This window comes from Enoplosus armatus, chromosome 3 (genome assembly GCF_043641665.1).
Source record: "Enoplosus armatus isolate fEnoArm2 chromosome 3, fEnoArm2.hap1, whole genome shotgun sequence".
In the NCBI taxonomy this organism is placed as follows: Eukaryota; Metazoa; Chordata; class Actinopteri; order Centrarchiformes; family Enoplosidae; genus Enoplosus; species Enoplosus armatus.
Window position 1 is genome coordinate 21,519,745 of NC_092182.1, and position 144,179 is coordinate 21,663,923.

General features: G+C 40.6%; 4 protein-coding genes across 6 annotated transcripts; 2 read left to right on the forward strand and 2 right to left on the reverse strand.

The window, feature by feature from the left end:
- Positions 1-7,763: 7,763 nt before the first annotated feature.
- anks1ab (ankyrin repeat and sterile alpha motif domain containing 1Ab) lies at positions 7,764-45,004 on the forward strand. The gene is made up of 15 exons (XM_070902009.1): positions 7,764-8,159; positions 13,444-13,465; positions 21,295-21,312; positions 21,824-21,898; positions 28,117-28,232; positions 32,304-32,402; positions 33,965-34,111; positions 36,112-36,219; positions 37,009-37,179; positions 39,176-39,313; positions 39,861-39,932; positions 40,192-40,275; positions 40,408-40,545; positions 41,528-41,704; positions 44,834-45,004. Exons 1-15 carry the CDS (start codon positions 7,866-7,868, stop codon positions 44,951-44,953), a joined length of 1,779 nt encoding a protein of 592 aa, XP_070758110.1. The 5' UTR covers positions 7,764-7,865; the 3' UTR covers positions 44,954-45,004.
- Positions 45,005-50,190: 5,186 nt separating this feature from the next.
- LOC139282352 (T-complex protein 11-like protein 1) lies at positions 50,191-57,708 on the reverse strand. The gene is made up of 10 exons (XM_070902011.1): positions 57,610-57,708; positions 56,862-56,952; positions 56,608-56,737; positions 56,383-56,503; positions 54,961-55,181; positions 54,308-54,444; positions 53,435-53,616; positions 52,642-52,823; positions 52,016-52,188; positions 50,191-51,186 (listed from the first exon to the last, which is right to left on the reverse strand). Exons 2-10 carry the CDS (start codon positions 56,938-56,940, stop codon positions 50,954-50,956), a joined length of 1,458 nt encoding a protein of 485 aa, XP_070758112.1. The 5' UTR covers positions 56,941-56,952; positions 57,610-57,708; the 3' UTR covers positions 50,191-50,953.
- Positions 57,709-60,914: 3,206 nt separating this feature from the next.
- On the reverse strand, positions 60,915-85,510 carry phc2b (polyhomeotic homolog 2b (Drosophila)). The gene is made up of 15 exons (XM_070902757.1): positions 85,467-85,510; positions 81,192-81,534; positions 79,273-79,434; positions 79,053-79,130; positions 78,589-78,750; positions 77,506-77,631; positions 76,875-77,169; positions 70,805-71,133; positions 69,485-69,734; positions 65,530-65,741; positions 64,368-64,497; positions 62,838-62,943; positions 62,613-62,727; positions 61,432-61,756; positions 60,915-61,321 (listed from the first exon to the last, which is right to left on the reverse strand). Exons 1-15 carry the CDS (start codon positions 85,508-85,510, stop codon positions 61,167-61,169), a joined length of 2,832 nt encoding a protein of 943 aa, XP_070758858.1. The 3' UTR covers positions 60,915-61,166.
- Positions 85,511-114,973: 29,463 nt separating this feature from the next.
- Positions 114,974-133,671, forward strand: slc2a1b (solute carrier family 2 member 1b). Of its 3 annotated transcripts, none has more exons than XM_070901852.1 (10): positions 114,974-115,333; positions 125,332-125,427; positions 129,212-129,372; positions 130,078-130,318; positions 130,511-130,673; positions 130,994-131,181; positions 131,433-131,537; positions 131,788-131,889; positions 132,006-132,209; positions 132,630-133,671. In XM_070901852.1, exons 1-10 carry the CDS (start codon positions 115,319-115,321, stop codon positions 132,828-132,830), a joined length of 1,476 nt encoding a protein of 491 aa, XP_070757953.1. In that variant the 5' UTR covers positions 114,974-115,318; the 3' UTR covers positions 132,831-133,671. The 3 variants fall into 3 exon arrangements, with proteins under 3 accessions (XP_070757953.1, XP_070757954.1, XP_070757955.1); XM_070901853.1 differs by lacking the exon at positions 114,974-115,333 and adding an exon at positions 117,652-117,666; XM_070901854.1 differs by lacking the exon at positions 114,974-115,333 and adding an exon at positions 123,486-123,500.
- The last annotated feature ends 10,508 nt before the right edge of the window (positions 133,672-144,179 follow it).

The window sequence follows — 144,179 nt, forward strand, 5'->3', positions numbered from 1 at the left end:
GAGCCCTATAAAGCCAAGAAGCAGTAACTACTGACATCTGTTTTACCATATAAAAAAATATTATTCCTTGAAAATGTATAACTCATGTGAAACAGCATGTAAAATTTGCAGTAACTATAAAATCGAGCTAAAAACGGAGCTAAACCGCAACTGCACTCTGGCTATATCAAGTGAAAGCTAGCTTTAGAGGCTAGCCTTAGCTAAAGCTAAAACAAAATCTCCCCTAACTGTTCTATTTATCTTGATGAACACATGACATTACATTTTAGTATTTCTGTGTTTTATTCTACATAACTAATTTAGGCCGTAGCTAAAATCACAATGGAGGGAAAAAAACAAACAGCTAAATTACTGCTTAAGCTAACGTAACTAGCTTAGCCGCGCATTAATGGTAGCCTAACTGCCATCTCAGTTTTTGAATCTTGTGGAATTTTAAACTACCATTAAATCACACGTATTTAATTGTATATTAATATATTGTATTGATTTCAACATAAATATTAATTATAAAAATGGACAGCTAGCAAAAAAGAGATTATGTAAACTATTGAAATAACGTTTATTTTCATAAAAAAAACTTGCTGAATGGACTTTGAACAATTTCCCCTTGCATTTTGTGCAGATTACCCAAAGGCAGAGTTCAGTATACCTTTTGTATGTATTTAGTAATCCACCTAAACAGGTGTAAAATGAAGGCAACCTTTTTATCTTATGCAGTTTGCCAGCCAGCCTGAAAACTTTAAACCCTTTTTTTCTCAAGTCTGCTGCTTCTGTAGTTTCTGCTCTCTGCCAAAATGCTGAAAATGACAATATAAGGATGGAGCCTCTCACTCCTGCTCACACTCTCTCTCGGTTTTTCTTCTCACCAGGAGCAGCATGAACAATCTTAAAACCCTTTCGGTTCAGCCCTTTCCACTTGTACACGAACACACAACATGATGAATACAGAATGGAGGTGCAAAATCTGCAGTTTTATCCATAACGATCGTGGAAGATTACCAGCAAACGGAGAGGAGAGAAGTTTCACAAATCATTTCTTTTCCAGCCTCAGAGGCACACACGAAACTGCCTCGAGTATCCCAAATTGTTTCTATCGGGAAGCTGTCTTCGCAATCAAGTGTCTCTCTGCTTATCTGCCCTACAGAAATATCTGTTGTTCCCTTCTGTCAGTCAATATGCGCCCATGGTGGCATTGAAAAACCCATCATCTGTTACCATCTCATCTGTAATGGATTTTAATACAAGGACTCAGCTCTTGTTAGAAATGAGCAAAAACCTTCATCAAAGTATACAAGAGGCTGCTTTTCACGGTATTGTTCTTTCTCTGCTTACTTCTCTCTTTTGCCAAAGATTTGGGTTTGTCAGCTCTCAACTAAGTGAACATATTCAGGCTCTAAAAACAAAACCCAAACCATTTCCAGGCACATTTTTATTCACTTTCTGAGAATTCACTGACTTTTCTTTCATTTTACTTGACATGTTGTCAACTGTTGTTTGACATTTTCCAAGATGAAGAAATAACATATTTCATGTGCACAAGACGACAAGAACATTTTCTCCGTCTTAAAATAACAATGACCAGGTGAATCCAGGTTAACACAGAAATCTCCTGTAATGACACCTTTTAAATCTGTGATAGTCTTGACAGAAAGCTAGGACTGAATACTAGAGTGCTGTCTTGCCTTTTACTCCAGCAACAAGTGAAATTGCTTCTAAAAATGTGCTCGATATAGAGTCAAGGGCAGAGTCTATTTTTAAGGAAGGAAAGGATTCTTACTCTCTAAAATTCTTTGATGTGCAGAAGTTAAAACAGCTAAAAGCATTTGGCAAAGCACTGTGTATCTAAAGATGAAGGCAGATTTAGCCATAGGAATAAACTTTTACACATAAAGGAATACATTTTTTGATTTCAAACAGTGGGGAGGGTTTCTGCAACAAACAATGCAACATGATAGTAGAAAGACGTTGGTATAGTATTTTGTACCTGGAGTATGTGCAAATTCTTCTTTTATAAGTGGATTTTCTCCCAACTATCAACAGTGATTAATGTCTTTATTCTCAACGTGTGCTCTTAATCCATTTTAAAGGGCTGTGTGAGCAGTCTAATAATGGCAGCGGATTGTCTTACAGTATCACTTCCCTGAGAATAAATTTCTTGACTCTCAGCTGAATATATTGAGCATGTCTGATTGATTCATGGCTGCCAATATCATTACTATCATTAAGACATACATCCGCAGTACTCTCTGGATATGGAGCTTGCCAAGGGCAGCTATTATGGTGCTGTTACACTGAAAGTGACCTGGCTATGAACCGTCAGCATTATCTGTGGATTAATTAAGGGGCCAGCGTGCTCCATCAGAAGTGCTTGTCAGATGGTCGAATAGCTTCAGAAACCCCCTCCCCCCACACCTTGACGTCAGATTGTGTCGGACCATTTACCTGCCTTCTCATCCTCGCTCCTCTGTGGCTCTTTACATCTTCTGCTCACTCATTCCCTTTGTCCTTTCTTTCCTCTGAATTAAATGTGTCCCTCATTCATTATCTCCTCCTGTACCTTTAATAAGACGCAGTGGATTGTCAGTTATTAGATTAAATAAAAAACATTTTTGCTGGGTTTTTTGGTTGTTTTTTTTACCATCATATTCTGAGCCAACTACAATAAAACAGGGAATGTGTTTAATCTGTCAGTGGCCATTGTCATCAGCACCCCCCTGATGGGAGATTCAGAAACATGGAGCCGTGCCCATTGTTTTCCCTGAGAGCAGCGCAGAGAGCATTAACCTAACATAGGAAGCTCTGCGTGCCTCTGGCTTCAACACAAACATTTACACATACAAACACACACACACGTGCGTGCATGCATGCATACATGAATGCACTGCAGGTGGACACACAAGATATTATGCCATCATTTCTCGTCTTACATACAAATGAACGAACCACAGTTGGATTCCACGGTGTGCTTCCAGCGTGCCGAATTTATCTGTTAAATGTATCTTTACCCTTATGTGGCCGGCAGCAGTTGTTGTGGCACATGATGCCACGCAGCGTGATAGAAAAGAATGAGCAATCCCTTATCTCACCAGATGGAAAAAATATTTTCCTTTTGAAAAGGATGCAGTATGAATGCTGTAATAACATCACTGATAACCAGTTTTTGAAGGTGAGAATTCAATCAACAATGCTGGAAAAGTCACACTCAGGATTGATTGCTCTCTTTTTTACATTGTCACAACAATGCATCTTGTTCAAAGACATCTGACGGCTATCACCACCTCTTCTAGCCTTCAGATTTCTATCCCTCCTTCCATGGGACAATTACGACTGAACAAGACTAAGAGACTATAGCATGCTAGCAGCTCTGTGAGGCTGTAGCTAAACACAAACATCAGCATGCTAACATACTCCCAATGACAATGCTGATGTTTGCCATGTTCAATATCTTATTTTAGTTAGTTAGCATGCTAACATTTGCTAATTAACAAAAAAACTCAAAGTACAGCTGAAGATGATGGAGAATATGATTATTTTTGCATAAAACAAAGTATGGGACACTTTTTAACTAGCGCCATCATCAGGTCGAAATGTAAGTGTCAGGGGATCACCAAGGTTGTCTTTACGAAATTTCATGGCAATCGTTTTAATAGTTGTCAAGAGCATTTCACTCAAACCCACAAATGTGAACCTCATGGCGGCGCTAGAGGAAAACTCAGGGGATCATAACAGTCAATAGGTTTCATCATCACAGGATCATGAATGTCTGTACAAGACTTTGTGCCAATCCATATTGAAAGTGTTGAGATGCTTTACTGAATATGTGAAAACTTTGACCTGCTGACGAGTATTGGGAGATCACCAAAGTATTTAGGAGTCATCGTCTGGAAACAATGAATGTCTGTTCCAAATTTCATGGCAATACATCTCACCAAAACCGACTGACTAACTTTGCCATCCATAGAAATAACATGCCAGTAAACCAGAAGAGAATTGCCAGATCAGTTTTCCCAAAACCTACAGATGTTGCAGATGCTAGTGATAAGAGGGTATTTGAGGACATTTACGGAATAACCAAGTGAGATTACCCAACTAAACCCCGTTAGTCGCTGAGAAAAGATTGTATCTCTACCCCCCAGTCTCTCTGTCTCGCTCCCACTCTCTAACGCTGATGGATATCCAGGGCTACGTCTTCACTCAGCCATGCACACTTGCCCTCCCATTTCCCTGCTGAGAGGTCAGCTCTGTCCGTGTCTGTTGGAAAGCTTTCACAGGAGCAGCATCTTTAGTCATTCTGAGCTAACAGCAGGTAGTTTTGCTGTTGACTCTCTTGAAGTGATTTATTTCATCCCTCGACTTTGAAGTATCTTTTACAGTGAAGTAATATTTGAGTGTTTTTTCAAAGTGAGACACCTGTGCTCAGTAGCTCCTAAATAATGTAAAAATAACACTGTTTTTACTGCCTGTACATTGAATTTGTTTTGGGGTTATTTCCAAGTCTATATACTGCATATGATGTTGGCCTGTAAATGACCTCTTTTCTTTCTTGTCTTCTAAGCACAACTTGATTTAGTACGTTATTATTTCCTGGATTTTTCTGCTTATGCAGTTATGAACAGTATATGAATTCCCACATTTTGGGGCTCTGAAAATAAAAGCTTGGATGAATGGCATCCCTGCTGCCTCGGGGAACAGATGACCTTAAAGGTTAGCATCAGAGCATTCTTGTCCGTGACTCTCGGGTTAACGTCCTCTCACACTCTCCAAGGAGAAAAACACAAGCCACACAAAGTACTGTGGGATTTCAGAGAATGAAGCGTATGACATGTCATTTAGGGCTGTAGATTCCTTGGCAAACAGGGAATTGCACAGCACATTTTGTGGTGTTCATGAGAGGCTGATTTGGAGTTTTGCTGCCATTTGCAGATTTGTTTTGAAGCCAAACAGCCTATCTGAAGGTAACAGCTTCCTAGGTTGATTAACTTTATTAGATCTTTACCCAGTGGCCTCATTCTCTGTCTCCGTAATGACGGCTGATCAGGTGGGAACTGCGGGGCACCAAATTGCACAGAAGGATGATGATTTGTAGACTGGAGTGGTGAGAAAAGTGGCTTCAGAGCTTCCGCAGTGTTATTAAAAATGTCAATTGTGGACCTGGGGACACATACAGCAGGTGGGGAAAAAAATGTCACAAACACGCACAAGAATCCTGAAAAGGCATCCGTGTGTCAGGGAGCACAAACAATTTAGGAACACACAAGCCCTACACACAGACACAAACACCGTGCACATGAAAACATTGTACTCCACTGTGTGTGTTTACTGTACGCGCTGCTGTCTCTCTGCGACTTGCAGAGTGTGCATGTCTTTGTTTGAGAAGAGTGTTCATGAGTCACCGCTGTCTTTAGCCTGAGGCTCAGCAGCCAGCCAGCCAGCCAGCTGAAGGAGGGGATGCATGTTTTATTTTAGTCGCTCTAATATGCCGTGAAGACATCATTATCTTGAAACATGTTGTATTCCAGAGCCTGTATTGTTTAAAATGGCACAGACGATGTGGATAACTGTTTCATCCACATCACAGTCATAGAGATCATTAGATGTGAGATTCAACGTGCTTCATTAGATGTGGCTTTTGTTATTGCCAGCTAAGCAGTATGCGGCTGTGTGAACCCTCCTTGGCGAGCGAAGGATGTTATCTTTTCTGTCATGCACATACCAGCGCTGCCCATAGGGAAGAGGTGAGCATGCAAGAAACTTGGCTGATTGAGGGCACAGGGCACAGAGATGCACTGTGCAGGGTTACAGTTGCCTCTGAATACTAAAGATGCCTCACAAGAGACCCTTTTGTCAGCATCGACTCCCTTTGAGAAGAGTCATGAATAGCACAGAGTGTGTGAGATCTTTTCTACATTCCTCCCATATCACCGACATTTCTTGATTTTCTTTTTACCTCCGCAGATGCCAAGAGTTCATATTTCCCAAATACATCCAAGTCAAAGAACACAATAAAAACACACTGGTAAATTATATCAGTAAGATATTTTCCATCAAATATATCAAAGAAAAAAATCAATGTAATCTAACGATTTTGGCATCAAAATCAGTGTTTTGCCAGTGTGACGTGTCACCACTTTGGCCTAGACTGGATTTGCGACTGTAAAATATGTGCATAAAAGTCTATTAGAGATGAAGGTTCTGGTCAAGCAGAATTTACAGAGGAAAAATAGGAGAAGCATCCAGAGGAATGTCCTACATTTTCCTCAACACTTCAGGTCATTGACATTACAGAGTTGAGCCAAGAAGTGTGGATGGGTAAATAGATAAATAGATTTCATCTACAACTCAGATTTCATGGTGTTGATCAGACGTTTATGGTAGTCTTTTATCAGGCGGTCTTTGAGAACCTAATTAGATACAGCATCACAGCTTGGTTTGCTAACCTCTCTGTGCATTTGAAGTCCAAACTAGTCCGACTCGTGCAGACTGCATGGAAGATAATAGGTGTAAGACCAGCTACTGCCATCAGGGAGGAGGTTGGAGTACCATAGACTTAAAAACTCTGTTATAGCTACTTTAATAAACATTTGAAATAACTGCAAAGGATGAAATTGATATGGAAACCAACAGAGCTTTATTTTTACTTATGTATTGATATTTGTACCCTAATTTTTATCTATTTAACGTCAGTGTATGTTTTATTATTATGTTCTTAGATATGTTTTTTGTTCTTTGTAGTTGTCTTACCCTTGTCTTTTATGTATGTCGAGATGCAGCATAGAAAGCCCAATCCAATGTGGGGACAATAAAGCTAATCTTGAATCTTGAATCTTGATGTGTTTATCTGGCAGTTCATGCTACGCCATGTCTGTCCTACAATAACAAAACTAAGCTCAACTCAGTAACCTCAGTCTCCTGCACACACACGCACTCTTAGAAACACAGACAGACAGAAAACGAGGAATCCCGACTCTCCCTCCTTTAAAATGGAGCAGCCACCCAGTGCGTCAGTAACCTGATTACCCCAGCTGTCAGTCTGAATAAGGCCAGGCTTTGGGATCCTCCCGTCCTCTGATCCTCAGTACGGGACAGAGCCGGTCCTCCTCAAGAGTCTGGAAACAACCTCAGAACAGGACGGACGCCAAAACACAGAGCAGGGAAAGCACTAGGGCTACAAGTTAGCAGGTAAGAAGATGCATAAATTAGGACTATTTTTATTTCAGCTGATAGTGATGAGTTTAAGTTTTTAACCATCACACATCAGGCTTTACCTTGAAGTACTATTGATGCATTTGAATGTATCTGTCTGGGTGAGCACTTGTGTGTGTCACATGTAGATGCAAAGGAAAACATGCACACTCATGTGCTTCTTTATTCATCTAACGTTGGTTTCCTATTTCAGATTCTACTGGGAATAGTCTCTTTTAAGAATTGAATGATCATATTAGCTCGATAAGAAAAGCAGACTATGTGGAAAGGAAAACGTGGGATTATCAAAAAAGTCACAGTTGAGAGGATAAAGGAGGGGGACAGCCAGTCACCAAGGGGAGGGCAACAGGATACAGCTAGTGGGTGGACCCTGATGATTGTTTCTGTGCACAACAAGTCTCTCACTTACACGCTCCCTTTCCCTCCAAACAGGGGCACTTTATGTGATTTGGAGTCAATTGGTGCACAGGCAAATATCTCAAGTCTACAGTGCTTATATCTCATTAATCTGTGTCTTTCAGTGCTACCATTGACTGGCTTTCCACAACTTGAAGTTGAAAAGCTCCACAAAGATCTTGGATCACTCTCTGGACTCTCTGGAAAAAAGTCAGAATACTGCAAGAAACTGAGGACCCTGAGCTGCACTTAGCAGCTCCAAAACAATGGCAGAGCGGATGGCGGATGCCATCCCCGCCAAGGTGATCCAGAACCCAAAGGCTGACATTAAGGACTCAACTGAAGTTGAAGCTGAGTCTGCATCTGTGGCAGCAGTCAAAGTCAGACCTGCAGATCTGGGTCTGATTCGAAGCTTGTCCAAGTCGGACTCTGACTTGTTGGCGTCACCACTCGGAGAGGAGGATGGAGGTCTGGCTGGCCGCAGTGGGTCCGTGTCTAACTGCAGCTCTGGGAAGCCGTCCATGGAGCTCATGTCTTCCTTTGCCTCTGAGTGGGATGAGGTAATACTCGAGCTCTGGGGATGTGAAACAAGTGGGAGGGTGTAGAGGACAGAGGGAGTGGCACTGTCGGTGTTAAGGCATGGACAGGCTTTCAAGCTGAGTGTGTTAATGTCCTTAAGAGAGAGTGCTTTAGCGAGAGTGAATGTGTTAGAAAAAAGAGAGGCCGATAAGAGATGCAACAGAGGATTAGTGAGAAAAAATGAGAACGTGTGAAGTAGCACATTTCAGGAGAGAGACAGGAAGGAAGGCAGGAAGGAAGGAAGGAAGGCAGGAAGGAAGAGGGTGAGAGCACAGACAGCAGTATGAGAGCGATCAAGAGTCCAGCAGAAGCAGTGATAGACTGTAGTAACTTTACCCAGGCTGCTGGCGTGGAATGCCTGCGGGTTAGTGCTTGAATGCATGAATGGCTTGATCACTTGCACCGACCTCCCTGTAGCAGCCCTGGCATCCAAGACTAATTGGGCTTGTGCTGTCATTCCACATCCACTCAGTATATGTCTCAGGGGCCGACCCACGCTTCCACTGTCTCCTCCTGCACTCCTCTGGCTCCTTTGCTCTGTCTTGCGCCATCTACTTTCAGCCCACTGTGAGCAATCCCCCTCCCCATTATCCCCAAAAGCCTTAACTTGTGATTTTTGAGCACTTTGGAGCGTCAATGCAGCACACCCTAAAGCACAGCTTTAAGGCAAAATTATGCGATTTTTAAAAATGTCCACTGCAGACTAAAACATTTCTGACACTATCTCCTGGGTGCTTAATCCCTATCACAATGATAAAGATTATAAGATCCTATTCAGACTATCAGGCTAAGTTTTAACAAAGTGCAATATCTTGTCATAACCAACTGATATCTTGCTGATAGTCAGCCTCAGGTTAGGAGCCATTCTCATTCATCTACGTTATGCATTTTTATTTGCAGATTTGACAAAAAGATGAGTTATTCTTGAGAAAGTGAATTACATAACAACATAACTCCTGAGCAGGACTGTCATGAAGTCCGAGGTAATATTCTGAAAACATATATTCAAGAACTCATTTGAGTGTTGGTGCAACGTTGTTTCTGTTATCTCGCACTCATTTATAGCCTTACATTAACTTTTTATTTGAGGCAATTGCATTTATATAAGTGGTGTTCATTTGTGAAGATTATCTTGCTGAACAAAATGTGTAAGTATCATAAACCTTTGTTTGCCACTGAGTTTATTTTCTGCAATAATCCAAAATCCCATTGGCTTTTTGTCGAGGAAACCAGGGCGATGCTAACTTCTGGGTTGGCATACAAAGATACATCACCCCTGCAGCACTCTGTTAGGTATGAAGTGATATTACAGTTGACTCTCCCTATGGCTATAACACTACAACAGTGCAGCAACATTTTGAAGAATATTAATTTGGTGCTGTTCAGTTTCTTTTGGTCTCAGTTTTGATTTGGTCTTGCCCCCATTTGGACTTGAATAAACCTCAAAACTGCTCAGACTTGGACTTGGACTGGGATTTGTCTTTGACTCGACTTAAGTGGTCTTGACGACAGTCCTGCCTAGGTTATGGTCCCATAACCAGGGTCTGGCTTTTACAGTATGTCGCGAACATGTACCTTTTTCAACCTTACAACAAGGGCAGTTGGGTGTCACTTCAGAGTACTTAGACATTTACTTGGCTTTGTGTACCCCTCTCTTTGTCATCTCTCCCTGTCCAGTGCTTGCTCTCTGCCCCACCCCTCTGCTCTCTGACAGAACTGTTTATTCAGGCCATGTTGGGTGGGGTGTCCTGTTTCTCAAGGGCATCCTGTTTTGCAGCTGCTCCTGAGTGTCTGTTTCTCTTCCAGATTTCAAGGGATTTGTTTGGGTTGGAGATATGGGTGTGTGTGTGTGTGTGTGTGTGTGTGTGTGTGGTGAGGGCAAAAATGGACTCTGGCTTGTGAGTATATCTCATGAAGCGATCAACCACCACCAAACATTTAAAGCGACACACGAGGCTCAGAGGGAGACTGGGCTTTAGGTCAGACACAAAAGCACACACACACACATATGTCAGCAAATGCGCACACAGAAAGAAAAAGTACTGAATGCAAATGCTGGTATTCACATGTTGTTATTAATAAAAAGCAAGTTATAAGATAAAGCATAACCTTTAAACCCCATTGACATTTTCTGTGGGGTACATATACATTTTCAGTTTTATTATGCCTGGCAGCTTGTGTAACTGCTGACCATTTGTGGGGCTCCTATTGTAGTGAAAGTACTTGGTATTATATTTAAAGTTTTACTTAAACAAAGACAAAAATCTGCCATTGTGATTGTGAGTTTTTTATGAATTTCTTTTCTGACACAGCCCACTTTCTGACCAACTGAACAATAAAAAAAAAGCCTGTTTTTGTACAGGACTGTGTATCTAAGTGCGTTTGGTGTGTAGAGTGGTAACTATGGGATGCTATTATGGGAAACTTCAACTCATTCTGGAGGTGTCATTGGTCTAATTAAATAAATGCTGAATGGAAAGCCTCAAAGACACACACCACATTCACTCTCAGGTCTGTAATAGGTGGCTGCATCTACATCTGATGGTTCATATTTATGATGGCGTATTATGATGTCCTTTACCTGGCCTGTCAGCTTTTGTTGGATTAGTAAATAATTCTTTTGACATCTGACTGTATGGATGCTCACTCTGTATTATGGTTAAATGTATGATCACATGGCATAGCCTATAAGTAAAAAAATCTTGAAATAAGTGACACTCAGGATATTGTTCAAGGCTGTTGTATTATCATATTTGGAAGATTTCTAAGGCGATGTGACATAAATAAATAAATAAATAAATAAATAAAATTACATGAGAGTTATTTTTATCCTTATAAAGTGAGGTATTCCGTCCACCAGAATATTTACATGAAGGAGACATGTGGACACAGCTGGAGATGGTGCAACAAACAAAGACAAAAATAAAATAGTCAAATCATCAAATATCAAATGAATGCAATAAAATTCAAAATCAAAAAGAAACATTTTAGGATATCGTTTGCCACCATCTTTGTCGGTTTGAGACGGAAAGATCCAAATACGGACAGCAGGGTGGGGCCGAAGAGAGCAGGTGTTTCGGTTCAACGAGTGACCCTGTTAACTGGCGAAGTTAACCGTTAGGTCAGACGTTGTGAAGTGTAAGTGAAGTTTTCACTTTTGATGTTAAGTTGTCACTTTTAGTTGTGTTCAGTTAAAGTTTTCCTCGTAGCAGCCATTACTTTAATGGCAACCTCATGTAAATTGCTGTAACTTCAGTTAGTTTAGCTAGCTAACCGAGTTGCCTCGAGAAACTACGACCAAAACCTGCATAACGTCAAAGGTAATGTAAGCTAACGTTTCACTTGACAAAGCGGCCAAAATGGCTTATCAAATACGTGTATGATAACATGAAATAGTAGCTAACCTAGGCTTTTTGGGGTGCATAACATAATTAGCTAAGATAATGTCCATCAAAAAGTACTGAGTATCCATAAAGTCTATCAATATTGTTCTTTATTTAGGGTAAAAACAGTTTATATAATTTAGGATCGCCATTTTTGATTTTTTTTAAATATCCAAAATAAACACTGATACATTTACAGAAAAAAAATAAAATAGGAATAAGGACAGGCCCATTAGTAATAAGTATGAGCTTAATGATAATAAGCCTTGCAAACACTATACCATGTCAAACAAAACACAATAGCTGTACTGAATGATGGATTATTGAGGCCACTGTTGGTAGGGAAATTTATATCTATTGATATATCTGATATATAAGTTTCTCCTCTACAATATCTTTACCTCTGCATGGTACTTGCCACCTTGGCTGTAAGATATACTTTTGGACATTTTTTTTTACTAGTTTGAGTTTGAAAGAATTAACGTTATTGAATTAAACTGAACACCAGTGCAACATGGTATGTCTAAAAAAAGACATCTGGCCCAAATAGTATGCTAAAGAGTGAATAATTTGGCAGTCTTAAGAGGCAAGACTTTAAAAGTGCATAGTTAACTAGCTACATCTTGTAGACATTAATAACATACACCACCACAAAAGATTAGCTACTCCTTCATGATACCGTGGCATATATCTGATAACTTAAGCCATGCTCAATTTTGTATTCAATTTCCAAAGGCTATTGTCAATACCAGTCATTTGGCAAATGTAATTGTTTCTCCTGTTAAACTGCTTTGTAGTTGCCATGGAACAATTTAACATCCTCCTGTCAACGGTTGGCCAGTTATCTACAGAAATAGGAAGCATAACCACTAAACAACGAAATGGATCCATGAATGCAAGGTACATCCACACTACTTTCACTACTTTTTGTGTGTTCATGTATTTTAAGGTGGATTCATCCTTTTCCTTTAAGATTAAGACCACAAGTAACCTTATTATGTAAGAATCTTGCATTTCACTGACCATTACACACTTTGCTAATAATAGAAATGGCATATATGATTAAGGTGATTGACATCTTCGCCACATCTGTTCAATACTCAAAAGGCAAAGGTTAACACAACCACATGTTACAGATGCTTGAGTGGCTTCATTCGTGTGCGTACTCTAAATTTCCCAGCGGTATTCCTCAGCTCATTACACATGCAAGCTTTTAAAGTGCATACAGTGTGTGTCCGTGTGTTTACATGCTGCTGGTTTTACATAACACACGTAGATTGGGATCCCTTATGAAAATACACATACTTTTATTATTGCTCTTTTGTAATCTTTTTGAATTTATATGATTCATAAACCTTTGTAAGATAATAATTTTGAAACTGATAGTGCAAAAACAGATACACCATAGCTCTTAATATGATTTATAAACCAAAATTAGTTTTCAATATGTATGAATTTTAATTGGCCACATTGAAAATGAAAGAGAATGAATTTACAAAACCGTTTTCATGTTGGTAAATCCAGTTGATAAAGGGGAGATATTTTCAAAGTGTGTGTAATGTGTAAGCTGGTTTATAATTCATATAGAGAGCCACGGCAGAGTGAACACATCCCAAGATCTGGTTAGACAGATGTGGTACATGAATATGAGAGTAGTGGTGTTGGTGTTTGGTGGGGGCTGGGTTGAGGAAGGCACAGTCCTGTTTCACCTGCCACACTGCCCATAGAATTTCTTACCAGGTGTAACACGAGACACCACATTGCATCCAACCTGCTGTTTAACGCTGTTGTTCCACACATGCAAGGGCTAGACCTGTTAAAAGCTATTCTTTGCTTTCAAAAGCAAGTTTGAAAACAGCAGTATGAGGATTTAGATTTGAAGAGACAGCCAAGGTGGCTTCCTAGTTTCATAACTTTTAATGATTGTATTATTTAGCAAAGGGACAGTTTTTAAGATTTTAATATAAACTCAGAAAATGAAATCTGGTTTTCTTCGTGGCGATCACCAGCTTGAAACTGAAATATGGCTTTGCCATTGTCAAACTGACTGAAGCCCCTTTCACACATGCAGTCTATCCCTGAAATGTTCAGGAACATTTCCTGCATGGGGTCATGTGTGAATGGGAGCAGCGATATTCAGAGTAATCTGTACCGCCAGTTTCCCATCTCAAGACCTTGTAACATTTCACGGAAAATCACAGTACGGCTGTGTTGTGAATGAAAGCTGGACTGTCCCTTGCCCCATCTATCCCAGTATTGCCGTGGCATGTGTGAAAAGGCGCAAAATGGAAATAGCTAAAAAAGATAGCTGCATGTGTGAATGCAGAAAATCACTAGCAGTGCCTGAAAGGTTATCCTAGTAATTTACCGGGAACTATGTGTGAAAGAAGCTAATGTGATGCTCCAATTCTTCTCTGAAAAGTCGACCCAGTCTTTTATAAATTACTGTCAGATGTGACTATTTTGTATTTTGAAATCACCTTTTTCGGCAAACATTGCCAACCAGTAACATTTAGCCTGAAACAAATGTGCAAAACAGTGATTACATTCAATATCAGCCTTTTGCAACCCCTTTTCCTGACGTAGATTTCACAAAAAACAACTTCTTTCTGCATAGTGGAAAGACAAAAACAAGAGATGTTGAAAGCAGAGTGGTAGGTGGTTGTGTAAAGCATTTTCCTTTTTAATACTGGTGTCTTGGGTTCATGTCTCATTTCACAGTAGTAGGCGCTAAATTATTTAACCATGAACACAAGCTTTCCCTAATCATAATTAAGCCGTTTTGTGTTGACGATACATACATGTGTGACGTCTCAAAGAAAAACATAATTAAGGCAATATCACTTTCCCCCACAAAATAGTTGCTTATCTAAAATAGCTTTATAGTATGTAATTTCTAGGGAGGAGAGCTGCAAAAGGATTTATGAAAATGTTAAAAATGCCAAAATTTGATGGTAGTAGAAGTTTGTCATTTGTGAGGATTTGCTACTTTTCTTTCTCTCATGTGATAATTAATTGAATATCTTATCTTTTATATCTTTCGAACTTTTCGTCTGACAAAAAAAGACATTTGAAGACATCACCTTGGGTGTCCTGAAATTGTGATGACATTTTAAAGGTCCAATGATTAACAGAAACAATAAGAATAATCAATAATGAAAATAATTAGTTGCAGCCCTAGCTCTCGTCCATCAGTCATGTATAGAGCTGATAAGTCTTATTTTGTACAGGTGGAAAAATACACACAGGAATTTAATTTATGATAATCTGACATTACCTGACATTAAGTCCCAATTCCAACGCTACCTGACAAGCTGGATGCAGGAGAACTGCATGGTAAAATCTACGCAAACGAAGTAACGGTGTACTCTATCATACAGCACACACAGGTGGCACTGCCAGAGTCTTACATGTATTTAGTGGTTAATAAAGCAGTTGGTAATGTATGAAGACCCAAAATGGTGATCACCATGAGTCACTAACACAAATCAATAGAGAAAAGCATTAAATAAATGCTATTTACCTTAGAAGACCTCCATGATCATATGACTAAAATCTGTTTGTTACTGTTTTATATGATAATTGTAACTATAACTATATTAAGATTAGTTTATTCTGCAAAAAAGTCTTTATCCACAAACAGATTAATACATGTATGAGACAAAGCTATTTCACAGTGCCTCGCCACATTTACTGTACACCATGATGGCCATCATGACTTTACTGTTATCACTCTTCGTAGCTTTATTTATGCTGTGTGGTGTCAAAGCTGTCAAATAAATAAAAATCTGTCTAAATCATGAGCACTGCTGGATAGAATTATGTGATCTGGGCCTTGTATAGTGTGGAGCTACTGGCCCATCTGTCTTTATTGACAATGATACTGAGGCGGTAATCCTGTTTCCAGACCAGCGCCAGTGAGGCAGGCAGCCTTTTTGGTTAGTTTATTATGTCCAACCATCATTTCCATTATCTGTGCTCACTGCCATCATTTATGTTCAGGAGACATCGGCTCAGTGGACAATATTGTACTCCCTATCTCTAAAGTGTATAGTTTAAGATGATTTCACATGATCTCTCTCATTAGCTAGCATAATACATAATAGCTATTTAATTAGCCTAGCAGTTGCTAGCAGCAGACCAGCGGCAAGTGGTAGTTTAGAGTAGCTGATGTCACTGATGCTGCAAAACTAGGAGCGCTCGAGACGGTCAGTTTCACAGCACTATTTAGAAGCGCATAACAACACATATGACAGCGTGTGTGGCAAACTCACACAGACGCAGACAGCGGAGGACAGAAGCAGCGCGCCCATTTAATGACGCCAAAACCCCGTAGAGACTCTCAGCATAGTTTTTTATTACTTGACTATTTTGGTACAAACGTTTATCCTTCCGAGATTTACTCGACAAACAGGAAATCTACCTGCATTTAGCACTTGGCGGATGCATTTAAAGTATATCACATAGCCTTTCTATTACTACTATTCAGAAAGAAGTGACTGCTGTGTCCCGTTTCAATGCTTTACTCACCAGGTTTTAAAGAAGTCTTTTTCGTGCTGGAAAAGTGACAAAATTCAGTATACTCAAATGTCAGTATTTATACAAAATTTGCTTGATTTTTCATTGGTCTGTTGAGGGTCACTAGGGTTGACCCACAATGCATTCCACAAATGAAATCAAGAATCAGCTCACAGCTTGACAAATTGTTGATGGTGGGGCTGCTTCAGGAACAGGAAGCGAACAGTTTGCTTTGTCCTTGTGAAGTTTAATTGGCAGTAGTGTTCCACAGTATGATTGACAGTTCATGTCTCATATAGTAAGTACAGAAGTGTAGTCATTTCCTCTATCTGTGTGCTGTTAGTGTAATTAGTGTTTAATATAGAATTGGGACACAGCTATGGTTTCTATATAGGTTTCTATTGTATTTGTTAATTCATTGATCTGTTTTATGGTTCTGTTCTTCAACGCAAATAGCTGACTGATTAATTATGATAGAGGTGGTATTTAGGTTTAAGTACTGTAACTTGCTTTTGTTTACATTGGCTGCTGGAATTGATTGTCTTAACTGTCTCCTGCAATTGCAGTTTAATTGTGTTTGCATTTCCACAATTTTTTGTCAGTGCACTATAACCCTTGGCCCAAAATGACTGGCAGGAGCAATCAGGGAATGTGAATTAGAGACAAAAACAGCAGTAACTTCTACCCTTTTAATGTACACATTCATTTCAAATTGGAAAAACTTTAGAAAAAGAATTGCAGATTCCCCACAAGAAATACAAAATATGTCATCTGTCTTCAACAGTGTCACAGTTTTGAATAAAAATCACATTCTTTCTGTAGCATCGTCTTCTGAAATAACTACTTATATATATATATATATATATATATATATATATATATATATGTAATATCCAGATCAAAACTGAGTGGATCTAACAGCAACTCGACCCTATAGCAGTCAGACCCTCATGGGCCCAAGTCCATGAATAACATTTACCGTTTTCTGATTTGTGCCACCAATTTGTCTTCTTTGCCTGATAATTTTTGCAGTGTGTGCAGAAATTTAAGAGCAGATCAACCAGTATTAACATGCAAATCTCTTCAGGATGTAGTACTATCACTCGGAGTTGAGAGCCGCTGATTTAATGGCACAGTCCACTCAGAGCCCCATGTGCTTCATAACTGCACTATCAATTACATTTCTGCATGAATAGATCTAGTTGATTATTTCCATCCTGCTCCCAGACGTTCACTGGAAAGTGCTCTTCGTGTCAAATGTATTCCCACTGTGTGCTGGCTTGCAGGTCAGGGTAACTGGATCTTTCCCCTTTTAATACATGTCCAATAAGGACAACTCAATACTTAGCTCAGTTCACTAGCTCACCCATTTTGGAGGATGTAGTTTGTGGTGCTGTTGAACTGTGCTGCATTATACAGAGAGGTGTTTCTGTTGCTTAGACTACCCTCATCACTATAAATGGTTGGACAAAATAATAGAAACACCTGTCAGTGTGTTTGTCAGCTTTCCTTCTTTTAGAAGATTGATACCCCTCTTATGTCTATACAGTAAATATGAACCTACAGTCGGGATCCAGTTGGCCTAGCTTAGCGAAAAGGCTGGAAAAGGGGGACACAGCTAGCTTGGCTCTGTCTGAAGATAACAAAACCTGCCTGCCATCACCCATTTCCCAAAAGGTCAAATCATTCCTTTAATATTTCTTATGGTTTAAAAATACCTTTACAACCCGATTCTCTGTCAACTGTCATCTGTACCTGCTCTTTAAGGATGAAGTGGATTCAGTAGTTAAAAATACTAATTGGGCAGCACGGTGGTGCAGTGGTTAGTGGTTGTCGCCTCACAGGAAGAAAGTTTTGGTTTCTGACCAGCTGGTCGCCGACTGGGGACTTTCTGTGTGGAGTTTGCATGTTCTCCCTGTGCCTGTGTGGGTTTCCTCCGGGTGCTCTGGTTTCCTCCCACAGGTTAGGTTAATTGGCGTAAATGTGAGCGTGGATGGTTGGAAGTCGTTTGGGTGCGCCATCTTGCCGGCCGTCCCAAAGCTCTTAATTCTGCACTGAGGAGCGATGAGCGAGGATACATGAGACCAGCCTTCCCGGAAGACATTCAGTATAAATACTCTCTGACACATCAGAATGAGATGGCAGAGAAACACTAAAAGTGTTAAGTGCCCATTATTTTATTTTCTTTGCAATGAATCTGTTATTCAGACGTGCCTACATTAAGGACTCCACAGAGAAATTATATTTAATGCAAGAAGATGGGGATCCTAAACATGTTTCAATTAAGTCTATTTCATCCGCATTATTCTGTCGTAAATGTCACTAACAGCAGCATGTGTGTAACATATTTGATCTACTATTGTATAGCACTCCGTTATTTATCGGACCTCATGTGTTAGAAACTCTTACGTTACATCCAGTGGTTAAACTGGGCTGGGGCTCAGCCCATCTTCATCAATGTATATATTTTTACACTTTTCTCAATCTTAATATTTCAAACAGTGACTAAAACACGTTTTCTTTGTAGCTGTAGAGAACATAGGCCTGATGAGGTGACGTAGGAACTTGTGAGTGTTTTGTCAGAGTGATTGATAACAGCTGATTGGTTTGTGCACTCTTCCTCCTACCTGTCAGCGCATGGAGAGCTGCCTTTTTTCCCTCCTCTGCTCCTAGCTGGACTGTTATAGTGTGTAACTTTCATCTCCTCTTTCTCACAGCAGTAGGCTTTATTTTGTTCCCAGGCCCTCTTGGAGAATGTCAGGTATTCTACTGTGCGGTGCCATTGAGGCACATATAGGTTTCTATGCGCTATTACGCACGGTGCAGTGGCTGGGCATGGAGCCCTAATTGTTTCATCTCGTGAAATGGGTTTGTGCTTGTGGTAACGGGGTATATATAGACAGCATTAACATTACAAACATTCACCTGGCTGCCACATAATGGTAACAACAGATGACCGATCCAGCTGATCCAGCTGTGCCGGTGCCGGTGTCATTATAAATGGACGTCGAAACAACGTCTCATTACTCTTAAAACACATTTCCTCGTTTCTCCTCTCTTTGCTTGGTTTCCTTGCGTTTCACCATGCATCCCTGGTGGGAGAGACTAAGATGCAAAGAAAAGACACAAAGGGAAATGTGGATGCAATTTAAGAGACTCGGGATGCACCCTGTGTGTCTTTATGTGTCAGCCCTGTGATTGACTGGTGACCTGTCCCCTCTCGCCCAAAGTCAGCTGGGATTGGCTCCAGTCCCCGTGACCTTCAAGGATAAGTGGGTATAGCTAATGGTTGGATGGGTGGAAATAGTAATGGACCGATTGACCTGAGCTCACATGGCATCTCTCTCAAAAATATATTCAGTATATTTCTACCCTAACCCAGTGCCAAACAGCTGTTAATACAGTGGATGAGGCGTTATGCGCATGACGTTATGAAATATTTCAGCACTTAAACTATGATGACACTGGTTTCCTTGGAAGCAGCATTTTGGTGACAGGTTTTAATAAAGGTGCACTTAAGCTTAGATGTAATGTAGTCCTGGTGTGTGTATGATATAGAATGTAACTGGGTTAATTCAAAGAGTAATATGAGGGCTGTATTGCTGGAGGCATATGCCATGCGTCCCACGTGCCTGACTTCCAAATGAATCAAGGCTTCTCCACAGTGTTGATGCCACTAGCGAAGTGCATAGGGCTTTTTCAAACACTAAATATTACATCAAATAAGCCTGGCTGTGTCTCTGGTGTCACTTGTGAAAGCAGAATCAGCTTTTCAGGCTTGCAAAAATCTTCATTGCTGATTGTGAATAGACCACTCTAGTGATTCTAAATTTAGCTCCCAGCCTGATTTGCAATAGTTCGCACAGAATTTTAGGTGGCCCCAGCCTGCTAAGTGCCTTGTTTTAAATTGTCACTAAATGTACTTGGCGATATACTATTTTCTGCAATAGCCAAAGAATATCAAATGCTATTAATTGTATAGTCTGTTTATAATGGGGTGAATGGTACATTTGTTCTGTGAATGTGGTCCTGTTGTCCTTGAAGCATGACGCGTCAGCAAGTAGTGTGGTGTTCTGTAGAAAAATTGCTTACACTTACCCAGTGATAAGTGATTATTATTCAAATATGCAGTACATATGATAAGGCCCAGACTGTTTGCTTTAGTTGGAATATCATGACTCATAATATACTACTGTGTATATTTATACTGCAGAAATTGACTCTGGGTACTTCAAAATTAAATGTCTGTTCCAATCGAGCTGGATTAAATCAGTGAAATACAATCCTTGTATTTGAATGTTTAATGAGAAGTAACAGAGACAGGACGGATTAGGATAACAACTAATTTCACACGTACTGTAAATGGTCCCATCTTATTCAGTTGTCATGCTGTTGTATTTAAAGGAATAGTTTGGCATTTGACATTTTGGCAACTTAAGCCTATTCATTGTTGTTGAGAGTTAGACAAGGGGATTGCTACCACTCTTATATCCGTGCATTCAATATGAAGCATGAATTTAATAACATTTGCCTACTAGCTTCTTTGTAGCACTTATTAACACTTAATGTATGCATCTAATTTGTTTGATGCAGACAAAAAAACATTTTGACAATTGTGGTTTTACATGGGTATTGTGTGGAGGACTATTCTATACTTTGGTTTTTGTCTGGGTCAAACAAATGAGAGTGGAGATATAAAGTGTAAGTGAGCTTTAGAGGTGCAGATTTTGTAACCTTTGGACAAAGCCAGGCTAACGGTTTACCCCTTTTTTCAGTCTGTGCTAAGCTAATGAGCTGCTGGCTGGGGTTTTATATTCAACAGACAGATATGAGAGTGGTATTGATCTTCTCATCTAACTTGGCAAGAAAGCCTAAAATGTCAAAGTAGTCCGTTAATGAACTGCGGCAGCAATGTTCATTATGTGTCCTGCTTATATTTTTAACAACACTTGATGACATACTGCATTTAGCACCAAAAGCACTGTGTTGGAACTTGAGTTACTGTTCAGTTATCCAGCAAAATAAACAAAAGCAAACAACCTGGAAATGTACTTTGGCTCTCCTGGAAAGTCAGAGACAACTTAAATAAACATTTGGCTCTAAGCCCCTAAACAGCTCTTTGCTGAGTTGCTCTGTAATCTCCTGCATGCAGCATTGTGCTCACTTAACCTTGCAGTAAACTGTTGCCTTATTCTGTGAAGCTTAAATAATACAGGTCTGAGAGGGCAATCAAATACTTACTAAGAAACAGACGGCAACAGATCTGAATCTCTGGAGGGTCAGTTTGTGCAGGTTGGACTTGGCTACAGGACTGCCTGTAGGCCTCAATAATTTGGAGTTTCAAACGTTTCTAGATTTTAATTCAACTTATCACCCCGCTGTGTTTTTGCTGAGTGGTGGGTTAGTCATTGAATTTCTGTCCATGTTGGACTGTTGCTCGTAATCCATCATTGCAAAGCAGCCTGCCTCCTTCCCAATACTCCCAGCAGCAGCAGCAGCAGCTCTGTTCTAACTCCTCTCCCAGTGCCAATGCTTCAGTGTTCCTGTTTTGTAATTGGTTTTGTTATGGTGGGATGGAGGAGGGTTAGACAGGAGTTTAATGCATGTTTTGAATAAATGGAAAATGTTTATACATGCTGAAAGAATTTCAACATCTGTACTGCTCTGCATTTGATTGTTATGCATTAGTTGTTGACATTTCAAATCCAAAGCTGATTATTTGCTCTTGTTTCATGTTTGTTCACTTAAACAGATTGAGAAGATCATGAACTTGATTGGAGCAGGCATTGAAACGTCCAAAAAGAAACAGCCCACACCGAGCTCAGGTAATGCTTCGCCACCTTTTCTATTATGTTTCCATGATGATAGAAGTTTTAATTTATGCAGAATGGAGTGTTTTGTTTTGGGAGATATGACTATGTGGTGTGTAATTTATTGGTTTGGTAATACAAAATGACAAGTGGGTCTGGGGGATTAAGTGAGCCTTCTTCATTAACCATTTATAAAGCTCTTAATTGCCCTTGGTGCTACATTGATAGTACATAGAGTTTCCTGGATGGGAATTGTATGTTGGCAGCAACCAAACTTTTTACACCCTGTAACTGAATACATTTGTAAGCAGCTTCTCTAAGAGCTGCTGTTGGGTATTCAAACGCACCATGATGGAGGAGAGTTTTGTTTTAAATCACAGAGATCCAAGCTGACATTTGTTTGGCACACCATTGTCGATATTTGTTATAAACTAGCTTTCCACTCACTGTCATATTTTTTTTCCTGGAGTCACTGTATATCTCAATAGGGCTTGAATTGATAGTACGCTTCATCAAGTGTCCTTCAGGCAGTGCAGAAAAAGAAGCCAGCTGGCATCAGTTCAGTTTGTTTAGATAACACTCCTGAGTTGATACAGTGTAAACCTACCTCCATTAGATACTCTGCCATAAGGTGGTTTCATCATACAGTATTGTGTAACAGCTTCTGTGGGTCTGCACAGGACTGCCTTTTACAAGCCTCATCAGATTTATTGAGGTACAGTTTTCATTAGTTGTGCGCAGTGTGTTTCATGGATTAACAATCTGCTGACTACCCAAGATGAAAGACGGAACAGAAACAGTAAAATATGTGGTTGTGATAAACGGATAAAAAGTAACACTGGAAAATAGAAAAAAGAAAAGAAATTACGTTGGAATTAAGACTTTACTCTTGCACCACCATTTAACCCTACATGTGTCAGTAATTATATTTCATTTTACTTCACTTCTTCCTGTCAGTCCAAGTACAGAGGCTTGAAGTGTACGCTGTGCAGTGAAATTGGCAAGTAATAGTTTGACCTACGCAACCAATTAAATTAAATGCTGAGTATACAAAATGTTAAGGACATCTACTCATTTAATCAAATCTCCTCTTGATTAAATGTGATAAATTTTACTTTCAGTCATGAAGGAGGTGTGTAGATGAGGGATGTGAAGAAGGTTGATTTCTTTTACACTTGAGATAACCCGTATTGTGAAAGTAAATTAAGATTCTCCAATTTAATAGTAGAGTCATTATAAAGCACAACAAAATGCAGCGCCTTACATGATAAAAAAAAATAAAAGAGCAGACAATTAAAACAACAGTCAGGATATTGAAATTTCAATTGAAATTCAAGAAGAGAAGGGAAGTAAATTAATAAACAATTAAAAGTAATAATACAATCGAAAATAAACATAACTTTAAAAGAACAATTGTAATAAAACATATATAACAGTAACAACACCATTTACCAAAGCCACTTTCACCATCTTCATCTTAATATGCCCTAACTTATAGAATGTATATCAGTTCCTTCCAGGCTGCTTTTAACCATCACACAATTCTCATAAAATGATTTATATTCGTTAATATTATTTTAGACCAAAAGGAGATGCATATTAGCCAAACAATCCTAAAGCAAAGCTGGTTTCCATTGCAATGTTAATTTATGATTTTAATTGTAACCTGACTTCCTGCACACCCAAGCGTTCTTAGATTAATTGCTATCCTAACAATTAAGACCTGAGGTTATTCCACATTACATAAGAGGAAATATGTTGTTTGTTTTATTTTCTTTTACACATATAGGTGTGTGCTATTTATAGGCTTTGTTTGAGGAACAGCATGCTGAAAGTGTCCCAGATTCAGCTGAGTCATGCAGTTACTGCTCCGATTTTAATCGGAGATTGTGCACAAGTAGTTCCGGAGGTAGCGAGGGTGGTTTTGTTGCTGTTTTTGAATGTGTCGCTTAGTAAAGAGGTCTTATCTGTTTTTCCACAATGTAATGAAAGGGAACAAACAGGTACCCTTCAGAGTCATCACCAGGAGAGCGAGAGAGAGAGAGAGAGAGAGAAGAGAAGAGGAGGGGAGGGGAGGGGAGAAGAGAAGGAGATAAGGGGTGTTGCACAAAGACAAAAATTGTCGCTCTTTATTCCACCTTTATCTTTTTATTGTGACAGAACTGGGAAAACCTTGTGCTCTGTCCCTGTATTTTCATCCCATCCACCTTTTCCTTGAATACTGTCCCTCTCATATCAGGAGCCAAGGATGGCCAATTCATCTTCGGGAAGCAGATCTCTGAACATCAGATTTTTTGCGGCTACGAAATCCAGCCCTGCAATATTTTGCCTTTCTGCATGCTCAAGGATGAGGTTGTTTGTGTTGTGTGCCCATCACGAGTGCCTCGATTGTGTGCGAAGAGAGCACTGAGTAAATGAGCTTAAAAAGAGAGAGGGAGTAGAGAGAGAGCTCAGCTAACAGCACACAGGAGGCATCGGCTCGGTTTGTGTACAGGCACACTCTGACGTTCAAAGGAAAAGAGTCCGCCTTCAGTTTCCCTGAATTAATTCAGCTTTGCGGCTCATTTTCTCCAGTGCTTGGGTGTGTTGACAAGGAGCTAGTGCTTTTCCCCTGCTCTGATAAAGAGGCACAGCTTTATCTAGGCACAACCTCTACCTATTCTGCCGTAAATAGGTCTTTCTGGGTGCTCCTCGGAGCCAAGTCTAGACCTAGCAGTGTTCAAACAGAACAGAAACCCACTTGGATAGATTTGACAGCTTGGCCTGTTTAACAGGGGATAAGACAGTGACCCAGTTCCCCCCCACGTGAGGAGCATTGGATACTCTGTCAGTCAGTAATTAGGTCCTACTACTGTGGGAGGTGTTGCTGTCCCAAATGAATGGAAGTAATTGGATGGGGTGGCTGGTATTTTTAACACTCTTTGTCTGGATATTGTGGTGTAAGAGCTGTCTTTGGTATGAGGCTCATGAGCGAGTAAAGAAGGAGGAGGAGTTGTGGGATCTCGTAGTAAATCATAATTAGTCCACTTCAATCCTTCTTACTTCCCATTACCATCTTATCTCGCCCATATGTTTCATCGCCTCCTCCTTTATTAGTCTTATTCTGTCTCTTATCTGTCTCCTGCTCATTCTCTCCCTCTCCCTTCCTCTCTCACTCCCTCCTTCAATCATTTTTCTCCTCAGTCAGGGCAAATCTGACAGCAGCTTCTCTTCCTGATAACGAATTATGAACATTGGTCCTTGTGGATGACTGACGGGTCACGGATACCTGACTTGGCCTTTTACCTGATCGTTAACGCCAGAGCAACAGGGATACAGGCGGCCAATTACGGAGGAGGTTCAATCAATAGCCCTTCACTTTGCCTCCCTCTGTTGGCACCGCTTCTCCTTGCCCTGACTGTCTTACTGACTGGCTGACTACCCGTCTGGGAATGTGTGAGGTGATTGCAAGCAGCTTGAAAGCCTGCATAATTACGTTCTGCCTGCAGCTGTACCCAGATAACACCAGTGATGGACGCAGTGAGCAGCCCTGTATAGGTGGGTGTTATAAGTATACCACTCCCTGTGTAGACGATGGCAATTCTTTCAAAGTCAAACAACGCTCTGTGTGAGTCTTTTTACCTCAAATCTATCAAAATTTTATATAATCTCACTTGTTTATCAAGGCTTTTTTCCTGTAAGTAGCCTCTGTTGTGCTCTAAAAATGTTTGATGTGACATGAGCATCTGGAAGTACATAATGGAATTTGCTGCTTTTCTGTCATGCTGTATGACTGGGTAAGATGGAGAAGAGACAGGACTTGAAGTGTATCTCCTCTCTTCTCTTCTCCCATTCCTCCTCTCCTGTACGAGTGCATTAGAGACTTCTGCTGCCTTGAATCAATGCTGCCCCCCCTAGTCCTATCATCAAAGTAAGATATGAATGAATTAAAACCATCTGCTAATATGCAGGGGCTTGAGGAGGCTCTTTGTTTCAATATCCCATGTTAGCCTTAAGAATTGGCGTTGCTCCTGCAGAAGAGGATCGACTCTCTGTCATCCCTTTACATTATAGTCATTCTTTGCAGAAAGGACTGTGATTTTGGGCTCTCAGTGCTTGTTCCTTGCCTCTGATGGTGGTGTCCTTTCTGCACTGGCAAGATCAGAGTGCCTCTGTGCAATTCTAATCAGTGCAGTGGAGGGAGAGAGAGAGGGGGTGAGGTGGGGTAATGTTAGAGAGAGACAGACAGAGAAGAGCGAGTATGTGTGCATTTGTATGAGAAAGAAAGGGGGGCAAGATAAAAGGGGAAAGGGGTAGAGAGACAGATGATGAAGAGAGGGAAAGAGTGTGTGTGTGTGTGTGTTTGCATCTGTCTGTGTGTTTGACAACGAGAGGCAGGGAGCGAGACAGAGTGAGGGAGAGTGCAAGCCAGAAAAGGGAGAGAGGCAGAGGGAGGGGAATTGATATAGTGGGAGAGTGAGGGAGAGAGAGAGGTGGTTACGTGGAGCAGCACCCCACTTCATCAGGCAGCATACGGCAACCCTGCAGTGCGATCACACAGTATGAGAATGGGGCTATGAGATCGAGAGCAGGAGAAAGAAAGCAGAGAGAGACGAGAGCGAGAAGGGGGGGAGTTAAAAAGAAGAGCTTGAGGGATTTACTTGGATGAGAAGGGGATGATCACTGAGTCTGTTGCCTGTCGTGGATGTGGGAAGGACGTGGCAGCAGTGGCTGAGGTTGAGACAGATCTCTGGTCTCCTGTGTTTAAGTAGCCGGCGTCAGGACGTTATGCCCTGTGAGCAGTGAGGGGTAGCGTGTGTGAGCCGGGAGCAGCTGCTGTGACTGCATCTGCGCTGCCTGCATGTCTCAGACAGGCAGGGGATGCAGCAAACCTCTGCCCTGAGAACAGAGGCTGCTAGCTGTACCCAGAGAGGAGAAGAACCAGGTGGGCTGGGGTGGGAGTTGGGGGGGGCGCCTGCCTCAGGAAGGAGCTAGCTTAACCTGCACTGTGGTCCTGCAGTGATCCTTGCTTCAGAGTCAAGAGGCTCACTTGCCGTCTGTTGGATCTGAACCTGGATTTACTGCTTTGAGAGATGAGAAGCACGTTCTCTGGCGGAGCCGCACAGCCAGCAGCTTGCTGAAGAGTGTGAATGCTGGGCAGCACAGGGAGCACTGGCACCACCAAGGACACAGAGCCTTTTTCCACTGGCAGACAGCTTACCTGGAGCTTTATCAAGGAATCTATACTTGGATTTTATTATGAATTGAGGAGTTTGGAATCAGCACACTGTGGAAATCCTAAGCCAACGTTTCTTTTTTTGATGTAGGATTTACAATATGTCTACCTGACCGTACTCCTTGTGGCTCTGGAGTAAGGACAAAAAATTATTTAAGCAAATGTGTATTCCTTGATCAAAAATAACACGAGTACCTCAACAGTACTTTAGAATGCTGCTACCTTCATTGTATGAGCCGTGTCCTAGCTCTCAAAGAGGTTGACCAATGAAGCCATGGGACTCAGCCAGAGCTTTACAAGTATGTGGTGAAAACCCTGACAAATTTATTTTGGGGGAATTGAATATTTCTGTGTTACACCCTGATGGAGTAATTTCTGATTTTAGAAAAAATGACGGGGATAGTTTTAGAAGAGTAAATAATGTGTGTTGTATGAAAATGCCTGATTCAGTGATAAATATTTCCATTTTCCCTCAACCTGAAAATTATCTAGTCTTTTAACTTGTAGTGTTCAGTATTGTGTATTAGTCATGTTTTTGGACTAGCTAGGCACTTGTTTCTACACTCGCTCATCTGCTCACTAAAGGAATGTTTAGTGAACCCTGTTTGTTGGAAGATGCCGTAGCGGCTCAGTCCAACATAACTTACAATACCAAGCTTCAGATGGGCTTCCTTCCCTGCACTACCTCCACCCTCGCCTGACATTTCCAGTCAGTCACACTAACACCAGTGGGTGTATATTAGCCTAGTCAGTCCCCTGCAGGGCTTGAGCTGGGCCTGAGCACTTCCTACCCTCCTCCTGTGTTTGAGTTAGCTGGGCCCCCGCCTTTACCTTGGGAGCCCCTCACCCCCGGCCTGGACCCTGTCTCCCCCCCACCCCGCCTGGTGCTGCTGCACTCGGCTCTGCCTCTGCTGGCCGAGGATGATGTGGCAATGCCATGTGTCGTCCTCTGAGTGCCGCTGCTACCGGCTGAACGGCTTCTCCCTGCTGAAGCGCTTCCCTCTCTCGGCAGATGGGGCCTGTGGTAAAGCCCTGGACCAGCCGGTGGGAGAGTGGCTGGAGCACGTGGGGCTGCCGCAGTACGAGAGCAGGTTCCTGCTCAATGGCTTCGACGACCTACGATTCATGGTGAGTCACCTGCAGCACGTCATCTCAGGGGTCGGTTCCACTTTCCATCACTCTGTCTCTCCCTGTGTCAACCTAGCTGCATTTGTCTTTTTGTGTCACCACTCTCTCGCTCTCTGCTTGTCTCTCAGTAGCTCCACCCCCCCCCCCCCCCCGTCTCTTCTTTATTTCTTTCCCACTCACCCCTGCACCCTTTCTCTTCCTTCCCTCTCTCCCCTTCATAACTCCTCTTCACCTTTGTGCAATGCATGACCCTGTTAAGATTTATGGCCCCACACTGAATCCCTTTAAAGAATATGGGCTGTCACCAGTGGCAAGACAAATGACCAAACCAAAACCCATTAACTTTTTCCTAGCATTCCCAATCATACTATCTCATTTACTGTACAATTCTAAAGCCACCTCCTCCCTCCTATATTGAATCTTCTGATTTACAGTCACTGGACTTGACCCCTGTGTAGATAAACCTGGACAAACAATCCTCTATCTAAACACACTATTTATTCTAAATACAATTTGCATGGTTGCTCGCCAAATCTCACTAAATCCTCTGCCCATTATGCTCTCTGCTTGTTGTGCTTATGAGACGGTCTTGCAATAACTGCACAATGTATGATTACACTGCAGCAGCATGCTCTAATGCTGTGTTTATATACTGTATACTCTTGGTTTTTAGATATTAATTACACACATTTTCAAGTCGACCCTTATTTTGGTTACGAATTTATTATTTCACAGAAAGTAAATCATCAAAAGCCACATTTTTTCCACTGTGAAGTGTTTCTGGAAAGCATTGACACATTTTGCATGAATGTTTTGCATTTGCATTTTTTAAATGCCTCTGTCAGATTACATATTGATAAATTAATTTAACTGCAGCTCAAAGGACATCCACAATCTGACTAAAAGCGTTATCGTGTTTCCCGTAAAGAACATTGCAAGGAAACTTGATATTGCATTTGGCAATGGTTGTAGGAAACACCATTACGTTTTCAATCCCCCGGTCATGTTGCTCTGAAAAACTTGGCTGTACACTGTAAATAACTAGGCCCAAAGGGTAAACACGGACATTTCTCTGACCACAGAGCTACATTAGCACTATGGGCTATATGTTACATCAGTTTGTCACGGCTGAGCTCAGTTAAGTGAGACCAGTAAGCTCAGAGGGGAAATGGTTGTATTCAGTTGAGGAGTGCTGCTCCCTGGTCTGTTTTAATTTCTGGTAAGGCATGAGATCACAACATCATGGGAGTCCTAAACATGTGATCACTCCTACCATGAGGTGCTGTGCAGATATAAGCTTTAGGCTCAGATTTGTATGGTGTTCATGAGGTGACAACAAGCCTACAGGAGTAGTATGTGTAGGCATAATATGTAGTCATAGTAAAAGGTAAAGGCAAAAGTATGTTAGGGGTGTGCAATATGGATTACAGCGAGACCGATAAATTGTCTGGGCTGATATATCAGCAGATGTTAGTTTATTGCAGATATATTGGTGTTGTGTATAATACAATAAATAACAAGACATTGCAGTACCGAAATGCCAAAGATATGTTTGAGATAATTTAGAAATGCTGTCTTCATTACATAGTTGGTCCACCAGAAAACAGTGTTTAGTTTAGTTTAGTACCAAGTTTAGTTTTTGGTAAAACGTCCCACTCAGTACATTTCTTGGTCAGTCAAGTAATTTTTTAAACTCTCAAAACATCAACATGTCAGCCTAAAAAAGTCAGTTGGGCTTTAATATAGATAAAAAATTAATCACCTTTATTAGACAGCATAGCAGACATGCGCCATAACCATTCGGCTATCCAAGGCACTCCAGATAAAATATTTCATCACTGTATATGTAATGTTATATTGCGACAATGATATATATCACGATATAGTATATTCTGCGGAACTTTAATTTAGAAATAATTTATAGATAAAATTGGAATTTACCTTTTCTGTAAATCCAATATTGCCATAAACCAGTGTCGTTTATTGATTTGCAGCATTGCCCACGATAGCCCATTACATCCTACCAACTAGCTGAGTATTAAACGTATCGCAAAATCTTTACTGGCTGACTCAAACTCTTATCTTGTCAAGGTGTACATCGTTGTATTGCCCAACACTAGAGTATAGATATCTAGACAGTAGTTAAAAAGAAAACGAAGCTATCTTCTTGTCTTATTGGGTTGGAGGATTCCACGATGACCAAGATTTCCGGGATATAATGTGATGAGGACTGGGGGTCATTAGTCATTCTGATGTTCATTTTCATGCCACGACTAATGTGTCTCCTGCTCTTGATGCATCAGGGAGATAAATCATTAGCTTCACAAGGCAAATTACCCATGGATATTTACAAGGATGTGGAGGTTGCAAACAAGGGAAAGGTCAGAGTAGTCAGGCAGACATTGTGAATGTTTAATATTGTGCCCTTTTAGATTCTGCCAGACTTGCTTCAGATGTGATCAATCTAACTGAACTTGAACATCAGAATATGTTTGTGGGATTCATTGTCAATCAAAAAGTTCCACATAATTGTTTTTAAAAAAAAATTTTATAGCGGTATATTTTGTATAGCTCTGATGTCCAAACTAATGTGGCAATGAGGCAAATTGTCTAATGCGAAACATCTTAGAAATTCCGCATCATACATTTACATTGCATCTTTCCTGCATTAATATTGCATCAGACTCTGCAGCCCCCTCTTTCTCAAATGTTGTAATGTAGAACTGAACATACATATTGTAACACATAAATTAAGCCTTCTTTCTTTGCCAGATTATTGTTACGCCCGCTGACTCTTGAAAAAAAGATTTTTCTAAACAATTCCTCCGTTGTGCAGAGCAATAGAGCAATTGTAATTCACTGTTGCATTAACTGAGTGCATTTAGTGAGATGAAGGACTTCTACCATGGCTACATCTGCAAGTCGTATCACATTAAATCAAACTACCATAGCTCATAAGCTATGTAAGAACTGAACCATACATTCCCGTCACATGTTTCAAATGCAGCATGAAATAATACATTTGCAGAGTCTCCCGAGGCATCATCAAACTTCAGACTGTGTTAATAAAAGTGGAGAATCTATTTTGGGCCTCCCTTACATCAGACCCTGCTTCATTTTGACCTTTATTCTAGCGATCAGTGAGTAATCTCCAAACTGCACCCTGATACAGGCCTGTGAATACTGCTGCATTGTGCTCTGAAACCAATCCAGTAAGAGCAGATTGAGTAAAGACTACAGAACATTTTAACATTCTTGGCCAGGAAGAATCAATCTGCAGCAGTCCACAGGGAAAAACGCTTAGCTCCACATTTTCAAGGTTCTCCTTGTATCTTTATTCCTGCCTATAAACCGGAATAAGATGACAAAGCTGCTAGAGCTGCAAATGTGAACAGCTACATGAAATAGACAAGAATCTGCTTGTCAGTCAAGATTTCAAGAGGTGGAAAATGATTATTGTTCATTGTCTCTATGTCCTAAATTAAGGAATTGTTACAAACTGTAGCGAAATATTCTTGTTTCCTCTTGGATAGTTTAGTTTTCCTCAATGAAACACAGCAGCAAAGAGATCCTGTAGATGCTGCTGCAGTTATGAAGGCTTTGTTCCCTCTGAGTCGCTCCAGATAAGATTGATTACTCTTGGCATGCACAATTTATTTGACTTCATTGTCCTCCCACTCTGCTGTTACTGCTTGTGTCAGAGATGTGCATATTCTGCGTGTGTGTGCATTTGCCCTGGTAGTTACAGTGTAGAGCTAGTAGCCATGATACTTGTATTGACCTATGCTCTTATAAAGCTAGTGTCTTTTATGTGTATATACTGTATGCCTGTGTGTGTCTTTAAGTGCAGACATTTAAATGATTACAGTAATATACAGTATAATGGATTACTGATTTATTTTCATGTATTTTACTATTGTATGTCCATATTGTGTATTGTCTCTGCATGTGTATGTGCTTGCTTGTATGTGATTATTTGTTTGCATGCATGTGTGTATGAGTATGGCTGTGTGTGTGTCTGTGTGTGAATGTGTTTATTTGTGTGTGTCTCTTGCGTTTCTGCACATGTAGGGAAGTAACGTGATGGAGGACCAGGATCTCAGAGACGTTGGGATCACTGACCCAGGACACAGAAAGAAAATCCTCCATGCAGCACGCAGCTTGCCCAAGGTACTTAACATCATAACTTAACCTCGGCACCAAGGAGGGACACTGACTGACAGTGTCTCAGAAAAAAAGTTCAAAATATCGGTATGTTCATAAAAATAGTGGATAGGCTAAAAAATAGATAAATACAGTAAAGGAAAAAGAGGTTTTGTAATTCGGGATATATACAAATGCCATATTGTTGACCAGCAGTTCATCAGAGTTTGAAGTAGCAACCTTTCAATAAAAACAGTAAATAGAAAAACATTTTTGAACCACAGATACTATAGATTAAGAGGTAAACAAGTGAAAAAGTTACATTAACTACGTATTGCATTATATTGCTAGCTATAATTTTAAGTAGTACCCTGAAATGCATTACAATTTTAAAGGAAGTTTGTACCTTTTGAACTGAAGATTGGGTTGACAAGATTGGTCTACATTATACTGCATATGTAAAGGCTACACATTACTGGATTACTGGGTTGTAATTGAGGAAAGTAAGGGAAACTTATGTTAGAGTAGACAAGTAGACAAGAATCAGACTGCAGCATTGTTAGTGCTACTATTTAACTATCGAAGTGCAGAAACAAACTGTCAACGCTAATTTGGTTAATAGATTGGGTAGGCACAAGGTGCCCAATTAGAAGGGTAGTTCTGCATATGCCCGCTATATAACCCATGTTTACTGTCAGTGATGTCTATAAAAGATACATAATGTTTTTTTAATTAAAAATGGGTCCACAGATAGTGTTCAGTATTTCAATAGAGACTGGTGATTACACCCTGTTATTTTTCTTATTGAACAACAATCCAAACAGAGCTTAAGATGGAAGTTACATTATACTGCATATGTAAAGGCTACACATTACTGGATTACTGGGTTGTAATTGAGGAAAGTAAGGGAAACTTATGATTTATTCAAAGAGAAAATTATGTGTCCAAGCCTTTAAATGTGAATGGTAACAAGACTAAGCTAAAGCCATAGTAGTGGCTATGTAAGGCTGTACTCAAGCACAGCAGTGCTTTGAGTAAAATGCTAGCATCAGCATGCTAACATACTCTCAATGACATCATGCTGATGTTAAGCAGGTATAATGTTTACCATGTTCACCTTCTTAACTTAGCCTGTTAGCATGCTAACATTTGCTACACAATGCCATTAGTGTAGCAGGTCATAAACCAAAGTATTGGACAAATTACATTTTAAATTTGATGTTGACTCTGAATGAAGTATCACTAAAGTTATTATAATTTATCCTTCAGGGACTTCACAGCAATCCATCCTATGGTTGTCAACATATTACTCTGATTTCTAACAAATAAACCAGCTGGTGGTGCTAGATGAAGAGTCAGGGGATCACCCAAGTCAGCAGGTTTCAGACCTCTGACATTGCTATCCCTTGAGCCACACGGCTAGGATTGCTAAAAACAGCAGTGGCGGTGTCCACTGTTTGTGAGGTAGAATTATAGCCACGACTGGAAAACAAGACTATGTATACTGTACATTCCTATTTTAAGTCCTTTTCTTAGAACAAAAAGTTACAGCACTTGCTCACTTACATGTGTCTTTCCCTTCACTGTAGGTAAAAGCACTGGGCTGTGATGGCAGCACATCTCTTGCCTCCTGGCTGGATGGCCTCGGCCTGCATGAATATCTGCCCAACTTTCTTTCAAGTGGCTACCGCACACTGGAGTGTGTTAAGAACCTGTGGGAGCTGGAGATTGTCAATGTAAGAAGCCATCTCTTTATCGAATACAGTTTTGATTTTGGCCTCTTTCAGATGATGGGTGAGCAGGACATTGTTCAGACTTATGTCAGTTCTCACAGAATGGTCTCCTTAATCACAAGGCTGCCTTGATTTATGGGTCGTGTTTGAAGTTAAGAAGCACTTTAAAATGCAATGCTGAAATAACAGAAGAAGTGCTGAATGATGGAAGCATTTGCATAAAACTACAGCAGAAACATTTTCAAAATCACTGAGTAATTAGTAGATAACTAACAGATAAAATGTAAATTAAGGAGCAATATGGTGACTGATGACATGGAAGTATATAATTTGGTTTAATCTTTTATGGAAATAGTGTAACATTTTATCATAATTTGTAATTACAAAGGAGGACTAATTTCTTTTGGGCTAAAAGCTGTGGAGGTTATAGAAAAACACTCATGTACCAATTGATATGTGATTTGTGTTGATTTGTCTCTGTGCGGCGTGTGTGTGTGTGAGTGTGTGTTTCTACTACAGCAGTGGTTTCCCCATGGGTTCTTAAGATAAGTCTGAGGGTTTGCAAGATGATAAACTGGATAGGAAAGGAAAAAACACATTATTCTCTTCTACATAATTACTTCACCTGACTTTTCTCTTTTCTCTTTAATTTATTGTGTCATGAACATATTAGCATTGTTTATGACAGGCAACCAGACAATCCAAATGGATGATCTAACATGGTTGATAAGCAATCACAGATGTGACAGTGTAGGAGCAGTGGAGGAGCTTGTTTACAGGGATCATATTTCTCCCATTAATCACTTATCACGTTTCTACGTGTGTTTGGTTGTGATAAACACAAAGACAGCGGTGGCAAAACGGCAGAAACCAGCAACAGCTGCACTAGTAGCAGCAGCAGCAGGAAAGCAGCAGCCAAACATACTGTATATGCAGTGTGTGAGGGATGGTGTCCAGCAGACTGCTATGCAGTACAGAGAGATGGGTGTGAGAGCAGGGCACATTACTTTCAGTGTGCAGAGTAGCAGAACTGGCTCAGAGCATCTTGGCAGGACTTGCTTCGCCCATTACATTTCCTACATCCTCTTCAGCATCTTACAGCAAATAGCATCAACTGTCAGTTTGATCTACGAGCTGGTTTACATTCCCATATAATCCCAAGGCTCTTTATTACTATTTAAATTTTCTCTTATTTCACACACCTCATGCATTGTGGTCTCACAGGGATTCTGGTCATGAGAAACCAGCTCCAGAAATCCAGAGGACAGACCAGTTGCCTCTTCTGCCTCTGACTCTCACTGAATAAATTATTGAAGCCTTCAGACAAAGAACCATATGAGCCTATTATGGAATATTTTGTACCAGCAACATAATTGCCAATGTAACATTAATCACTCGACATCCACCTTTACTGGATGAGCATGAATGTTAATAGCCAATTATGCAAATATACGGTATTAAGATAATGAGTTTTGACTACATAAAATTAACCTATGTTGTCTCCTCTGAGGGTTTTAGCCACACAAGCGGATATGTAAGAGGTTTAAAGAGACAGAGATACCGTGGATAGACGTGTGTCAGGTGAACTTGTGTGTTAAAATACTGTAGATTAAAAACATTTAAATTGTGACTAATTAAGTGGATCTATGCAAAACAGGTATTTGAAAATCACTTGGTTATTTGTATAAATCACCAAATTCTTCTTTGTTATTTTAGCACTATGTTCAAAAATGGATCGTGAATTATAGAGTGTCCTGGGAAGGAGACCGTGCTGTACTTTAAGCTTACAGCAAAACAGATTGAGGCTGAATTATTGACGAGAGTCATTTCTGTTTGCCCGTGGAAGCCTGCCAGTGAGGGCTACATGCCACCAACTTTGTGTCAGTGTATTTTGGATATATCTCTATTAGCTTAGTCTACATACATTTTTGTGGATGAGATATTGATGTGACAATGCACTCGACAGTCTGCCTTACATTGTGCCATGACGCTGTCCTCCCTAGGTTATTAAGATTGGTCCCCTGGGCCACAGGAAGAGGATCATTGCCTCTCTAGCAGAGAGACCCTATGAAGAAGCTCCGACCAAGTCCCGTCGTTTGTCCCCAATTATGGTAAGACTTATGATGTAGAAATTGATGCAGTTCATATTTACAGTATTATAAGGGTCCTCATTGCTAGCTCTTCGTTGACTTGATGTCTACGCTGCCTAGAATCCACAAACACACAGCACAGTCCAAGAAAGAAGTTTTTATCTAGAGCACCAAGAGAGTAGACAAGAATCAGACTGCAGCATTGTTAGTGCTACTATTTAACTATCGAAGTGCAGAAACAAACTGTCAACGCTAATTTGGTTAATAGATTTGGTAGGCACAATGTGCCCAATTAGAAGGGTAGTTCTGCATATGCCCGCTATATAACCCATGTTTACTGTCAGTGATGTCTATAAAAGATACATAATGTTTTTTTAATTAAAAATGGGTCCACAGATAGTGTTCAGTATTTCAATAGAGACTGGTGATTACACCCTGTTATTTTTCTTATTGAACAACAATCCAAACAGAGCTTAAGATGGAAGTTAAACAACGTTGCATGGGAAGCTTTATTTCTATGCCAACATCATTTTGTGAGAAAATGGCTTCTTTTTTTTTCCAGCAGCGGATATCTAATTTTGGAATGAGATTCTTCAATATCATTATGTTCACAACAGTTAAATACTTGGGGCTGATTTCCCAGGCAGATTAAACTGGGCTAAAAAGAATTGAGAATCTCCATGGAAGAGGCTCTTTTGTCGAGGATTAAGCTTGGATGTAGATCAGGGAAACCAGCCCATGTAGACAGTGCTGTCAAATCATTAATCTGTGCTGTGTGTCTGTCTAATTGTGTGTTTGTGTGTGTGGCAGTTCCATGACCTCCTGTCCCAGACCACATCTCCCCTCAGTCAGATGGACCCCTACACCAGTCGCTCCATGGACATGCTCCTGCCCTTGACTGAGCCGGACAGGAGGCGGAGAGGAGTTGACCAAGACTGTAGTGTTTCTCTGCGTTCATATAGCGAGAGGCCGCGCTCTGTAGTGAGTTCCACCTTATTTCACTGTTATCGTCTTCTGGGAAACCACCAAACTTACTTTCAGTGAGCGACTAGCGGAACAGTAGAGGAGGATGCTGTACATAGTTAGGTGCATCAGGGTGTCTTGTCACATGTTGCAGAAGTTCTAGTCACAGTTCTCAGATGCAGGGATGTTTTGGGCGCAAAACTAAATTTATTGGTAATTCTTAGTGGTTAAATCGTAGGCAGCGATGTGACAATATACAGTGAAATTATATGAATAGTACAGTGAGATGAATGTGTCTGCTGTCAGAGATTTACCTATACCATTCACACTGTGGTAGCTATCTCTTTTAATATCTCTGGATGGATTAGGCAATGCTGGGAATCGACAAGCAGGACTGTTTTATGTAAAGATTAGATTTACTTTTGCATCAGCGTGATTTGTCGGGTATTTCATTTGCTGGATGAGCCAAAAAGACACATTCCTATCTGATATTTTATCCATTTATGCTCAATTTCTCAATTGATTTTCCAGAAAATGTATTATGATATACTCGGTTGCAAGTTTATGAGATGCACCTAGCTGAAACTAATGCAGTCTAATACAGTCCTGCAAGAAATCCTATAATGTTCAGTTTGTTGATTTGATATTATGATCATTTTGGAGGATGTAGTTTGTGGAAATGAAATGTATTGCGTTATGCAGAGAGGCATATCTGTTATTTAGCCTACCCTCATTGATATAATATTAATTAATTAACAAAAAGTAGGATTTAGGATTTTGTTCCAAATTTCATGTATACCACAAATTGGAAGTGTATGCAAATGATATATAAAAAATGAAAGTGATGTTCAATCCAATGAACTGTTCCAAAGTTTTGCATTATATCAGACAAAACAAAAACTTAAATGAGTCATTTCTTTATGTCTTGTTAGTTTTTAATTAAAATGTGCATAGAATCGGATGAATATCATTTTATAGAAAGTTAAAACACTACAGTATTGAGTTATTGCCCTGCACTACCTTCCATTTTTCAAACTAGCCATAATACAGCTGTTCATGTAATCTACTTAACTACTGAAGCACACTAAATCTCCATCATGAATGCCTTGAAAATCAACTTCAAGTTGACCAGTTAGCTAACTTTTACTAGAAGCATTGTGGTCTTGAGCTCCATCCAGTGTATTTTAACTCACCCAGTAAGATCATGTGTCTCCAGAGCAGCTCTGAGTTTTAGAAAAAATTGAATAACTACAAATCCTATACAGCATCTTCATTCACTGACATGAATTCAGTTCTTACGTGCTGCCTTGAATTTCTTGGGTTCCTCTTTAAAAAAAGAGGAACTAAGAATAACTCAGTGATCAAATTTTACCATTTGTTAAAGGTCAAATACGACACATGGGCAAACAGTCAAGATGGCATGCCAGGTTTCTGACTCACTGAGGCCAAAGAGAAAACACAGAGGAGCGTCTACACATAAGGGAAATGTTGCACGACTGCTCCACTCAGGATGAGTAGAGATATGTAAAATCAGTACTCATAATTCTCCGAAATGCTTAGTGATTTATTGTCAATAGTATATTTTACTCTGACAAGTGATTAATGAAAAAGCCGAGCACAGCCCACATTTACCTAAAGGCCCAACCCAGTACATGAATATTTATGAGCATACCAGCAGTTCAAAAAGGACTTATATTAAAGTGCTGATCAAGCAGACCTCTCTTGCCTTCCTGCTATGTACAGCAGTCAGAAGTCTTTTACTTCACCACCTTTACTGAGACATACAAAATTGTACTTGGAGTCAGTGTGGCTACCGGTTAAGGTTTTCAGTTCTAGTATAATGCACAAAACACAGTGTCTTATCACTCTTTATTGTCTATACTGACTGAGGTGTGTGTATGAGAAGAAAGGTTTCCTGACACTAAAAACTCACTGCCTTTTATAGAAGTATTTAATTTGTTTCATTTCACAGATGTTAGTTGTGTTTCCTCTTTTTGTTGTGTTCCCCGTTCAGGACAGGCAGAGTGAACGACACAAAGACTCTCGTTTAAACCTCCGGCCGCCGAGCCAGTCTGCTACCTACGCCACGGTGTCCGCCTGGCATCACCAGCCTGAGAAACTCATCCTGGACTCCTGCGGATACGAGGCAACTGTAAGTCACGTTTTACTGGCTTCAGCATGGAATCAGGCCACACATCCTGTGTGAGCGTCGCGTGTACATCATACCAGCAACATCACACGCATTTCACTACCGTTTCAGTGTCTGTATCTGTAGAATATGTCACAGGCATGAAAAATAACCACATTTTTTTTAACTCAAAACTTACAATTGAGTACACACCTCTTAACCTTTTTCTGTCTAAACTAAATGAAGATTAAATTTATAATGAAATGATATGAAACATGCTATTATTGATGACCATTAGCAAAGGCAAAGTCAATGTAGAAAGACAGGGCTGGCAGCAGTAACGCTGTCTGTGTGGACACCGCATGCCTGTTGAGACGCAGCAGTTCAGCGAGGTAGCCGTTATGCGCCGCTCACGCATGATGTGTGTCCCGGCCATTAGTAGATTTTTTTAAACTAAACATCTAGTGTCTCCAGCCTGTACTGTGTAGTGGACATGTAGCGTGTCAGCACCAGTGTTGAAACTGTTTTCTAAATTGACCCAACACTGGTGTGTTTTGATTCTTTCTCCTAGTACCTAGGATCAATGATAATCAGGGATCTACGAGGGATTGAGTCCACGCAAGATGCCTGTGCTAAAATTAGGGTAAGTGTTGCTGAAAAGCTTTAACACTATTCATTTGCATTGACCTCCTGAAGAACAACTGAAAAGTGTTTTATTGATCATAAAAATGAATACATTCCAGCAAATACACGATGAAAAATGTCAGACATGAAATAACACAAGAACAATTACAATTACTTTTCCCAGTCTGAGCACTTCCTAGTACATTCATATTTCTGTTATCACATGCGTGAACCATTGTGTTTTGTTGTACTCACTCGTGTTATTGTGTCCTTTGCAGAAATCAAAGGACTCAAGAAAGGGTCCAGTTGTTATACTGTCCATTACCTATAGAGGGGTCAAGTTCATTGATGCAGCCACGAAGGTAATGGGAAAGTATGTTTGTGTGTCTCCGTGTATATTGATCTGTCCAACCCAAACATTGCAGTTGACTCTCTCAGCCTCCATTAGTGGTTGATTTCCAGTTAGCACTCACTTACTTCCCTATCTCCATTAGACTATAGTTGCGGAGCATGAGATCAGGAACATCTCGTGCGCCGCTCAGGACCCAGATGACCTCTGCACTTTTGCTTATATCACCAAGGATCTGAAGAGTGGCCACCACTTCTGTCATGTCTTCAGCACTGTGGAAGTGGTGAGTAATACAACTTCATCCTAGTAAGAAGTAAGAAAAATCTGAACAAACTAATGTTGTGTTCAGTCTTTTGCTTGATTTAATAGAAATATGACTGTAGCTCTAAATATAAGCACATAGTGTAACTGTAAAAGTACTTCATATAAGTCTTGAGCTTTTTGTAAATTCATCATTGAATAATTTAGAAAAAACAAAGTGTCCTTTGTGGGATGTCGGATATCCCGCAGTTAAAACTGCATGTAGCATCCCGTGGACATAATTTCCTTGATTGACTCGTCGAATGGCTTGATTGAAGCTCCACTCCTGCTATGCATGGCATTTCCATGTACAGGCATAGATTATGTTGTAATTTGTGTCTCAGCTTCTGTAAAGGTCAAATACAATCTTTTATCTTTGGCAGATGGACCACTGTGGAGCGTCTGTTAGCTAAAGGGAAACAGTTTTAACTGAATTTTAATGATCAAAGTTTTCACAAGGCCAAAACACAGTTTTGAGCCTCACTCATTTGTATTTTACACATCTGCTCCATGTGCAGAATGTCGTGTAAAAATTGCTTTGGCTTTTCTCTGAAAATGTGCCAACAGATAATTACAAGTAATTATCCTAACAATGTGGAGAGCAGTGCTTTTGTGTGCTAAGCAATGTTTTTTGTGTGATGTACAACAAATTGTTGAAAACAAGCATTTGTAAACCCATTAAAATAATGGTAATTCTGAGCAAATGTTGAAACTTATACTTACAGTAGATTTTGAAAGAACTAATACCAAACGTTTGTGAAAGCGTTGGGCTTCTACTAAAGGTTGTTTAAAGGTCAGAAATTAAATAGTCTGTCATACATACAAGCAAAGGGCCCATTATCTCTTACAGTTAATGTTAATTCAGTTTAAATCAATTGTAAAACCAAAAGAAAACCACTGAGAAGAAGTTGTTTTGTGTCTTTTAGCACCAGGTTTTTTTTTAAACATTCATTTCATTGACACAGACACAGACCTACGAGATCATCCTAACACTGGGACAGGCATTTGAGGTGGCCTATCAGATGGCAATCCAGACCAGGGCGAGACACTATGTCCCACCTTCGTCTCTGGGCTCAGAGGTCATAGAAACCAAAACCAGCCGTCCAGTATCTCAGTCATGGAGCAGCATGCGGAGATCAGCAGTGAGTACCACCCTACATCCCGATAAGAAAACATGTTGAACAAGTGTATCTGTGAGTGGGTGTAAGTGTTGAATTTGCTCTACTTGTTAAAAGGACTGAGGGAGACTAGAAACACACCGTTGTGCAATCATAATTCAGAAAAGGTACACAGACCTCGTGACCGACTTTTTCCCCGCCGCTGAATCCCCAATGGGCCACCTACAGAGGAAGATTTGCTGTGTGTGTGGTAGAAAGTGATGAGTCATTACTTTGCTACCAATTTCATCTCGCCCACCCCCCAAGTCTGAGTCACTCAGATCAGGGGAGATTTTATTTTTGTGCATATGTGAAACATGATAAATGAATAGTTTTATTTGTTGCTTACAGGCGGGATTATGATTTCCTCTGGGACTTTTCGGAGGGCTCAGCCCTGCTGGTTGGCCCCATCCCCTGCTTCCTCACTATTGATTGAGTGTGTTGCGTAAATGTCCACGTATGCCCTGAGCTACGCATTGATGCATTGACCTCTCAGGCTGCATATAATGAGCACTCAGTGATCACTGTCACCTGAGAGAGCTGCGCAGCCGGGAGCACGCACGCTGCTGGACCACATGCTTATGCAGAGACACAAATCACTTTGTTTTACTACCTGCCTGTAAGGATAATATATGGAGTAATCACAGAGCTGCATAATGAGTCTGGCTCGTTGTTTAAGTTTTAAATGAGAAGGGGGGGGGGTGGGGGGGTCTGCTGCAGTTGCTGTTTTAATGCTTTTTATTGCTATGTGAATGCTACCAAATCTAGTTAGTTTAAACAAACTGTGACAGTCATACAGTTTGTTTTAAATTTTCCCCAAGGAGCGATTGACGGTTTGCTTAGCCCTTAATCATTGTAGCTACATCTGTCAAACTTTCCATTCTCATACGGCACATATGCAACTTACAGTGATAACGGTGGCAGATTTACACACTATTTGAAGCCATGGGTTCTTGATTTCAGACAGAAGTAGACAAAAGCAGGCTTCTCATTTCTGGCTGTTGACGATTTTTCCTGCTGAAAAGACAATTGTTGCTAGCAGATTTCATCAGCTGTAGCTAGCTAGCTAATTAGTGCCGTGAGTTTGTTGAAAATGCTGTCTCTGGCTGAGTTTTTAATGTGTTCAGCTGACTCGTTTTAAAGCAAACATACTGTAATGGGGTCTTGAGTATGCACTTCATGGCTACGTACATGATATTGTGCTAAACAGCTGAGACTAAAGCTGCATGTCTCAGGCAAAACGCCAGCATCCTCACCAGTTTATGATCCATGTAGAGGACAGATACGGCATTGTTCTTGTATTGCAGTGTAAGGCTAGATAGTCCTAGTATTATAAGTATGATAGGGAATACTGTAAGATCAGATTGTTATTTATATAACCCTGTTTTGCTGCTTATCTTACATACTTGTCTGTATTTTCTGTATGCTTTCACTTTTAATGTTATACTAGAAAAAATAATGCTCGTAAACCTCGGGTAACTTTGGCTGGGGTTACTGGAGTCCAGTAAAGAAGGACAGAGCTCCTAAAGTTAGCCTAACCTCTGTGGCATCCAGGACTGGCAATATATACTGGGAAAATATTACACAGTGGATGTGCTAGTTGTGAACAGGTTTTTTTTTTTTTTTTTAAACTGTCACCCCTTAAAGCAGTTACCTATTGATGTGCTCCTTGGAAGTAATGCTGGGTTACTACTGTAGTAAGCTAGTTAGCCAAGCATGCAACGTTTGCAGCTCACATTAGAGAAGGTAAACGCACCGCATCATAAATTCCTTACAGTTTTCTCTTGTGCTTTTGGTTTGCTAAAAAAAGACCTTACTACAGCCCCATGCACACCACTTCAACGTGTGTAGAAATCCACAGCTTGACAGACCTGCCGTGCCTAGTTACGGTTGCTAAGCTATGATTGGACAATCACTACTCGGGGGAGGCTTTTAGCGAAAGTCAATTACAAGGACTCAAGAAGTAGAAACATTTTCGTGAATAATTTGCCTTCTTTAGCTCTAAACAGGTGATGAACTGCTCCTACTGCTGCTGCTGGATTTCATTTTTGTCCGTTCAGTGCATTTAAATGCTGTCCCTCTATTCTCTCGTTTCTTTTAACATGTCTTTGTTCTTGTCTTCTTGGTCCTCCTGCTTCCCAGGGTGCCCCTCTGCTCGAATGCCGCTGCTGTCACTGTCACACGTGTACTACCCACCGTCCTTCCTTCCTCCCGTTACACTCTGTTAGCCCCGGAGTCCAGGTCCTTCTCTTTCCTTTCCTCTATTCAACCTGTAATCACCACACATCCGCTTACACACCAATCCCTCCCCTCTTTCTTTCTGTTGTTGTTGGGGTGCCGCGGTGCACTTTGTCTCCTCGTTTTGTGGTCCTTAATATTTCAACCATAAACGTTCTCCTCATCCCTTTACTTTCCCATCTCTCATCTTCATCTTACATTTCAGAGTTTAAAGATGCAATTAGTTCAAGTTGTGTGGTTAAACACATTCAGGAAAGAGAGGGTTTCTTGATGTGATTTAACTTCTTTATATAAGCTTCTGTGAGGACTGTTGGCTTAATTGTGCCAGTGAGGGTTTGTAAACAAGATGGTGGAAGTTGTCTCTGTCAGATGGTTTTAAGCTCCCTTTCTCATTTTATGTATATCTATCTTTTTAAGACACGTTGCACTGAAGAAGGGAATTTTTAAATTTAAAATGCCTATCTTGTGATTTTTTTTTTGACATTTTAAATTCTTATCTAGCTCTAAGTAAATCAGTATGAATCAGTGTGTTTTGACTGCTTATATTACGACAATAGCACTCATGTTTGTATGAGCCACTGGTGTAGAGCACTTGTTGCTTTTGACCTACTAATCAGTATATTTTTTTAACTCCCAGAGGGTTGTAGTTTGGGTTTACTGCTGCTGCTTACAGAGGCTGAGTGTATTTTCTGTCAGACATCATCCATGTTGTGGATTGAGCCCTGAGTGTCTGTGATTATAACATGATCACTGGACTATACCTCTAATCCACATGCACGTGTGTGAGCTGAGGACTTGTCAGTGTGGCGCAATGGCCTCCACTGCCGCCCGTCTCACGCCCTCCTCTCGTCCCTCCTCCCTCCCTCCCCCCGGCAGATCGACCCCCTGGAGATGGACGCAGACATGCACTCCCTGGGCAGCACCACCTGGCTCTTGGACCAGCGGGACTCCAACAGGCGCCCTGTCAGCACCAAGTACGAGACCACCATATTCTGAGGCCGGATTCCCACAGCCGCCCCTCTGCACCCCCTCGTACTTTCCTCTCCCCCCTGCATCCAGTTCTTTATTTATCTCTCTCTCACACACATATATATACATGCGAGCCCCGTGCCTTCTCACTGTGATGGTATAGCATCCCTCAGGGCTGCCTACTCCTGCACCCTCCTTTGCCCTGCCCAGCGACCCACACCAACCTCTTTACCCGCCATGACAAACACTCCTGCAGCTCTCCCGTGCCTCCCCAACACCCCTGGCAGCCTCCCTCGCCTGTTGCTGCTGCAGCCAATGGCGGAGCCCTGGAACGGATGATCCTGGACTGATGTCATATTACAGTGGCCCTGCTCTCTCAACCAAACTGCCTCTTCCTCCTCATCCTCCTCCTCCTGACAACTTGCATCTGCTTCCAAATCCCAGATAGCTCCCAGAGGTTGCATCTTTGTTGTTCTTCCTCTTTCAGGCCATTTTTAAAATTCTCCACAGGCAAAACAAGAATGTTCATTTTTATTTTGCTCTGTAGCTACACTGAGTAAATGACAAAGTTATGTGTAATTCCAAAAGGGGCCAGTGTGTTAAACTATAAAGGAAAAGTTTAACATTTTGGAAAATACGTTTATTTGCTTTCTTGCCGTGATTTAGAATATCGATACCACTCACACATCTGTACGGAAAATATGAATCTACCACCAGCAGCCGGCTAAGTTATGTTAGCACAAAGACTGGAAAGAGCTAGCCAGGCTATGACCAAAGATAGCGGAATCCACCTACCAGCACCTCTAGAGCTCCCTGATTAATACTAGATCTTGTTTGTTTAAATGAAAGCGTTTCTCCTGTGTGTTGCTGCAACCCCCTTACATTTTTATTCTTCCTGTTTCAGGTCTTTTTTTTATTGATTCTCCACAGACAAAACTCTCTTAGCTCTGTATCTAGACATCCACACCGGCTTGACATAACTTCCAGTCTACACTGGTTGCCAGGCAACGGGTCTCAATTGAGACCGTAAAACAGCGATGTGTCATTTTTACGCTTTGGTTTTTGTACGAACTAAACAAACAAGATATTGCACGTTAATTGATGAGCTTTGGAGGTGCTTGGTGATGGACAGAGCCAGTCTTTGTGTTAACCTAAGTTAGTCGGCTGCTTGTGGCAGCTTCATATTTACCATACAGACGTGCGAGTGGTATCAATATTGTCTTAATTGTGTAATTTTAACATGAAAGTGCATAAGCATTTTCCTTTAACAGGCCCTTTTGATGTTGCCCAGATCGGAGATTTAGATTCCAAAATGTAAAATAAAAGTATAATTCGTTTTTTAGTTTTTTCATCGTCACTTTTTATTTACTAAATTATTTGACTGTTTTGCCTCAAGACAGTTATTTATTTATTTTCTTTCTCCATCTTTAGCCTGTCCTGTCTTACCAGGCATCTACCACTGTGAGGCACTATGAGGAGGCTGCTTTGCTAGCATGGGATGCAAGACGGACAATTAATCAATGAAAGACAAAACAGCAACATGCAGCAAACAACCTGTTTTTTTTTCTACGCATTTGTACAATACTCATAATAACACGATGGATCGGTCATGAATCTATCACTGATGTCTGAACTCAAACGGACCAAGAACTGAACCCTCGTATACACACACAGGAGGACAACTTTCCTACACTTTACCGAGGACAACAGCCTTACTTTGTTTCGGTTATCTATAATCAGCTAAAGCCCCCACCTTTCCCCGACCTCCCTGAATTACCACCCAACAACTGCACGCCTCCCCCCTGCTTCTAAAAGACTAAAAAAGACAACACTTCTGATTTCCTGGTGTGTTAAATTGACTGACTGGCTGGGATGACGTTGATCTTATGATGGTACAGCTTTGTCCAGATGAGAGTCTTTGCTCCGGCTTTGTACTGCCCTGTCTGCGGTCTCTCAGCATCCAGGGTAGCAATGAGAGACTGAAAATCACAGCATCTTCTTCTTGTCAATTAAAAAAAAAAAAGAAACACTGTGTTAAAAAATGGCACTATCCCTTTTAAGACCTTCTTTTCTTTTCTTATGGTGCAAATAGGACATAAGTGCATTTTGTGATACTTTTTGATAGACGGGGGCTGAGTGATTAAAGAAGGGATCACGAAGGATCCCAACATCGATACAACCAGAGGCAAAAAGACAAAGTGAAGACCACCAAAAAAAAAAAAAAAATTACACAAGCATACTGAGTGTACTAACATTGATTCCACATTCACAATTTTGGTAATCTAAACAAAAACATCCTCAATTCATCCTCGATTTCATTTGACGCGAGTATATTAATGAGCCCTGGAGCACAATTTGGTGTACATTTCCCAACATAGCATCTTATTATCATGATTACATGGGTAGGTATCCGTGCTGTATCACACCAATTTTGAATTAGGTACAGTACATGCAAAGTATGTCACTTGAAAATAAACGGCAGTGAAAAGATTTAATTCCACTACATTAAAAGAGCCAAATCTAAGTGTTGCTCTGGTGTCGTGTTAATGCGAATGGATTTGTTATGCTGAGAACATGACACCGTTTTTTTTAAATAATTTTCCCTCCTGCACTGTGACTCAAAAATGCTCGTTGTGGAGTCGACACGTATCTGTGGGTTCTCCCCTGTGTGCACTACCTACTGTGCGAGCTGTATGCCTTGTTTTTTTTTTTGTCTGTCCTCATGGGAGTTTGGACTGTTACTGTTACATCACTGTCCACTGTCCTTGTTTCTGTGTGCTGCAGGAGAAGTGAGGCATTGAGCTCCTCTCCAGAAGACAGTGTGTCTGGAGACTGACTGTTAAGACGTAGCTGGTCTGTGTGCGGTGGTCTGTTCTGACTGTTAACTGTTAGCTTCCACTGACGATGCATGATGGCAGTGTTTTTTGTGTTTTGTACCCTTTGATGCACTTGGCCTGAGCAGTCTTTGTATGTACTGTAGCAGCGTCTCGTCTCTTCTCACTCATCCGCCATTTGCTTTTTATGTTCCCTCTCTTCGTTCCACACCAATACAGCGATTCATCTTCATCCCTCCACGTTTCCATCGTTGTCATTCCTCCCAACATTTTTGTCACGTATGATCTTCCATTTTGTGTGTCACCAAGACAACCTGCTTTAGTATGGATGCATAATGTAAAAGCATTACACTTTAATGAGCAGCAGCTATTTAAAGCAAGTTTTGGTGGCATGATATGGCTGTGCATGTACCGGTCTTTTTAACATTGGTGTTTTCCTTGTGTAGCTCACCCCAGCGTTCAAGTTTCCGGATACCAAGCTGTGAGTTGAAGGGGAGCAGCCGATCTGAGTGTGTTTGTGTGTGTTGAGTTAGCGGGCAGAGCAGTGGAAATGAGATAGAGAGAGAGAAAATGGGAGGTAAGCCTTATGCAACGTGCAGGGCCAAACCAGCGCTACTCTGACATTTAGATCTCACTCTGTATATCCCCTGCTCCTCCACTGCCCCTGATATGAATCCCAACACACAGACGAGAGGTGACCTGTTGTCCCACATCACTGGCTAAACAGGACCTGTGTATCACTCCTGTCTTGAGAGAGGTCAGTCAGAACAGTCAAGTCTATTTCCTGGCCTCCGTGTGACTTTCTGATCTTGTCATGTAGGTACTGTAATGTTTGGAGCACTGTAGACCATTAATGATATAGACCATTAATGAACATTTCTATTGATTCAGGTCTATTGGAGATAGTAACTGGGAATTATTAAGGGTAAACTGAAATGTAACAAAATGTAGAGAAAAAAAAAACTGTACCAGCATACAATGCTTTGCCCATGTTTGTGGACAGAGTGTGGTTTGTCAATGAAAATGTGATACTATTTCAAATTTCAAAGCAATATTATATTAATGAAATTAAATAATACAATGAGAAAAGAATCCCTCAAGTCTGTTGTCAGCATTGATTTTGTTTTATGGTTGAATAGTAAAACAGAAACATTACACCAGCTGTTTCAAATTTATAGTGACAAATATAACAACATGATAATTATTGTACAAGTATACCATCAGTGTGTCCCTGCTGTAGAGATTAGCGGGTGGTGCAACTTGTAATCTCAACAAACGATTAGCCCCAGTGTGCTTATCGTGTGTTACATTACGTTCAAGTCACAGAGCTAAGCATTTGATTTTCTGAAGTGCCCGGTGAAAAACTCAGGTTATTGCTGTGTTAGTGATATTTCCAGAATCCTCCAAAATTCTTCTTACATTCAGATAAAAAATACTTGGTTTGTCGCTTGATAAGAAAAAGATTTTCAACTCATTTCTCAAGTTGCGACTCTCCTAAACCAAACTAAAATGGTAGCAGGAAATAAAATAGGTCCTTGCAAGTTATATTCGAATAATGTTACTTTCCATTGCATTATATTTTTATACACAATAACACGTTGGTATATATATTTTTTTATATTCATGTGCAAGGAGGTTCTGGGTAAGAAAATCTAGCTGCAGTTGGGAAAGGGGTTAAAAATCTTTTATGGTGCAGTAGACGGCAGTAGAATATGTTACTAGTCATATGGTTGCAGGAGTCTTTGAGGATTCTAGAAATACCTGAAACCATGTTTAAAGACCTTATGAATTTATGGGTCAAAAATGTATCTTTCAGAAAATGCTCACCGCTGTGGCTCATGCGAGTTTTCTCATCCATTCTGCTTGCAGCTGTAGCAAAGTCAGTCGCAGTTAAAGGACCACACTGGTGGTATTGCATGTTTTAGCCCGTTATATGAATGCAAATCCCTTGTGCTAACCATTCTGCTCATAATACTACGTTTCAGAAGCGCTTAGGTATTTTGGCTAGCATTGCAGGTATCCATTGGTGTGTATTTATTTCCGTAATATATTAAAAAAATGTTACAGCTGACTCTTGCATGAGGAGAATAACTCCTGAAACTTTGTTGCATAATCCATCACAGTGAGCAAAACTGTCAAAGTTACATCATTTTTCTGATGTGATGCAGTGCCGACTGCATTACCACACGACGATAACGTATCACTGGCTAAAGTTAATACAAACTTAATAAAAACAACTTCACTGTGACGGATTATACAACATAATAATAAGTTTCATACTGTTAATACAGGAAATGAATGGAAACCAATGGCTTCCTGGAACTGTAGGAAAAATACATAAAATCTTGCACGGTGCAGTACGAGCAGCTACTTTCATAGTCGCTTGCAGCTGGCTATAGCAGATTACAGATATTTAACATGTAATGCAAACCAAACAGCGGTCATCTGAACCGTTATTATAATAACCTCAAAAACGAATAAATTACAATTAATCCACTTGGTATTTATGTACAAATCAAAAGCACCTGTTTCATACACCACCTCCCACTAATACCAACAACTGAAGGGGAAACACTGAGTATATTTTTGCTTTATAATCAAAGGGGCAAAAAATAAAAACTGAGCTCAGATAAAAAGTGCACACTGTCTTTGGTGAGTTAAAGATACAGATAAGAACAGAAACCAGCTACATTTTTAAATTAAAGTATTATTTACAAACTGTTAGCATAATGTTTGATACTGTGTTTTTCCTCAGGGTGTTTATCTAGAGATGAAGTAAACTGAGCGAAAACTGACAAATATATTTTCCAGGCAACTGATCTTTTCTAAAACATTTCATCAGTCTCTTGTTATGACTCATACTGAGTTTTCTCATTAACACACTGCAAACTATTTGTTCCTCTTGTCCAAGTGTCAACTATTACTCATTTTGTTTCACATAATCTATTAGGTTTTCCTGCGTTTTGTGCACTCAAATGTGTGGTTAAGATGCATTAATGCAATTATAATTCAGCACCTGTCTCATACTTTGATTTTGACTTTTTGTTTACCTGAAAAAATATAATAATAATAATATGCAACATGTTTTTCCCTCAAACATTCATTCACTATATTTACACTCTATAGCTACACATTCAATGTCAAATGGCAGCTTATGTTAAGGTCACCAGAGGTCGTCTGGGTCGCCCTCAGCCTAGCGGGAGTCCTCCCCGGTCTCAGCCTCTCCTGGTGGGAACAGCAGTTTCCTGAGGATGGGTGCATAGAAGGGACCAAAGACCGTTCGGTTGAAGTGGACGACTTGCCCGAAGGCCGTCCCCAGCTCGGCTAGCTCAGCACTCACTAGCCTGAGGGGAGCGGGCAGCTCTGGACTCCTTTTAGCGGGGCCGCCCTGCAGCATGGCCTGGAGGAAGCCCCGTACCCTTTCTCCTGTGTTTGATCGAGAAAGGCATGAGGGGGTGGAGGGAGACAGAAGGAGAGAAGTCAGCTCTCTGCAGCAGCACACAGCATGAGGATGGAGAGAGCTCAAACTAAATGACATTATAATGCATGTTTCTCCTGTTGAGTGAAAATGATGTGTCCCCAACATGTCAGCTCTCTACAGATTAAAATATACTACCATATAATCTTAATCAAAATGTATTCTGAATAAGCCTGGAAGGGTTTTTAACACCCTAAAAAGACAAAGGATTTTGTAAAGCACACCTTAAATCAAGTGAAAACGTAACAACCACCAACCTGAGGTTATCTGATTTGGTTAGCTGTTCTAACATATAGTGTTTTTCATGTTTGTGCTTAAGAGCTGAAACAATTAATCAATTTACAAAAAATAACATTTCTGCAACTATTTTGATTTTAACAATTTTAGAAAACATCCTCTGGTTCCAGATCCTCAAATGTGAAGGTTTGCAGCTTTTCTTTGTCATATATGATAGAAAACGTATACATTTATGTTATCTATTTTGGTTGTGGACTGAAAACAGCAATGTGAGGATGTCACCATCGCCTCTAGGTAAATTGTGACGAGCACTAAACATTTTACAGACAAAACGATTAATCAGTCAATAAAGGAAAGAATGGGCAGATTAATGAGTATTGAAAATAAATGTTGGTTGCAAGGGATGTTTCTCGTGTCGAGTGAAAATGGTGCATCCCCAAACCGTCAGCTTTTTGATGTAAAAAACTAAAAAAAACACCAGAATCTAGCAATATGTACTTCAATTAATCATTTCTCTAGCCCCCTTGTGCTTAGCCTGACCTATGAGTGTGCGGACAGGGTTGTTGTGCTTCCACAGCTCAGATATTTGTCCTTTCAACAGATCCAGGCTCTCCGGGGGCAGCGCTGCTCCTCCCTGGCCGCTCAGAGCTTCGGTCACCTGCTGCAGCACTGTCTCTCCGAGCCCCAGCAGGGCACCTTTCAGGTCAGCTTCCCTGCAGCACCAGAAACCAGCGTTAGACAAATTACCAGCAGGCTTCATTAGATGTGTATTAGGTCACAGGCCTGTGAATTTATCCATTTATAAGGGGTGTTGAGCAAAGGGACTCGTGGAAGTCAATACATATGGGTCTTTAATAACATCTAGGTCTCAGAAGAGGTTTAGATGAAATAAAATGACATTTTAATAAGGGTGCTTAAGGGACAAATAGCCTGTGCTACATTTGATTACAGCTTGATTACAGTGTGAGCAGGCCTTGAATATCACAAGCTGCTCTTCCACATTTATCCACTAATCATGACGGGGCTTCTCTTGAACAGAAAGAATGAGGTTAGCTGGATCAGTTCTGACAAGCTAGTTGCCTCCTGTCACCTCCATTGGTTTCCTCCTCATACAATACCTGTTCCCCGTGACAGCCAGTACATGCATCACCAAATCCTCCTCTTACCTGGTGTGACTGCCCTCCAGCAGGGCAGCGACGGACTGCTTGAGTTTACCTACAAACCCCTGCAGGGAGAAAACGGCGCCCCCACACTGAGCGTTGGCCAGGAGCAGCACTGATGCCTCCAGGACCAGCATCTGGAGCCGCTGGCCCAGAGCCTCCAGGCGAGCTCGGTCCATCAGCGCAGTCTGTGTGAGGAGGTAAGGTCAGGGTCACGTGTCATATGGTTAATCACAGGGAACTTTTACCATAAATATGAGCCTTTTCCAAAGAAGGCAACAGCTATATGTCGAGGAAGACATTCTGGTTTTGGACACAAACAGTTATACTAGATATTCTACAACAGTGGTTGAAATTGTTAGCTAAAAGTAACGGATCAATATTTGGATTCTACTTTGGCCCCTCCAAGTGGTAGTAATACAAATGCAAACTTGACCAAACCACAGTTCAGTTATATGAAAACATTATTGTAGGCTTACAACATCTACTTTTATATAATGAATAGTGGTAAATAACACTTGTTAACACGAGTGTAAAATCAGCACTACATGATGGGTGGTGTTGATGAAGGGGCACTTGAGTTTATCTGGCAGGACTATGTGGGTGCGTCAGACAAATAAGGCTGAGAACTGCTGTTCTACAATGCTACATGAGCTCTAATGTGTTGTCACATGCTGTAACATGCAGCAGTGTGAGGAGGAGTGAGTAGGGAGACTGAATATTCCCTGATAATCAATAAATTATCAATCAAATGAAAGGCGAAGAGTAGTGTGATGTAATTTTGCAGGCTGCAGCTGACCTCGGGATATTTCTGGTCTTGTGGGTCCCAGTGCAGCAGACGCATGTAGGCCCGGTTGAGCACGGCGGTGGCGCTGACAGGACCTCGGCCGTCCGGGCTGGGAGACTCAGACTGAGTTCTGACGGCAGACGCCTCTTCTGACGCTGCCGCCTGAAGCCAAGCGCTGGTATTGTCCAGAGAAGCTGAAAGACATGCGTGTAAATAAAAGATCGAAACAGTTACACACGATTAAGATCTCCTGTGATGCCCCTGAATTACCAGAGGATTCACAAGGTGTTTTGAGTGATACAGACCTGGATGTTACTCATGTTTTCTCCAACAGACAGCAGTGAACAGTGGGTTTCAGTGTCTGTTTAGGGGTTATGGGGACTAAAACCAGTTAAGCTGTGTTCGCAGCATCAAGTGTTTGTAACGAGATGAGAAAAAAACACCCACTGCTATAAAAACTAAAATATTGCTGGCATATAGAATACTGTCCTGCTTCTTATGTACATTATTTAATTTGCTAACAAAGTGTATTTTGGAGGACACTCATTTTTTAGGGAGAAAAAAAAAGACTATTAAGGATATTTAGTATCACAGCTAACATGACTTCGTCAGCACTGAGGGCCCTGTCACTCTGCCAATGACTCTGATTAGCCAGCTGTACTTAGACAGAATAGAGTTCACTGATTGGCTGTCCAGCTCCTCACCCAATCTATGAGAAGCTGAAAAATGGCAGGACAGTGCAGTAGAGCGACAAAGGTCAAAATCAGTTTAATTGAAAAGTGAAATATGCTATGACCATACATTTCACAGGCACAAAGTCACCTTCACCGTCTATCACTCACACACTGTAGCAGTCAGGCTAGAGATTTGAACGCTCTTCCTCACCTGGCTGCTGGTCCAGAATCTGCTGGAATTTGGCCCTCTCGTACTGCACGGCCTGCTGCAGGAGGTGAGGCCTCAGGCTCTGGAGGGTGAAGTTAACCATGTCGGTTTTCATCAGGCCCAAGACGCGGAAGATCTCCCTGAGGGAAGGGCAGGGGAATCAGTTTTGGGTGAAACAGCTTTTTGGATGCTTTATGCAAGCAAGCAAGCTTTATTTATATACATATATTTTAAGAATAGCTGGTACAACTCAGTCCAGAACTTAGGAGTGTTTAAGGATTCTGAAAATACAGTCAGAACAGCTGTCAGTGTTTTTAAATGACCTTCTGGGTTTTTCTCCGTTTAATTATCGTTTAAAGAAACTGATGGTTAGCCTTGTGACTCAAATGTACGCTAATATATGAGAGGGACAAACTGGGGCTGCATCAAAGTCACACTAACAAAAATGTATTTAACCTGCTGAACTGCGGCTCCAAATGACCGTGAGAAGTGAACAAGCCGTCAGTAAACTTTATACTGGGCACTTTTATACAAACTTTATACAGTCGGCCACAGACCCTAGACTTGTGTGAAAATGGGTCAGATAACCTGGGTTTATTTGTATGCATAGCGGACACAAGCTTTGTCTGTAAAGGTGGCTTTAACCTGCCCCTCACCTCAGGAGCTCCACGGGGTCCTTGAGGTCCCTCAGTGCCCTGACCTCTGGGTCACGCACAGGTGCGCATAAAGATGCCATGGTGTTGATGATGTATCCTGCCAGTCTGTGGAGATCCAGAGCTCCATGATCGACCTCCTGCTGGATCAGCTCCATGTCCAGCACCTCGTCCAGCTGAGATCTGAGTGTGACGTGACCGGGCAGTAGCAGGGACTGAAGCATCTTGGATATAAAAGAAATATGAGGCGGCCTTTAGTGTTGTTGACATACAGAACATTTCAGTTTATCTTCAAAGGTTCGTGTGGTTTACAGCACGTGTCCTCTGGATTATTACGATGTCCATTCTTTTCCTCTACACATACAAACAGATACTATAAAACTGCTCAATCTATTAAGACCATCCATAATTAATTTAAATATAATCCCTACGAGAATTTGACTGATAAATCAACAGGCCGATATTATTGGCTGTTTTAGCTTAAAACAGGTATTTTGGTATTGATGTATGTGTTGGCTGATGAGTTAAAAAAAATGTCTGATCTAAATATCTGATTTTTTTAAAACTCAAATGTCAGTCTCTAATCGATAGATTAAAGCAATAGTTTGACATTTTGGGAAATACACTTATTCGCCTTCTTGCCAAGAGGTAGATGAGAAGATTGATACTACTGGAGCCATGAGGTTGCCGGGCAACCAGTGGAGACTTCAGGAAGCAACTGTGTCTGGCTGAGACACTGCGTGCCATTTTTACACTTTGGTTTTTGTACAGATTAAACACCCTTTCACCTCTCGCAGTATCTTTGCCTCATGTCTTTCTCTCTTTGGATTAAACTAAAGAGATGTAACTTGTTAATTAGGGAGCCTTAGAGGTGCTGGTAGGTGTATTTTGTTACCTTTGGACAGAGCCAGGCTAGCTGTTTCTCCCTGTTTCCAGTCTTTATGCTAAGCTAAGTTGCTGTTGGCTAGCTTCATATTATCCGCACAGACGTGAGAATGGTGTCAATGTTCTAATCATACTTTGCCAGAAAGCGAATAGGCGTGTTCCCCAAATGTCAAACTATTCCTTTTAATCAATATCATTGATGACTGTTAGTTACAACACAAGTGAAACAAATATATCACCATCTTTGCAACGTGAATTTTATGCTGTATAATCAGCATGAATAGATTAATCAGGAATGGAATATTCAGTTTCACCTCTATATTTTATTTTTACCAACTTCATTTTTATTTTATATTTATTTTCCTGTGAACAAGTCTAATAAAGTCTGACATCACAGACCCCTGTGTGATGTTGGCCATGTGTACTGTATACACTCTGGTTTTGTTCTTCAAAGCATACAAGAGTGAAGGGGGTCAGAGGACTTTATAGAACCTCTTCCTCTGCTACTAATGCCTCTGATGTGATGCCATACACACTTACAGTCTTCACTTCCTGGAGCAGAACGACAGCATGGCTGTAGTTTGGAGGATCACTGTTCAGCTGCTGTTGAAGACTGTCCCAAAACGCCCGGTGAACAATCTCTGTCACTCTGCCCTCCAGGCTACGGAAGGAAAAAAAACAGCTCAGAAGAGACTAAACTCTATTAATTTAGGAATTAAGAATAAACAAGGTCACTTAAACTGTGGTGGGGTGTTTTTTTCTTGCCTGTCTGTAGGAGGACTCTTGGGTTTGAAGCAGAAGTCTCTGTTCACCACTATCTCATGCGCGAGGCTCAGGTTGGAAACACAATTTTCCAGCTCCATCAGACTGGATAATGAGGCAGTGGGTGGGCTCCCTGACACCACAGACAGGACACACACACCCACAGATAATTAAAACTGCCACGGTGGTAATAATTCAATTACTAATGGTCCCTGAACGTGCCTGAAAACAATAACTGCCTTAATAAAGCTTCATACCCGTAGGAGAGTCAAGTTTTTCCAGACAGGGAAGGTCAGTGGGGGAATCATCAGCGGCCTCGTCCCCTTGATTTGGCATTTCAGCAACAGCCTAGACATTTAAATAACTCAGTAATTAATATAACAGAGCTGGATGAAACTGGTCATTTTGTGTCTTGTAATAACAATGTGTGCAATAAAAATATTTAGAGCTGCAACATCAACATACAAGAAATTAATCTGCAACTATGTAATATAATAGAATTTCCCCCTATCTCAACCTATAAATAATATTTTATTTGTTGATTATATTTTGTATTAATCTGAATCTGCAGAGTAACTAGTAACCAGCTAAGTTAACTAACGTTATCAAATAAATGCAGAGGGGGAAAAGTAGAAATATAAAGTAGCAGAAAATGGAAATAGCTTAAGTAAAGTATAAGTACCTCAAAACCGTACTTGGTTGTTATGTACAGTAACGTACAGTTACTTCAGTTGGTTAAATGCACCTAACTAACGCTACGTCAACTTACTTTACACCACTGGAAAAAAGCTGACGTCATACATGACACTAGTTATGGTTAGCTCTAGTTAACGTTAACTAACTACTTACTAACTAAATACCTTCTAATTAAAGATATAGTTAACGCTAGCGTTGGGTTATAGCAAAGTCATTAACTGTTGTGTCATCATACGATTAAAAACAAAATACAATACGTGTAAAATTGCACTGTAACGACAATAAAACAGTTTTTAGAGGCTAACTTACCGGTTGGTATTTCGGTGAATTTATTAAGACTTAGAAAGATGAAAAATAAAAAGTTGTAGTGACGTTAACTAACGTAGTAACGTACAGCTGTGATCTACCTGCCGTTTAACAGCCCATACAACAACGTCAACAGTCAAGTTTAAATCTGGGATAAACCATTCTCATGGAGATTGGGGGGATGGGGGTAAAAAAGTACACTTTGTTATCGTTTTAACACGTGATCTAAACTTATATGTCTGAGCGTATCGTGATATAAAATCTGAATAGAAATGTGTATGTATGACTGTCATTCATCTCTGTATGAAACACAGAAAAAGACGATGGCTTCATTTGGTTTGGTCCGTTCTCAAATCAAAACAGTGGGCGCGTCGGTGTTTCCGCTCTTCTCCGCCCCTCCGGCCGTGTTAACAGACGCAGACACCGCTGCGTGTCACTGCGTGTCACTGCGTTTAAAAGAAAACCCACCGTACCTGTTCATTGTGAGTTCCTCCGTTGTAGTTCAGCGACAAACAAAATGGAAAGCGGCCGATGTGTTTGCATAAAATGGTCCATTGTTTGAGACATAAAGCTGGAAATGTCCCGTTTCCTATAAACCAGGAACTTCGAGAAGACACTGAGACAGATGCAGTGAAACTACTGTACAGAAGGTGAATACAAACATTTTTGCAGAAAGCACTCCAAAAGTCCCTCCCTTTTCACCAATACGCTTTTGTAGATATTATCAATGTGCCATTTTCATTTTTATATCCTTTGTAGTAGCTGTTCCCCTTACCTACATTATGTATCAGTTCCACTCTTTCTACAACTGTCTGTAAAAGCTTTGAAAATCCCCTTTTACCAAACATGTCAGATGATTTGTTTGCGTTTCTAAATTCATAATTTTGTAAATCGATTTGCTTATTTATTTTCTTGGCTCTCCCTGTACTGTTTGTCTTGTAATGGTTACTGTTCCTTTAGTAAAGTTGTTTTGAAGAAACATTTTAAAAAAACAACAACATAGATTTTGTACTTTTTTTTTTTTGCTGCCTTTTAATTTCCCTAAATGGGATATATAAAGATCACCTTACCTTATTTGGTATTTCTTAGTGCTGAAATTGCTTGCAAATTACTATACAAACATAAAATAAATCAACAACTTCAATGACAAACTGTTTCAGTCATTTCTCAAATAAAAATGGGAAACATAAGGTGGCTCTTGATACACAGATTTGACAATGTGCTGCTTTGCTCTTGTAAACTGATTATTTTGGGGGTTTGGATTGTTGGCTTCCTACAAACCAGGGACTTTTAATGCCTTTGAGAACGCGTTGAGAAAGATTTATACTGCACTACGACTTCAAGGGTGAGCAGCACAATAAAATTAGATTTACAATATAACAAAGCATAACAATAGTACAGTATGTGATCCCAATGAACTGTAATATTGTCTCTAAAACATTTAAAATGGACTTTTCTTTTCAGTGACCCACAAAAAATGTCTCAAGACAAAACTGTATTGCAAATGATTTATAATTGCAAAATGTTGTGTAACAAACTGTTTTGATAAATACAAGCATTTGACAAAGCCTTTATCTAAAAAAAGTTGACCTTCCATCACAGCCACAAAACACAAATAGATATGATCATATTTTCATTAGAAAAGAGAACATAAAAAAAAAACAACTCCCAGGCCATATCTATACATTTGCATATTTCAAAATATTGAACACCGTTAAATTTCTGTTTTAAAATAACAAGGATAACTTAAAAAAATGATAGTTTCACACTTAGTTTCAGTCTTTTTCCTCACTTGAGCTGCTACTGTATGTACATACAAACATGTCTCTCACTTTAGGTGGAGTGTCTCATAACATTAAAGGAAAAGGAAAATAAGTGCCAAAAGCAGGGCTGTGAGAAGAGAGCAGCATACCCGAATTGTTTCTCGGATAACTTAGTGTCCTCCTATGAAACTGAGACAAGAAATCAATGTCATATTTTAGTAAATCATTTTGAAAAAGTGGCAAAAAAAAATCATTTGTAAGCAGTTTAAATCTACGGGAGAAAACTGGCGGGTTCCTCATGAAAGGGAAATCAATGTCACAAAAGAAGCTGCTTCAATGGTTTCTCTGCATTCAAGCTTTGTATTCGAGAGCTGCGAGAGTCTTATTGTGAGAAAAGGCAAAGGAGCATCTACTGAATGAAAAGGAGCAAATTAATGAATGCAATCTTCTGTTCCCAGCCACACATACAGCCATTTCTCTTTCATTCACACGCTAACAAAACTGTACAAAAAAAACATCTCTAATAATATAATAATAATAAATTCAGACTTGACTCATGTTTGTCTCAATGCTTCAATTCAGTAGCGTCAGTGCTGCATTAAGACCCGACCTCGGCACAACTGAACAGGTAGTGTACACTTTGGTACTACTTCTTTCAACTTCATTTTCTTCACTTCTTTTTTCCCCCCTTCAAATCCGAGACACCATCAAAACTGCTATCATCATGGAATCTGTATCTAGATGTGTTATCTGGATAATGACATTTAATAAAAAGGTCTTTGCATCTACACCTGGTACTAATATGTGCTTGTTGTCTCAATTCTGCCCGCATTATGATCAGATCTTAATATGAAAAATAGGTACACAACGCAGCGTGTCTCAGGTCAAGGAAAGCGGTGCTGCTGTACAGGCTCGACTTACTTTTCCCCGGCAGAGGAAAAGGCGATTTGTGGCTTTTTGACGGGCAGCTTGCTGGGGTTTTGTTTTTCCTTTTTTGTTTTTCTCCAAGAATGTGGCCAAACAGGGGCGCCCTGGTGGGGTAGGAGTTTAAGCAACCATAAATCACAACGTCCTTTATTGCATGTTGTTCTCCACCTCTCTCATCATCTCTTTACTGTCGTCTGCGTTATAAGCATATAATGCCCCCCAAAAATACAGTATGGATGACATTTACACCTGGCTGAAATCTGACCACATACAAAATTGGGTCTGGTGGATCTGATAGCAATGTGTTCTGTGTGCATTTACACCTAGCGTTAACATGCATTGTCAGACATCCAGACACAGCCTGCATGTTAATACCAGGTGTAAATCAAATATATTCACTCATTTAATGTGACGATCAACATTTTGGGATTTGGCACAGATGTCACTGTGGTTGCTGATTTCATTTCAGCCCACGGTCTACATTGTTTCTAACTAGCAAAGAACTGCGTAGTGCATGTAAACACATACTAACAGCTTCCAAGGGCTCAAGCTGCAACTCTAACACAACCACTATCAGTCCTGCGGATCACAAAGTTTACATGATCACATGGTTACTGAGCAGACGCAGGTGAAGGCGAGTTTCAGCTAAAGTGAGACTCTCTGCAAAACGAGTCCAGTAGTGAGGAGAAGGCGAGGTCATAGTGCAGTCAGTCTGTTGTCAGTGCTACGAAGACGCATCATTTTCCTTGTGCCAAAGTTTTACACTCTGCTCTTCTCACTCACTCACTCTCTCACTCTCTCTCACACACACACACACACACACACACACACACACACACACACACACACACACACACACACACTTTCCTGCTAAGAGTCTTTGAGCATGTTGATGCGTGCGAAGATCTTGAGTGCAGGTCCCAGTTTAATGTTCATGGTGCTCATGAGGTGGTCCTCCTTTAACAGGAGCAAGGCCTGTCCATCAATCTCCTGAGAGCGGAACTCGTCTGCGATCTCCTGACAACCTGCATGAACAACGGGGGAAGTACAAGCTGCAGTTAGTCACATGCAAAACAGGATTCCTCAGGAAAAGAGTGTGTTTGTAATGTTTTATCAGTGTGTTTACTCGGCTGACCTGGCAGTGAACGGATGAACTCATAAACTTCTTCCACATTCCACTTGGTGGCGTCGTTGGGTAAGAAGCGCTGACAGAGTGAAGGTGCGTCTCTCCCGGCGCAGCCCTCCTGGTCCGAGGCCCTGCTCGGATGTCGGTGGACGGGGACCTGAGCTGGGGCCGGAGCAGGAGCCAGGGGTCCTGAGCTAGCAGCTGACAGGGGAGACGGCGGCTCCTCGTAGCTGGACATGTCCGAACACGGGCTGGACTCCTCCTGACTGGGCTGTGAGGGATGCGGTGAGGATATAGAACCGCCCTGAGTCTGCTGCGGTGAGGGGGACAGCTTCTGAAAAGGAAAATAGTCGGGCATGACGTCAACACTGGGCATTTGAGAAATGAATGGCTCATCAGTAAAACATAACGTCTCAGCAATGATTAAAGGGGCAAGAAGTAAGATTTATACTGTACAATAGCTTCAAATGAGTATAATACACCTGCAGGGAGCTGATAGGGTTGTTGGATCGACAATTACTTTGTCAGGTGCTGAACCCTCTGGATTATAAAACTCACTTCCTGATCCAAACATGAAACAAAAGCACCCCCCACTGGAGGTTCAAGACCCAGCCCTTGAGATATTACATAACTCAAAACATCTCGGCCATGAAATCTAAATGGATTATTCTCGAGCCTTAAAAAATTTATTTTCCTGTATTACATATTGTGATACAGTTTGTGTGGCATTTCTGTAGACTACTAGTACTACTACTACTCTCTATTGTAAAAAAAAAATGTTTTTATTGTGTCACGGGAGGGGAAGAACTGCTAAGTCTGGTCACAGGATATCTAGAAGTATGAAGTCAAAGTCTTGGATAAAAGGCAAAAAAAAACAACAAAAAACAGCAAATCCAGTTGCTTTTGATGTCCATATAACTTGTGCAGGAGGCAGAAAATCTCTACTAATGCGTCTCCATTCCTACTGGTCACCAATAAACGTTGACAAAGATCATAGAGTACGTAATGACCCATTAAAAGACAGAGGGAGATAATCAGGCGCTGACACAAATGATGCTCAAGTTCATTAAAAAGCATGAGGCGTGAAAAGTGCAGGGCATGAAATGTGCAGTGGAAGCAGTATCTGATGGGAGGTAAAGTGTTAGTGAGGAAGTTTTACAGTGAAGGAGTGTGTGTGTGTGTTTCTGTACCTGCTTCTTAGCCTCTGTACTGGGGCGGCCCTGAGATCTCCTACGCCAGCGATTTGTTGGTTTACTCCTCTCCGGACGGAAAAGGCCGATCCGCTTCGTACAGCCCACATTGTACCTGTCCAGAAAGGTCCGTCATCAGAGCTTTTCCTCTTTCACATAATGCAACTGGGGGAACAACTAATTGTTCAAATGATAAGAAATATAAATCCAAAAAAGGTGACTTGCCTCTTTGCACAAACCATGGAGCAGAATCTTTTAGAGCCTTTGAAGGTGTAGGCGAAGTCGACCCAGCCACAGTACTCACATGTCAGCTTGGGTTCTTGCTCTTTTTCTGTGAAACGGCATAAACACCAGACAGACACCGAATATTATGTTATTCTTCTAACCTGAAACATTCGCTGTTTGGAAAGTGACATCATTTAATGATAAACATATTCAATATATTTCCATAAACCAAAGCTTTTTCAATTAAACCTGTTAAATTTAGTTGTATATCATGTGAATTAACTTAATACACTTTATATTTATCAATACAATATTTAACTGACATTTCCACTTAAGCTCCAGATAGAAGATGGTTGAGGTTCAGTGAAGCAGTCAGTCACAACTTTATATAATAATACTTTCTGCGTCACAAACATAAACTAAGTAGCCAAACACTCACAATCACACCAACAATGACAATTAAGTTTTGGTGTGTTGACAAAACGTTTCTTTTAGGGAGGCACTGATCCGATCCGGTGCATCAATACTGACATCGAAACGGACTTTATTTTATTTTACTTCATTAGATTATTATCAGACCATAAACCCCTGTGTTAAAGGTAGGGGGGGCTGCGTTGGAGGGGCCGTGTTGTTTCAGGTACCGGTGAGACATGAATATAATTATAGTAGGAATATATATAAAAGTATATCAATATACAATCCAGGAAGTCCAGTTTGGATTACAAATTAATGTGTTTAAAGGCTTCCTGACGATAATGAGGTAAACAGTAGAAATAAGACGTTGGCGTTACAAAGTAATTACCAGGAATGTGTGTTTGCATGTATGTGATTGGTCAATGCAGCACCTCGCCTCACTGCGTTGACTGGCTCCATTCAAATGAATGAGAGGCTGAAGTCGGTCTGAACACTGCCTGTCACTGTTTCACATGAATTACAGTTTTAAGTTCCGCTTTGTTTATTCAGAGCGCTAAGCTAACATGCGTAAAGCTACTGCTGATACTTTGCCACTTCCTGCATGTTTTTTTGCAGTTTTGTTGCTGGACAAAGGAGAATGTTCCAGGAAACGTACGGCAAACTTTTAGGAAATAGACTTAAAAACACGACTGGAATGAGCTGCATTATGTAGCAGGTTGGTTATGGTCTGGGGGAGAAAAAAAAAAAGACACAGCCACGCTCAGGTTAAGTGGTTTGGTAAAGAGATGCAGAGGCATGTAATTATGCTGAGGGCAGCCTTTTCTGTGGACACACAGAGGACAGCAAGTGCAGCACCGGCTCCGTCATCGTTCATCACAGCAGCTCAGCGCTGTTTGTCAGGTCTGGATCTGTTCACACACAGTTACTGCAGGAGGGTTGCTGGTGTTGTGAGGAACGTGATGGTGTGTCCGCCATTATGAAGTGAATGTCGCAGTTTCATAAACCTTCTATTTTTCACAAACCTTGGAAAATAGTCGGATCAGTGCTTCCCTGGTTTCATGACCAGCACAGTGTGTCACACAACCTATTGTGCTTGTGTAATACGTTTTGTCTCACCTGGCTGGTTCATGTCCTCAGGCTCAGAGTCAGTGTTTGCTGCGTTGCTGACCGGGGTTTTGTCGGGGTCTGAGGAGAGCTGATGATCCAGCTTCTTTGGGCTGTCGATGAGAATGGGCAGACGCTCCACCTGGTGACAGACAGGTGGAAAGTATTATAAAATATTTACAAACTTACCAAAATGAAACTACTTCAATAGTGCTTAAACAATTGGTCAAATAATGAATTAGTCTATCAGCAGAAAAGCAATCTGCAGCAAGTGTGATTGATTAATTGTTTAAGTCCCTAATTGCCCCAAATCCTCTGGTTCCAGCCTCTCAAATGTGCAGACTTGATGCTTTTCTGCATTATATATGATTTTGAATTGCATATCTTAAGCGTTTTAGACTGCTGGTTAGACAAAACGAGTGATTTGAGGTTTTGAATTTGAATTCACTTTGGGCTCTCTGAACTTGAAGTGGCATTTTTTAACCATTTCATAGAATAAACACCTAATCCATTAATAGAAAAACTAAACACAAACAATCAATAATAAAAATGGTCATTAATTACAGTTGAAGGTACCATATCAGTGTATTTGCAATGCAGATACTGCATTCATGATATATGACAGTATGAACTGCTTGAGCTTGCTCAGCATAATATGCATGTAAACATACTGGGCATTTACGCCTCATGTCCAGTAGGAGGCAGTGAGCCACAGGCAACAAGCTTATTATGTTGCACCTCAACAAAAGGTTGAGTTCAATCTAGCATTTAGCTTTTTCTTTAAGTGATGAATAAAGATGGGATGATACAAATGTCAACCACAGGTGTACAGACACACCGGATAAACAATATAAGATGTAATAACGTCATTTTTAAGGGAGATGACAGATTAAAGAGGGGATTTTTATGCCTCGAGATGCTGCAATGTGCAGCTCATGAGACACAAACACACACACATACCTTCATCCATCCGTACTCTTTCAGCTACAGAGTCTTGCGTCACTTCAATTAATGACTGAATCAAACAGAAGCTGTGAGCTGTCACTACTAGCAGTAGCAGAGGCTTGGTGTTTGCCTGCTGACAGCTCCCCGCAGGCCAGCACACTGGAGAGTGTGGCGGCTCTGGGTTGTTTATCGCGTCTCCCTGCGAGTAAAGCCGAGATCGGGCACTTACACACACGGGGAACGGCTCAGCTCCCTCCTGGATGACAAAGCCTTCGATGACATGTGTGAGGACCTGGGGCTTGACGATGGCCTGGGGCGGTTTGTTCTCTCCGTTCTGCGGCGTGCTGCCCGTCACGGTGGGCGCCTCACTCTCATTTCCTGAGGTCATGGCTGGAGGTGGGGTCCCAGGTGCAGCACTCGGCCTCTTGGTTGTGCCCCCTCCTGACCAAGAAATGAATGCCATCCAGTTAATATATGAGAGCAAGTACTCAGAGAGAGCTGGTCACTGGAGGATTGAGTTTGAATTAAAGTGGTTGTTTATATCATTCAAGTGAAAATGCCAAATGTTCTCCCGTTACAGTCTCTTGAATGTTAATATTTGCTGCTTTTTCTTGTCATATGTGATAGTAAACAGAATATTTTGGGGCTTTGGACTGTTGGTCAGACAAAACAAACGTTCTGAAAATGTCACTTTGGACTCTGGATAATTACACTGAGCCTTTTTCACTGATTTGTGACATTTCATAGGCAAAACAATTCATAAATTAACCGTGAAAATAATCAGCAGCCCTAGATTAATTGTCTGATTCTTTAAATCAAAAAAGGCAAACATTTTCTGATCCCAGACCCTCAAATGTGAATATCTGCCTTTTTCTTGTCATATGTGACAGTAAACAGAATAGTTTGAGGATTTAGAGTGTTAGATGAACAAAACAACACATCGCCTTGGGCTTCAGGAATCTGTAACGGGCATTCTTCAATATTTTCTGACATTTTATGGAGCGAACAATTAATTGAGAAACCAATCAGCAGATTAATTGACAAAGAAATTAATCATTAGTTGCAGTCCTAAATGAAATTACAGTAAAGAAACTCACACCAGCAATGTTGAGGAGGGTAAATTAAACTGGTGAAATATTTTAAACCTCTGAGGAATATCATTCATAGCTAAAGCTTTAATTAAATCATGTATTTGGTTATTTTTAGCTAAGCAGTCTTACACACACACACACACACACACACACACAAACATACATAAAAATATCACATCACAGCCATCTACATGCCACATCCAGTCGTGTCCACCTGCCTGCCGCTGATTTAAACAACTTTTCTAGTGTCGACGGTCTGAGAATAATGGAGTGACTCTATCGATCAACAACAAACAGTGAATCCATCATGTATCAGTCCCACCATCACCACGACGTCTCGGCTTTTCACAAAGCGAAAGTAAACATCAACGTTTCGTCATCTTAAAAGCCGCCGGTGTTGAATGAGAAAAGTTTTCTTACCGCGCCGACTTCCGCTGTGTTCACAGAGAAAACATGTGCGGTTCAGCTCGTGTTTGTTGTTTTAATGATCCGACACACGCCGACCTGCTGCTGCCGCTGCTGTGAAACACTGGGACCTGGTTTTAAGCTGCAGCGCCGCTTCAGACCCGTAAAGGAAAAGCTTTTTAAACCAGGGTCCGCCTCCCTGTTTCCTCCCACAGACACAGCTAACGTTAGCATCTCTGCCGGTCCTCCTCAGGCTGCAGCTGCAGGACCACATGCATCAACCGTGAACCTGCACTCCGAGGCTCTGAACCAAAGGAGGAGGGTCTCCAGCTGCAGCCAAATACTGAACAAGCTTTATCATCAACTCTAACCAGAAGACTAAACGCCATGTTTAAAAATACAATCAATTAAAGCGACGAATAAACCAGAGACAAGAGCGCATGTCTTCAGCAGGGCCATAGAAAGACATTTTAGGTCCTGAGTCCAAGACCCCCCCCAAGACACCCCTGAGAGCTTTTTGGTGACTGGTCAAAATTATCATAAGAGCTTGAACTTATTAAATTATTAGTTAATTCAATTTATTCATGGAGACTTCTGCACACTGACTGGAACACATACTGGTGGTGCTGACGCAGCGTTCAGACAGGGAACAGCCCTGCATGAAAGAGATGCATGTGCTGCATTGGAGGGGGCGTGCTGCGGTGCTGAAATCTGATCCAGTAAGTCCAGTTTGAAGCAGGGTCCCTGAGGCCACTGGGACAAATTAATTGGCACTGCATTGGTACCCAAAAAGTACTTTCACAATAGCGCAACGTTCCCATTTTAAGGTGCGTGACGTCATCCCAAAGTAAAGTCTATGAGCCGAGTGGGAACAGACTGTCTTTTACAACTCTGTGACGTTGTCACGGTGACAATCATTTTATGTTTTGTTGTGATGATGGCGAGGTAAAACAATAGAAAGAGCCCCTTCAATCAAATTAATATGGAGGTCTGTGCTTTTACTGTGTAATGCAGCTATAAACTTCCATTTAAATACTTCAAAGAGAAGATATCTGTAAGCAGAGAGCACGGTGGAAGTTTGACCAAGAAATTCAGTGCAGATAATCTTTGTAGCTGGTAACCTTGTGTACTCAATAAGCCACTTTGACTGAAAAACAGATTTTCTCTCGAGGCTCTTTCCTGAAATGTTAAATTTCCCTAATGTAAAAAAACAACAACCCTGAAATCTATCTTCCCATCAGCCCCTGCAGCCAGCGGATTACAGAAATAGTTTCCTGCTCTGGTGGTGAGCAGTGTACCTCCACGGCACATCACACCCAACTCAATACCCGTAAACAGCAATTTGTGGTGTACAGAATGTTTCATTTTACAAGAAACACAGCATTAGCACTATTTCCAACCATTCAAGAGAAATATCACCATAGAAACTGGTCCCTGTCAACATTTATCAAATACACCATACAAGAGAATAGCTGCTGCCTGATTACGCACTCATACCATCTCAAAGCCACTGACCATAAGTCAAACCACTCATCAGAAGCAGCTTTATCCCTTTTATCCAAATCACCTGGCTGACAAAACGTGCACAATAAGCAGAAAACGCAGCAATATGAAAATGACTGACGTTGCAACATTTCTGGGATTTTCTTGATAAATGCAGCTTAAAGCTTTTTAACTGGATTATATGGTAAAAAAAAAAAACAAACATTTAAGAGGCCACCCCACAGTTTGTCCAAAGTTTAGAAACTTTGACTCTTCCGAGCTGCCGTCATATTAGTCTGTTACACAAGCATGCCTCAGACTTTGTCTAATGGGCAAAAGCTGCTCTGTAACTGAAAAGTCATAAGACCAGTCCCCACAGGCAACATGTACATCAGAAGCCAGGGGTGTCAATGAAGAAAATGATGAAACACCCGCTACTTTCTCTATAAATGACTTTGGATAATGTTATTAAGTTAAAATGTACTACTATACTTTGACTTGGCAGTTTATTAGCCTGAACACCTGTACAATCCAATAGAACAGTAAATGGTATGAATAAAATATGACCATGATGCACTGTGGGTGTTTGCCTCAGCCCTGCTCACGGCTGGCCAGACAAATACTACACACCATCACAGGAAACAGTCTGTGCCAAAATGTCTCCAATATAACTTGCAGGCAACAAAATAATAAAAAACATAAATGTCCATTATGAGTCTGGTTAAATTACTGTATTCACTCCTTAATTCCTCCATTTGCTTAGAGTAGGATTTTCACTGATCTTCAGGGTTTTGTTTGTTGTGGGTTTAAATGTTTGTGCAACAGCACAGCATTGAGTGAATTGTGGGTATCAGGTGAGCTTTTTGGCCACAGCACAGGGAAATCACAGAGACCACAACAAAGCAATAAGAGACAAAGAAAGAAGAATGAAACTAAATGTGCTGCAGACACAAAACCTTCTGAACTACAAGTAAACATCAGCATTCATTTTTCTTTTCCTCCACTGAGGATTGCAGGAGTTGACTAATTCAAGGAGAACCGAGCAGATGTAATGGTACATTTTCTGTGTCAAGGTGAAAAGTTATAGTTATCACAGTTTTGAAACTGCTACCAGTCTTCTTGTCCCAGTGGCTAATTGTTTAAAGAGTTTATTTACCCAAACGTTTAAGTAATTTAGCAGCTTAGAAAACCATGCTGAATCATTACCTTGTGGCTGAACGCCTGGTGTGGCTGGGTCGACCTTGGGCTGCTCTACAGGCTTGGTGGGTTGTGATGGTGAAGGTGAAGGTGCAGGTTGCTGCTGCTGCTGCTGCTGCTGCTGCTGTTGCTGTTGCTGCTGCTGCTGCTGCTGCTGTTGCTGTGGGGGCTGCGGTCTCTGCGTGGTTGGGGTTGGACACGTCTCTCTGACCACCAGTGAGGTTGGCTTATCTTTACAGTCTTGAACCAGTCGGGAGGCCTGATATGTGCATTAGGAACAAAAAGGTAGAGGGAAAAACATGAGACAGTACATCTGAGACAGTAATGAAAAGACAGATCAGGGACTGTTGGTACTTTTAAATGTCAGTGACTCAAAAACTAAAAACCATTAGGCTTGGAAAATATCACACCAATGGGAAAATATTACACCATGAATCCCAAACTCAGAAGATTCTGTGTTTTTTTAACATGTATGTCTTGGAGTAGAAAGGGATTCAGTGGGTGTTGTTGGAACAGTAGTTTTTGTTTTGATGGTTACCACTTAAAAAAGAAAAAAATCAAGGTTGTGAACAACACTAAAAGGATGTTAAGTAGGACAGAGTCATGTCCCATTACAAACAAATGGAGGACAAAAAAATGAGTCACATCCAACATGCAATTCTGGAAACACACACAATGGATAATATGTTACTGTGAGAAAGAGACACCAAGACTATGAGTCTACAGCCATACTAGCAGCACTGAATGCAGTGCTAAATGCTAACATCAACATGCTCACAATGACAGTGCTAACATGATGTTAAGCAGGTGTAATGTTCACGCCATCTTCACCGTCTTAGTTTAGCGTGTTAGCATGCTAACACTTGCTAATTAGCACAAAGTACTGCTGAGGCTGATGGGAATGTCATTTTGCAGGTATTTGGTTCTAAATTTGGTCATGGACCAAAGTGGTAAACCAACTGACAGACCCACATTACCATCCCTAGAGTCACGCCGTTAGCATGGCTAAAACCTAATTAGTTAGATCCCCATTAACAGTGCTTTCCGTAAAGACTGGAACAACAGCACTATTTTCTAGCACCAATTTCCAACTTCAGATGCACAGTGTTAAAGTTTTTGAATTTAATAGACAAAATACATGTTTTCTTGTAGTAGCACCATAACACTACAGGCTTCTGGGGAGACCCCGGTAATAACAGTACCTGCCTAAAAATGGTCCATAACCATAACCATAACATCGATGCTGGCAACAGTTTGTTGCAACTAAAAAAGAAGAACTTATTTAAATGCCTTTTTGTTGAAGACCCTGGTGTGTGGAGCTGTACTCACCGTTGGCTGTATTTGTAGGTTGATGGCAGTGAGCTGGACGGGCTGAGCTTTGGCATGGTTGAGGGAGGAGTGGAGGGCGTGGGGGCTAATGGTGGAGTGGAAGATGGTGGCCTGCTGGCTGGGCGTGGAGGGCTGGTGTGGAGCAGGTTTGGGCAGGACAGGGACAGGGTGCTGTGACGGTTGAATGGAGGCGGTCTGCAGCAGCTGGCCCGTGGTCCTCTGGGAACCTTGACTCTGATGGACCACAAACTGCTGCTGCTGCTGCTGCTGCTGCTGCTGCTGCTGCTTGTGCTGCTGAACCAAGGAGTGCGGCTGAATCTGCGTGTATGCTGGAACGAGAACAACACCAACATTCATTTTTTTAATTTATGAATTGAGCTAACCAACTGCTGTGTTCACCACCCACAGACACTTCTGTTGTGTCCAAAATTCAATTCTCTGCACATTTATGTTACGACACACAGACTGTGAAAAAAGGGAAAACACTAAAAGCAGAAGGCCATCAGAGTTTTTTTTACTAGAAAATTGACATAGTTTAGCATTTAATGCATCCTGACATTTTTATTCTTACAGGTGATTTTACTTTAAAAATTGGATCCATATTTTTTCAAATCTAGCTTCGTTTACAGTTCTCACATGCCATATGTACATACAGTACATAGAAAGTTATTAGTCGCTGTAATCATTCTTCCTGTTCATACTGGCTATGAAGTCCAAACCTATTATATCATCAAGATTACACAATACCCATTGCATGCCACAGTCATATCAAACATTATTTTCTTTTATAAAAGGTAATTCATAAATATCTTTACAAGTCGAAATTGTCACGAACCAGGAGCAATATTTATTTCCTGTGTGCTCACAACTGTTTATCGCTGAAAAATGCAGAAAGTCTGCACAAAAGAGCTTGTTTTGTAGCACTCGCTTCACCTGTGAGACCCTTGTTGACAGGATGTAATATTAAGAGCTTGTTGAAAGCTGCACAGAGAGGCCTGCTGTTGCAGTTTTCGTCTGATCATTACTCACAAATTGTTTCAAAATGGCCTGTCACCACCTGTCAGTGCTGTTGTGGGTAAAAAGACATCCTGAGCTCATAACTTGCCCCGGAGCCCAAGACACAGCACATCAATCTTTTATTGTGGGATCATGTGTGAGTGGGAGAGTGTTCAGCGGAAGTAGCCTGAGGCTAGCCTAATATTAGAAATGCATCAGGAACGAACATGCAGAGCCAACTGTCCATGACACTCCTTATAGAGTTAATGTTGAGTCAGCAGATCTAAGCCTCTCTGCTGCCTCCTTGGTCTCTAACAACTCTACCAGGAAACAAGAACTAATTGACTCACTTTTATGACGGTAAACCAAACAAGAAATGAGTTCTTCCTGCACCACAGTACTATAGAATAGCTTCTGCTACATGAGCCGTACAAACATGGAGGTGCGTTTAGTGATGTTAATAAACCCCCCCAATAACTCCAAACATGGAAAATTGCCAAGTAAATCAGCATTTGTCTCAAATCCCCCTCGCCCGCACTCTCCTCCTCCTCCTCCTCCTCCCCCTTTTCTTTTCATGATGTTTTGTGTGGGATAGGCTCCATCTGGTTTCAAAGTTTCCCTGTGAGGCACTAACCGCAGTCTGTACCCTGCTGTGGAATATATAGATGCTTCTATCCAGCAGAGTCCCTTTAATGCTACAGGATCTGCTGAAAAGTGTTTTCATTTTGGTGAGACACAGTGGAACCCACCAAATGAAAATCTGGTTAGCTCTGGTGTACCGGGAAGGCCTTCATTTAATATTTACAATGTTCAAATGTTCAGAGCAGCATGACAATCAAAGATGTTAGCCTATAAGATGGGTCACACCTGAAAAGCAATTTAAACAGACACTTAAGGGGATAATAACATCCATAATAACATCCATCAGTTCAGCAGCTACACCCAGGAGTGGCAAGAATACTCGATTATTAGATGCATCATGATTTGAAAAATTCAATGCACAAAATTCCTTAATCTGAATTTTTCTCATAAAACTTTTACAGTAAAAAGGAGTAACCACAATGTTAAAGATGAAGAGAATGAATAACATTATACACACAACTATTTGAAATGACAACTTCCTTCTTTGACAAAACTAGATCGGATCATTTCTCAAGCAAAAATAGAGAATAAATGCTAAACATTCCAGCTTCTGAAATGGCAGGATTTGCTTTGGTTTAGTTTCTGTCGAATGGGCAATTATTAATCATCAATCAGGGTTTCAACAAAGTAACTCACTATTCTGTAACACAACACAACTTTCGTTTGTGCTTCTTTCCTTCTCATTACCTGGCAACCAATCAATCGGGCAATAAAAACCATGTGACTGTGACACTACTCAAGCACATTAGGGCATTAAAAAAACTCTGCACTCATATACTGTCAAGATATAACATACCCTCACTGCAGCAATATCTACACTCTACAATTAATGAATGACCTTTTTCATGGTGGATATGGATGATTATGCTGTTGTAAATGTGGTCAATAAGAAAAACTATTTTAAAAAAAACCCATCCACATGAGAGTCAAAATGCGTTTTGTAATTTAACAGTAGCAACTTTAATCAGGGTCTCACTGAATCATAAAGGTAGCAAGAGATTCCCAGCCCCAGTGTGAGCGAAGGAGGGGGATTTCTAAATCAGTGCACACCGGATACAGGCAGCCCTCCCCATGAATCCTGACAACTTTCTCAAGCCCTTAATTAGGAACAGAGAGAGGTCTTGGAAGAATAGGAAGACAGGGGAATTCATTTAAAGGCTATTCCCTCTCAAGGTCTTGGGATTAAGCAGTGAAATGACTCAGGCCCCCACGCCCACACACATATACACACACACACACACACACACACACACACACACACGTTCATACAATCCATTCCCCCTAAATTGTGAATGTGGGTAGATCTCTTACTCTATCTGCGTGTTGTTGCGCAATGTCCTGAGATTGAGGACAGTATACATTCCTGATTGGTTTGTAGCACCAGGCCCTGGAAAATCCCTGAGTTTCCACATTCTCACTGTCTGCTGCTTTGGCAAACATTCATTGAAACACATTCCGACCTAAAACAACAGAGCGACAGCAGGCCTGACGCCATCTTTCCTCACTTAAATATCAGGTTTGCAGATATTTTATCAAGTAGGCATTAGCATTAAGAGAACAGTAGCTAAATGAATCTAGTTCCTGACTGGTTTAAAGACTCCACTGTTCCAGAAAAACAAGGCCAAGTGAAAACACAATGGCAGGCTCTAAGGGACAAAACCAAATCACACACCTCAGTATTTTAGCAGTTGTACAATGTATAGTTTTTTTTGAGATCAACAAAAAGAGATTAAGTGAAACGCTGAATGTCAGTTATCAGCAGTCACTAAGATATAAAGTTGCATAAAGTTGAAGTCTAGGTTTTCATTTTAAAAAGTGGGTACTTTCTTGCCTTTCCAAGGCTTTTTGTAATCATATTCAAATGAAATTGGCAACTGATACTGTTGTGAGCAGCTACATAAATATGCCAAGAAACAGACTTTGTGTGCAGATCTGCTCTTTTAATCTGTGAGCATGATGCTTTTGGGGGTTCCCTGCTGTGGTTTTTATAGTAAGGTGCTGGCTCCTTCCTGCCAAGAGGAGGTGATGATGACACACGCTTACTGAAACAAGCCAGACGGCCTAACATTTGTTTCCAGCCCAAGTCTTATTCAAGGGGAAGTGACTCTTAATGTGTATAATGTTCACAGTAACAGAGACATTGCTCTCAAATGATCTGCAATCCTTTGGAAAGCGAGATGAAAACTGATGACCAAAAATAGCAAAAGACAATTCATCACAACTCTTCCATTTTTTATGTTCTCTCAGATCAGACCAATTTCTGTTGAGTCAAGTTTAAACCTAATAAACTGGACTCATGCACAATATATATATATAACTAAAGCTCTCCTTGACAATAATAACTACTTTTGAAATGTAACAATTATGCATGACTTATAGTAATTAGTAGTAAATACTCATTAAAAGGCAAGGTTATGGACAGGGTGTGAACTTACCACCCAACAACACCAACCACTGGCAACATCTCTGATTTCCTGAAGCTACATCACTGGTTTGTCCCTTCCATTAGCCGTAACAGGACACTAAACTTCAATCACGAAAGTAATTGGTGAAATTTTGTGTTTACAAGAAGCAGTGGCAAGTCGGTACAAAGAGTTTTCTCGGGTTTTATGTTGGAAATCAAAGTGCATAATGACCCAGGCACAGTCAAGTTCAATCCAAGCTTTTAGCCTAATCTGAATCCCAGCAGCCAGCCATACAGCCTCTCCTGATCCGCAGTGTATTAACTCCACAGCATCTCATGTGCACACCTGTCCCTCATGGCCTGCTGCTATGGCAACCCATGTTAATTTTTTCAGACAGCATGCAGCCAGATTTTCAGCTTCCATCCTCCCTTTCATTTTATGTGAATCCATTACTGCAACAAAGCAAGACACAGTTGTGCACTGACACGCTCAGATAATCCCTCCTCCCCCTCCCTTTCCCAGACACACACAAACACACACAAGCCCCAAAACATACACACACATCTGAGGAGGCAGATAAAAACAACACCATGCAATAACAGTGTACTGCAGAGGATATAAGGTTTACAGTCATGTACACACATTACACACACAGCTATCACTCCCACTCCCAGCACCTACACACACATTTGGTACATGCACACACATATTTTTAATTTCTTGCTTAAATAAACTTTTTTTGTGAAATGTGAAATCTTATCAGGACCCTCATGAAAATGAGATAATGCATCTGAAAGTGCCAATCCTGCAAAAAAACTGGACTTCATTTGAGTTAATCAGCTTGTGCTGCTGGCATATTCACAACCATTCACACTAAAAGAAAAAAAAAAAAACAGCTGCTGACTTTCAATTACACAATAAGTAGTTTAGAAAGACTCTTGCATGGCAGTGTGCCTTTCACAGCTTCTAATTCACAAAGCAGCTCGACTGTTCCAGACACAGCCCAACACACTGTCTTTAATACGGCTTGTTTCACCCCTTTAGTGAGTGAATGGGTTTGTGATGCAGGCCCTGACATGTCACACTCACAGCCTGGAGAAAACTGTTAAAAAGTGTATGAAACTCCCTTTTCATCTAATGTTACTATAAACACAAGAGCACATTTCTACTGTATGTATGTCAGCTACCTGAATGGACATAAACCAAAGTATTTGACAAACTGAAATTCTGACCTGATGATGGTGCTAGAGAAAAAGTCATTCACAAAAGTCATTAGGACTGTTTGGAAACCCTGAACGTCTGTTCCTAAGGTTTTTGCCAGTCCATCGAGTAGATGTTGAGATATTTCACATGAGAAGTGAACACTCTGACCTGCTGCTGGCAGTATAGGGAAAGTCAGGGATCACCAAAGTCATAAGAATTCATCCACTGGGTACCATGAATGTCTGTACATAATTTCATGGCAATTCATCTAATAGTTGTTGAGATATTTCAATCTGGACCAAAGTGGTGGAGAGACTAAGCTCTGGAATACCTGATCAATGAACATGTAAGAATATGTAAGCCTGAGTATCTAACAAAGCATTCAATGCTCACTTTCAGTTTGTGGAATCTGGTGAGTGCTCAGAGTACTTAGGTTTGATACCGATTAGGCTTCATCTTCATTATCCATTAACTGATTGGTCTATAAAATTAGAAAGTGATGTCTTTAAATTGTTTTGTTTCACCTACAGTCCAATGACAAAAATTTTACATAAGAAGCAAATCCTCACATTTGAGAGTCTGGAAGAGGGATTTTTTTTTTTTTTTTTTACATTTGGCCTTAAACCATTTATCCATTATCGAAATTATTAGTCAATTCATCGACAAATTGATTCATGCCTTTGTGAAAGAGAGTGTGTTTCCGTGGGGGTCTGGGCCCTTCTTTAAGCACTGCCAGGATCAGTTTCATGGGTAAGAGGCCTACACACATTCAGACTTAGACATTATTGAACTTTTCAGGCTGTGGGGTTGCCGACTCCACTTACCTGGAGCGATCAGGGGCTGAGCACTGACAGCTGTGACACTGCGGCTCATGTTTATAGCTCGGACTTCTGTGACTGCTGCACTGTCCCCTTTCTTCCCTCCATCAGATGAACTGTCGGAGGAGCAGACCTTCCCTCCTGTGGAGAACTGCGCTCCTTGGCTGGGGTTCTTGATCATCGAGGCGGGCTGAATGGGCACAGGGCTCTGCTTCAGACTGAGAGCCTGCAGGGTCTGAGTCTGAGAGGAGGACGTAGTCGCCACCTGCTGGCCACGGATGGCCAGATTCTGGACCTGATTCTTAGAGAGACAGAATGACGAGAGAAAACTGATACAACAGTTTCACAAAGTGGGTTAAAGGAGTGGATATTTCAGTTTGTCAGAACTGTTTTCATTACAAAATTACTTTACTTTTTTTGCATTACCCAATGCTTTCAATGGCGAGCATAGTAAGATTATAAGGTTAATACCTCATCAGCACAGTACAAATAGTTTGTAACCATTCATTGCCATTTCACATCCTCTGGTGCAGGATTTCCAGTCACTGCAACAACTTTCTCTAAGCTTCGAAATTTTTGTGTATAGGACATAAACGTTTATTAAAATCATTACATCACCATCTTCCAATGAACCTACCTGTGAGGAGGAGCTTTCTGACTGGACAGCCGTCACTGTGGCCGTTGGAGTGAAGATGAGCTGCGGGGACAGAGGAACAGCCCGGCCCAGGCTCCTGGCCACCTGCACCAGGTTACTCTGCTGGGCCTGGAGCACATCAAACACACAACAAGGACGAACTTCTTAGATTGGATTCTTCTGTAATCTCCAATAAAGAAGCAAAGCAATGATAAAACACCAGACAAAAAGATAATTATAAGCTCACAAAGGTTTATGTGAATTATTCCAGACTAAAAGGACCCTGTTCATGTGTTTTGGAAAGAATGTGCAACGATTTGTATCCTATTAACACAGACATTTATCTTTTTAATTTCTATCTTCAAAACAAAACATATTGATACAACAGTTATGTTGTAATATATACTAGCTCTAATTGGTGTATGTGTGGGAAAAACAAGCCAGTAAAAGGAAATTAACACAAATCATAAGCACGAATTCAACACCAGGGGACTATAAAAGCCATGGCCATCTAAATTGACAAATGTGTATTGCTGTCTGCCAGCACAACATCGCACAAATCTGACAATGCTTTATACTTGGTCATAATGAGGTGGCAGGAACAACCTGTGTGCCAGCTGCACAACCGATGGCAAATTGAAACCGACAAGTTACGCACAACCAGCTGCACCAAAACAGGCCAATAAAGACTTTACATTCCTTCAGCAACTTTGTTTTAAAACAACTGGTCCTTAAACCACAGCCGAGAGAACACCTGTGACCTCCCAAAAATGTTTTCTAAGCATCCATGCACATTCAAGACATTCTCTTCTGTGTTTGTAATGAGCCCTCTGGGGCCAGACAGATTATCCTGACCACCTCCTCTGGTGGCAAGATGAGAATAAAGCACATCATTTACTATGGCAGAGTAAGCATGCACACATTATGCACGCACCGATCTCAAAACACACATTCAGCCTCCCAAGGAAAAAATACGAGAAGTGTGCTTATTTGTTCCAGCAGTATGTGTGTAGGGTTTTGTTTATGCATATATGCACACTCATGTAAATGTGCCAGTGGCTATGCTCCTTGTGTCTGCTGTCTCACCATCTGTGCACGCAGGTACATCTGTGCCTGGCTGGCCGTGAGAGTGGGGCTAGATGGGCTGCCCAGCAGAACAGCCTGCTGGGATATACTGGTGGGGGTGGAACTAATGCTCTGGGCCCGGCTAATCAGCTGGGCTGCCGCTGGGGAGGTGGTCAGGTTGATCTATGGGGAGAAAATGAACAGGATAATTAGGTTATGCACTTCCTTTACTCTTTAAACAACATTTAAAATAAATAAGAGCCACAATTTGACAACATTTTTACAACTGAATGTTACCGAAAGGCATTTCAATCTCTTCAAAAGCAAAAAAAGTAGTAGCACAGTTCAAAGAGCGGCCAGTGTGGTGCCCAGTTTCTCCAAAGCATCTTGGTGCTAAAATCAACCTAGTTCCATGATAATCTAATGGACAAAGATAACTTAAAAGGCTCTTAGGAGACAGACCCAACACTCCAAACTGCACTTACCGTAGTCTGAGTAGACCCTGTTTGCTGGGATGAAGTGCCGTTCTGTGAAGAGCTTTGCCGGCCAGCTGCGATACTGGCCTATCACAAGGCAAGGGGGGGGGGGGGGGGGGGGGGATTTTGTTTACCATTTCCTGAATCATGTCTGGCAGGGGTACAACAATAACAGTATCAACTTTACACTGTGAGAAGGATTCTTTCATGGTGATGGCCGGTTGCTAACCTGCTGTACAGCAGCCAGGCTCTGGAGCTGAGCGGTGCTGAGGCTGTGCTGCTGTTGCAGGGCTGCGGTTTGCAACATCAGATGCTGCTGCTGAGCGGCGTACATCTGCTGCAGGTACTGTGCTGCTGTGTTAGGCTGTCTGTGTAAAGCCTGCTGGAACACCTACATGTGAAGACAGAGACAGAGCTGGTTGAGTAATGCAACATGCACAAAAAAAGACTTTGCATATATTAAATTTAGTCAGGGTGTAAAAATTCAGAAAGCCGAAGAGTCAGAGATTCAGCTACATTGATGCACAACCACAGATCTGTCCTAAATCCTGCATGAAATAGCAATACAGCTGCCAAAAACCAAAAGCTCTGTGCCTCTAGCTTGTGCATGTTGATGTGTGTGACCCGCCCCTCTCCTACGTTCTCCAATCACACACCTGCTTCAAGCCATCCACATCACTCCCACACTAAAACAAATGTCAGACTACTGTGTACAACAGTGCCTGAAATCTTTACATTGCATTTGTAGTCTTCAAAACGTGTAATAGTATCACGAAAGTATGCCGGTAGCACCTCAAACCTCACTACTCATATAACAAGCAGAAATGTGTGCACACAGTGAAGTTACCGAGAGGAGCAGTCAACACTTACGTTACGCTATCAACACTAGCTAATGCTACTTTAATGAGCCCCAACTCCTCTAGTTTAAAGGCAAAACTGTTACTGAGGCCATGTGCTGTTTTATTCACAGGAACATACGCCCATAATTGAAAATACCAAATTCAGAAGGATGGCACTGACCCAGGAACAATACCCAGTGGGCAGAATTTTAGATTAAAACCTCCTCCTTTGGGTTAGCTTGGGTTATCCAGTCTATAAAAAGAATAACAATATACAATCCTAAACAGGCCTTCAGTGATGAATGTATTCCATCTTTATAAATGCATCTGTATCATTTTTGCAATGGGTCATGGACTGTGAAACTAGATGTGCGTCTAATTGTCCGAGAGGAAGAGATGCATAAAAAATTGTGATCATTGCAAGCTGACAGACATAAATAAACCCAGTCCCTCAATCATTGTCTGCAAGAAAAGTCTCAAGGATTCCTTGACCTAATTATAACAGAGCAAAACCTCCAAGCCATCAGAAATAACTCTCCTCACCCTTCACCTCTGAAAAGGGCCCTTTGCCTGGTTACCAAGTAACCAGAGAGGATGTTGACCTGTGGTCCATCGTGTCACAGAACCATCCGGACCCACACCTCTTGGAATGAGGGTAAAATTAGCAGAGATGCACTGCATACAACATGCATTCAACTCTCACTGACCATAAATGACCAGCAGTCCTCAGAGGGCTGCCTGGTGACAATAGTGTTTGCCTTTTAATTGTCAGTAGGCTGAGTACAAGAAAAGGAGGGCTGAATATAACAAAAACCCTGCTGTCAAAGCATCAGCACTAAAGGTTGCATGGACCTTATTCAGGGAGAGGGTAAGCCTGTGTAGAGGCTTACTCCGGAGTCAAAGGGTCAAGAGCACTAAAGCACAGAAAGAATTCCTTCCTTCAACTTGGAAACATCCTGTGAAATGACCATTTATTTGAGTTTCCTTCATGTGTATATTAATCAGGGAGACAAACACCTCTTATTTCATTCATTTACTTAGAAAATGGATCATCAAACATAACTGTAGGAGCACATCAGAAGCCTGTATGTGGCTTTATATACACCAACAGAGGGCAGTAGAGCAAAAGAAAGTAGACTAACTTGTGAGCATTTATATGTGCATATGGTCAGTGTGTATGCACACACACACACACACACACACACACACACACACACACACACACACACACACACACACACACACAATACCCCAACCTAACATCAAGCTGTCAACAATTTCATCACAATCACAACACTATTGAACTCACCTGCACTGTTTGTCGGTCAGGTATCCCACTGTAAACAGATATCTGAGGCACCACCTGTCTTCCTGTTGTAGTACTAATACTGGAAGTACTGCTAGTGTTACTACTACTACCACTGCTGCTACTAGTATTACTACTGCTAGTGGAAATGGTAGAAGTAGTAGTAGTAGTGTTAGAGGTACTACTACTGCTGGCAGCTGTGGTGCTGGAGGAGGTGGTGGTGGTGGAGGGGGTGGTGGTTCCGGTACTGTTGGCCGTGGAGGCAGGGGCCCCTGGCTCACTCTCCATGGTGCCCTCTGCTCTTCTCACCTTTGACCCTCGGCTCTTCTGAATGGCTCTCCTGTGCCTGAAGAGGGAAAGAGGAGAGCACATGAGAAAAATGCCATGCTGTTTACCTTCTTTATTTCCCAGACCCTCCAGATAAAAAAATATATATATGCAATGGAAACGCAGACGCTAATGTAGACCTTTACATGACAACTAATAAGAAGCTCAACTTCAAGGAAATGCAGCAACACATATAAAATATTGAGGAGAAAGAAATCATAAGGGAAGTGAAAGTGAGTGTGAGCATGTCAGAGATAAAACATTTATCGGACTGCAAATACGGATTATTTTCGATTAATCTGCTGATTATATCCTTGAATCCTTAATGGATTCAACTTTTTGCCTGTAAAATGTTGCAAAATAATGAAACCCTAACCCTCAAGGTGATCTATATTTAGCTTGTTTAAGTTGATCAAGAAAACCCCAAAGATATTCAGTTTACTATAATTTATGACAAAGAAAGCAAAGCATAAAAATCATCACATTTGAGAAGTAGGAGTGTATCAATTTAGTTGCCAAAGTAACTTTCTGTCAGCTGAGTAATTGATTAATTGTTGCAGCTCATCATTTCAATCTCATTCTGCAATGTAAGCAATTTTGAAGAAGCAAATACACTCCTCTAAAATTAGGCTAAAAACTTCCATTGATCCACTCAAACTTCATCCAAATTTGTGAGCAAGATTAACATGAGAATGTTAAATGTTTTAGCATAACAGCTAAATATACATAGCATTTGGGATATCTATAAAGGAATACAGATCTACCATGATTACTTTATTAACAATACTAACTGATTCTTAGAGCTGAAAGGAGCAATTGAAAAATATTCAGTAACTAATTTCATTATTGATTCATCGATTCAGACTCAGTCTGAGATCAGTCTGAACAACCAGACTAAACTTCTGTTCTGTTCTTACGTTGAGCACCCACTCTCATACACACCAACACTGGAACACACATGTGTTTTGTATTGTAACTGTTATGTATATTTTGTTGTTGTTGGGTCATGTCATTGTTCAGTTCTTTAAGATACAAAATATTCTGGAAGCTTTTCACTCTTCTTGTGTTTCTAATTAGTTATTTGATACTTGATAGTTATTTGTTGTTATCAGTGTATTTATGGTAATTTATGTATTTAATAATAAACCTCACAACAAACCATACTGCAGTTATACACAACAGTTACACTAAATTACTTCAGTACAAGCCCTGAAATATACATCAGAATATTGTCTACAAGTATAAGTCTATCTGCCTTGCTTAAATCACACTTTGCTATTCCCAAAAGGAAGATCTGCCATCCGACTGCAGATGGACTCATCGCTGTAAATCCTAAAGCAAAGTACTGCTACTAAGTTCTACATTACACAAATCTGCAGTAGGACATTAGTGTCAGCTGGGAAATGAGTTATTCCTTTGAAGTCTGTTTATTTTCATGCACAAATCCATAACAGAAATATTAAATCTAAATTTAGGAGCCTGTTCAAATAAACTACCCCTGCACTGTTCTAAGAAACTTGGTTTCTGAAACACTGTACAAAGCATCTGACTTCATTCTCCAAAAACAAAAAGCGAGGCACAGCAGAACAAAGATGGTTAGAGAAGCACACAAAAATGCTGTTTGGGAAGCTAATGAAATCCAGTGAATTTAGCATGAAAGGTAGGGTGGCTGGCTAGCATTAGTAGCCACCCTAAATTACATCTCAAACACGGCAGTGTTTCACATAAACAAGAACACACGCATTTGGTTAAAGTTCATTGGAAAGTAAGTCCCTCGCACCCACTCCCATCAAAACACCTCAAACCATGATACAAAACACCACGTCACTGACTTTAATATAAGTATGGGCCTATTACTGCTCAAACTCTCAGAGTCCAATCTCCTTCACAACAAGAATCTTATATCTTATACAAAAGCACTGTGTCAAAACCATGTTTATATGACATACAGTATGTCAGACAGTATGTCAGACTTTTTCTTGTCAGTCATGAGGGTGGATGAGAAAAGAACAAATGATTTAGGCCCCTTCCATAAAAGCCTTTTTAAGGTTGGTCCCCTGGTGCTCTGCTATCCATTAGTACAGGAGGAGCACAGGTTCAGAGCTCTCCAGGCAGATGAGATGGAGGGGGCAAGCATGACAGTTTATAAGATGGGAGGAGAGAAAGGATCTGTCCTTAGTGGAGGCAAAAAGGAAAGGATGAAGTTGTGTTAAAAGAATATGAAGAAAGTTTGATGAAGCAGAGCTCTAATAGAACAGGAGAACAAGAATTTGAGATGCTAGTGGTGTAGAGGAGGGGGTGGGATTAATTAGTATGTGTTGTGTGTGTGTGTGTGTGTGTGTGTGTGTGTGTGTGTGTGTGTGTGTGTGTGTGTGTGTGTGTGTGTGTGTGTGTGTGTGTGTGTGTGTGGTGGGGGATTCAAACAGCATGGCAAATGATGTAACATAGTTGAAAAGAGAGGCCAAAGCAGGGAGGATGGAATTTCTAGCCTTGAGGTTAGAGGTGCGCACATTAAGTTATAGGGGGGATGGCTGGAAGGGAACGAGAGCAAGTGAGGGGTGAAGGTTGAGTGAGCAGGTTGAGAACTTTAACTGGGTTGGAGTGGAAAGAGGGTGTGATGGAAGTAATTAAATAAGGAGCAATTCTGCCGCCATGCCGCAATTCTTAAGCTATTTCCTCCTCCTCCTCCTCCTCATTATTCTTTTGAACGGATTAGTGGCCAAAACACAGCTCTATAGCCCACTTATGATACAAAGCAGACTTGGAAACAAACTGCAATCTTACTAAACCACATGTGATTCCTTGAAATGACAAAAGCAGAAAAGCACCTAACAGCCATAAATATTTGAGTAAACAAATCAGTCACTAAATGTGAAAAAGGCTGGAATTTGAGTTTGGCTTCTGTTTATGCTACAGAACTGCATGTGCTTTAAATGAAAACTTTAGATGCTCATGAATTAGGGTGTTAATTATGTATCCTACATGTTTCAATTTAAAATGCTTTGACATGCACAACAGAACAAATCTTGTCAACACTATTCTCTAAGCAAGAATGTCCATGAAACAATAAAAAAAAAAAATTATCAATACCAAACCCCCCAAAATGGAGACTCAACTTACAGAAATCCAATTTAGTAAAAATATAAAAACTGAAATCATCAAAAACACAGCCGCTACCAAAGCTCGCCTGCCTGTATGCCGTCATTAGCCTACATCCCAGAGTCTGCTTCCCATCGCTTCCTCGTGAGTGGAGAGGGGAGGGAATCCCCTCTGGTAATGATGCCTTCAGTCCCCGTCTTTCTGAGAGAAGTCACCCATCCATCACTGAAGGGGTGCGATGTATAACACCCCCCCCCCTCCCCCACCACATCTACAATCAAGCTTTGAGTCGGTTTTGGGGAAAAACCTGGTACCCATGAAAAGTGGTCAAGTCAATGTGTTTGAGAGCACATCAAAGCAGTGCCAGCAGCCTGTAATACATTGCAAAGAGCCGGTCAACACCATAACAAGACAATTTCAGCTCTTTGCACACCGCACAAGAGAACATATTGATCTACCCATGCTGGCATTACAAGACCGCAAGTGCCGACTGTCAGATTTGTGTCTAGAGGATTTACATAGCCTGCAGGAAGATGAGAGCTGTTAAGAGACTGTCAGACAGACTGGCTGTCTCTACAGAGCTTAGATCACAGTAAGGAAGTGCTGGAGCCTCCATCAGTGTCCATCCTTCAGTCCGCATAGAGGAAAACTCTTATGACCCACATTAAAAACACCACAAGAACGCACTTGTCAGCTGCACAAATCGATTGATGTGTGATAATGGCTGTAATAGCCAGGAGACCCACAGAGAAATGTAAGCTTATGTGTATGTCTGTGTGTATGTGTGTGTGTGTGTGTGTGTGGAGGGGTATCTGCTGCTGAGACAAAGCCCCCTAACCCTGGTGCTCCTACCTCCTCCGGCCCCCCCAACGCGATGCAGGGGTATGATGCCCCATCCCCCGGGAGCGTGCTGTTCTCCTGCAGGATGTTGCTCTTCTTTGTCTGCCTAACTGAGTGGCTGGCTGGCTGGCTGGCTGACTGAGTGAATGAGTGAGCTTGTGCAAGCGTGTTCCTGTGCTATATCCAAACCCCCAGCCCCTCTTGTCTACCCCCCCAACTCAAAGAGAGCTCGTCGTCCCAGCATCAACACCCCACTCCACCAACCAGGCCGCGGCCTGCCTCCTGATTATGTGGTATCCTAGCGACAGCCAACGGGGTGCCTATGGAATCCCCGTGCAGAGCAGCATGCTGATTGGACAACAAGATCCTCTCTAATGAAGATGATGGTAATGATTTTATTCTCCCCTCCCCCTCCGCTGCTGCCTGAATACTTGATTTTTTTTAGGATGCATAGACCCTCAAACATAAGGCAGTCTGTAATAATCACCTAAATTATTTTTTTTAAAAGTCAAATCCAAGGTAATGAGGTATTTCATTAAAATGACAGCTCAGAGATAGCATGCTCTTTATTTTGCTTACTCTAGGTCTGGGCAGCTGAAAACTGAGGGCTCAGTGCCTCAAATTTGAAGACTGCAGGTCTAGAGCAAAGGTTTTAAGCCATTTATAGGAAGCCCCATTTCCACCAATAACATGCAGCTCTGAGTGGGCCAATTTTGTATCATAACATTCAGCTAAGGACAGGAGCAGTGACTTATGGCCAGACCGAACATCTAACCCACTATCTTACTAGCAGGACAGTAAGGTATCATCATCAATTTTGTGACTGTGACTGACAGGGAGGCTAGAGAGTAAAAAAGAATTGTAATCCATCAAGACGGTCATTACCCACTAACTTCCCGTTATGTGAGGTAGTGGTTACACTAAATTTTTAACATAATGTACCCTAACCTTTCTAAAAACAGCGTCCTCCTGCTCAACTAATGATAAAAATCAGAATCTATGGAGGGGCTAGCCAAGTCGCAGCAGGACAGCATCAAACCACCTATTTATAGCAGTTATGGAAATGAAATGCAAAACAAAACAATAGGAACAGAAAATTGCAATCCCCTCATAAAAGTGAAATGGGATAGTTTCACAGTTGAATTCAAACCTCTCTTTAATGACAACAGAATTCATTTGTGTGGAATAGGATAGATAAAACCAGAGGATAATGGCATACTTATGGTCTGCCCCACCACATTAACACGCCACCCAACTGTCTGGCGGTATGAAATGTGACCATTTGAATCATTTGCTGGTGCAATGTGGTATTGATTGGGGCCAACCATGCGCGAACCCCATTGATTATCATCTTCTCATTAGCATATAGATTAGCTGGCGGTGCAGCCAGAAACGCAAGCCTCGGGTCTCACACTTGGCTAACAGAGCTGTGCAGCAGACGGGGGGGGTGTGGGGGGGGGGGTCAAAACAAGAGGGGAAAAATAGGAATGGGGTGGCTCAATTTGATATGAGCTCCTTGATGATGGACCTCCACATCTGAAAGCCCTGGACTTCGAGCCGCTATGAGATATCAGAATAAGTGAGGCATAAGGGGTGGTGGTTTAAAACAAATAAACCACGCCTTTTGTTCAATGGGCATTCAAGCTCATTATCAATTTCAAGAACGCAGAGGCCTAACAAGCTCTTCTGGGGAGCGGCATAAAAATAAATGATCTAGGCACCATATGAGCCTTGCTTTTAGATTCCTACATCAAAGACACTGCCAGCCAATCTACTAAAAAGTTTGAAAATACATCAACTCCATACTCATTATAATCCATCTGAAAAGTCTGAAATGAAACAAAACAATGTTAAGTGACATATCGTCTGTCTATGTCTGTTTTCAATTATTTTTTGGTGAAGAGTGCCTATTTATAATACACAGGAGAGTTGTAGCATCTGCCAGCCAGACTCATGGACAGAGAGTTCATGCTGGCTGAAATACTTTTAGAAAAAGCAGATTTGTCATCCTTTGTTTATTGCAGATTTGTTAATCCAGGGTAGTCTTTGAAAAAGACTGTTATTACTGCAATGTATGCTCAACAACAATTTATACGCGTGCACAAAAAAAAAAGAAACCAACCATGCTCAGTGTTTGCATGACTCTAGGGTTGATGAGTGTAGAGCCAAAAATAATAATAGGTCAATTAATAAATCAAATCCTCAATCAAATGTGAGGATTTGCTGATTTTGTATGTTTATAATTGTAAATTGAATATCTTTGAGTTTTTAAATGTTGGTCGGGTAAAACAAGCAACTTAGCTCAGCCCTAAGTGAGTCATTTATGAGCTTTATAAGTTCAGTGTAGTCGTCATGTTGGACTACCCAAATCCATATCTTAGACAACAAAACATGTCACCTACATTCTGATAAATTTCTAATGGATGAGACAGCCTGCCCTATGAACCTTAACAGTCCGCTTCCACGTCCTGTGCTCTACAAAGCAGCATTTCCTTGGTGAAGCTGGGGGTCATCCCCTGAGGCCGATGATGGTTGATGGGCCTTATCCAAACAGGGCACAGCCTTTGTTAAGACTATGTAAGATGGAGATACCGTCTGATCCAGAGGCAAGATTGGTCGGGTAGCCGTAATTGAGCCATCTGACTTAGGCGGACCTTGCCTTCCACAGCTGAGTAGACCAGTACAAAGAGACCCTGGCTGCTTTCCAGGTTAAGTGTGCCGAGCGCGTGTGTGTGTGTACCATTCCAGCACACATAGACGCATGCTGTGAAGATACAAAACACTTTCACTTGACTCTCCCCAGTAGACTGTGGTCTTTTTCTGTTCAGCTTCATTTAGTAGGGCCCCTGCCTGTACGGTGCAGATTGCTCCACGAGATGCTAAAAATCACTCGGACTGTTAACATCTTTCAAAATAAACATGGGAAAAGCAGAAAGAAAAGCACCGAGAATGAATGAAAGATTCTCCCTCTGATCTATAAATAGCACAGTTAAATTGTTCTGGCAAAGCTTGGAGATTAGCAATATGCTTCAATCCAGACTGTTCTATCGAAGCAGTCTCTGAGGCATCACTCTCAGGCGTCGATCACACCATGAGGAAAAAAAATAGGTCAGGTATGAGCCGAGACGAGCAGCAGCACAGAAAAATGTAGTGCTTCACTGCCTTCATCAGACACAAACACTTTCAGTTTCTATCAACGCTAGCAGTGGACCAGCCAGACATCAAAAGTTCAAATAATCCAAAGCATAACAGAGAAGCCTCTGGGTCACTGGAGACTCGTGACTTTCAAGTAGCATGGGGAAACTAATTATAATATGAGCAAGGATGTATTTCTATACTGCCTTTCTGCGGACTACATGACTGTACCCAAAATGACACAGTCTTGTTATTTAATGAGGTTAAAAATGAAGGCACTCGATTTCTTTTCCCCTCGTGAGAATATATATATTTTTTATGATAACAAATGTGCCACATCCTGATAGAGGTATACCCTGATAGAGGACTTTGGTCACTGCTTAGACTGTTACAACACATTAAAGCAGACACAAAGGTCGACCTAATAATCTGTAGGCCTGTTCCCTGATATGCATACAAAGGTCATCACTGGGTCAGAGGGTTAGGGTTTGACCTGATCTGACATGTTGTAAGATGTGTTTGACTCCCACGTTTATCTCAATAACCAAACCCCTTGAAATTATTCACAAACATCTTTGACTGACACTTGTCCATATTAGTAAGTGAATGGTCCTTTCGGCTAATTCTGACATTTTCTATTTTAACGTAATGCCGCTATGACTCTAGTCTCCACCAATAGACTCTTACCACTGTAACTGTGCTGCTTCAGATGCAGATAACTAAAAAAACAAAAATCACTGCTTTACCTGTTTTGAATATAAATACTACAGTTTCTGCAATCACTTGACAGGATGAGCACAGATTACATCACCTCAGGAGTAGAAAACATGTGACATTTGTTCAGGTAAAACATTTCAAACATCTCTGTTCTTGCATCTTTCCAGCTGGTGGATCTTTGCAGGTATCATGCCGACTGTCAGTGGGTGCCAACAAGCTTTCTCTACAACAAAAGGGCAGTTCTGCTCCCTTCAGTTGTTATCAGTGCACAGTATTCATTGGCAAATTTAAATATAAATAATAAATATAGATTGTCTAAAAAGATGAACACACCTGTGCATTTTGCATAATTACAAAATCAGCCGTCCACCCATGAAATTGGCACAATATAATCAAGCATGATTTGCATATGGATCCTGATACTGACAACACATCTTAACAATTATTTCCTGATAGCATGCACACACTGGCAGCCTGTACATGACTATAATTGGAAATGCTGGCTGTAGCTGTGACTGGAATGGCACCTTGCACATACGGGAGCACATCTGTTGAGTCTCTTGCCAATGAAAGCATGCCCAGGTATGCTGCTTTTGCACAAGGAAAATATCAGTCAACTTTTTCTTCTGGGTGAACGCATCAAGCCTCTCTGACGTTGATCATGATTATCTCTAATAGATGTAGTGCAAGAGGCAAGTGAATGTAAAGTGGGTATAAATGAGGGAGAATTGGGGCCATCTCACACGTAAATAATCATATGCCTAACAAAACACGACCATGCTGTCAACAACCCTCTGGTGAAATAAACAAATCAGAATTTTCATAACATAAATAGCACAGAACAATTAATTTGAATGATAGCTTAATGCATTAGACCAGGTGTCAGCTACAAGATTAGACGTGCAAGTAAATGTCTCTGGCTAATTTCCCAAGCTGTGTGATCTCAGGTTTAAAAGGATTCACTCTATTCCATAATAACAGCTTGCCATGCTTTTAAGTGGATAAAGCAAGCCTCCCCCTGCAATTAACCCCAGTAGCCTTGATAAAAATCTATGAGCTTTCTCACTGAAACTGTTGCTGCTTTTTACTCATGAAATAAGCAAATTACTGGGCATGATCTGACCCTCTTGAAAGTGCAGATAATATGAGGAGGAGGTGCAAACCACAGGCAACAATTGCAGCTGCTCAGGAGCTGGGGCACCCACAGGCTGAAGTGACCTTATATGAAGAATAGTAGTCTCGCTTAGTCAGACCTATCTCCATAGACAGAGAAAGGTCTGGCTCAAACCATTATCATTCTGTTATAGGGAATAGGTTTGTATTTCTTTAAAGCAATCACAATTGTCTTGGGTGGCACTAAGCCCAGGATGCAGCGACGGTGCCCTTGCAAAACAGTAATGCACAGACAGCGGAAGGGGAGGAGAATGCCGACGGAAATAGTTGCCCAATGGCAGACTTTTCCCAACAGCCTACATCCGGTGAGCCATACTATAAGAATAGTAATGTTGTCCAGTACAGATAAATACAAGAAAAGAGGGTTGCACTGTACACTAAACCTGTGTCCATTGCTATTTAAAATCATAACCCTTTCTCACCAACATGGAACAGGTTTTGTTCTGGTTCACATATCTTATTTTTAACCGTTAGGAGCATTTTAGGAGCGGTTTCATACAGTGATACAAAGCGTGTCATTTTGCATCATCTTGTGAAATGGCCGTCTGACCACTGACTGACTGGTTGGAGGAAATGCCAGTTAATTAAGCACACAATGATGTTTAAACCAAGACCATTGCAAAGTGAGTTAACCACAACATACTCTGCCCATTACGAACCTTACAAAAATGGATAACCTTTTAATAAAACAAAAGGACACATGTGGAAGCTGTGGCGACTTGCACTGACCAGTCAGGTGACACCAACAATGCCAGGCAATTGACATCTCTAGTGAGTGTCCCTGTAGCTGTCAATCATTTTTCAAGCAAAAATGGAAAATTTGCCCATTTGTTCCAGCTTCTCTTTTTTTGGCTGATGCGTCAGTAAACTGAATATCTTTGGGTTTCAGACTAATGGTTTCACAAAACAAGCAATTTGAATATGTTGCCATGGGTTCTGGGAAATCGTGATAGGTATTTTTCACAATTTCATAGACAAAACAACAACAGCAATGGATGGATCAATGATGGAATCAACTGTTCGTTGCAGCCCAAGTGCGTACAGTCGCAAACACACACATAACCATACACTGTGGCTAAACACAGGCACACTTAAGGATGGATTAGCTATAACTGGAGTATTATTTTGACCATATTCGGGTCACTGAAAGGCCATGGCCACACTATTTCAGCTCTAGTGGAACATTGGGATTATCCTCGGTGATGATGACCTACTTGTCAAAATAACTAACTCCTCCTCTGTGCCAAAGGTGTGCAACAAAAGTTCCTCAAGGAAGCACCTGGCTAACTTTAGCCAACACTTTTAAAATCACGAGGAAAGCAAGGAGTAGCAAAGCTGTAGAGGAAAGGCTAATGCTGGCCAGAACATTCAATTTACACGTTTTGCTCACGGGTTGATTTTCATTCATAGCTAAATGTCTCCATGAATGCTGGTAACTTCGTGAATTCCGTCACAACATAGGCTAACGTTAGCGCTACTTGGGTTGTTATTCGTCACAGTACTGCTGTTTTTCTAACTACGCGAGGCTCTGCAGGCTAAACTTAGCCGTTAAATTAACGTCAACGTTAGCAGGCAAGCTAGAAACAAATGCTGCTGCCTGCTGATGTTGTTTTGGGGCCCCGAGAAGACGTTAGCTAGTGTGACCGATTAACCTCACGCGTTCCGACACACACAAACCCAAACGGTGACTGACCCTCGTGCCAACCGTGACACCCTGTGCAAAGAAGCAAACTAAACGTCGCCTTACCTTTATCGTAAACCTTGTAATCTCGCTCTTCTTTCTGGCCGCTCGTTCCGTCGCTGTTTTTCCTGATATTCTACACCATTTCTGGATGGTGGCTCGGTGTATCCGACAGGCTCAGGCTCAGAGCAGACCAGCGGCAGCGAAAGAGCAGAGCAGGGGTGGGCCTATGCCACTCTTTGCATTTGCGTTCCAAACTGGCAACGTGACGCAAATCTGGCCAATGAACCACAGAGTATGATGTTTGACCACGCCCCCTCGCCCTCCGCACCCCCCTCCTTGTCTCTTGTTCCATGCGCCTGTCAACTGGCGACCGCTGTCCCGATCTCCATGGTAACAAAAGGGATTTAACCCTTCCGCTGTGTTCTGTTTGCACTGTGGCTGCACTAAAGCTGCGGTTTTCAAAACGCCGCTCAGGGCTCTCACATGGGTTCTTACTAGTGTTACAGGAGGACCAGAGCAAAGTCTTAAAGATATGTGACACTATCGCCCCACTTGAAAACTGCCTTTGTTTTGTTGTCCCCTCCAGGAAGGTCAGAGGTCAGGATCAGCACCCACAAAACAGCACCCCTAGCTGTAAAAGATTCAGGGTTTTGTTCAGGAGCACTTGGGGCAGTTTCCCTATGCTCACTACGAGGTTTCTCCATATACAATATTCAGTATATAGGGGAACCATGTTGCCTCACAATTAAGATTATTTTGGTGTTTGTGTGATAGAATATTTCAAAAATACATCTCATCTAAAATTGCAATTTTATTAACTTTTTATTCAATTTAGTTGTACTTTTTTAAATACAAAATGTATTATCTTCTATTTTATTCAAAAAAAAAATTTAAGTGTTGAACTTTTTTTTTCTTATTTTGGTGTTATTATTTTTCTCTATGGGAGAATGATGAGAATGACCCTGTTAATAACTGGATTCACTTTCTCCATAAAACCTTAAGCAGGAGATCCCTGGAGCAATAAATAATTGTTGTATGTCTTGAGAAAGTCAGGGGTGGACTGGTAAGCCCTCCTGTGTTGCTCCTCCTGAGGTTTCTTCCTTTTTTCCCTTTAAAAGTATTTATTTGGGAGTTTTTCCTAATCCGAATCAAGGGTCTTTGGACAGAGGGTGAGATTGCAAAGCCGTTTGAGTTGTGATTTTGGGATATAGACATAAATTATTTATTATTTATTAATATTTTATGATGCAGTGAAAAGTTTTTATACACTGTACTGTTTCCACTAAATCAGACCCATATTTTGAATTCTCATCTCATAAACACAAAAAAAATGACAATTTTCCATATCTAACTCAAACTTTTGTAATATGTATACAAATGTGCATTACATTTATCTGGTTAATATATTACTTATTGAGCTTTTAGCAGTAGTAGTAGTAGTAGTCTTGTTTCATATAAATGCATTTCCATTTCTTTCCCATCACATAGAAGATATGAATCTGTCTCTTTACATTTTGTAGCTTTGTTGAAACTTGTTCTTGTGTGTCAGTTGTGGTTGTCTTCACTGTCTTGCACCAATGCATCAGCTGTGCTAGAAGACACCGTACAAGCTCTGAATCCATTCTGCATATCCAGATGGAAATGCCCGAGCATGGTAATAAAATGGACAGCAATGAATTGCTAATGTTTCAGCGAGTCGCTATTGTGTTGCCTGCAATATGAGGAGGGGGTGCATTTATCTGCATGAAAATACTGAATAATTTATTAGAATATGACTTATTTGGTTGGCCCCTGAGTTAATTATCTGGTGTTTCATAGCTCCCTTGGTACCCCGCTCGCCACATCAGCATGAACACAGTATCATACCAGTAACTTGGTTTATCCCCAAAGACACGTTATGCAATATTAATGTTGCAGCAGAGGTAACACTGAATTCAAGCACTGCTCTGCTGGGCTGGAACATACCTTCAAAGTGATGTTTTCACAATATCATGGGCCAGATGTAAGGGTATGTAGATAATACATGAGAATCTTAATGGAATATTTATGTGGGCTCCCGTTCAGCTTGGTTGATCCCCCATTTCAACAAAGTCAGGGAGGAGTGGTTTGTTCTTTATCGCCAAGCAAGTGTCCCTGTGTTTCCACAGTGCTGCTCACTGACTTTATACAGTATAAGATAGAGTGCACACCTGAAAATGACACTGTGACAAAGAATTTTAGCACTCACGTGAAACTCTTGCATAGCTATTTTTTGTGGTCAATACTGGAACAATGCTTTCAAGCTCTTTGTGTCTTTCACTATTTTGTGGTTGATGGTTTTAAAATGTTTTTAAACACAAATGCGTTTCAGTCCTTTCAGTATTTATAATCTTAAACCAAACCCACAGACACCAAGAGATGGTGGTGCCTGGGCGTACATACATTTCTGGCATACTCTCTGGCCTCTCTGGTCGTGTAGCCGCAGTCTGCTAACCATCTGAGTCAAAACAAAAGAAGAAACATTTGGAGTATTATGCTCCACTTAGCTGGAACAAACTTTTACAACCAGTTTAAACACACTCAAACAATTATCCATTCTGCACTCATTTATTTAATTTCTTGAAATGTTTTTCTCCTTCTAATTTATTTTAAATGTCTTGGTTATTTAATGTATATGCCTCATATAAAACACTTTGAGATTAGTCTGTAGCAGCCCTACCAGATTTCGCCAGATGTTGTAAAGGTTAATATTTTTTTTATCAAGGATTTGGGTTCGAACCCGCTAGCTGACTGGGGCCTCTTTGTGTGGAGTTTGCATGTTCTCCCCTGGCCGGCCTGAGCCAGCCTTAACCATAAGCATTATCAAAAAGCAAAGCTCCTCCTGGTGAAAAATACAGGATTTTATGATAAACCATGAGACAACAGACCGCTCTGTCTTAACCAGAGTTTCATGCTCAGTGAAAATTATTCAAATGAACAAGAATTGTTTGCAGAGTTTACATGGAGAAGACAGGACTCTCTGGCATCTATTTTAAATAATCTAAAGCTGTTACATTACATGCTTTCATTTCACATTGTGACCTGAATTAACATCACAGATTCAGCCGTCTGCAATGTCTTTATACTATTATCTAACTAAATAGGCAGAGACCAATTTTCCATTACAATCATGATTTGCTTTACATAAAGAAATAACAGCAAGTCTATGTCAATTCACTACCATGTTTAATGCAGTTAAGTGTGCCATTTTTGAACAGGCCTACATGTTAAACAGTTTACAGCTAAAGAAATCAATTGGAGCTTCACTGAGCTTAAGGTAAAAAAAATCAGCCTTGAAACCCACGACCAGCCAGCTCTTCTCTGAGACAGATAATAACTTCATTACATTATGAGACAGGTGATGAGAGAAAGGGAATTTAAGGGAACAGCAAACTGTTCTGTAGGTGAAGAGTAACAATAACAGTTATTACACAACATGGATTTTTGCTACAGAGAAAGCTGCTGCTGTGAAAGACCCCCATGAAACCAAGGTCAGTAACATGTTTGTCCTTCGCCTTTTATAGGCAATACATATATTAGGCAAACTCACAAAAATGCCCTGAACTCAGTGAAAGAGTGGATTCGTGCCGAATTCAAGTATCTCATGTATGTTGTTTTAATAAACTGTACGCAGGACATGTTATTTCCACTTTCTTCTGCTATGTACAATTAAAAAATGAATGCAACAAAAGTAGAAAAACTGTGCATCCACTTTTGGGCTCATGATTGGAAACATGATGACATTAGTTCTTTATAGGAATGAAGGGCTGCACTTCATTTGGATAGCTCTCTGTTATACCTAACTCACTGTGACCACAATATGTCACCAATGTTTACTGAATCTAAGGAGATACTTAGAGTCTGATGTGCCGTTTATAAAGGCTCAGTGTCTGTTCAGGAGTAGATGTATCTTTGAGTGGAGTCTGGTTTAGACTTTGGCATATAATCAGGATTAGATTCTGTCTTGAGGTTAGGATAAAGTCAAGGTTAGAGTCAAAAGAGTGAAGTCCAGTCAACAGGCAAGTAATACTACTTTGTTTAACTATCAGGTGACATCTTGAGCTGGTAGTTAAGTATGACCACTGGACTACTCAAACACAGGGGACCAATGAGGAAGACTGGCATGATTACCTTAAAAATGTGACTTTTTTATTATTATTATTATAATGCAATATTTCCTTTGAGGCACCTTTTTTGATCACATATATAGTAATTGAAATTCAATGCCCCTGATGACTCACTTTTTTATTATTTGTGCTTGGTTATGTTGCAACTTATGTAAAAACAGAGAGGTTGGATTATTTATGATGCAACACAGACAGACAGATCTCCACCACTCTGGCTTATCGATTGTTTGTGAATACTAATCATGTGTACAGTATATCCTTTGACAGTTATCCCCTCGAATCTGAAGTATACTTTGAGGTCTTTTAGGCAAATTGGTCTGGCTTATGTTCTGGTTGAACATATACTCTCTAACTACACCTAACAACAAGGAGACCTACAAGACTTAGTAGTACACACATATTGTGTATTGTATAGTGTTATTTGCATGTTCAGGTTGCACCGTGGATCGGGTCACCCACAGAGTGAGGCATCATGACATTTTGGTGAGTCACAATCTAGACGGGGGAATTGACACTTCGTTCATCATAAGAGACAACAAAATGTTTGGTCAAACAGTCAACTGCCACACCAAAAGTAAGCAACGTGGCACTGACTATTAAAGAGGGATCTGTGTTCATCCAGGAAATGCTCACCACGTATCATTCTCACATTCATAAATTCCCCTCTCCATGACGAAGCATAAAAAACCCTCGTACCACTGAAGACAGTCACTTCTCCTTTATCAGAGTGTCCCTTTTCCTGTGTGTGTAAATTTGTATATGGGTGTGTGGGAAGGTCTTCCATTCTATACTGCAGAAAACACTGTCACATCAAATTAAGTGTTCATTTTGTAGCAGATCTAAATGTTGCAGTACTGTGTTGCTGTGTTATCAAGACATGTAAATGTAGAATCTAGCAGAACACCATTTCTCATTTCATACATCAGATATTAGTCTGGTATTTTAAGTATTGTTATGTTATTGCATTTATCATCCACAAGGTGGCGCCATCATGTTAACAGTCTGCAGAGGACTTTCTCGACTCACCCTCGCTCATTCAAACACACTCATTTGGACAAACCTGTGCAAGAAAACATCTCAACCAATGACAAGATAAATACAGATCATATAAAATAGCCTCAGATGTGCATCATCAGACACTTAACTACACAATTACTACAAACCAAGACTGATTTCTATGATTAATTTCTTAAGTAGTGGAACACTATCTGTTTTTTCTTTTTTTTTTCTTTGGAAAATAATATGTGTATTATAATAATAGTGTGAGCATGATGCACATTAATTGCTTGGTTTTTAAAACAGAGATTTGAGGAATTACACTTTTTTACATCCTCATGTATGTATAAGCATTTGAAAAAACAAATGTTCAACCAGTATTCTACATTAAGTGTAATCTGAAGTCTGTAATGGCTTGTGAGCATTCTGTTCTCAGTTGTCATCATTCAGGCTAGTAAAAGGTGTTTAAAATAGCATCCAGGAACGGTGTTAATTGTTCCCCTGAAACAATGAAAATTCCTGAAGTCAAAGGCTGTGTGAGGTTGCTTCCTCTCTGGTTAGTCCTGTTGTGTTTGCTTTCATTATTTTCTTCAAAGAGAGACTAAACCACCACCTTGATGCCTTTTTGAACTGTGTTTTTTTGCATGAAAGAGCTTGGGAATGACGATAGAGTGGCCTCTAGCATCAAAGTTTGCTTATTAGTTCAAGAATTACTCGGTTTTCTCTTCATTGTTATGTAGTTCTCCGATTTGTCTCACTCAGTGTTTGTACAGCAGGAATGACTATTGTGAGGAAGGATATTTAGTCTGATTCAGCCCCAGCAGACATCCCCTCCCTGCTGCATAAGGCAGACTTCACAAATAAGGTTTGGGGATATCAGGCATCCTGTATGATGACCTCTGTGCTGGACACCTAATCATGGTGCGCTTACACCACTATTACAAATATTTACACTTATTTACAAGTAATGTTAAGCTGTCACACGAACCGCTGAGCCTATACGGAGCAAGAAAAGGAAGATGGCTAGATGCCCACTTCCTCTGACTGATTAATTGAGACAATTTTGGCTTTTCTAGTTACTGTTCTTGACATGAATCAAGACTTCTTTCTAGCATCCTGGGCAATCTTGCATCATGTCCTCTTCACTCGTGCCTGTATCTGAGCAGCCTCGTACCTTCTCTTTGTATTCTTTCATGAGACCACGTGGTTCTTTAAAGTGCCATTAGTGGGAAAACCTCAGCCCTGGTAGATTATTACAGCAGCTTAAAGTGTCTCCACCCTCTTGGCAGAACCTGAATAGCCGAGTACATCGAACACACTCATTACTTCAATTCCCTCACACCCAATCAAAATAATAGGATTTTTAACCTCAAAAATTACAACATGCCGGGTAGTGCGCAGTGATGTGTGTGGAGGAACAAGGGTCCAGTGTTTTGCAGGGTGTTTGGCTGCCAATGAACGACCCATGCATCTGTTTGTGTGCTGTGGCTGCTCGTCACTCTGTTTTGCCTTTTGGCTCGGCTTACTCTCATCATTTTCCTTTCAGTCGTCAGCAAATTCTACTTGAAAAAAAAGAAAAAAGAATATCATATCAGTTCCCACAGAAACAATGACCAAAAGAGATAATAAATAAAAATAATAATAAAAATAAAAGCATATAAAGCATATATAACTGTGATCAGTGTTATGATTTCTTTACTTCTACCCACATTTTTATTTTTCACTGCTGCTTCCTGCCTCCCCACCTGATAAATACCAGTCATTCATTTCCACGTAGGACTTCATTGCAGTGACGCAAAATGGTATTTAACCTGTCACTGTTCCTGTTCTGTTGGACGGGGGATTAAATGCTCACATACCATCCTGAAGCAATTATCTTTCACAGGACCTGATTATAAGTTACCCAGCCCTGCAGAAACATCTGAAGACAGTAATATTAATGCAGACATTGTGGCAGGGTTGTTGATTTCTGTTTCACTCTCAACATGCAGGTTGGTGTCTTACTGTGAAAACTGAAATGATGAAATACGTAGAAATGATCTATGGTACTGGAAACCACCGACAAGTCAGTCATCTTAATATGTCAAAACTGCACAGACATAAATACCAGCTTATTATAGACTTCATAATGTCAGGTGTGTTATTTGGTTCTGTGAACATTAGTAGCTGGTTGTCACTGTTCATAAAGTTGCCTCCCATCTCATCTCAATGGAAATTTGTGAGGTTTATGTGATAGATTATTTCTAGTTTACATAAATCAAATATGGCAGGTAACATCAGACTGTGTTAGCGATTAGGGATTGACTGGTTGATTATTATTATTATTATTATTATTAATAGGATATTAATAATAATAATATTAATATAATATTAATATAATAATATAATAATATTAATTTTCCCTCTCTTTTCTTGCGTGTGCGTGAGTATCAGAGCATTGGAGGTTAAGTGAGGTGACCCAACAGGAACAGTGTAGGCGGTACATGAGAGCAGCGCTGCACCGCCAGACATGATGTAGCTCACTATGTTGTACTGAGACGCTCAGCTTCTTTTAGCTTAGAAAACTGATGAGATTGGTTGAAAGTCTGGTAAATTAGATTTCTTTCTACTGTGTGACACCCAGTTTGTTTACAGCAAGAGTTTGTTTTTTTTATGGCAGTCTGCTGCAGGTTACCGAGTGTGTGCAGCATGCCTGCCTGCACGCACGCATTTTCTATTTTCAGTCTGTCAGCGCGAGAAGAGTGTTGAGGGTTTAAACCACAGGGGCTTGTGATCTGTGAGGAGGCAGAACGTGAAAAGAAGTTTAAAGCGTTTGGTAGTCTGGCAACCGACGGTGACTCAGACAGAAAGAATGAGAGAGTGTGCATGAGAGACGATGTGCACGTCTGCCATGGCTGTCAGAGAGAAGTAGAATCAACTCGTGTTACTGTTGATCTACTATAATTCTTAATACAAAACATTACTTTGAAACGGATGTCATAAATCCAACTGACTTCAATTCAGCCAAAATAATCTGATTTGAACTAAACAGAACAGGTGAGCTGAACTCAACCAAGCACCTGTCACAGTGGACATGGAAGATGGCTGCAGAGTGGGTAGGGCTCTGCGTGTAACCGCAAACACACCACACGTCAGTTTTTTGATGTTAAAGTTGGGCGTTGTGCCACAAGTGCTGCTCCTCCTTTGTGTGTTTGTAAACTGGTTGAACTAAAATGAATTCAACCTGAAGAGTGAGACAAGTGTTGGTGGCATAACTGCTGTATATTATCCTAACTTTCACTTTATTTTAATGACTAAAAGTGGCGAACTCTGTGTTCACCACCTTTGTCAAGCCTAAATGTCCCAGTGTGAATGAGTGCAGCCACAAAGAAGGAAGGAGAAAAAGAGAAAGAATCGTGGCCACAGGTAGAGGCAGGAGATAAAAGTGAAAACAGGATACGTGCAGGCAGAAATGTAGAGTTAGAAAAAGGGAGAGGGAGGGAGGGAGGGAGGGAAACAGAGTCAGCCTGTGACTAGTCACACGCCAGTGAGTGAGGCTGAACCAGCGTAGTCCTGAACTTGCTGGCTGCTGCAGCCTTCCTCACTTGGTTTAATAATGCATCATCATCCTGAAAACAAGAGCCAGCCTCAGGTTTCCCTTGAGATCCCACATCACATGGCTTTCATCACCTTGCCTGGTGAAAAAAAAAAAAAATAAATATCATAAAGACTAAATATTTTTGCATCACTTGTGATAGAGCCGAATGATGGTGATGTCAGCCAGTGGGCAGACGGCCTGTCAATCACTCCAACACTCCAGAGCAAGATATCTACACCAACACTTGCCAGGTCACTAACCTACTATTCATTATATGGACCTTGTATTTTGAGTGACATTTTCCCAGCCACTTTCATAGGGGTGTATTTTCAGTATTAGAGGCCTACTTGCTATCAGAAAGACTTCTTCCATTGAGTAAGATAACTCCCAGAAAATGAGTCATGTCATATGCTTCCCTCAGCAATGCTGGAAAAAGTCTCATCCGAATTTGTGAATAGAGGATGTTCATGGTGATACTGTCTCAAATGGGGGCAACAATATCAGCTTTACTTAACAGACAACAAGCGTATGTTTTGAGTATTACATACTCACCCTGTGTCGTCGTGGAAGGGGAAGGGGAAAATGGGAAAAGTTTGAAGCTTGCTCCTTTGTGAAGGGCGCCAGCTGTCGTAAGTGTATCAAAACCTCCATAGAAATTTCTCAAACCTCTCCACGCAGCATAACTAGATTCTCCACAGTTGATCCATATGTTTATTATGTTCCAAACAGTTTCACCTAACCAATAAATCAATAAATAAAATTACTAACTAATCACATTATATGACACCTTACCAAGACTTTTCCAGAACAACTACATTACAGCTTTATGTTAGACTCTGTTGTAGCAGTCTAAAGCATTAACAGGTCAACAAAAAGATGCTTTTTAACACATAAACACAGACAGCTCCAACAAAACAATGTGACTCAGACGTGCTGTACAACATTAGTATGGTGTAAGAAACACTCCCATTACAGCCAACAGTGATGCAACAACCAAAACTCTGGAGAGAACGAAAAAGAGGAAATACATAAAAATAACTAGCTTTTCATTCCAAACTAATTCATCATTTTGGGAGAAAAAAAAGAGAAAACAAATATACCACCTTATAAGCCAAAATATTAGTTTGCTCATTGTTTAACTATTGCAACCTCTCATCCTATATTTAGTAATTAATAATAATGATTTAAATAATGGTAATTATTGGTTAGAGATACTCTTTTCCAGGAACTAAACATTTTCTAATAGTTAAATTCCCTCTTTCATGGAGCCTGTAAGTGCTGTTGATGCATAGTAAACACCAGTAGCAGAAACAGTCCTGCGGTGACAGATATATTAGGCTGCAGTGTGACCAAGCAAAACTTCCATTGGCAAATTCTACATTTTTGAACCCTTTTTTCACCTACCAATTACTTTATTGCACTGACATTCATTGTAACAGTAATCCCACACCTTTGGGTCATGTGACAGTGCAGCAGACAGTAGCTGTAAATTATTGTACAGTAAATCTTTAACTGAACAAAAGACACTTTCACAAGAAGACAGCAGGCTTGCTTGCATGTCCTCTCATTGGCTTCAGTCCCCTCTTACCTCATTTGGCCCGGGCTGCAGACCTCAGAGATGCTCCAGTGAATTTCAGCAAACACTGCAGCACCACGCTAATGCCATGTGACAATCTGTTTTTCTATTTTGCACGGTTTTGGAGGCAGTGGGAGTGACATCTTTCTAATTGGACATAATGATGAAGAGAGAGGGAGGTGGGTTCCCTGTTTGAGATTATAATGTGCCCACTTTACCTTTTTTTATGAAGGACAATCTGCAAGTTTTAACTCTTTGATGACACTTTACTGCTGCTGGTTTGGAGGAACAATCATGATATTGATCTAATTTCACATTTTTCAGCTGCATGATTATTACTATCTACTGCACATGCACCAGATAATAAACACCCTCCCTTCCTGTCCTCTTTCACCTGTACCTGAGTTGGCCTTGTTGTGTTCCAGGAAGTCTGCTTTTGACCGTTGTTGCTGTAACAATTGCTTTGAAAAAAAAAAAAAACTTTTTTTGTATGAAAAGACTATGTCACATGCAAGTTTTCTGTATCTTCATGGGTGTGTGGTACCATTTGGTTATAAGCTAAGATAGTCAAGCATTGAACTTGAGCATACAGCGTGTGTGTAACACTCCTGACTCGACCACATGCATTAAACTGACCCAGTGGGTACTCTATAGAACGTCTTTCTTTTACAGAAACGTATAAATTAACTCCATCAGAGCTACTGTAATAAGTCTTAGCTCACCAAACAGATGCACAGAAACTTAAATGCATTAACCAATAACTTTGGGTAATGTTAGTTACAGACAAAGTCAAACAATAGTGAGAGGGTCATGGGAAAGTTTACCACTAAAAATTTACATTAAAGTCTAATATTTCATACTGCCTTCCTTTGTTTCTGGTTGTTTAATTACTGTGGGATTAGACACATTTAGCTCTCCCCAGCTCCCTCTCCCTTCCACGCACCTCACGGGCGTCTTAATCGGGACGGACTTAGGGGCCCTGTGGCACCAGGGGTGCAGCCTTTGTGGGCCCAGCAAAGAAAGGAAAGGAGTGTGTCAGCGATTTAGCTGAGAGTTACAGCCTTGTTTGGCCTCTTGCCTGCTGCCTGGTCAACTGAGTTTCGGCAGGGGCTCTGGGCAGAGTGTCAGGGCCAGTTACAGTGAATCAAGACCTTGTTGGACCTAGGTGAGTTTGCAAAGACAGATGAGGCGAGATGGAGAGAATAAGAATGGGCATTTAGTCCTTGTGCTGGGATTCTGGCTGCTTCTGAACCAGCCGGTTCAATCTGGTTGGGTTTTGGGTTGTACCCAGTGACCACCTTACCAAAAGCTGCAGCAATGCTTGAAGCCATTTTTTCTATGGGCTCTTTCACATGGTCTGGTTGGTACTATGCTGGCATAGAGCAGTGATGAGTCTTCAAAATGACTTCTGCTCAAGAGTTCCCACTTATTATCCCAAATGACAAATTGTTTGGTTAAAGTTTAGATTAATGTTCCACATACAAATAAAAGATGACTGATTTGGGAGCTTTCACGTATTTTTAGATACCCTGCTGAGGTTACAGATACACAGTTACAGCACGTCCATGGATATTTATATACCACCTGAGAAATGTATTGCAGTGTCTACATTTTCTGCTTTTAAAAATGTAAATAAATGTAATGTGTATTGGTTTGTACATTTTCTAATTGATGACAATTACTGTCATTTTACTTAATTCTTATGACTTTTGATTTAATTGATTTGTTGATTTGTTGATTTAACTTATTCCTGATTATTCTACATATTTGATCTATTATATTTTTTGTTATAAATCTGCGTTACATATTGAATTAGTAAAAATATTGTTTGTAACTCATGCTACTGTTGTTTTGGCCAAGTTGTAAACTAGACTTTCTATTATTTAGGCCCTTAAGAATTAAGTTGTGAAAATGTCCTAAATGTTGTCATTCATTCATTGACTTGAATCTTTGGTGTTCTTCAAGTGATTAATTGCTTTGCATTCAGCCAACACTTGGATCATATATCACAATCTTTCTGGTTAGTTGGAATGAGTTTTCTAAAAAAGGTGATACATGCAAAGAAAAAAATCCAACAATTTGCAAACACTTACTCCTTGAAGGAAAAAGTGAAAAGAAATCCTGAGAACATGTATGCAGCAACACACAAAATTGATATGATTCTAAAAGGCCAGTGGCCCACTTAAAGGCCTCACACTGATGTGTTTTTTTTTGCTTTTTGCCACACATAATCTTTTGTTACCGACCATGCTTTATCTTTCAGTTTGTTTCACAACCTCTCAGGCAGTGGGTGAGTTGAAATGAACGCGATTGAGAAAGCCTTAGTGACCATAGTTGACCTGCCAACTCTCTTAAAGGCCACCACGCACTTTGGCATACTGCACCACTCTGTTGTCTGTTGCCTTGGTGAATGTTGGTGTTATTTATCCGTCCTGAGCTGATGCATAAATGTTAATTTTACCACACCTCATGTGTCACATTCAGCCATACAATAAAATTTAGGTATTTACTGTCATCATGTGATGATTTGTATATGGTTAAAAAAGTAAATCTCAAATGATGAACAACTGTTAACAACAGTATTTCCTGGTCTGCTTTTCTTTTTCTTTGCTTCTGCTTCAATACAGTATTGTTTGAAGTCACAAGACTTGCAAAATGTTGGGTAATAATCTGTTGACCATTAGTATGTTCACGGCCCTGTCTGTCTGCCTTTGGGAAATCATTGTTGTGCACATGGCCATAAAGTGCTTTAGAGTAAGGAACATTTTACTTTCTTGTTGTTCTTAAACTGCATGTTAATTGATGATTAAAATGATTTACACTGCACACTGATGATTTGTTATTCTCATATCCATGATTTTATTATTTATTTTTACAAATAAAGGATTGAAGATGCCTACAGTTCTCATTTGTGGCCTTTTTTTGGTACCAGTTGGTTTGCAATCATACTGAAATTCTAAAACATAATATGGCAATATGTATATTTTTCTGTAAAATGCTACATAAAGAAAAAAATACAACCGCAAAAAGAAAGAAATGTCTCTGTTATTATTAGTGCACTGTTTCCTGAAAAACATCAGAGTATTGTTGATGAAAGGTTAACACATCTGTCTGAGGACTTATCATATAGGAATGATAGGAATGAAGAACAAAAAGGTTTCTTCCATGGAAGTAAAAAGACTTTACATAAGTCTTCAAAATAAGATACTACTTCCTGGTCCTTTCACTGTAGAGATGTCAGTATAGATTCTTTCTTTCATTGTATCTAATACGGACCATTAACCACCATCAGGCAGTGCAGAAAGATCTCATCCACAGTTATTCTGAAACTTTAACAAATTTATGAGGACAAAGACTTTCTTTGTGTTCGTGAAATAAGAGCTTAGCAGACTTGGAGTAAACAAATACAGAAACAATGCCCATGTGTTCCCACGTGAATATGTTCATCAGTCCACCCTGCGCTTAACTAAGCTGAATTACAGCCACTGATATGCAGGAACATTTCAAACAGATTCTTTAACCTTTCTTATCAAATACTGGGATGCTTTAAGGAAGTACAACACTGAAAATAAAATACTATGATTTTGTCTTGTATTCTATAAATAACTTTGTTGTTTTCTGATGCCTCCTGTTGAATCCAACTTTAAAAAATGTTTTAGAGGTTTGATTTTTCAGCAACATGCTTATGAATGCCTCCTATAGCTCAGATTTTGGAGCTTCTCGCCAGCTCATGAACGCGCCACCCATCAGCATTAATTCATGGTCACACCACAAAGTGGCACACTCAAATGAATTTGTGAGTCCTCATGAAATAGGCGGAGCGGGAAGCTTGGTGACATGGTGACGATTTGAGAGTTGTGCAGTGACTACAGTTGGTTGTGGCTTTTTTAACTTGAGGAAAAACGAACATCCATTTGTGGTTTTTCTCATTCAGTAGAGCTAATATGTTAGCTACCTTCATCTTGGACTGTCTGGTTCTCACCATCCCCTCAAAGGTCAGCACTCTCAGGACAATTTGCAGTTGGTCAATGGTGTAAAGTGTCAAAGTTCCCTCTACATTTGTCCTTTGCCGATTTGGGCACATACGTAACTGTGATTCATATCACAAATAAAGCATGAAAAAAACATTGGAGGAGAATCTTCTCACTGGTGGTCTGGTTCCATGTGTTTGCAATTATACTGTTTAGAAATTAACATGGTCATATTATTTTCCTGTAACATGCTTCACAAAGAATCTCAAAGAGAAGAAACTCTGATGACATAATAACATAATAACAGAGTTTTATTTGCAGCACACTATTTCCCAAAACCATCCCAGTATTTGTGACAGAAGGTTAATGTTTCTGTCCAAGAAGTCAGGACTTATCAAAACTGAGAGGAGTAATGGAGAAAAATGGTAAGACTCAGATTGATACCCCCCCAGGATAGTGCTTCCTCCGAAATTGATCTCAAAAAGAGGAACTTCCATTTTGGTATGCCATTTAGGGGCCTTGAGTTTGAGTCATCTGTACTGGACATAGCAAGTTGACAACCACACTGACCTCTTTCCTCTAAAGGATAATCAAATATAATAATAAATTGAACTCTAATGTGAATTTGATTGATATTTGTGTAAAAAATGGTTCTGCTCAAACCACCAGGCAGTCACCTGACGATGCAGTGACCACAGAGCAAAGACTTCAACAAAAGGAGAGAGCAGTAACTCTGCCAAGTACAGCTTCAGCCCTCTTATGTCATAAACTGTGGCTTTGGCACAAGTGATAAAAATCTAATTGTTTCTTCGTAGGTGATGTGTATGTTTGCGCTCTGACTGGTCACTTCTGAGGGAGACCATTATCTCAATTACAGATGTGTTTATGTGTTAATGAAGACAGCGGGGGAGCGAAAACTAGAACAGCTCTTTATGTATTAAACAGATCTCTTGGTGTGCCACAAAGAATTAATGTCACAACAAACGGCAACTTCACATCAACTAACAAACAACAATGAAAATGTAAGCACCTGCATGTGAATGTTGTGGCTGCTAACACAAGTTGGGTGAACATGAGTTTAGATTGTTTTCTGAGTTCCACCTTAGTTATGTAACATATTTAGTGTTAATCCTGCAAGTTGAATAACCAATAACATGAAAACAAATAAGCAAAGCAGACTTAACAAAAACCTTCAACTCTCCCTCCGTCTCTCCAGCAGAATAACCCCGTTGGCACTTTGTCTCTGTGTTGACAGCGTTCTCAATTTGGGAAAGTAAAATTTGTTTTAAAGTGCATTACCTTCGACGTGGCTGGTTAAGGCTTCTTGGAAGAGGGCCACAGTTATAAGCAGTTGAGAGGGATTCAGATTTGCACTCCGCAGCTTTAGAAGGTCACAACAGAGGTTCAATTGTATGGCGCTTCTGAGAAGAGTAGGGGATTAAATCAAAGAGAGCTTTTTTGGAGAATTCTTTTCTTATAATTTGTATTGTAAACGCTGTGAAAGCATATAAACATTGTCAGCTGAGGCCAGGGGCAGAGGTCAGTGGGTAAAAGGTTATCAGTGATCATCGGCGCAGCAAGCTGTCAAATGTGATTAGACACACTTCAACTTACACAACTCACAGTTGCTAAATGCATGTTGCAACACAAGTTATGTGGTGTGTAAATAGATAGAAAAAAAAAGAACAGAAATACATGAATAGCACAGATTATCAGTCTTTTTTATGCTTGGAGTTAATTTTTTACTGAGGCCATTGTTACTAAGCTGTACTGAGGATTTTCATTTGTGTTTGTTCATAATGGCACTGCATATTGATCGGTTGGTCATTGTGTCAATAAAAGCTAAAGCTTTGTGAAAAAAAAACCCTGGCTGATCCCAACATGCTGTAATAAAAAAATAGCAGCACTTCAAACAGGAGGCGGCCTCCATCTGGATTTTAAAACACCTGTGAAACATTCCTTTCAGAGAAGTGTCAGTCCCAAAAGGATGAAGCCTACTGACTTTAGTAATCCACTGACTTTTCCTCCAGCACCACAATGACCATGACCATGACCACAACATCGCTAGTTCTCCGGAGACCTTGTCATTCCCCATCTCTCTCTCTGCCCTCTTTACCTGCGGTTTCCTTTTTCAAATACATTTTTAGGTGTTTTATGCTGTTATTAGCAATAAGATTACAGGAAATAAGGTCCCTGGAGTTGAACCAGGGATGCTGCAGTTCATGGTCGGTACCTTAACCCCCCCCCCCCACCGTGAACACAGTAATCATTACCTGCTAAATCTCAGCACGTTAGCCTTGTCACTGTGAGCATGTTAGCATGCTGATGTTAGCATATTTAGCTCAAAGCACCACTGTGCCAATGTACAGCCTCACATATCTGCTAGCATGGTTGTAGACTTCAGTATAAACATTGTTCTGCAACAGAGGCTGCAGTGGAATGCACTGTGTAAAGGTGAATCCAGGTGACAAGTCCAAAACTCCAATTTATATTCCTGTTGACTGTAGATACAGCCGATTGTGTTGCCTGAGTTCTGTGACAACACAGTGGATAGGTTTATCTTTTCAACAGTGCCAGATATCAGATCTTTCAATGGGAATGAGTGAGTGTGTGTGCAAATACAGTCCCGGTTATCGATCCCTGCTGATAGGCACAGCACGACAAAGATTAACCAGACAGATGTCCCAATTTTAGGCGTGTCAGCATTGTCCTTCAGCAGCTCCGGTTTCACATTGGACCAACCGACCGACATTGCCGTACCCGGAGCCATGTCCCTAGGCTGGCTAAAAAATGGTCCTCTGTGGTTTATTCCCTTTGTCCCAGAGTACATTTCTTTGGATTTGCTGTATCCATGGTTTTGTAAGCAATGCCCCTGGGGAGTAATGGTTACCCTGTACAACCCCATTCAGAGCGTGGACATCTCTCACTATTTTAACAACCAGCGGTAGTAGGCTTGGCATGAGATTCTGTCAGCCAATTACATTCCAAATGCCTAAAAAGATGAATGACAGGTCAGCCTATGGCCTTGGCCGAGCAGACATGTGAGTGAGGAGCCAAGGGAAAACTTTCAATCGAGAGGCCAAGTCCATAACTCTTCACCAGTGACAGAAAACAAGGTCCACAGGGAGGTCACTGCTCCGTTACAAGGCTTCTGTGTGAACTACAGACTCAATACTGGAAACCCCACATAGGTGACAAAAGCATTACAATGGAATCCTAGAAATCCCTAGATGATATTTTGTTGTTGCATTATTTGAATATGTGAATAGGCAACTGTTTTCTAACATGTTTGCTATATCACCTTATATCAGTGTTATGTGCAACTTGTTGTTCTATTGCACCAATTATCAAAATATTTGGCTATTATACATATCCTTTTTCTGTCAATAAAGAAGATAATTTATTAATAGTAATATTTATGTCTGGGAAAATGTGTATATATATATATATATATATATATATTATCATTATATATTATAACTATCTTATTTGAATATTTTAAAATGGGTAGTTTCATTTTTCTCATATCCTTTGCTGTATGATGACAAATAAAATTAAAAAAGAAATGAAATCCCCCAAAATATTTGATTTTATTAAAGATATTTCTTGACCCGTCAACATTAACTATTCTATGTTGTAATCTGTACCTTTATCACTGATTTAAGTATCTCAGGTCACTTAAGGGCAAATCAGACATCTTGGGTTCTAATCTCACAGCGTCAGGAACAACAGGCACCAGTGATGTGCTGTTATGTCCCCGCGATAAAAGAAGGCCTTTGATGCATTTGTGTTTTGCAGGACCACAACCCAGGCTGTGCAGTACAGGAAACAAATCCGTTTTTTTGATAGACCCAAGCCCAGGCTCTTGGGAGTGTCCGCATTGCGTATGCATGTTTGGTTTACGGAAAAGCTCCAGCAAAGATGCAAAGTGTGCCAAACAGGTGGATGCCGTAATGCGCATCCTGCTGTCGCATTTCCGCTGATAGACTGAATTCCTTATCTTTGTACATTATTAATACCAGGTTTTAATTGTGTGATCAAATAAGGTCAGTTTCAGAATTAAGGTCCATTATTATGCAAAGATAAAAGTACAAAATCACGAGAGTCAGGAATCTTCTTTTTTGACATAGGGGCCAAAAACAACAGCAGCAGCAGTGAACAGCATGATCTGTCCATTTGGAGCTGATAATCTGTTAATTAGGCTGCAGACCTATTATAAAGTTGCATTAGTCATTGAAACTTTGAAATGAATAGCTTGACATTTTGGGAAATACGCTTATTCGCTTTCTTGCTAAGAGTTGGATGAGATGATTGATACCACTCTCATGTCTGTACGGTATATATGAAGATTCAGCCAGTCGCTGGTTAGCTTAGCTCATCACAAACTGGAAACAGCTAGCCTGGCTCTGTCCAAAGGTAAGAAAATCCACCTACCAGCACGAATAAAGTTCACAAATTAACCCATTATATCTTGTTTGTTTAATCTGTAGAAAAAGCTAAGTATAAAAATGACAAATTGTATAGAAATAGTCTGACACATATCACCCCCAAAAAACAAGATACAATATGATAATTTGTGAGCTTTAGAGGTGCAGGCAGGTGCATTTTCCCCCTCTTTCCAGTCTTTATGCTAAGCTAAACTAGCTGGCTACCTGCCTGTAGCTTCGTATTAACCGTACAGATATAACTCTCTGCAAGAAAGGGAATAAGCACATTTCCCAGAATGTCAAACTATTTCTTTAAAATTAATGTTCTATACTTAGCACAGTGTGGTGATTTTAGATTCATAGACCTGCATTCCTGCATTATTCCATTAGTAGTTTATATTTCATAAATCATCCAAGCGTGGTTTGAATACCTCCACCACCCACATCAGTGCCCTACCTACTGACATAGAACAACAGAGGATGAAAAGACAGCGCATGTTCTCTGTGGATCTCTACATGATTATTTGGTTAGACACTTTAAGGTGTGTGAACGCAAGTCAGGTAAAAATGTAAATTGGATCTTTCTCTTATTTTATACATCGAAGACTGTATTTTTAATCATTCAAAATATACCCATCAAGCACAAGCAAGTGCAATTAATTTAGTTAGCTGATGTGTCATCAGTTTGCTTTATGGGAGAGTCACATGATGTTAAGGCTCAAAAACACCCATTAAAGCATACGCCCAAAATAATCCGTAGTCCTATAATATAATATAATAATAATAATAATAATAATATAATGACTCAGACTTTAAAGATGTGAGGAAGATGCTCACTGCTGATCAGTTTTACAAGGTAATGGGTGGGTCTAGCCACACAGTTTTTTACATACAGAGGATTCATTGAAAAGTGATGGAGAGAAAACTTTGAGCTCCCACAGCACTACAAACGTGTTCTGAGAAGAGCATTAGCTACACAAACAAAGGCTGGTGATGGACACTGACTGGTGGGAATAACATAGAAGGGGAGCCTACGTGCACGAAGGAACACACCCATTGTGGACAGGAGAATTTGAGCTCCTGGTTGACTCAGGTGAAAATTAGCCCAGGTTTCAGTAGAGGTGCTGTCAGGTGCATGCGAGGTCAACACGTATACCAGCCTGCAGTGAGGAGAGCTTCCGACATGAAATCAAAAACATAACAAACATGACTTTGTGCAATGTGAAAGCGTATCAACAAAATGTAGTGACGAACTCTCAGATGATTATAACCCAACATTTAAGTAGGCTAAGTTGCAGCTTATTGTTTGGTTTTATAGCCGACAAAACGGTTTGGATTTAGTCTCACTGCTCCCATAGTGTCGTTTTCAGCAAAAACCCACTGCACTGAAAACCCCCTGTACGGCACCTGCCCACCACCAAATGGCAGACAATGTTAGCAACAACATTTAGTAGGATAGCTAAAGACACGAGTGAGATGAGATGAGTGTAAATACCCTCATTCGCTTTCCTGCTGATGAAAAGATAGAACTTTATTGTCTGTACACTAAATGTAAAGCTCGAATCAGCAGGTGGTTAGCTTAGCTTAGCATAAAGACTTGAAGCAGGGGGAAACAGCTAGCCTGGCTCTGTCCAAAAGTAAAAAACAAAACAAAAACCTCCCCCCAACAATGAGATATACATTATTAATTAGTGAGCTTCAGAGGCTACTGGTAGCAGATTTTGTTACGCTTGGACAGAGCCAGGCTAGCTGTTTCCCATTGTTTCCATTATCTATGCTAAGCTAAACTAGCGGCCGGCTGTAACTTCATATTTACCAAACAGACAACAGAAGTGGTTTATATCTTTTTATCTAACTCTTGGCAAGAAAGTGAATAAGTATTTCAAAAATGCCAAACTATACCTTTAATAAGTGAACTTTACAGGTTCTGGTAGGTGCGTTGTTTTCTTTTTACTGGCAAGATGTTTCCCCCTGTGTACAGTCTTTATGCTAAGCTAACCTAATCGCCTGCTGGCTGTAACTTCATATTTACCATACAGACATGAGAGTGGTATCAAGAATATTTCCCAAAATGTCAACCTATTTGAACCATCCACTAATTGTTCCTTCAAGATTAGTTTTGGCTGCAGGCCTAGAAGCGCTTGAATCAAAGAGGATTCCTCTGGAACAAGGAAAGCAACTTTCCAAGCAAGAACTCAGGACTATTATGTCTTGCAAAGTGTAGAAATGTTTCCAGTTAATAATTTCTGCTGATTTTTAAGCAAAGGCTTTGTCCAAACAGAACAAAACCTGGACTCCTTGTGACTGGCATCCTGAGCGTTTGATTTAGTGTACAATACCATCCTTCAGAACATTCGCCCGAGTCTTTGTTCCACAAAAATGTCTGTTATTGTTTTCGTTGGGCTTTCAAAGGATTTGCATGTTAAAACCAAACATAAACAAACTGTTCCATAATGTGTCATTTTTTACCCCCGATGTCCCCTCGCTGCTGCTGCCGTATGAATGCAGGTGTTCTTCCTTCTCTACCATTATGATTATTTTCTTTCCATTTCAAAATGCTTCAACCGGACACCACCTGTAACAAAAGGCTTGTGCATCATCTGTAAAGTGATGATGTCACCTCCTCTCTGCTTGTGTATTGGATGTAGCAGTCCTGGACAGGAAGAGGATAAGGAGAGAAGGGTATCTTTTAGTTTTACACTCCACCATTTTAGCTTTGAATTTGATCTGCAAAATCCACGTACTTGCATTTTAGAGGCAATTTACCTTTACTGCAAATGTATGACTGGTTTCGAGGAAATAGTTTAAGTGAGAATGATGACAGCGATTCCTGGAAACATGGTTGTGACAAAGTGACACTGTTTAAGAACAATCTGAAACTTGTTGCCGTGTTTCTCATTCTTCATTTAAGGCATTTTGTTGAAAAACCAGTTCAGTCCATTTGTGGCTCACGCTCGACCTTTTCCTCAGTGTTTCCCGGTTATTGTTTTCCCAAGGTTTCAAAGGCAGAAGATAAAATACGACGGGAACAAATTTCAACTAATTCTACCCATTACCCTCCCTCTTCTCTGAGCTTTCATTCACTGTGCAAACACATGCATTTCCCTTTGAGTGCTCATAATTATTTTCTTAATTTTTTTATATACACTCAGACCGGACACCTCCCCTCAATCCCAAACAAAAGGTAGTGCGCAGTTTTCATTTGTAAAATTTGTTTTTTCAAGCCTTTGGTAACAAACATCCCAGATCACAGCGACGGGGTTGAATTGAGGGCAGACATGACATATCAGCAACATGGTGAAAGATCATTAGATCACACATGTGGATGGATTCAATTACTCATTGTTAGAAGGCTGAGGACTGAAGGCAACCACACAGGTGGTGCACTCAAAACCAACTGGAGAGCAGTATCCTGAGAAAAAATGATGGTTGATTGAAGAAAATCCCTGAACAATTTAACTTTTAATGAAGACAAGAATTTGATATTTAAATACAAACATCAGATTGTAGGACTTTTAAGTCTGGTTTCCTGCAGTGGTCATACAATGACTCTAGTGCTGTGGTGTATAGATTATACCTCCTGGAGTACGTCCCAAAAATGTTTAGATGTCACACATGGGCCTTCAGTCATTTAGCATGACAACAAATGTATAGTTAGGGTCCAAAGTTAAACTGAATAATATAGAGACATAAGATGTAGCACAAACAACATTAAAAGATAATTTCATCAATAGGGGGGGAAAAAAAGACGTATCTATTTACACACAAACTTAAAATTAGCTCCCTTTCCACAAGCTTCAGCATTAAAATGCTTCTCCCATGTAAACACAGCAGTAATAATAATAGAATTATATGATAATATGACACTGACACTACTTTACATTTAGTTGATAATACTGTACTTATACTTAGATAAGGGCTTGAATGCAGGTTGTATAGTTACTTTTACTTAAGTAAAGGCTCTGGCCCCCCCTCTTCTTGCCCCCCCTTTGTGCTCTGTCATTGGCTACTTAGGAGGATGGGCCTCCAGCGCCGACACACCCCACTACATTGCGTCAGCATATGAAGGGCTCATGTCCCCTAAAGGACCTGTTTCCATAAAGCTGGACAGGCTGTGCCACTGCTGCAGCTGAACACCAACATCCTGGAAGACTTTACACATCCATGAAGTGAATTAAAGCTGCTGGAGCTTTCAAACACAAGAGAAGAGAAGAGAGCTGACCTCCAACTCAAGCTGCCGGGCTTTTAAAGAGAAAGACAACAACAACAAAAACCCACTGAACCTTCCCCTTCAAAAACACTCGACCGAGGTTTTGAAGTCATTTCAACGGAGCAAAAACCTTCAAGATGACTGACGTCTGAGCGAAACCACCGGGAGAGCCCGAGGAAGTTCTTCATCGCCGTCAACTTTCACAAAAGAAGCAGACAAAGAAGAATAAGAATATTTCCCTCACAGCGCGGCCATGGACTCGGGGAAGGTGATTATATCTCGTTTCACTCCGACAAGCTTTTAAATCCTGTCAAACCTGTTGGGTTGCCTGTGAGTGAGGTTTTTTTTAAAGCTGTCAGTGAGTCTAACATCCGACTGAGTTCAATGAGTTCACAGTATTTCTGCCCATGAAGTACTTCCACGTGTGCCATGACGAAGAGGCGTCAGCGATGATGCAGACAATATTTATGTTATTTTTGCGTCGTTATTACCCGTATGTAACAAATAACGGTGTTTCTAGTCCCTTAAAAGTACTTTCGGGCGCTTTTATGTCCTTTATAATACATAGTATCAGTCCAGTTCGTGTCTGCACTCAATTGTAACCTTAAGTCGCTTTATTGCATATTATTTTCCTGTAATATCCATATAAACATATAGTTTAATAGTACTGCCGCTCACATTGAGCTTTCTTGTGGTTTATTTCCGTATTTAATTTTACGTCATAGTGAGTGGGGTGTTTGGAAGGCTTAGTCGTGTCTCGCGCCTTGTTTGCGTGTTACGTATGTGTGTTTTATAGTATGACGCAGTGTTTTGTCACAGTAGACTGTAGTTGAGGCGGTCTGGTGCTGCAAACATCGCTACGTGACTAAAAGTTTGACAGGGGCTATTTATACCAAAGTGTTTTTTATAACAGCGTCCTGGTAAGACGAGTGGTCGACGAAGTGTCCAGATCCTTCCCTGGCGTAAAAGTAGTGATACGAATATGACGTACAGGTACTCACTTGGTCTGTAAAACGTCAACACTGAAAAATGCCTATCCCAGTTTCTCAGAGCCTAAAGTGACAGTCTGACCGGCGGAGCAAAACCCAAAGTTATACTGTTTATTATTATTTAAAGCTGCAAATCGTCACATTTGAGAAGCTGGAATCAGCTACTGTTTGCATTTTTGCTTGAAAAATTACTTTTCTCACTCTTGACTAATACATTAATTTACTAAGTGTTTCAGCTCTAATGTATTAGCATTACGTATGCATTAAAGAAGCATTTTTTAAGTTGCAGCTGGTGGAGCTGTAAAATCTTAATCTACACAGTAACTATAGCTGTCAGGTATATATAGTGTAGAATAAAATAAAATATTACCCTCTGAATTTAATGGAATTAGTGTAAAGTAGCAGAAAAAGAAAATATTCATGTAATGTACAAGTGCCGCTAAACTGTACTTGATTAGGTGCACTTAATAACATTCCACCACTGGTTTAAGACACAGATAAATTACTTGAATAATTATTTTACTTATCAAAGTTGTTGTCGATTTTCTGTCATCAATAATTTTTTCAGCCTGTGCTTTTGGTTTTGGACAGTTTGTTGGACAAAACAAGACTTACATCATCTTAGCCGCTGAGAACTTGTGCCGGGCAATTTTTCACTACTTTCGGGGTTTCATCAGAGAAATGATCGATAATCGATACTGACAACAAATGTTAGTTTCGTCCCAAAGACTCCTCCGAGGAGGCTGTAGGAACATTTGTAACTTTTCTTTCTTTACATTGTGTCTTCATAAATAGACTGTGATGCTCCCTGTTCAGAAAGTAAACATGACTTATATGGTATCTGATAATGCTGTCTCCGTCCTGGTGCGGCTTGTGGTCACTGTTACATATACAAATATGCAGCACAGTGAAGCACGTACGCCTAAAATGTCCCTCTTCTTCTTCCTCCTATTTTCTCATTGATGTAAGACCAGTTAAACCCAGTGGAGCCGCAGTCTGACATGGTGGTCAGAAAATGTTTCCCTAGCTGTTGTTTTCTCTCTCCACACTGTTTTTCATCCATGCACACTGTGCTATTGTGGACCTTAAGCTGCACGGGTTTGTTGTGGACGTGATGGGAATGGTTCTCTCTGTTCCCAGTTTCCACTGTGACACAGACACAGCAGATTTCCATAGAGAGTGAGAGCCTACCGAGGGAATACGCAGTTGCCAACCCCGGGGTGCTAAAGCCTTGACCCTTTCCTTCCCAGGCTGTTTGCTTCGCTCCCTCTCTCGTGTTTTGTTGCTTCTGGGAGTGTTGAGCCGTTTTTTTGCGTGTAGTTTAGCGTGGGCCCATTAACATCTCGTGGTCCGGATTTTCATACCTGTCTTGTACTTAGTGTTATTCCAAGTTATTTACAGATGAAATCAAGTACGTGGAAAATGCAGCGAGTGACTCAAGTTCACAGAAAAGGCTTTAGGAAGTGGTAGGACTACAGTTTCGTTTCCAGGGAAGTAACACGGATTCAGAGAGGTATTAATGCTGTTGTTAAAACCTGCTCGGGCAACTTTTGTTTAAGGTCCTGTTGATCTCACGCAGTAGACTTGGTCCAGGTTTATGGACTGTGCATCAGTTTCAGGTAGTTGCACAAATGAGCACAACTTAATTTCATTTTTTCCGCTTCATTTTCAGTAATTTTCACTCACCTTTTAAATCTCATTGTTTCAGTGCAGCTGCATTCTAATTATTATGCAGTTATTCACCCTAATTCACCCTAAAGCTCATCCTTTAAATCATGCCATATTAATGATGTCTAACTTCACATTGTTGTCCATCTAAGAGTTTCTTTCTCAACAACAGTAAGCTTTGTCACCTCATTTTTCTCTACAAAGAATAAAAATGGTAATTGGGGTCAAGCATACAGTTGACCTGCTCTGTTTTGAACAAAACAGCCCCTAAACATTTTACTCCTACAGACTTGAGAGCACAGGTATTTTGATTGGGAGTCCAGAGCCAGCAACCAGCCTCACATTGTACAGACTTAATTGCTCAGGCTTAATTCCTCTCCATCCACTTCCTTTCAGTCACCTGCCAACTCCTGCCTTCCTTATGACTGTCCAGTAGATTTACTTTCATGTGCATGACTAGCTCCCTTCAGTATGTCTTATAGTCTAACTGTCAGCCATGTCCTAATGAGGCTTAATGAGGCCTTGCTGCAAAAATTGGGATTAAGAGATCTTGGAGGGTTTGAATTGAGATGACCAAGCAAGCAAGAGTGCATGTTTAATTCACTTTGTTGAGAAACTGGGCGGCTTTGTGCACACTGTACTGATCACTGTTCACATGGAGGGGTTGAAATGCAGAGGCGAGCTGTTCGTCTCTGGGCGTCTTTTGACCTAACGATTCGACTAAAATTAGCTTGGTTAAGTAAATCAGATTTGAATTTATGTGTTCGACCTCTACACCTTTGGTCTCACCTCCGACTAACAAATATCAATTTCCTCTCATTGACTGCGCTGCAGAATCATTTTGAACTGCCTGAAGCACTCTTAGGCTGTTGTTACATAATGTGAACTGAGCTAAATAGCTACTGTATCTGAAAATAGTAATGATCGATTATTTAGGCTGCTTGGATGCAACATTTGTGGGACATTGTTGATCTGTCATCTACTTTTTTAAATATTCACATTTTAAGCATTTTTACTTCTTAATCTAGTAATTGTGACATGATTACACACCTTTCCTCTGTGTTTTATTTGATGATCTCGTCCTCTTATGCTTCCTCATAACTGTTCGTCAGTCCAATCTTTGCGTTCACACAGGCATATTGTTTGTATTCACCACACAAACGTTCCCAAACACAGGGCCTAACTGTAAACAATTTTAGTTTGTCATGGTTCTCTATTTTTAAATAAAGGTTGATAATAACCAGAACTACCAGGAAACTCAGAGAGTTAGTATGCCCATCCCTTTTACATTATTCATCTGGGTTTCTGCCCACAGTTCCTGTAAAGATCAGGCTTACTTCTCCTGAAGGGTTAAGCTGCACCTGAATGAAGTGTAAACCGGAGGCAGATAATTTAATCAGACAAACACAATGCCTTTGTTCTGCTTCGCGGTACAACTTCAACTTGTGTACTCTTTGCACTTTACAGACCTCACATGTAACAAACACACACACGAGAGCAACAACAATAACTGAACCAACTGCTTATGGTTATGAAAGAAGAGAACTTACTATCAATCACATATCAGCCACAGTGAAAAAAAAATAGCCACTGGTAAAATATAAAGAATGTAAAGTAAAATAGTGTTAAAAAAATATACTCATATAGCATTCATCTGGGCTTTAACTTTAATGTTTACAGCGTCCTACAGTCTGAACTGTGCTAATGCAGAGAATGACATCCATCTCTGGTGCAGCATAAACATTAAAACAAACACTAAAAACAGCACCGGTCACAATGAGGAGGCATTAAAACTGAACAGAGCTGAGAGGAGTTGAGGTGAGAACGGGGCACATATTGGATTCCCCACAGCTGTGTAAACTGAGACCGTCGAGGTGACGTGCGGATGGACGTGATGGTAGCAGCGTAGGCCATCACGAGAGTCTGACTGCAGGAGGAACTAAACTGCATTGAATTACAGCCTGCTTACGATTAAACACAGAGTGACCTGATTCAGAGGAAACTCTCTGGCTGCGATGACTCAGAAACTAAGTAGGTTGCCGTAAAAAATACCACAAGCAGATCATAAGCCTCTGTTCATAGGGTGAGGGTTATGAACAGATGTACAATTAAGCAGCATTTGTTAAACTAAAACAGGCCGTTAATGATTATCAAGAGGAGAAATTACTGATGATATATCAGTTGAAGTAATACAGCCATCGCAGTCTCCTGCTTATGGTTTAGTGTTGAAGTTAGTTGTCTTGTGAGTTGCCTTTAGGATGTTTGCCTAAATATTTCCCTCTGTCAGCTGTTATATTGACTTTACTACTTGAACAAAATGTCATTTCATTTGAGTATTAAGAGACACAACAGGGGTGTTTAAGCATACTGCAAGAGAAATTCGGCTATACAAAAACATTTTGTACCAAACCTGTGGCAAAACAGTGGTCTGATATCAGGGATGGGAAGTGACTGATTACAATTACTCAAGTACTGTACTTAAGTACAATTTTGAAGTACTATTTCTATTTTTTGCAACTTTATTCTTCTACTCCACCACGTTTCAGAGGAAAATATTGAACTGTTTACTCCAACACATTTATTTGCAGCCATAGTCACTAGTTACTTTTCAGTTTTCATGATGGATTAAACCAGGTTAAATAACAGTTTGAGGGCCAAACAAGTCAAATTAGCAAACATTTCACAAAAAAGCAACGATAAGAGAAGACAAAAAATTACAAATGTGTGTAACAGAGCTTTGCTTTTTCTCCTTTCCTCTCCCACTGATCACCTCACAACCCCTTAGATAAGATAGACAACTCCAGCACAGTATTCATATCTAATGACTAGTTGACATTTATATGTGGGTTATTGGCTTCACTTTTACTTCAAAGTGTTGTTGGCAGCAGTTTGAATGTTCCCTGTTGTGGTCAAACCATCTAATTAAAGTTTACCGCAACACTGTCATGTTTTCAAGAACTTTTTAGGTCAGCTGACTTTGCTTGTCAGAGCTTAAGTTACTGTTTCCTGGTTTGGCTCTCTGTGTGTTTAAGTATTAGTAGATGTATTTTACCAAAAAAAAAAGGGGGGTCACATTAAATAACTGTGTACTTTTAGGGTTAGCGATAGAGTATACAGGATCATCTTCTATGTTTGTTGAATCTCGTAGATCAACTTTATGTTTAAAGAGGTTTTGCATCTTGGCTCAAAAGCATAAAAAGTGAAGCAATGGTATATATTAGCAGTTATACTTGCACATATCCTTATTTGGAGAAAACTGGAATAGCATGGTGTGAGCTGGTGTGTACAGTAAATGTTTGCACAGATCTCCATTTTCCTTCTCCAGATTTTAATGTGCTTTATTAATGTGCTCTGTATCAGTCCCGTTGGCTGCTCTTACTGTTTACCCAATAAGAGAGAGTCTGTGGTGCCAAGCAACCAAAGCTACTATCAACAGTGTTAATTGTATACTGCAGCAATGACTTGACAGAAATGTCCTTTCTGCCTACCCACATCATGTTTTACTTTTCACATGCAAAGAGGACACATTTGCATGGATGTCTATCAGCTCTTCGGATCATGTAAATAAAGCAAAGGCATGGAAGGAGGGAGTTATTACCATACCTTGATCTCATCATACCAGGTGCTGATTCAAGTCTGACACTTTAATGAAAAGACAATTTTTTAAAAAACATGACTCCTATACAATGTTCCAGATGTATTTAGTTGGGAAAATGTACCAGCAGCATCACCACTGTGCATTGATTCAATCTTGGAAGGAGAAGAAAGGTTGGTTTTCAGGGGACGGGTGTGAAATGAACACCAGCCACCAACTAAATGCCGGTGGGATTTGGTGGCTGAGTTTGTCTGTATTTGTCAGTTCCAGTCAGAGGTTTTCTTCTGCTTTTTCTTTTACATGGCCAAATGTGAACAAAAGTCACTGAGACCTGTACAGGCTGAATTCCATAAGCGGTTCTTGACTTTTCCTCAGTTTGACAGTATTATAAACCCAAAACTTTCTGAATCATGACTGAAAATGTTCATAGAGTTCTCTCGACCCTTAACGACAAGGCATTACCTGCTAATTCTTCTATTCTGGCTTGTACTGATATTAAAAGCTATGTCATTTATACTATCGACATTGTTCATATTAGATTTTTTTTCTTTTGTACACTACGTTATTCATGTCATTATCAGCTTCAAAAATACTATCTCTCTAACAGAGTGGATTCCTCCTCAGATTTACACTAAGGCTACATGTAGATTAGTGTGGTAGGCAGTGTGATGCCAGGCCCTCGAGAGTAGTTAGCTTAGCCATCCTGTGTAAGTAAACAAACACAAAAGCTCCATTTAGATATGTAAACAAAACTGAAAGCTGCAGCTGAGTGAAACATGCCTGGGAGACACCTGAAGGCACCAGAAGAGGACTGGTTACCAGTGGTGGCTTCATAAAATAGTTTTTCTGGGTGTGACTTCATTGTTTCCACATTGAGGAAATCATATAGTGTACTGCTGCCTCTGGTGTCTGTGTACGAGGAACAATATCAAACTCACCTGACTCACTTGACGGGTGAGCGAGGAGCGGGGGAGGTTTGGCTGATGTGTGTTGGAGCCATTTCAGGTTAAACTTATTCATTTTAAATGTAACCAATAACAATCAAAATAATAAACAAACAATACAAATTTATTAACAGTGGATTTCCTCCAGTTTTATATGAACGCTGAGATGATGCTTTACATCTTTGTCACATTTAAAATGAAAAACACTGTATTGAAGAAAGTCCCAAAACTTAGTGATTGCTATATGTTCGACTAAAACTCGTTGGCCTATTCAAACAGTATGTGTGCACTGAGGCCAGGCTGAGGGAGGTCTTTTTGTATATAGGTTAAAGGTAAAGATGTCACAGAAGAGTGTTTGATTCCTCCTGAACACACACCTTTGATAGCCGCTTGCAGCTGGATTCAAACATCCACATTTAAGGGAGTTTTTGCAAATAATTCCAGCTATTCCCAAGAGGGAGCGAGATTTAAACAGTATCCCGTGATGACTTTTCCCAGAGGGGACAGACAAAAAGCAGCTGGTAGTTGACTGAAAGTTTGTGCCGTTTCTTCAAAGCGGTGGCTTTGGCAGAACAACATCACTTCTGGTTGGTCTCCTCACTGGGGAAGTGGCTCCTTTAAGAGTCCGGCCCACAATGCTGAAAAGTGAGTGTGTTTATATTCTGTGCCTAAGCAGTGCTGCCGTGGACTTGATGACCCTCATAACAAGAGTCCCTATTGGCGCAGAAGTGTAGGTGGGTCTTTAAGTGTTTTTAGCCACGCTGAACACGCTGGAGTGAATGCCTCCAGAAACATTTTTTTTCTTCCAGCTCTCCTCCCTCTTCATCATGCAGGGGAAGAATTCAGGCCCACACAGAAAAGTTGTTGACTGGCTACTTCTGTCACCAGCTATACTGCCATTTAAAAGCAGCCTGCAGCACTATGGTGATATTACAGAGGACCACGCACAATCCTTTCAAATACTTTAAAGGAACTGTCCTTTTTATTAAAGCCTTGTGGGGTCGGCTCTCGTGTTTATCTTCCTCTCTGGAAGCTTTAATGAAAATTCCAGAGATTCACCCTCAAGCTTTGAATCAGAGGTGTGCTCTTCAGAAGGTTTGTGGAGACACAATGACATGAGGCACTTGAATGATTGAATGAATAGATACTTCTATAATGAATGTTTTTTTACATTAACAATGGATCACATGACAACTTGCATGTGAAAGGGGTTGCTTCGTCGTGATGAACCAACAGAAAGTAATCACACAACTCTGCAGCTCCCCTCGGCTCACGTTTTTTTTAAGTGGAAAAAGCTTTAAAAACCCACTGTACACCTACCTACTCAACACCAAACAGCAGAAAGATGAAGTTAATGGACATAGTGGAGCATTTAGTTGCTAAAGAATCAGATATGTCCCTCAGCTGTTGATAAAACAAAGTTAGAAAGAGAATAAATATTGGACTTACATTTCCAAGAAGGCCAGAAACACAACTCTAAAGGGTCTTAGTGCTCAAAGACACATCACAAGGCATACAGCATACAGGTGTGATCCTTGCAACAAAATGATAAATAATTTCTGCTTGTTTTGTCTGCATATGATAAAGGAAAGAGATTGTGAGGTGACATCTACCCTTGTTAAGGTCATGCCTTTTGTTGCCATAACATAACGAACCTATCTGGTGTGAATCACTGTGGCAAAGGATTGGTGCGAATCACAGGACTTCAAAGTCAAAACATTAATCATCCAGACATGATGACTGATGGTGAGATATGACAGATGGAAATAGTAAGCGAGATGTACATGCTGAAACACTAACTTACAGTTAGTAGAAGCAGAAATGATAGCCGATTTGAGTGAACAACAAAAAGGTAAATTGTAGCTAGAGGCTGTTTTTTGCCTGTCTGAGGGGAGGAAATAGACAGCGACATACTCCTGTCTGGTTTATTAACTTTTTGGTATGAGGAAAATCTCCACTGATCTACTGGGCTCTGCTGAGATCAAGCAACAAGTGAACTCTGTAATAACAGGAAGTGGAACGCAGACAATGACATGTAGACTTGGGTCTAACCTGGACCAGTTCCAAGAAGCACGATTATTCAGTCAGGATAACTCTGCTGAGTAAAACCTGGAGCCTCCTTAGACCTGACCCCAAGTTTTACTCAGCAAAAGTTGTCCACATAACTTGGTAAACATGCTTCTGTGACCAGGTGTCAGTGTTACAGCATAGTGAATGCTTTGTCCCAAAAACTAGCATTAACTTCATTTTCATTATGTCAGGTGATATGTGTGGGAGTTAGTAAAACTCCAACTGGAAAGATGAGACAACTACTATTTGTTGTCATTCCATCTCATGCAAATGGATTCAAATTGATTGTCCAGCTGATAAAATGATGATGGTGAATAACTGGTCAAACTGGTCTCCTCACTGACAAGAAGTTCCAAGAAGCATGATTATTCAGTCAGGATAACTCTGCTGAGTAAAACCTGGAGCCTCCTTAGACGTGACCCCAAGTTTTACTCAGCAAAGGTTGTCCACATAACTCGGTAAACATGCTTCTGTGACCAGGTGTCTGTCTGTTGGCTGTTGGCTGTGTCCAGTAAGAGTTTGAAGATACATTTCTCAGTCTCTTCCCTGTTCTTCTTGAACTTATGTCATAAGACATCTTTTATGGGCATCCCAATTTCACCGTATTGCATAATCTGGCCTGATACCCAACATCCAAGTTATTTTAGTTTATTTTTAACAGTGAACTCATTGATATTGATATGAATACACAGTGAGGGATAAAATTAGGTTGGACACGCTGAACATTTTGTTACAACTGCAAGTAAAAAAAGGTCAGTCAGTGTTACAGCATAGTGAATGCTTTGTCCCAAAAATTAGCATTAACTTTTAACATTTTCATTATATAAGGTGATGCGTGTTGGAGTCAGTAAAACGTGTCCAACTGGAAAGATGAGACAACTACTATTTGTACTCATTCCAGCTCATGCAAATGGATTCAAATGGATTGTCCAGCTGATAAAATGATGATGGTGAATAACTTCGAATAACAAGACTTCTTATTCTTTGTGGTATCTTGCAGAAAATAACGTTTCCGTTGATGATGAGTGTTGGAGCAGCTGTGATCGGCTCCCTCCAGTTCGGCTACAACACCGGTGTCATCAATGCCCCTCAAAAGGTGAGTTATGTGTTTGCAAACATGTCATTCAAACAGTATCTCCAAGAGGGTTTTTACAGCTTGTTTTAGCCCACCAAGATGCAGTATTACTGGGTCTGCAGTATATGAATACAGTGGCCAGCCTAGCCCCAGTACTCACTTGTTGGATTGGAGAACAGGACAGAAAGTGTGGGGGGGGTGGGTTGAGGGTTGAGATAATAATAGCTGCATTCAGGCCTATCAGGTCCAAGGACATCTGTATTAACAGACTCTGACTGATTCCTGTGTAAAAGAGTGTGTCCAATGCCCAAAAATGGACCTCTGCTGACCAGCAGCAGGCTGGGAAAAGCCAGACAAGGAAATTCAGAGGAAATTAAATGAAGGACGTAGACAGTCATTTATCCCCTTAACAATGCAAAGTAATTGAAAAGATGTTTTCATGCCCCCCTCTGGACTAAATCTACAGTAGGTTTATTAACAGACAGGTACACCTAAGAAACTCATTTCCTGGGCAATCTCTATATAATAACTTCTGTCTGCCCAGTTTGCGTTTGTCTGAACACACCCTGTGACGACACAGCTGTCTGTCCACAGGTCACAGGTGTGTCGCCAGACAGGCCAAAGCTCTGCCTGCTCCTTTTATTTACCTTTGACATGTGTGCAGAGTCCTCGGTGTGCTGGAGACCGACTGTCACAGTGATCTACAGTCACAGCTGTTTGTGGTGCTCTCTCTTGGTGTGGGCATCCTGATTTTCATTTGCTCGTCCACTGTCATCACACTATCAGAGCTAACCTGGACTTTGATGAGAAGGACGCTTTGAAAATGTGAATTCTTTCATCAGCTGTCTCTGAAAAGTGGGGAACGAAAGTACATTTCCTTATTGTATTTGGTTTGAGCAAACCATTTGAAATATACAGGAAATAGACAGTAAAGAGAGTCTGGGTAAAGATGTGATCTCTTGTTAATTTCGTCTTGAGTCATAAAGAAGGCGAAGTGGGCAGCACATGTAAAAGAGGGGATTTTAGGCCTTGAGACATTTGTGCATAAGTTGTGCAATCGTCATGGATTGTGCAAACAGCAGTAATGAAACTCAATATTAGGAAGCCTTTGTGTTGTTTTGTAAACTGGTTGTGGATAAAGAGTGACAAGAGAAAAATTATTTTAGCTATGGATTCATCTGCTCATTATTTACTACACTAATCAATTAATCACGTGGTCTATAAACTATCAATGAAAGATAATGGGGTAAGGTCTGTCGCAGTTTCTAGAGTGCAAGGTGATGTCTTCAAATGTCTCGTTTTGTCCGACCAACAGTCCAAAAGATATTCTTAAGATATCCAGTTTGTAATGATGTAAAGCAGAGAAAAGCAGCAAATCCTCACATTTGAGAAACTGGGATTGCTTAAAAAGAATGCTTCAATAATGAATCGATTATCAGAATAGTTGCTGTTGATCGACTAATTGTTGCAGCTCTTAGTCTGTCCTTGCTTGCTGAAAAGTAATCAGGATATTTGATAAGATTCCATAATATTGAATCCAGTATTTTGCCTCTACAACACCACAGCTGTTAGAGCAGCACAGATTTGCCTCCACCACGAAAACAGCACGTGTTCGGCTTCATGGGGCTCAGCTCAGTGTGGCTGAGTGAGGGGCTGCAGATTGACAGGGAGGCGGTGAATATGTGGTCTGTTACACACTGGGCCAGTGTGAACCTGCCCTCTCGGCTCTTTATCCCCTTCCCAATGTGCTGCCTAGGTCTCACACACACACACACACACACACACAAACACACAGAGGTCTCAGCAACGTCACGTGCAAACAGTTTAAGAACGAGCGTGCAGAAAAAACAGTTACTCAACACAGGCTCTTAATCCTCGATAAGTTAATGACCACTTTAGAGGCTATAATTTTACACGTGCAACTTTTATATAGCAACAGCACTTGAGATTATCACCAGCACTGTTCTCCAGTGTGCGATAAAGGCTGCAGTGATGCTGCTGCTGCCAGTGACGTAGGTACCGCGCTGTGTTAGAGCGTCTCCGATTAGATACGCTCTTTCAGCAGCCTAGCTGCAGCTCGCCGTCCTGTCCTCCTCCTCCTGCTGCATGTCTGCCTGTTCCACAAAGCAAATAATATCCTTATTTGGAAATTTAATCGAGGGGGTCATCTGTGTTTTGTTTGTATTAGAGAATCTTTGGTGCTAAAGGTTAGGGGGAGAGATCAATCTTTCCTTGATGAAGTTTGTTTCTAAATGTTTTCTTTCCTTGAGTTTATTGCTGTTCATGCCAATGACAAGGTTGCTCCTCCTGGAGCAATACATATCTAAGAACTGCATATCGCGTCTTGTGTGCTGGATTGTTCTTTACTTACTTATTTTTGTTCAAAGACAACTAAGTGTTGAAGAAAGATTATTTCACCCTGTGTGTGCCGAATACACTGCTCACCTTGACGACTACTACGGCTACAAGCCAGCTCCAACAACATACGCTGGCAGCCTGACACCATGAATAGACAGCTTGTTTCATTGTGTGGTTAGAGCCAGCTGGAGGTTTGGACTGCAGCCTGGAGTAAGACTTAAGGAGAGAACACATAATAATTATGTAACTTCTCAGCCATTCAAGAAATCTTAATCTGAAAAGTATTAAGTTGCAGAAAATTGATGCACTCAAGTTGAGTACAAGTACCCTTCAAATTGTATTTAAGTGCAGTACTTGAGTAAATGTACTTAGTTCATTCCACCGCTGCTTGCAAATGAATAAACCCAGAGATCAGTACGAGTTCTTCTAAATAAAGCAGTTTTTGAAAGGGTAGATGTGATGGGATGAAGGTCAGGGGTACAGTGCAGGATATGATGACACACTTGTGATGTGACTTGGATATGACCCAAGCCTTGTGTTAAGAGTGTCACTCTATATGTATCCCTCCACCATAGAAAACAAGTGATAGCCTCGCTTTTCATAACTCTCTGATAAGGACATTGCTGAGTATTTATTCCACATGCCATCATTGAGCTCTAGTACACGTAGAGCTCTGGTGCTAGGTCATCTGCCGAGTGTTTCAAAACAAGTATGGGGGATGTTACACTATCGCAGACGACAGAGCTGGAGTTAAAATATGGAAGTGACGGTGGTGGTGATGGGAGGGAGTGGGGGTGGGGGGGAGACATACTGGTGGAGTCACAGAGTTACGAGAGGTTGCATACATGATATGAGATGTGTCACTGTGACACAGGCTCTGCTGCTGCTTAACTTATGTCACTCGCTGGCCTGGGCGTGTTTGTCAACATAGTCGTCTGTGATGAGGATGGAGGGGGTGGGGGGAGGGGAACTGAAACTTGAAACTCGCCTGGACTGCCTGCCGGAACTTCCTGGTTGTCAGGAAGTGGTAATGACTATACAGTGCTGCCATCAGCTGGTCGCACAGCAACAGCTCAACCATCATTATGTATTGGCCTAAGGAAGAGGAAAACACATGAACGCACATGATCTTATTCCCAAGAGTTTATGTAACTATAACAATGACCTTAACACTATGATGTCATACCACTTTTATAATGATGATTATATGTTTCTAGATTCATGAATATCATCATGATAAAATATCATGAAGAATAAAAAATATTCACATTTACAATATTTAAGTGAAAAATAGAAGTAAAAAATATATACAATAACAATGTATATGTATGTATATATGTATGTATGTATTGCACTGTCACATATGATCAGCTCAGAATATATATCTTGTTTATTTGTATAGAAAAACATTTAACATTTGGTTCCCCCCCCCCCCCCCCCGTGGCAGATCATTGAGAAGTTCATCAATGAGACGTGGTTTGAGCGCTACCAGGAGCCCATCACCAAGAACTCCCTCACGGCCATCTGGTCCATCGCTGTCGCCATCTTCTCTGTCGGTGGCATCTTTGGCTCCTTCTCCGTCGGACTCTTTGTCAACCGCTTTGGAAGGTAAAAAGAAAAAACAAAACCAATTGCTGGTATTACAATAGCATGACAGCCTTTGGGGGTTTTCTAAAAGAAACAGCTGGATACATTTTCTCCATAAAAGGAATAAAAATTAAAGCTGTGATCGTTAGACTGAAACTTTTTACTTGGAATACACATTGATGTTTCTTAAAGAGCAATTTAACAACCCATTTCAGCTTGTATACGCTCCCTTCACAAATTCAAAAAAAGCTTTTAAATGTAGACACTCACTCTCTTGGGTGGAGCGTGGAACACCAACATTATAGATTTTTCACATATTTGCTTTTTGGTCTAGAAGAAAGAATTGCAATTTTCAGTGGAAAGATGCTAAAATCAACGCTGTTGACTAGGACCAGGATCAACTGATAATAAAGGGACTGCACACACAATTCACTAAATGAAAAAAAGTGGATTTGGTGTGAAGTTGCTCTTTAATAATGTGACGGTATTGATCAGGACCCGCACTCTTCTTGGAGTCCACATAGAACATAAAAAGCAGCACAGAAATAACACAAAACACGGCAAAAATAACGGACACATTATGGTTAAATGAACAATTTTAACAATCACTATCTGAGCTTCACGTGATCAAAAAAACACGTTAGCGTGCAAATCTGTAAATGTAATTTTTAGGTAGCATGACATGTCTGAATTAAGTGTGTTAAATTAATCTTGTTCTCCCTACAGGAGGAACTCTATGCTCATGGTCAACGTCCTGTCCTTCATCTCAGCCATTCTGATGGGCTTTTCGAAGATGGCGAGCTCCTGGGAAATGCTGATCGCTGGCCGTTTTGTGGTGGGCCTCTACTCCGGCCTCTCCACAGGCTTCGTGCCCATGTATGTGGGTGAGGTTTCCCCAACATCCCTACGAGGAGCCCTGGGAACCCTCCACCAGCTGGGCATTGTCGTCGGCATTCTCATTGCCCAGGTTGGTGGATAGTAATTGTTCCAGTAGTTTTATTTTAATACTGTAACATGGATAGTGAAGTTTAAGATTATCCTATGAGATAACAATACAACTGTGTGGCTTTTCCTCATCCTGCTAGGTTATTTTTACAAATGCGTCCTAGATGCTGTGCAGGTGGTTCATGTGTGTGATGTGTGTCTGGGTTGATTTCAGGTGTTTGGAATGGAGGCGATCATGGGCAACGACAACTTGTGGCCGCTCCTCTTGGGCTTCATCTTCGTCCCTGCAGTGTTGCAGTGCATCCTGTTGCCTCTCTGTCCCGAGAGCCCCCGTTTCCTGCTCATCAACAAGAACGAAGAGAACAAGGCCAAGACTGGTGAGTTCACACACACACACAGACACACATGCTCAAGAGGTCATAGCATTTACAGCTTGAAGTATTTAGTCATAGCTGCTGTGTTTGTGCATGATTTTTAATTACTTTTTAATCCAATAGTGCTGCGTTTTTACAGAAATTGGGTAAAGAAGTGACACTTTGAAAACACAAGATTTTTCTGTCCTAAAATTCAACAAAATCATCACAGATTGCAATAAAAGTAACCAAAAAGACAAAGATAAATGTAGCTGAGTTGGGGAAAAGGAACAGTGCAGCTTGTAGAGTTAAAAATCTTAAGAGTTTTTTTCTTCACATCTCAGTGTTGAAGAAGCTCAGAGGCACCACAGACGTGAGCGCTGACATGCAGGAGATGAAGGAGGAGAGCCGGCAGATGATGAGGGAGAAGAAGGTGACCATCCCAGAGCTGTTCCGCTCGCCCCTCTACCGCCAGCCCCTCATCGTCGCTGTCATCCTGCAGCTCTCCCAGCAGCTGTCTGGCATCAACGCTGTGAGTGTCCCGGCCAAGACGTTATCCTGTTGTTCACTCTGAGGATTGTCATGGAGATTCTGATGAAAAGACACAGAAACAGAGAAACATCTCTATTCCCTGACACACTTGGCACACCTTCAACTGCTATTTCACAGTAGAGCTAAATCAGAAGAAGATATCCTGAACAGAACTTCATGTCAGCTGTGTAAAAAAAAAAGAAAAAGGAAACTCTCTCATGTTCAAATCTTTTTGGTTGTCGTACTTTTTAGATATTCTACTACTCCACTCGTATCTTTGAGAAAGCCGGGGTTGAGCAGCCGGTCTATGCCACCATTGGAGCCGGTGTCGTCAACACAGCTTTCACTGTGGTGTCGGTGAGTACAGTATAAAGTTTTTAAATTTTGAAGTGAAATCACCATTACAGTACAAATAAAAGAGGGTGTCAAAAGCAACTAGTTATAGAGATATTTTCACCCAGGAAGGATTGTGAAATTGTGGACAAATTTGAGGTGGAAAATGGTATTTCCACATTTCAGTCAAAACTTTGAAATACTACTGATAATGGTTTATTACTTTGTAGTACTGCACTGACCTTATTCCTCATCTTGTTTATTTTTTGTGTAGCTGTTTGTTGTGGAACGTGCAGGACGTCGGTCTCTGCACCTCCTGGGGCTGCTGGGAATGGCTGGCTCTGCCGTCTTAATGACCATTGCCTTGGCCCTGCTGGTAGGTTTCTCCTTAAGACAATGAATATATGTAGCGATTATGCTGGAGGTGGTAGTCAAGTTTCCTACTGAGTAAATACCAGTAACTAACCTCCTTCTTGCCCTCTGGTCTTGTAGGACCAGCTCAAATGGATGTCATATTTGAGCATCGTGGCCATTTTTGCTTTCGTCGCATTCTTTGAGATCGGACCGGGTCCCATCCCCTGGTTCATCGTGGCAGAGTTGTTCTCGCAGGGACCCAGACCTTCAGCCATTGCTGTAGCTGGTTTCTCTAACTGGACTGCCAACTTCATAGTGGGAATGGGATTCCAGTATGTAGAGGTGAGTAAAAAAAAAAAGACAGGAGAAAACATTTGGATTTAGCATTTGTGTTTGTGAGGTAACACTATTTTATGGGTTCATAGCTTCTTAGGAAGTTTCCTGGAAAGAACTACGTAATTTGAGACAAATGATACAAAGTTCCTTTTAGTTAGGATCTATTTGAATTGTTGATTTTCAGCAGAATATTCTTGAAAGAATTTAAACCCAAGTAAAGACTCATTTAGAATTAAAAAATGTTGCCTTTCTCCTGCAAAGATTTATCCAAAATCTAGTATTACAAACTTCCCCCATTATGGCAATTGCTTACGGCACATTTAACATGTCAGTAATCATCACATTTTCATACTTTTCATACTCCATTTACTGTCATATTATTGAACGCTGCTAAATAATTGTCTCTCCTCTTATCTCTCTCCGCAGGAGCTGTGCGGCCCCTACGTGTTTATCATCTTCACTGTGCTGCTGCTCTCGTTCTTCATCTTCACCTACTTCAAAGTGCCGGAGACCAAGGGCCGGACGTTCGACGAGATCTCGGCCGGCTTCCGCCAGTCGTCTGCCTCCGGAGGAGAGAAGCACTCGCCGGAGGAGCTCAACAGCCTGGGAGCTGATTCTCAGCTCTGAGCGACTGTTTTTAACTTCCGACAAACTCTTTCTCAGACCGCGGAGGAACGAGAAGGGTCTACCAACTAGAAGTAGACAGATCCATTGGTAGAATAATTTTCACACTGTCACCACATTTCGGGCGTCATTACCAAACACAGAACAGCCCCGTGTGATTCTCCAACATGACGTCTTCCGCTGCCCCTCTCATGTCACACAAGGCAACAAAAACTCGATGGGCACTATGTCGCCTGGCGGATGTGGAGAGGGGAGTTGAGGATAGATGGGGGAAGGTTTTTAATATTTTAAAAATATTTTAAAGAAGGAAAAAGAGTGTCTGCATCAATCAACCAACCTTTTTTTAAACTTTTTTTCACTGAATATGTTACTGATATGTGCTTATGCTCTGTTCTTTGTAGCCTGTTGCAATACAGTCTGTTTATTATCATCTGGTTAAAGAGCGCTGTAGCTGTAGAGATCAGTTCACTGTGCAGAATACTTGTTTTTATCAATCATACTGTATAGTTGAATCACTGTAGCCTGTAGATGCTGCGCAGCTCCACTTTGTCTCCCCCCACCAGATGGTGCACTGCCCTTTTAAAAAAAGTCCCAAAGCTCCACCGATAAGGAATAAGTTGTTTGTACCTTTTTAAGTTACTGAGTACACAAATGTGTTGGTGTATTGCTATAAGGATTCTAATTTTCTTAATGAAATGTATTAGACAGTAACACTCCACATATTGTTGTTACTTATTTACTCCTGCTGGATAACATTTTACTCCTTGTATTGTTAGACAAAATACTTTTCATACTGAAAATGTCATGTTTTATAAGATTTATGGTCATAAAGACAAACAAAACAAAGAAAGTCATTCGCCATTCATTCCTTTTTAGCAGTACATTTGATGAAATTAATATTGACTGTGCAAGAGAAGCAGTATCTGCACAGCTGCCAGAGTGCTGAACTTGGCAGCAAGGTTGAATAAATAAATCATCTATCCATTTTACCATGACATAAGTACGCAATCACAATCAGCAGCCCCCAAAACCAAAAATCTGTCTGACAAAACCAGAACGTTTGTGTTTTAAGTGCCTGTCTAAAAAAGAAATCCAGCCTCCTCTGCCTTCAGCCTTTCAGCCTTATCACTGTGGAGCGGTTTCAGGTCAGATCAGCCTGATCCAGACTGGAAGCTTCTGTCAGTGGACAATCTTCATTTTCTGAGTTGAGATTACCTGTAGAGCTTCCAGAGTCTGGGGAATTGGTTTAAGAGCTGTCTGGATCTTTTCACACAAACGTGAGCTGCAGCGCTGCCTGCTGTCCCTCTGTGACAACTACGAAGCATCTTCAGAAAAAAAGAGAAATAGAAAGAAAAAATGAAATGAAATAATGGGGACCTAAGTGAATGTCAGCCTGTTGGAAGGTTTTCATTATCCTGAAGGTGCCCGTCACCCATCTTGTGTCAAACTCCCAGTGTTCCTTGCACTCAGTAATGTCCATTACGTGTCCTAGGAGGCGGACACATATTGCTATGGTGCAAGGCTTGTTTTGTGCCTTGTGCACTGAGTTCTGCAGTATTGTTTGCTCTCTCTCTCTCTTTGGGTTGTGTGCTGTACTGTATACGGTATCTGGTGGAAAACGAATGATGTAGTCTAGCTCACTTTGCCTAGCTGTCCAAGTCGCTGTCTGTGACTGCTGTATCACTTGTTGAACCTTTCTTCTCTTTGAATGCGCTGTTTAAGGAAAGTTATCTTGTTAGCAGCACTTTATTATTCACAGTAATATTTCTTTGTCGCTGAAACGAACACTTGTTTGGGTGTTTCAGTCGTTCTTTTTTTTTTTTACTCACAGTGTGGAATCTTTGTTACTGAAGAGAGACTGAAGTACTGCTGATGGATTACTTGATGTTTTTGAAATGAAAATGTGTGGAACTGTATAATTTGTTCATATCTATTATGGTCTCACAGGCCAGTTGTGAGTAAATATGGTAATATTCATAGTCTAATGAGGACTTTGATCCAACCCTCTAGTCAAAATCCATTTTAATCATTCCACAATTGGTTGATAATTATTGTATATAGTAGATCTTTATAGTGTATCTTTTGTCATTTGATGGGTCACCCCACCCGTCCTGGAAAGCACTGTAACATCCACTCTCTGTGCCTTTGTGTGTCTTTCACATATCACCAGCAAAATCATGTAATGACACCAAAAGATGCACTTCCACACACAGACTGATGTTTATTGCAAATCTCAAAACTGTATTGTATGTAAATAGAGTCATAAATTCTGCCTGGGCATTTAATTTTGAATGTGGCCTGTAGCCTTTGAAATCTGCCTGTGGCACAGGTTGGTGGTCAAAGCAGACAACATGATGTAAATATGAAACACACTACAGCCTCACCCACTCCAAATTTATAAAATATTTAACTTTAAGAAACTCTTTTTTGATAGATAAATTAATTATTAGTACTGTAGTGCTGTACATCTCTATGCATTTAGCTTCCATACTTCTGTTCCCTTTCGATTTTATACCTGAAGATACAGTATGTTGTGGCCTAATAATACTATAATAATTTTAATTCAGATTCTACATGTAAGGATTGTGTTAATGAGACGCATTCAGTAGTGTTTTCATTTTAGTGCACAGAGCATATGCTAATGTTTGTAATAATAAAAGATCTGTGTGTATGGTGCTGGAATGTGAACCGCTGTTGGGGAAATATGAATTGTGATGGATGATCTTGTCTTGTGGTTAAATGGCTGAATAAAAGAAATCATGCACACAGATCTAAAGTTTTTGGGGGTAAATTTGTCGCTTCAGTTGGAATTAAACCTGCAGTAACTGATTTCCTTTTTGCCACTTGGGGGCAGCACAAGTTGTAAACACAACGCTGACATAATATCAACTTCTGAAGTCGATATGGTTAACATGTTAGCAAACAGTTGCTTATTTACGCATCCAGCAGACATGGTCAAACATTAACTTTTGGAGTTTTGTTTCTGGCCACTTTATGAACGTAAGCACAACATTCACTCTTCTTTTCACTCTGCTTTTAGTCTCCAACTCCTGAAGGAACTATCTGGCTCTTTAGCTGCTAAATTCACTACGTTCACCAGCTAGTCACCAGCTAGTAGAACTGCAGAGTCTGGTTATAATTATCTCTGTTGCTGCTGCTAAAAATGTTGATTACGGCAGCTTTAACTAAAATGCATGAGATCCGAGATTGGAATTTCATTCGTGACCTTTAGAAACAGCATGTGTAACAAAATACCTTAAGCTCAGCCAAGTGTGGAATTTCTGTCACATATTAAGTTGTCATATGTGACCTTGGTCATCTTCATTAGCTGAAGAAGACTGTGAGATGCAGACAAAAGCTTCGAAAAGACAGTGAGTGGACTGTTAGGGACCGACCAGGCAGACATGAGGACACATGTTTTAGATAAAAAAAAAAAAAAAAAACAAGGCAAGAAAAAGTGAATATTCAACAAAACAGAACAGAACACAAAATACAGCAAATTAAACAAGTTGACCTCCCTAAAGGACAAACAGGAGGGAGATATATACTGGCTGGCTGAACCCTTTTAACACATTAAGGATGCTTCACCTAAAATAGCTACAAATAAACACTAGACAGAGAGTTTGTGTGTGCCTAAATGGGAGAAAAGATTCAATTAAAGTGAAAATGTGAGAGGACACAACAAATGTTTTACCAAGAAAATAAACCTGTAATTCATTTTGATTTTATTGATTTCTCAGCACCTTCAAGAATTTGCCATCAAGAAAAAAAAAACCATTATTTTTTTCACTATCCGAGTGATCAGATGTGATTCTCTAACTTCAAAGAAATCTTTGAAGATGGCCGCTTGAATCTGATCCTGAGTGACTCAATATGCAATTTCTCTTTTTCCTAAACAGCATTCAGCCTGTCTGTCTCTCTTGTTTATGCCTCAAATAAAAAGACCTCACATTTGCCTTTAACCTATTACACAACTGTGATGACACTGGATGACTGGTTTAATGTGCCAGCTAGGCCTTTGAAAGGTGAAACGTCATGTCTTAAGGTTTATTTAACCACATCTGCACAGAATACGGTAGGTGCATGCCTTTTCTCTGCTTCTCCCCACGGTGAGGTCAGTGAAAAGAAAATGAGTGCACGTTAACCTCCACGGATGACCTCGAGATGAATGAGATTAGGGTTATCATTGCTACAGATATGCTTCACTTCACACGTGTCCTCCTGCTGTCTTTAAAGGGCAGGAGTCTCACCTCACTTGTGTGTGCCTTTTCATAGGCATCTGTTAAAAATCTGCGCCAGAATCTCTTATTTTACATCGATCTGATGCTCCCTCTCTCTCTGGAAACAAACATTAGAGTGTAATAATTATCCATCATCTGCGACCTTTAAGGTTGAAACTGTTTGCAAAGAGCCCTTTTACAGCAGAGAGCAAACAACCAACACACACATTGTGAAGTCTGTTCCTGTGAATTTTAAACAATCCTCAAGGTCGCCCAGAGCAATATACCAACTAATGAGATACAGGAGAGGCCCAGGCAAATGCAAGCATTTGAATGTGTTTGATCATGCCCTGGCACATGTGGACAGTTAGTGAGACAGCCAGAACCTCCAGGGCGAAACAAAGCAGAGACGCCTTCTCGCGGGGACCCTGGGTGCAGGTTCTATATTTCCCTCCCCCTGTTTTTATACATATAAATACATATACATATTGAATATAACTGTGGGGTTGCTTCATGTCCTGCATTTATTGATTTCAGCGAGGGTAAGGGAAGAAGGGAGGGGATGACAATCCTCGAGAGGGGAAGAGGTGTGCTGTACACAAGGTTAGCCGATCCCTATTAAAAAGCACATTTCCACAATTTCCACGGATAACCTCGGATTCATGTTTGTGTAATTGTTGTGACCACTGGAGCCACTGCGTTTGATTGTCTTCTTTGTTCCCTAATCCCATACTTATGAGATATAAAACATATCCTCACTCTGAGTTTATTGATAGAAACGGATGTCAGGGATTCCATCCGGACTTGTATCTCTGTTCGGTAATATTACCGTCACTAACACTGATGAGGTCAATCCAGGCAAAAACTATTATAAAGTTTGAAAGTAATCCTTAAGAGCTTTGAAACAACTGAGATGTGGATTATGTAACATGGCTGCAAATCAATATGAAGCAGCTGCAGCTGATATTTTATACATTCGGTTTCTGTATAAACCCACAGTATCCACAAACTGCAGCTGTGAGACAAACTCGCAACCATGGATGAGGAAGATTTAACGGATGATGAAAATGAGACAGATGAAATTGAAGCATGAATATTGATGAGGTGAACTGTATGTGAGGAAGTATGGGTGTTGATCTACAGTGGAGTCAGATAAAAGATACAGCTCAGGGTGTGGGTGATGTCTCTGTAGAGCAGCATCGACCTCTTTGTGATCCCACTACATTATGAGCAGATACAGGAGCCTTTATGGGTGGGTGTTGTTGTTTCTGAAGTTTACAGAAACTTGGCTGTGACCAGAATAGGATCATCAGCCAACCTAGAAAGTGAACAAGAACCACTTTCTGTCGATTTGGCTTTGAGCAGGACGTTTGACCCCTGTTGGCTCTGGGGAAACTGCTCGGCAGCCAATACTAATAGACTGGTGGTTTCACAGGACAACGGACATCAAACAGGTTGATTCTGACAAGTGAACGAGTAGCCGGCAAACCTTCCCCGGAGAAATAAATGTCAGAGAGAGAGAGAAAGATGGTCGAAGAATGGCAAAGGAAGGAGGTGTAACAAGTGAAATTAAGTTTCCATGGCTCTGCAACAGTGTCAGTAACGGCAGTGTGACAGATTAGCAGGCTGGGTGGAAGTGTAATGTGATATTCATGCATCCAAATGTTTCTTCACCTGAAGCAGCAGCTTTGGACTCAGATCCCAGACAGGAATGAGTTTTTTTTAAAGCTTATTCTTTTAGTGTTTTGTTCACCAATGCATAATAGATACATGTTAATCTCTTACAAGTGAAAAAATCTCCAAATGACATGAAACCTGTCATATTCTTAGAGGATTCCATATTTCTAATTAACTCCACAACTCTCTGAAATATAATTTTCCCATTTCCAGGCAGACATCTCATACTTATCACAGAGACAGGATCATTTTTTCCCAGGGTTTCAAGCTGCGTTACAATATTTGCTACAAAATGCTTTATCATATCTCAGATAAAAAAAAAAAAAGACTCCCGGCTGTTTTGAGACCGTTATAGGAGTTAGATTTTTTTGCAGTCAGGCAGCAAAGGGGTTTCTAAACAATGATAAACCATCGCTTTGTCTTTTAAAGGTTGAATTTAATCTATAAACTTTCATTTTGCACTGCAGCGCAATTCTGCTGCTGGACCTGAAAAGTGTGAACAAAACAAAACAAAATAATTCCAGTCAAGTAATTTTCTTCCTCTTTTTGAATGCTCAACTTTACGAAATAATGACTTTGTCGAGTGTTTCAGTCCTCTGTCTTTCCAATTAGAACATTTTTGGCACAATGCCACTCGTCCAAAGAACCATAATACTTAGCAGATTAATGATAATTCGCTGCCGTATATGCAGGTTTTGACCGGCTACACATTATGAAGAGGATTTAGAAATTGCATTAATGGTGCACCTCTAAGCTGTGATGGTTTGCTGGCTCTGACTGTGTGTGCACGTATCCTTCTCTTTTATAAAGTCACTGCACTCTGTTTCACAGATTGTTTCACACTGGATCCTAACCTGTAATAACATCCCTAATTCTCCAGGAGAGACTTACATGTTACAATTAATACAAAGGAGGGAACGGCACCTTTAATTTTACAGTAAGAACAAACAGTTGAATGTGCTGTTGCATTTGAAGCATTATCATGTAATATTTTGATATTTTGTATTAGTAAGTAATATTTTGAGCCTGCTAGAAAGCAACTATATAATGTAAAAGATCTGAAAAAATTACATACAAATGCATTGTATTGAGCTCATGGTTTTCTAATATGGTACATACATACAAGGTCCTAGAAAACGATTGAACGATTGACTTATGGGAAGTGAGCTAGTTTGCTGCCATCTATTGGACAGTGCAGACTGTGCAAGGGCATGACAACAAGTTACAGACATCATATACTGATTTACATACATGAACTTTACATACAGTACATTAAAGGGAGATTCCACCGATTCTACACATTAAGATCAGTTTACTCATCACAGGGAGAACAACTCGGCCCGTTGTGTATAATGTCCTCTTTGACTCTTTGAAAAAATAACCAAGGTAACGTCAGCAGGGTTATCTCGGATTCAGCTTTAGACTCCATATTTGTAGCAGAAAGAAGGTGTGGAGTTTGAATGATGTGGGCATTTAGCAGGCGGGAAGAGTCTAACAAAAGATACTACGGAGTTGCATTATGGGCTCCAGTGTTTCTGGAGCTGCTTCAATTTTGACCATTGTTTTGGTCATTCGCAAGACCTCAAAATGAAAAGAAGTTCAATATTAAATCAATCGAGTATCCCTTTAGCTACAAAATATAGACAACATGACACTACCACATTATATGTAGAAATGTACTGACAGTATTTATAGTAAAAAATATGGTTTGAGGAGGACTTTATTAAAAAAAAGCTTTTTAGGTGTAAAAATCCATTAACAATGTCAAAAGAATAATTTATTGTTTATTGTTACAAAACAGACATTCTTCCATATGGAAGATTGTGTGTCATATAGTGTCAATAACCCTGTAACACACTGTGCTTTAACATCCATCACTGCCAAATATAAATCCTGCACATGGTGTATAAAGACATCCATATACTGTGTAACCACCCACTTCATGTATATAAACTATTACATTACTATTACATTAATTTGTATTTGTTTACAATTTACAGAATCCTGACTTGTATAGACATTGTGTGCTGTTGGTCATCGTTGTTTTTTTATATATATTTATATACAACTATGCTTTCACCTGCTAGTATGTACATAATAGTTCTTTCCTTGTTCAGCTTTATTGTCCTTGTTTTCAGCTGTATGACCATTTATTTATTCTCTTTCTGTAAATTGTTCCATACATTGAGAACAACTTGATGCTTTACAGATATAAAAAAGGGGATGATTTATTGGAGCATAACAACAGCAGACACAAAAGGAATAATAAGTAAAACATCATCGGCATACAGAGATAAGATGCTTTGTAGTTTTGCATGTTATTGGTGTAATAATTGGTGTTTTTGGTGGATAATTGTACTGGCTGAGCGAGCGGTTCCACTGACAAAACAAAGAGATGAGGGAATAAAGGACAGCCCTTCCATGTGCCTCATGTTATTCTCACGGTATTTTACAATGAACTGCCTATTATTTCAACAACAGAGGCATTGAAGCAAAGAGTGTGAACACCCATATGTTCTAAATGCAAAAAAAAAAAAAAACAGCTTAGCAACATGTCATGGTTGTGCAGGAAATTGGACATGTGAGCAGAAATAAATACATCTTCTGCATGGAAACATATGGTACTAAATCATGGACAAAGAGATATACAGTAGGTGTCCTCTTCCCTCATGCTTGGAGGAGTGGAGCTGAGTCTTCCTGTTGTTGTTATTGTTGCTCCTGTGGAGCGTTCATTACCCCGATGCCCCTGGTGATTATGCCATCTCTGAGTCTTCTTGCCCCCCTTCCTGCTCTCCCCCGCCTCAGGTGCCGTCCTCTCTCTGGCACTCTGCCACCAACACTGTAACCTGGGGAATTTTTAAACTGATATTGTATGACTCCAAGATGATTTTAGATGGGTGGATGATGCCAGGTCAAGGTGGTTAAGCCGCAGAATTTATTGGCAAAACGCTTAGACACCGCAGATAATAGAGGTAATATCAAGGTAAAGTGAGAACAAACAAGGATGGGTTCTTTCAGAGGATGACAGGAATGTTAGTCTTGAATGAAACAAGGACCCGTGACAGAAATTTGTATTCAACCCAGCCAGGAATAACAGGTCAAAATGAGGACGTCTCTCCGATTAAAACATTAGAGCTGTGCGGTGCATAATTCAGCTTGCACCTATTTTCCAGTGAATGTCATTGTAAGTCAAAACGTTGTTTATTATGCACAAGCACAAGAGTGTGTGTCTTTGATAATTATTTTTTAATCTTCACGATTACTCTGCTTAAGTCGCTACTTTATACCCTCCTGAGGACTGTATGCAAAAGTAGATTGTGAGGAAGATTACTCTCCATGCGGCAAATAACATTTTTGGAATAAATATTGATTAGAGTTCAAATTATTTAGAACGAAAACAACATTAGTTATATTAACTTGATGTATTCCTATTGGTGTGGCATACTGGGAAGATGAAATTGTATATTTTAAGGGTACAAAACAAGTTCACAGAGACAGGAAGATGTTGTGGAAACTGGCTTGTGGTGGAAGAAACTGCAAGGAGGGGAATGTTCAGCAGGTAGAGGGTTGGTAGTTCAATCTATGAGCCATAGATTTAAGTCAAAGTGTCCCTGGGAAAGACAATGAACCCCAAATTGCTCCTGATGGTAGCTTGCTGCCATAGGTGTTTGTGAATAGGTGAATGAGAGGCAAAATTGTAAAGCACTTTGTAAGGAACCTCTCATGTTTCTCTAGAATCTCCTAGAAAGTATGTTTATATACTAAATTGTTTCCCAATTACGTTTTGTTGGGAAATGTAAGGGTTGACATTTGAAAATGTTCAGCTTTGTGAGTGTGAAGCAGGAATGAAAGGTATGAAATAATCTCCCTCAAGAAAAACTAGAAAGGAAAGGTTCACTGCGATCTTATTTTTGTTGCTTTAGTCAGTGCTTAAGATAACATCATACTCACCAAGTTGCTAACACGGCCACATCACTACAACAAAGCCAGATGCGACGAGAAACAATTGCAGTCAAATGATCTGACAGGTTGTGAACCAGCCATTGGTTCATCCAGATCACGTCAACCACTTTATTTAGAGCGAGTGCTTCCAAAATGTCTGTAATAATCCTTCCATACACAGGAAAACGGTGTGCACACAACTGTGGAAAGTACGGTAGGTCAAAGTTCATCCAGAAAGCTGGTTGGTGAACAGTGATGTGGTACAATGGAGGTGTACAGAGACGTCATTATCTGTCTCTGTATTCAGATAGAAGACCAGACGTGGGCGTGATTTATGCCGGAAGACGTGTAAAATTAAATGTTGTGATGTTGTATTTTCTAAGCGAATATTAATTTCCAATACAATTGTTGTGCCTTCAAATCATCAAATTGACATATAATCAGAATCATTTTATTTATTTATTTATTGCCAAGTAACATACATTACAAGGAATTTGCCGTGGTCTGAAGGTGCTATTGTTTTGACAACAAATATGTAGAATATAAAAGGTAAAATAAGAATAAAAATAAAAATAAAAATATAATTGATTATGAAATATATTTCCACATCCTCATATTGTACTTTTTTATCTCTCACTCGCTCTCTTTTTTTCCCTGAATAATAACGAGCAAATTCTGAAGAAGAAATATCTGTTTCCATCGCATTATTTGTGCTTTCCCGAATAAGGTATTTGGATTCGGGTCCATCCCTAGAATACAAGTATTATCACAGATAAGAGTGATGGCCAAAACTACAAAAATAAGACCCAAACTCTAATAAACGCAGAATGCTCTTTAAATAAAAGAATTGTGTTAAACAAAAATAAATGAATAAATACACAAATAAAGTATGGGGCATGACTTTACATCAAACAGACAGCTCTGGGTGCAAATGTCAGCCGTAGTTAATGTCCTGCAGTTTTATAATTGAAAAATCTGCAAGTTCATTTTTGAGTCATCATTTTTAGCAAGCTGTGCACAGTCAGTCCACACACACAGTGTTGAACTTTGTCAGCCCGGATAACAGCGTGTTCAGGAGGCAGTGTTTGTTTCAGCAGTAGTCAAGGAAGGGTGGAGGGCAGGATTGAGGGCACTGCATGCTTTCAGCTGAGTTTGTATCTTCATAAGCAACGTGCATCTATCAACTGCAAAATCCCTCTCTTGATAGCAATTGCAATCACTGTGTGTGATAAAGGCATCGTTATGCAGATTAAGTAGAGATCCCTGATCCCTCAGGGTCATGCAGCCCATGCTCCAGTGGCTTCAGTCAAGACGCAGCTACACTTTGGATGTCATCCTCCTCCTCTTGACAAGAATCTACAGATGCCAGAATGCTGCTACCACAAGCCAACAAACAACAATGACTGAAAATGAAAGGTAGGCTACTGAAAATTAGCATGAGGGTTAGAAAGAATCCCAGTGGACTTGTCCGGAAAATTCCCTAAGAGACAGAGGACAAATTAGAGGAGGAATT

Excerpts from the sequence above, each read along its gene's own strand:
- phc2b (XM_070902757.1), bottom strand. The coding sequence starts at position 85,510 with ATGGGGCATCATACCCCTGCATCGCGTTGGGGGGGCCGGAGGAG. Across the intron at positions 71,134-76,874 it reads TCAGCCCCTGATCGCTCCAG|CATACACGCAGATTCAGCCG; the intron begins GTAAGTGGAGTC and ends TTCTCGTTCCAG. Across the intron at positions 61,322-61,431 it reads GTTCATCCGTTCACTGCCAG|GTTGTCAGGAGATCGCAGAC; the intron begins GTCAGCCGAGTA and ends TTGTTCATGCAG.
- LOC139282352 (XM_070902011.1), bottom strand. The coding sequence starts at position 56,940 with ATGCCAAATCAAGGGGACGAGGCCGCTGATGATTCCCCCACTGACCTT. Across the intron at positions 56,738-56,861 it reads AAAACTTGACTCTCCTACGG|GGAGCCCACCCACTGCCTCA; the intron begins GTATGAAGCTTT and ends CTGTGGTGTCAG. Across the intron at positions 54,445-54,960 it reads GACCCCGTGGAGCTCCTGAG|GGAGATCTTCCGCGTCTTGG; the intron begins GTGAGGGGCAGG and ends CCCTTCCCTCAG.
- slc2a1b (XM_070901852.1), top strand. Across the intron at positions 131,538-131,787 it reads CAGCTTTCACTGTGGTGTCG|CTGTTTGTTGTGGAACGTGC; the intron begins GTGAGTACAGTA and ends TTTTTTGTGTAG. Across the intron at positions 131,890-132,005 it reads CCATTGCCTTGGCCCTGCTG|GACCAGCTCAAATGGATGTC; the intron begins GTAGGTTTCTCC and ends CTGGTCTTGTAG.
- anks1ab (XM_070902009.1), top strand. The coding sequence starts at position 7,866 with ATGGCAGAGCGGATGGCGGATGCCATCCCCGCCAAGGTGATCCAGAAC. Across the intron at positions 21,899-28,116 it reads AAAGAAACAGCCCACACCGA|ATGGGGCCTGTGGTAAAGCC; the intron begins GCTCAGGTAATG and ends CTCTCTCGGCAG. Across the intron at positions 32,403-33,964 it reads CAGCACGCAGCTTGCCCAAG|GTAAAAGCACTGGGCTGTGA; the intron begins GTACTTAACATC and ends CCTTCACTGTAG.